Raw genomic sequence first — 130381 nt, forward strand, 5'->3', positions numbered from 1 at the left:
AATAAGATACAATCCTGGCAATGTAGCGATGTTTGGATTCTGAAAATAATTTAATTTGATTTATTTTTGAGAAATGCGCACAATACTTGAGAGCAAATTATTTTTGTGCCATGTATTACCTGTGTTTCCAAACTTCCACACACAGTATCATATTGTCTGCGGTATATGAAAAGCTTCATCGATGAAATAAATGGTTGAATATGATTGAGATATAACAAAAGTACTTGTAATGTAGTAATATAGTACTTGCAATGAATAACGTTAATGTGGAATACATAAATATTTTATATTTTAATTTCATATAATCGAGATGAGATAAGACACTCATGATTACTTTAAAAATGTGTCCACAAATATCATGTAACTTCAATAACTGCACATTCGTCAAATTAATCCTATTACGTTAAATAAATCACAGCAGCTTGTTTAAATTTAATCTAACCTAACCAATTATATTATATGCTCCTCATTAAAATGTGTAAAATTGTACGTCGCACATTTAATGCGATTAATATACTACGTAATAAAATGTAATACACTAATGAAATAATTAAATATTATTTTTGAAAGCATAATACAATCCAGGCAGCATACGCTTGTATTTACATTCGATATCCAAAGACACTGAGAGGTTAGGTTAGGTTAGATTAAACAAATTTATCGTTTAACTGTTGGCAGCTCTACGAGATAGGCTGCCCTACGAGATGTGCAGCACTGCGCGCGCGTACAAAATAAATTTGAAATCGCTTCTAGCCGAACCATCTTCACGCAATCGACTTTATTTGAATTGCACGGCATCGCATCGAATTATGATGCGGCGCCGATTTGTCCGAACGTAATTCGAGACATCGCGATGCTGTATAAGCGTCGAATGAGCATGAATTGTCACGCAAATATGATAAATCAAATCTACTCACCGTTCACCGGCTGTTCCACAGGCCGCTCCACTCGCTCGCCTCGGGACGTCCCATTCCGATCTTGATGCACACGATATCATCAACGCGAACGCGCGACACTTTATTCGGCACTCCCAATACTCGCTCGCATCCGATAATCATCATCAAGGGCGCGAATAACGCGACGCAATTTCGCTCCATCTTCGCGATGACGCCATCACTGAATATCGTCAAAAATCGCTGTCGCGCGTTTCCATCGACACACTATAAAAGTCGCGCGATCATCCTTGGACACTTCCGACGCTCTTTCACTCGCGATATTCGTTTAAAAACGGTTAAAAGACGCGAAAAATGCGGACGTATGACGATCCGTGTAACTGCGTATGACTCCGAGTCACGTATGACGCCTATGACGTAGCAATGACGCGTATGACGTAGCAGTCACGCGCCAACATGGCGGCCGAACCACTGCGCATTCGTTTCTGCTCATGGCCATTCCTGCGCGCAACGTTCGCACAACTTTGATTTCTGAAATATTGTTTACGGCTTTAATTAATAGCATATAATGATAAATATATAAAGATGGAATCAATTAATCATATTGGTCATATATGTAGACTTGCCTGAAGGAAGAGTAAAAATTGAGAGATATTTTTAATTTTTTTTTTTAATAAAAAATGGAATGTCTATTCATAGGCTTGTTCTTCTTTTTCTCTTTTGTGCAATTTCGATTCAATATATAACGTAGAAAATTCATAGTATATTGCATTTATTTTTATATATTCACAACTATAATATTCGCGCGATCATTTTTTGACATTTACAATACTCGTGTACCTTGTTCTCGATGTTCATTTTTAAAGGAATAAAGAGAATTATATATAAATGTAAATAAATTGTCCGAAGAGAGAAAAAATTGAGGGATATTTTTAGTTTTTTTAGTAAAGGTTGGAAATGTCTATTCATGATAGAAATGCAAAGAAAGAAAATTATTATGTTTAAAATAATAATTTCATATGAAATACAAAATTAAAAGTTACATTATAGAACTTTACTTTCTAAAAGCGTAATAAAACAATCAAATAGTAGACAGAGAAAAGACTAATTGTAAAAGAAAAAAAGTTGTTAACTTAACTAAACCATTTAACTAAATTATTATCTTTTTAACTGGAATATTTAACTATTATAAATCTAACATGACATTTATTTAACTTAAATATTTCAATATTTTAATTTAAAAAATAATAATTTAGTTAAACGGTTTAGTTGAGTTAACAAAAACTTTTTTTTCTCAATGTACGTGTGTGTGTGAGACTTTAAAAATATACTTGGATATAAATACACTTATATTATTAAACGATTACATCTCGTGAGGTTTAATAAATAATTAAACTGTGTACACTGAGAAAAAAAGTTGTTAACTTAACTAAGCCATTTAACTAAATTATTATCTTTTTAATTGGAATATTTAACTATTATAAATCTAACATAACATTTATTTAACTTAAATATTTCGATATTTCAATTAAAAAAAAAATAATTTAGTTAAACGGTTTAATCGAGTTAACAACTTTTTTTCTCAGTGTACGTGAGTGTGTGTGTGTGTGTGTGTGTGTGTGTGTGTGTGTGTGTGTGTGTGTGACTTTAAAAATATACTTGTATATAAATACAATTCTCACATATGTCACAGTACGCGTTAAATATTTCGCAGCGAGCTAACACGTCATTCGACTTTGTGACGTCATTTGGCCTTGTGACGTACGCGCTATTGTTTACATACGCGACGACCTCCCCTCATTCGCACGGCGACATTCCAACGGAGAAAGTAGCGATACGGACCGCTCCGTATTATCGAATTCTTTTCCTAAAGATACGATCGCGATTAGATCGAAATATAATAATTCGACTATTACAAATGACAAATAATTAACTCTTATAATAAATGCAATTATGGCGACGATAAATTCATCGAAACGCGATCTTTCATTATTGCAAATAAAAATTGAAGCGAAAGAGACAAAAATTACAAATTTTCTCGCAATATTCTCCGATTATCGAACTTTACGAATAATAATTATTTCTTTAACATTGCGTAGAATGAAATTTAATTTCGCCCGATGTTTTAAACTTTCCTAAACTGCATGCATATATATCATATTAATTAAACGATTGCTGTATCATCAATTTACATTACTTTAATATTTTAATCTTATGATTCGCGTTATTATGCATATATTATACATCAACAAATAGAAATAATTAATTAGTGTAAGAATCGAATGGTGCATGATTTTGGCTTCGTTTAAAAATCGAGCGAATTATTGTAATTTTTGTGTTCCTCTCTTGCAATAATAATAAAATAATAATAATATTATAAAAATACGTATCTCGTATGATTATTTTGCGATCGGGAGTGCCGTGCAAAGTGTCTCGCGATCGTTTCTGTATATGACTGAAATATAATTAACTGAAATATAATTGTTTGTTCGCGAGTGAATACGTGACTGCCATGAGGAAACAACAAAGGATGAAACAACAAAAGAAAAGGACATCTGGAAAAGTATCGGACAGTCAGAAAGCAGGGAGAGAGCCTGAAGCAGCCGGAGACATGCGGTGAGTAATTTATAAAAATTATTTATTATTTATTATTTATATACACTATTTTTAAAATAGATATATATTGCTTATTATTTTATTATCGTTTTATTTTTCGATCATTTAAATATATAATTCGGATTGAAATGCAGTAAAACAATCGAATCGTAGATCTAAATAATTAATTTAACAAAAAGATCCATAAAAGATATATTAGTTCTTTTAATAAATAATATCGTATACTTAATCTATATAAAAATGAAATATTATCTATTTATTTCTAAATATTAAATACTATAAATTTAATAGTTATATATTTTGTAAAATTTAATTAAAAGAATCTTTAAGATATTTCAAAAGAAACGAAGAACTTTTCTCAACGTAGAAAAAGTTAATTATAAACAAATTTATATTTAATTATTATAATTAATTTGTATTTAATTTTATTGGAATTTTATTATTAATTTTATTGCATTGTCAAACTCTACGCGATCTCTATAATGATAGCTATTCACGAAATAGGTACAGTGAAATAATCAATTATTATCGAAAAGAGGCAATAATATACTTTTAAATCTAACTTAAACTTTTGATAAACGATGTAAAATTTTTTTATTATGATGAGAAAATAAAAATGAAAATAACTTCACGAAGTATATTAATCGTTTAATAAATAATTAATCCGTGTGTACGTGTACGTGTGTGTAAGTGTGACTTTAAAGATGTGTGTTTAATAAATTATTAATCCATGTGTACGTGTACGCCGCCGCGGCGGCGGTGTGTGTGTGTGTGTGTGTGACTTTAAAGATATACTTGTATATAAATACATTTGTATATAACTTTAAAAATATATATTTCCGTTATGTTAATTATCCGATTTTTATTCGATCGTTTTATTGCGCGTTCTGAATCAAATTATATTTAGATCAAATGATATCAGAGAGAATATTTATTTATTATATTAGAATTCTAAATGTGTGTGTGTGTGTGTGTGTGTACACATATATATTAGGATAGAAACGAAATAGAAATAGAAGAATAATCATTGCTCGTAAAGATTGCAACAAAGTAATAATTTATAATTTTGATTCTTATCGTATAATCGAGTATCGTATTTCGAGAGCAATCAACTATTTATTAATAATAAAATTGTATATAACTTACGAATATATTCCACTTATTCCGGACGTTAATATCGCGGCAACGACGAATAAACTTTTCAAAAAAGTTCAATTCAACTATTTCATATATGAGACAGTTCTACCAATCACTGATACAAAAAACTCGTCAATTGACCAGTTGGTGAAACTGTTTCAGTCCTGAGTATTTTCTTAAAAGAGCTGTTGGCGCACATACATGCGTGCATTATGTTTACGCGCGTCCCGCGTTTGAACGAACCTTGACATTCTCGCGGGTAAAGTCACTAGATTAACAAAATACCGCAATTTTGATCTCAATAAGATAAGATGGAGCAAAAATGGCGTCCGATAGTGCAGATAGTGCACACTTTGTGTAGCTATCTATACTAAGTGCAATTTTTCTAATCTTGATCCTGATTTGTCCTGTGTTCTGTTGTGTGTGAGGTGAGAAAACTCCTTCTGTTGCGCAGAAAAAGAAGAAAATCCCATATCAAAAATGCCAGGTTGTTGCGTGGAGATCAAAATTGCGGTACTTTGTTAATCTAGTGACTTTATTGGCAGAAAAGCAGAAGGCCAATCACACTGTTTATATTACCAGTTCTGATTAGAGAAAAACCTGAGGGCGGTATTTTTGAATAAAATATGGATGAAATGCCTCTCAAACTTCTCTTAGATTTTTAGTATTTTTATATTTTATATCCACGTAGATAGTTAGGATAAAAATTTATAATTTATAGTGATGTATATGTTTGTGTATTTTATGTATATTATAGAAGTGTAAGAGGCTGGAAATCAATCCAAACCCGCACGGATTGTCAAATAAATAAAATAAATAAATAATATATTTTATATCATGAAAGAAAATGTAATATCATTTATACAAGTTAAAGGGACACAAAATAATTCAAAACTGTAGAGATATAAGGTACAATTATAATTTATAAATTTACATTTACAAGGCTTATATCATATAATATAATTTTAATATTAAAATAAACTTATACATAATGCTATATTGAATTTCAGCGGATCACAACGTGTCCTAGTGCTGTCAATCACTTAACAGGTTTTAAAACACAATAGATATAATTTTAATAGATTGTGTACAATGTTTTTTAAGATATACAGAAATAAACTATATGCTGGAGCAAGGAGCTTACAGCAAGAAGCTTATCGCGTTATTCTTTTCGATCAACTTAAAAAAATGGCTTTTTATTACTTTGAATTATATTAGATGTCTTAAAAATATCATAGATGGTAAATCTATGTATATAAGTCATAACAATTGCGATAAGTGCCTTGCAATTATAATTACAATATGTGTGTCCCTACATATAATTCACAAAATTGTATTATTTTGTATTTAAAGCTAGCAGATATAACTAAGTTTTGTAAGTAAAGAAATAAATCGAATTATAATAATAATGAACCTATAACAATAAATTACGTAAGTGAATAAATATGTATCAAAATATATGTGTAAATATGAAACAAGTCCATTCGTTTCGTAATAAAAAGAATTTCCTTTCTGTTGAACAAATACAACTTTGGCTCTTTGTGTACGCCAGGTGAAAAAAATGCTGTCAAGTGTATGTATAACATATTGATCAAGATGAAGTTAAGTCAAGCATTGTATTGGTGTCTTCTAATGCTGGCAATGGTAACTCATTTTTCTCTTCCTCTATTCTGGCATCTGACATTTTTAGGAACTTGATTACCTTTTCGGTAGCAGCAATTCCACAACTGCTCACTTCATTCTGCTAAAATAAATGTGCAAAAGTAAATTCAAATTACATTGTATTTTTTCAGATAAATATGGTGTAAAATATTTTCTAGAAGACAATATTACCGATACCGTTATATTCATAAAGTTGAAGAACTTTTGAAGTACAGATACCATAGTTCCAAAATTCTTGTCTGGCAGTCTACTTCGTACCAATGACTCATATTCCTAGAGAGAATAGAAAGAAGTTTTGTTAACAAAAATAAGTATTGAAAATCAATAGTTTATTCTTATATGTATATAAGGCAAATTTCATTAAAATAATTAATTATATTCTATTGTAATTGTAATTACATTTAACTTTTACCTTGTTGTCCATTATTAAGTATCCAAGTAAAAGTACTACATATGCACCAATCAGTGTGTGCTCCATATGTCGTCCAGCTTTTTGTAATACTGCGAAAAATAATAAGTTTATGCTTTTACAATCAAAATTTATAAATGCATATTGTTCTAATAATCGTCGATTTTATATTTATATAAAAATATAAAATATATGTATGTATCTTTTGCATATTTTTCTTTAAGAACAATTTTGAGGGCCTTTGTTAAATATTTATTTTATAGAATTAAGATAAAAATTTATATAATAATTTATATCATTATAGTCATCTATAAGTAAATTTAATTTTACAATATTAAATTACATATTTAAAAAAAATATAAAAATTAAAATAAAGAAATAAATATAGTATTCTTAACATTTTTCTTAATAAATAAATTAATTTTATTTCAAAAAATATATATTATATATTAAATATTCTATATAAAAAATCTGCTAATTTTGATTCGTTCACTTCCCAAAAATGTATAATTAGATATATGATTAATATATAATAGGATGAGTCGAATAGTATGGGTTAATCACTCTGAGATTACTAAACATCATCAGAAAATATTTATGAATGTGACCATTACATTCTTCAGGGTAATGGCTGTGATTAATCAATGACGTTTAATTTAATCTATCTCAGAGCGATTAACTATGATTCCAAAACGTTATAAGATACTTTGAGGAAAATCAACAATACAGTGTATATGCGCATGGAAATAAACATAATACAAACATTTAGTGACGGTTTCTTCGATGAATTCCTCTTGAGATTTAGTAGTAGTTGATACAGTCTCTGTTTGTTCAGAATCTTTCTTCCCATCTAAAATGGCATCAGTTTTCTGTTCTTCGGCACGTGCAAGTTCCTCTTGCTTGTAAAACAAATCGATTAAGGATCCCACGCCGCTTTCTTGCGCTGAAATTACACGGATAAAAAAAGAAATATATAATTATATTTGCGCGATCATTATTACATTGAGAAACTGTATAAATTGAGAATACATACAATCAAAAATATCATCTGATGATAGAGGTGTTTTCGATTCAATAAGTAGTTGCTTATTATCGTCGCATTGTTCTACTAAATTTATTAATAATATTAACGCCAACATCATCATGTCAAATCGTTTTTCTTCCGGAAGTGATTCAGGCACACGTAATAAAAGAAACAAAGTACAATCCAAAACGCCAACTTGTGCGCCAACCGATTTGCTACCGAAAGCTGTATAAACATAATAAATATTATATTAATGCATTTCATATAGATTGTTTTAAATATTAATGAAGGACGAACAGATAAATATATAATTGCTGCATTAAGCTGATTTAAATTTAATTTGCTTGCATTAATAATATGAAAAAAGTATAAAAATATCATACATCCTCTGTTAAATCGATGGGTAAGATTGATGAGAACTTTAATAATTGCAAAGAGGCATTCTCTAACAACAGCACCAATAGAACTTTTATCGCTTGGATCTGTTGTTGGATAAATGGGAATCTCTTGCCCACATAAGTGATATAAACTAGCTAATGTGCTTACTAATACTCCTTCTTCATACTTTAATAAATACACTTGATTCTCTTCATTCATATGTGTTACCTAAAGAAAATATTGCAACATTTAGTTATTCATTGTAAAATATGAAATAAAGAAGGAAAACAAAATAAAAAATATTACTTACATTTTCTAATACACGTAAACATCTGTCAACTTTACGTAATTTATCTAATAAAGGATCTGTCCAGCCAGATCTTAAGAGATTCTGGCTGTTAATATGGCGGTGGCATTCTCGAATTGTCTTTACAATATGTTCCAATCCGCCTAACTCTCGCAATTCTTCTTTAAACCATTCTCCAGCACGCTTTGATGTAAGACTTAGAAGTGTCTCCATAGCAAGCTGACCAACCTGTTAAGAATAGTACAATAGTACATATGACTGTGAAAAGTAAGTAAAGTATGAAAATAAAAATTTATAAAAATAAATATAGAGAAGAAATTGTTCCCTTACAGTAATATTATCTAAATTTAGATGCTTAGCATGTCCTTGAGCTTGTATATCAGCGCATAACTGACGCACTTTTTCTTTATTTTTTAATAATTCGGTATGACTGAGACCACAGTCGTCAAGAGCATCCTTATGGCTGGCATCAGATTCTAATAGACTTAACATTAATTCCAAACAATCGCGATCTAGATCCATAGCTAGACGATCTTGGCTTAAAACGAACATTACTGTTGCTGTGCATAAACCAAGACTCTGTAATAAAATAATAACGTCAATTTATAATTGATATTAAAAATCAAAAGCTTTGTTTATAATGCAATATTATGTACAAATTAGCGATGAGCTATTGATGTTTATTTATTGATATATCATTAGCATATATAAAGCTTTTTAGAAAAAGATTTCGAAAAAAAAAAATGATTACACTTGTTTTCTCATTCTTTTGTCACATATAACATGTGACAAATTTATTAAATTATAAATATTAAAGACATTGTCCTCTTTTTCTTAAACCATATAGAAATACAAAATTATTTATATTATTTTTGTCTTTTTGCTGTATACATTTCACGTTTAGTGTTTTCAAGGCTATTTCCCTCTTTAAAATAATTGATACTTATCCCCAAGATACATAGAAATAGATGAGATTTATTATATAGTGAGCATCGATACCTGATCCTTAGTTGCATCATGAAGAGCTTTAAAAAACTTGGCAACAGTTCCATGAGCACGCACGTGCATGCGAAATGCAGGAGCCATACATTTACTTGCTAATCTTATGGCTGAAAGGCAACGAGTAGCATTTGGATTATTTTCTCTCAAAGTGTCCAAGATATATTCCACATCATCATTAAATTCCTGGAATTCTCCGCTTTCTTGTATCTGATGAGCTTTCTTTACATTCTTTACTACAGTGTAGAACTGTAAGATAGAATTTAAAAATTTATATATCTATTAATTTAAATTAACTGTACAAATAAATTTTTTCTCTTTAAATTTAATTTTATATGTTACGTATAATTTGTCATTTATTTTATATTATGTATAATTAGAGAAAGAGAAAGACAGCAGAATATATAATTAATTTTATATTTGTGATATATACAAGATAAACTGATAGAAAGCTATTAATTATCAATGTAATATCACTATAATTGATATTTTTTTTAGGAAAGAAGTAATATTCCAAAATGTAATGATCATATATTGCATATGCATATAATATACTCACTCCTTTAACTTTTTTACCACAGCGAATACTCGTGATTGCGTCGGCCTCATCCTCGAAATCTGCGTCGGCCGTAGGATAAGTTACAACTCTCGTTAATTGCGAGGAATCGAATTCTTCCTCGTACGCTACAGGTCCCGCGCTGCTCGAGCCGGATGCGGTAGTCGGCGTATTGTTACCGGTGGTAGGCGTATCAGCAGCAGTCGATTCCTTGTCGCTGTCGCACCACTTGTGCTTGTACAACGCTCGTCTCTTATTCCCATCTGTCGCGCCCGTCGAACGACTCTTGAAGATACTACCTTTCTTAGCGGCAGGCTTGATCGATGCAGGAACCGTCGTCGATGGTGGATCGGAGACTTGCGATTCAGAGACCGTACTCGTAACGTGTAATGCTATCTCACTCTCGGCGTTTCCACTAGCACCTTCGCTATCGTCACTGCCCGAGAACCAATCCTGATCTACTAAAGTCTTGGCGGCGGTAGTGGCAGCAACGGTAGTCTCGATAGCTACGATGTCGGTCATTCCAATTCGAGCTGGTGGTTCTGGTTCCGATTCGGGATCAAGATCTACCTCCGGTTCAGGTTGTTGCGCTATCGCAACGGTTTCAGGCCGCACAACAGGTACTACAATTTCATTGGTCAGGATATCTATGGAGCAATGTTGAACTTCGCTCTCAACATTTTCTGACGTTTGTGCTGTTGTATTTTCTGCATTATCATTATCATTGGGAATCACCGATGGTGATGATGGCGGTGATGGTGATGGTGATGGTAGTGGTGGTGGTAATGATGGTGACGGTGGTGACGATGATGGAGGCGGCGGCGGCAATGCCGGTGCTGGTCTCGTATCGGAATCGCTCGAGAGTATATCGATCAACTCCTGGGTCGTGGTTGGTAGCGGCTGATCGCGCCCAATTAACGGTTCAATCACCGGTTTGGAGGAATATGTTGAGCTGCAGTCAGTCTTAATGATATCATAATGAGATATGAGGGTGTTATTGGAATCCGTCACGGATTTTCTCAACGTCAAAGACAGACCGGAACCGTGGGAATTGGGAGTTATCGGTGTCGTTGACGGCGTCACGGCAGAACTCGTCGCCGTTAGATCCAAGTGCAGATTCTTCGCGCGACTACGAGTGGTCCTCCTCATGTCCGAGTTCTCCAAGGGAATCGATACAGTTGAGACGGTAGGTTGATGCGTACGCAGGGATCTATGATCGGATTTGAGCGGTACTTCCGTATTGAGGGTCTTACGTTCGACGTCCACTTTAGACGGACTAGTGAGGGGGGTGGAAATCCTGTAAGTATCGGGCTCAAGCTCCTGAGTATCTTGATGCACATCTCCGCAAACCAATCGCGCTGTACCTTTACATATTCTTAATACAATAGGAGGTTTGCTCTCCTCTCGATTAGGGGTATCATGAGTACTGGTGCTATCTAAACTTTCTACTACTTTCTTAATTGGAGCATGTGATACTTTCGTTACAGCTTGCTGCTGTTGCTGTTGCTGCTTTTGCGTTGGCTGCTGCTTTTGCGTTGGCTGCTGTTTTTGCATTGGCTGCTGTTTTTGCATTGGCTGCTGCTTTTGCATTGGTTGCTGCGCGGGTTGTTTCGGAGTACGAGCCCTTCCGTATTGCGAATCAGGTACTTGTCTGTAGATTGCCACATCCTGGCGAGATTCCTCCACCACAGGCGGGACATTTCTGCTCTTGAAGAACTTTTTCGGCTTTACAACCGTCGGAGAAGCGTCCGGTTTGTTATCCGGATCGGTTTCAAAAGAAAATGGATCCTTCCCGGAACTTACGCGATTCTGATTTCCATAATCGAGTTTCATTCTCTTCGCGCCGAATGTATTATGTATATCATCTCGTCTTCCTGAAAATAAAATATTTTGCAATACATGTGAATTTTTGCACAAGAACCACTTATCATTTTTACCGTTAAATTTGATAACTGTTAAGTATGTTACAATATTTAAAATATATTTTTAAAGCAAATTTAAAAATTTTTTTCCAAAATAATTAATATTACATTTAGATAAAAATATTTAAAATTATGATAATAACGCTAACAGGATATATAAAATTATATATATATATATATATATATATTTTACTAGCAATAAAATAGAATACATCTATATATAAATATATGTTGCTAGATATAACAATTTTATCACATTTATTATTGTATTTTTCATATTTATCATAGAGTTTTTACAATTTATTAAATTTCTCAAACTCTGCAAAATATAATCATATAGTGTCACATTGAATATCAATATTGAAATATAAAGTAATATTATTAGTGTAAGAAGAATTAATTATTTATTAAAGAGAAAGTTTCTAAAAATATAAATTTATTATTATAATTATTATTTTATGATAAAGATTGATTATGGACAGACGTTATACCTATGTAAGAAAAGTAATTTTATATGCACTAAGTTCTGCCAAATTTATCACATTTATATTATTATTAGAATTACATTCATGTTAGCAGTTTAATACTCTTGTCATGAAAAATTTTTTTCTCCCGCAATAGTATAAACAACTTTAATAATTTTAGATTATAATATATTTATATAATAACTTTAATAATTTAATATAATAACTTTAAATATTTATATAATAACTTTAATAATTTTAGATTCTAATATAAATTTACGATTCTAAATTTTTCTTACATGGAAGATAAAAATCTTGCTATACTTAGAAAAAGCTGAAGTATATTTTGTATGTACGCTAGCAATACATGATATTAGCACAGCGAGAGTTACATCAGCTCCAACGTAAACATACTGTAATAATTGCGTACCATTGATATTCGTGCTCCTGATCGACGTAAAGGATGTTATGCCCCATTTGCCAACAGTGCCCGCCGACTTCGCAGCCGAGGGCCGATTGCTGTTCTCGCGAAAGAGCTTATCGAACTGAATACTGCCGGCCGTTACACCGACCTTACGGCTGTAGGACTTGGTGTAACTGCGGGACGTCATTGTGCGCTTGTCTCGGGAATCCTTTTCGGCATCTCAGGGGTTACGGATGGTGCAAGCTATTCTCATGCTCGGCTCCGGGGTGACGCGGGCATCGGGCGCACCCTGGACGAGGGTGTCGCGGCGAGATCCACCCACGACGGGGTTGTCCCCCCCTCTCCCTGTCGATCAGCGGACCTTCGGAGCGTGGCGGTGATCCTCTCGGCAGGAGCCTCTAGCACGCGGCGACACTCGGTCGTGGTGAAACAACAAACGCCATGTTTCTCTCGCTACTATTCTACTCCGACGCACGGATGGGCCCTCTCCTTCTCGAAGCAACAAATTCGATTAATGATCGGAGTCGATCTCGGTAGGTCGGTCGGTCGGTCGCTCGGTCGGTTGGTCGGTCGGTCGGTCGTCGAGCTGCCCGCTCGCAGTTTTTCGTCCGCACTTACTGCTACTGCTGCTTCGCCGATGTTTTTCCGCGCTTTCTCGCCGTTCCTACTACCATCAATTTCTGAGACTGCAGATTATTAATCATCAACATAGATCTCGAGCCATCTGCCGATGTTTTTCGTTTCGGGATTTAGACACTAATATATACATATATATGTATATATATATATGAATATAAAAAAAAAGAATAGTGTTACACATACATACATGCAATAAGAAGAATTATAATACTTGTCGCCTTCGCCAATAGATAGAGCTAAGCGTGTAAGCCTCGTCACTCTGTAAAAATTATGATGATGACATGTATAAACAACACCGACATAAATAAGGTCGTTGGGAACATCGGGGCAAATATCGATAAAATGTCACGTCAATGAGACAGTTTTCATCGTCCAGTCCTGATTAATTTTTTTTCTGAAAAAAAAAAAGGAGATTTTTACCCCTAACTTATCAGAATCGTATATAATAAACACGTAATCTTTTCCGACGCGAAACGATGAGATTCGATTGGACAAAATTCGTAGAATTTATGGCACGATGACAAGTTGTCGTATGATTAGTTTGTTCGACGCATCGATTGGCTATTGAATAGAGAATTTCTGGGATTCTTTTGCAGCCAATCAGCTTGTCAGGGGAAGCTAAAATTTTATCTAGAGGTATGGCTCACTTATAATTGCATGATTAATGGCCACGAAATAGTCATTTTGTTTTGCGTGAAAGAAATCTATTATTTTCTATATCCACGATTGGGGGGCGACCTGTATTTGTTTCGCGTTGATATCATGTAGTTGTCAAAACGAACTGTCAAAATATGGTCAAATATATAAATATTTAATGTCTATTTCCACGTGAGAATGATTGAATTCGATGACGTTAATGCCAGTTGAAAGAAACAGGCTATGTATATATGTATAAAATAAAATAATTTGCCTTTTACGTCGAATCACGAATGTTCAACGTTTAATTTGGATATTCGACTTGTGCAATTATATTTTTTAACGATATAGTGTATAGTGCAGTAATCTATGAATTTAGGCGTATTCAACAGAGTTAATCTCAAGGTACTTATAATTAAAAATTTATAATATAATTATTATGTATAGTTTTAATTATGGAATTATAGAAAAGAAAGGGAGAGCAATTTCTGTCATGTATTGTTCTTACTCTTAAAAATGTGGAAGCAGAAATTAATATGGATATATATTTTCAGGACTCCCAAGGAGGAATGTATTCAGAATGGGCTTCATTGAGCACTCTGATCCAGCAAGGTTCGGAGGAGAGCCAAAGCGTACTCGAAAAATTTCCGCCTGGCGCAGGGAAAGAAGTCGCATTGTCCATAGTACGCCAACTCGCTGCAAATCTCGGTATCACTCAAGCGGGAGAGCCTAGTCCACTCTCGACCGACAAGGAAGTCCAGTGGTGCATGGAAGTGATATGCTTTGGATTGTCGTTACCGTTGGCTGAGCACGACACTGTTAGAGATTGCGTGAATATATATTGTGAATGGCTGTCTGCGTTATACTCCACACCAAAAATTTCTGTACCCAGACCAATCATAGATGATTCAAACTTTTATGCCAGGAAAATCATAAGCCATTTTCACAATTTATTTGTACCAAGAAAAGGAGAAGGTAGGGCTAGACTTATTTTTATTTGTCATTACTTGTCAATCTATTGTTTGTAATCTTTTTGATAATATTTATTTTCTTTCTCAAAGTCTGGCCTTTTTTGTATCAGGATCTAGGTAATTTATGATATCAAATATCATACTTTTTCCTCAATACTTGTATTAATTCACATATTTGCTATTAGATGGCTTATTAGTATCTATAATATTAAATCTTTCAATAAATGTTTTTAGGTACAGATACAATAAATCGACAGGCTGTACTGTGTCATCGAGTACTTAGAACTCTGCAACAAATTGCAAGAGGTCCAGCAACTTTAGAAAGAGAAACATGGGAAAGTCTATTATTATTTCTCATTGGTATTAATGATGCATTGTTAGCACCACCGGCGACTAGGGAAGATGCGGGAGAACAACTGTGTGAAAGAGTGCTTGGTGTATTATTAGAGGTGCATAAATATACAACAAAATAGTTATTAGACTAAAGTAATTTATGCTAAAGTAATTTTTTTTCAGGTGTGGCTAGTTTCTTGCGAACGTAATTTTCCTTCACCGCCTTTATGGCGCACATTACGAGAATCCTGTTTGCGGTGGCGTCACAGATTAGCTCTAGTAGAGCAATGGAACCGCGTATGTCTCGCTCTTACAGCTAGGTTGCTACAAATCATGTATGGACCAATGTTTCCCGAATTAAAAATAAGTATGTATCTTACATAGACTAGTTTTTTGTATCAAACTTTGATAATATCTTGGACATTATTGCATTTATATAATGTTACTACAAACAAGATTCTATTTTTTTTAAGGTGAGGAGGACACACAATTAGTACCGCCTACTATGTCAGATGAAGCAGTAGCACAAGCATGGTACAGACTACTACGTACTATTGGCGATCCCGTAGATTTATGTAGACCCGCTGTTGTCTCGCAAACACAAGCATTTCTGCAATACGCCATCGCCAGTCCTAACGTCATAGATCCGTGTCAGCATCCATGCTTGCAAAGTTTGCCACAAATATTTTTGAAGGCTATAAAAGGCATAGCAAGTCAAGTCGATGCTTTTCTCGGTAAGTCATGTAACTTGATTGAATACTAGTAAATATGAAAATTCATAATCTATTTCAAAGACACAAACTTGTAAATTATACACAATAGCAAGACGGTATCGAGTACGCATTTGTAAAATTTGTTTCCACAAAATGTGCACACACGTACATGCGTACTGTCGGCTTATTCACGTATCATAATGGTGGTGGTTGCACATTGTCGCGACTATTTTTCTAGGAGTTTCACAAGCATGCTGTTGGGAGGAATGTTGCGTGTCCAACATTACGTCGGGGAATAGCGGTATCGGCGGCGGGGGTGTTGGGTGGGATAGGTCGAGTGGCAAGGAACAACCTCAACCTTCCCCTACACCCCCGACTCAACGCAGACTTGCCAAAAGTTTCAGTGTCACTCCTTCTGCAGTCACTAAGGGTATCTCAATGCAATACTTTCTTTCGCTGATATACTTCTGATGCTATATTATTCAATATTTTTACTCGTTTATCTTCTCTGCAAAGATTTAAACAACTATTGTATAATATTAGTTTTGTATCATAGTCTTAATCTTTGTATTATAAGTTCTCTGTATTTTATATTAAGTTTTATTCTAAAACTTGATGCAATAATTAAAGTTAATATTAAAGTCTTTATATACACAAACATTCTGTGTATACAAGCACATTATGCAATATTACAGGAATTCCGAAAGCATCCTTAATTGGATTAACAACAAGCCGGGTATCTAGTACACCGCCGATGTTAATATCTAATTCCGGACCATCATCTGCTTCAAGTACTGCATGTAATATTAATTTCATAATTTCACAATATTATTGCAAAAATATTTCTCTTTATGCATATAATTGATTTGCAGCTATGACCTCACTTGGTCAGGATATCAGACCTCCTTTAGCACCAGGACGTCCCAAGTGTAACAGTATACTGCATCTTTTTGGGGAATGGTTATTCGAGGCTGCGTTTATCGGTACCGAGGGTTGGTCGCAGAACTTACCGCGTAAGTATTCAATTGTATGAAAAATTAAATTATTTTATGTAAAAAATTTTGTGGTCATATATTATATATTACATATTATAGAACCATCTGGCGCATCAAAACGTCCATCTTCGGTTCTTGTGGACGGACCGAGTTCGTTGCAGGAAACTGGGAGCGACGTACCATCGACACTCTGCATAGATCGCTATGAATCCGGTAGAGCAGAAGCATTGGGCGCTTTGTGTAGAATTTTCTGCGCCAAAAAAACGGGCGAAGAAATTTTACCTGTCTATTTGGCTAGATTTTATCAGGCCATGTATCATGGTCTCAAAGTTGACGAGGTATATGAGCTCTTTCTCATTTCTTAAATGGATTTAGAAAGAGATATATAATGTAGATATTTTTTTCAGACCCGCGAATGTGGTGAAACATTAGCGAGTATTCTATTGAATTCAGCTGACTTGTTCCGTCTCGATTTAAACGGTATACAAGTCTTGGTGCCGGCTGTATTATCCGCCCTAGAAGTGGTTCTGCCTGAGAAAGATTTGAAATTGAGATCTAACGTAGTATCGAAGCCGGATTTAAGAAGAGCTTCGATTCATTTATTGATATCGATGTTAACATTGCCCTTGCACTTTCAGGTAGATGAAAATATATAATTTATTGAATACAAATTGAAATTTATTAAGTTCAACATGACTATACATTGACATATGGAAATTCAACATGTTCGAATCTTTTATCATTACAGAATCTTGCTATTAAGGAGCTTCCGACATTTCCGAGTACAAATTCTTTCGAGAAAATTCCTGTAACATTCGTACAGTTGAAATCGAGACTTATGAATCTACTTATAAATGCTTTGCAAGTGGAGACTGACCCTCAAAATACACACATGTTGTTGGGTAAGTTAATAAAATCAAAGATCAAATTGAGATTGTTTGTGATTTATTTCTCATGTTCTCTCAATATATAATTTACAATCTTTTAATTAAAGAAGAATAAATGTTATACAAATTTTTAGGAGCTTTGTTATTGAGTGTACAAGATTCTGCAGCAGCGGAAGAAGTGGAGCAGGTCACACAACCTGACACAGTAACTAATGATTCGACATCTAATTTATTATCTTCAGGTTTGTTTTTAATTCTTGATAATTAGCTTGCATTCGGTTAAATGCACTGTTCTGAGTTATCTAGTGTTAATTCTCTTGTTTATGTCCAGATTTTATAAGTAATCATATGATCATAGGCGTTACTTTCTAGGTCATGCTCAAAAAGAGAAAAATTATTATAAATATTGTTTCATTCCTATTATTTTAGAAAATAAATATGAAATATCTTCTTTGAAGGGTATTTATGAGGAATATCAAAAATAGTGACATGATAAAAATAATTTGCAATTTAAAAAAATTTATTTTATTTTTGAAAAATGAAATGACAAAAATATAGTGCTGTGAAATAAAATTATTTCAACAACGCTTATGATCATGATGAGCTTCTTTCGAATGCTGATAAAGTAACAGTGTCTCGATATGCTGCTACTTTATTTAATACAGCGATTTATCAATAGCTTATTAAATGGGGATAAATAAGTATGTGAGGGCGCAAATATTCAAATTACATTGCTTAGAATATCACCTCTCATTGTTGTCAGCTTTACACATGCTTATATATGAAATGTTAATTTTTTATCATTATTACGAGTTGTGTTCTGTTGTGCATTTCGTCATTGTACCGTCTTATCATCGCTTAATAAAGTCACCAGCGATTCAGCCAGTCAAATAAGTATATCCAGCGATCAGCGATCAATTGGCGATGCCTCTGACATTGCAACTCTTCAAGAGGAATGCATTGCATTCGGTAAATACAAACATTATTTATCTTGCTACACACGCTCATAAAACTCGCATTGGAAGACATTTATAGAATATGAGTATTTCGTTTCTATTTGTTGTCTACGTTTTACATTATTATTCATCAAAAATCCAAAGTTCTTCTTAAGAAAAGAGATATGCAGGATTTTTTACAGTTATAAGTATATAGTTTTGTAAGATATATTTGTACAAAACACACATGTATTATAATGCATAATTATTTTCTATAGACTTAATGATTAGATAAAAGTGATTTTTGCAGATTCTGCCCATGCTCTTTTTGTACGAGCAACGTACTTGGTGTGTCATCGTTTAATTTCATCGTGGAAGACTGATTTAAATATCTCTCTAGCAGCATTAGAAATGCTGTCCGGATTAGCACGCACACGCATTCGCGAAACAGGTAATAATAATAAAGTACACAAATAATCATACATATTTTAACAATAGATTTATATGCATTATTTTATATGAATACGATATATTTATCCCTATTCTAATAATTCTGCATGCAGCAAGGAAACTTACAGGTTCGATATCAATTAAAAATTGGCAAATTTAAAACACATCAAAATAAAAGCACATCAAAATGTTATGTTTGTCGCAGATGCTCTGGAATGCAAGAGAGCGGTAAAATGGTTGTGCGATTATATTTCGTATCAATGTTGGCGTCCGCCACCAGCGCATTCTAAAGATCTTCATTCCTCTATCGTCGCAGCATTCAATTGTCTAACAACTTGGCTAACTGCTCATCCACAATTGCTACAGGTTGGTCATTTTTAAAAGAAATTATATTAGAAATTTTCTTCATTTGTTCTGTTCCTTTTTTTTATAAAAGGACAAGGACTGTTTGACTACAGTATTAGAAGTTGTTGAGCTCGGAGTGTCCGGCACTAAGAGCGTCGGAAAACCGGGAGAACCCATCAAAATGAAGGACGAAAAGGAACTGAAACCTGCTTCTATGCGTGTAAGAGATGCTGCAGATGCGCTTCTCACTATTTTATTGGAACAGGTTTGTTTAAAGTACAAGACATATGTAAATCCGCGACAATGTAAATTAATTTTAGAAACAAGAAATTTGTAAACATATTCTTATATATTATTTTTTTAATATTATTCTAGAAATATTCTTTTTATATTAGGTTGGCTATTTTCCGAGCGCTTGCGGAGCGCAATCGCTCTCATCGCTGTTGGATGAAGTGTCCCTACTTCGGCATTGCAACAGTTGGACTGGCGGATGTGTGGCGCGACAAGCAGCCGTTGAGAGATTTCGTTATTTTGTGTCCGAAAACGCGATCGTGTTGGCTCTTCTAGAGGAACCTTTGGGAAACGATCAAGATCCCCAGCCGACAGTGACAGTCTTAATTCGCGGACCATTTGGTAGACACGCATGGACGATGCAACTCCGTCATTTGCCGCGTCATCGATCCAGCATCAGAAGTATAAACAGCAATCCTGGACGACCTTTGCCGTTAGCGGAAGCCGCGCCGCGAACAGATTATAAGCCGAGATTTTTCCCGGATAATGTGGATCGTATTCCTCATTGTAAGGTGTAAGTGACTTGTTTGCAATAGATAGTAAATCAGAATTCGGACTTTATATTCTTCAATTGCATTTAAATTAAATACAAATATATTTGTACCATCTTCAATTCAGTTCGGATAAATTCAGATACATAAAATTTTCAAAATTGAATATTTCCTGAAACTTATGCCGAATTTATGAATCGGAATGATATTTAATCGTATAATCTTTTTATGATAGAGACGAATCGATACCGAGTCTTGAGGCAGTTATGAGTGACAATAATGCGGTACGAGACGAGCATCAAATTCTCGCACAGCTCTTGGAACGCCAAATAACACTCGAATCGAAAAACAACAATAGTAATGTCAAGAGCGTGGAAGATAAAAGTGACGAATGTATACCGCCCCAAGTCTGTCACGAATTTCAAACGGCCCGCCTATTCTTGAGTCATTTCGGTTTCATAAATATGGAACCTAAGGAAACTGAAGATTCTAGAAACAGTGGGCTCATCGCTCTGGATCCAACCATCCCTGGATTCTGCACAGATTTAGAAACACTGGATAATATTAGTCCACGTACATGCGACACTGTTCATATCTTTTATGTAAAGACGGGTCAAAAATCTGCCTCTGAAATATTATTAAATGTGGTAAGATATCTCTGATTTTTTCTTATATATCATACTCTATTATAATTTATTTGTCTTGTATAATGTTACTTTGACGAATTTTCAAAATTGAATTGTTTTCGTTATCTATTAAATATTGTATTAAATGTTCTCTTTGAAACGATATAATTCATCTTAAAAAAACTATTAAATTTTTGTGTATATCTGTTTTTGCATTTATAGCTACACGAAGAAAATGTATCATCAAACTTCTTAGAATTTTTGAGTTCTCTCGGTTGGCCTGTTTCTGTATCTGCTCACGCGGGCTGGACGGGTCATGTGTCCACTTCATGGAGGGTAACTGCACAAGTGAATGTATCACAACCAGCTCATAGCAATCATGGCGGGGCACTTTATAACGGTGACACTCATGTGCTGTACTGGGCAGACGTGAGTTCAGAAATTGCATTTGTTGTGCCTACACAATCATATCTTATGGCCAGCTCGGATTCATTAGAAGAAGCCAGTTATAACAGCGATACTAGTAGTAGTGGGCAAGGTAAATTTTGAATGCAAAATTATTAAAATAGTCCTTTGAACATGAATAGAAAATGCGTTTTTTGCATTATATATCGTTTTTTCACAAGGAATTTATTCTTCCGCTGTGCTGCGATTTATAACAGTTTGTGTATATTGCAGCATGGTTTGAGCGAAGTATCAGTGAAACTACGGATACTCGAAGTTGCGGCACGTCGCAGAATACAACGTCAACTTCTAGAGCGATGTCTCTTGACTTAGAGAAACAGCCGACTAGTTTGTCAGGAATAGGTCCGACGAATTCTTCGAGTGCGGATCCCATCAGACCCAGGAGAACAACGAAACAAGCTCTACCTTCGCAAACTAATACAAAAATTATGGTTGTGTGGTTAGAGAGTCTAGAGGATCATACACAGTTTCCAATAGGTTTGTTTGCTTTTCTTTCATTGTTATCAGCACACAAATAAGATTTCATGAAACTTACAGAAACTTTAAATATTTTATTGCAATATATCTTTGTATTAAATTAAATCATTTTTGTTGGATTTACATAGGCGATTTGCTTCCTTCCACTTATACTGGATTGGAGCAATCAAGAATGCTACAGGCTACCGACGTGCATGTCATCTTTCTTCAAGCTCTTGCTAATGGATTGATGAGGGTCAGATTACAAGGACCGATTTCTAGAATCAATTTGGCAACACCTTTAATCGATGGTATGGTAGTGTCAAGAAGAGTCTTGGGAATTCTAGTTAGACAAACAGCTCTTAATATGGGACGTAGAAAAAGACTCGATAATGACAGGTATAATAATTTTGAAAAAGACATTTATTTTTGCAATACATTCTTTAATTATATTTTATGCTAAAATATATTCTTTAATTATATTTTATGCTAATATTATTATTGAAATTTCCTGCACTTGTCTTTTTGTATAAGTTTTTATTTTGAATAAAATGTATAAACATATTCATATTTTAGTTATCATCCGCCGCATGTACGAAGACGTCTAAAAATTCAAGAGATGGTGCAAAAATATAAAAGAAACTTGACAGAACCAGAGTTATTAACTCTGCTATTCAGCAGCACTCAGACTTATCAAACATAATAGAAATTTTTGACAATTTTGTGTGAACCTTCAATTCAAGATGACAAAAGCTTAATATCTTTGCTAAGGTAAGAAAGAATAATTAAGATTTTCAAATTTAAGAATGGATCATGCTGTTACATGTTTATTTGCATTATATTATTTTTTGGAGTTATTTTTAAAAATTTTTATCTTATCGAGATAAGAATTTAATTTAGATATGCAAATAAACTTGTTCAGGCCATTTTACTTCTTAATAACAAGAAATGATTATTTTATATTTTTCCTTAAAAAATTTGCATACAATCTAAAAGATTCCACCATTAAATTTCCCTTGTTTTTATATTTTGAAAATAACTTAATTATTCTCAAAATGATAAAAACTTGAGAATACAACGCAAATTGCATTTACTTGACAAACAACATAATTCCTTGTTAAAAATTTATTTATTCATTTATTTATTAAAAAAATGAAAAAAAGTGATATCACATAAAAAAGAATATTTCAGAAAAATATATTTATTATATGATTTATAATATGCATACAATTTTCATACAATTTTGTATCTTAAATTTTATTTTATTACTTGTAAAATTAATATTGTAGATAGTACTGTAAAATAAATTATTCACTATTCATATAATTATAATAGCTATATATTTTAAAATATAAGACATATGGTATAAAATATATTATTTAATTTATTATATATGATAAAATGTATACTAGCACCTCTTATATAAGCATGTACTACATAATTTTTAAAATAAGTATCATTGAATAAGTGTTTGTGTCAAATCATAAACATTTCTATAGAGATCTTCAATTCCCAAATAACGATCGTCTGAAATGAAAACTTTATTCAATACACATGCACGATTAGAAATATCTACAATTACATATATATAGATCTTGTTTTGTAATATGTGAGATGTCTATATTATATAATAAGAAATATGTCGAAATTGATGAATCATTTGCTTTATTTATTTATATCAGGACTGTATGCTAGACAATACTGGACAAAACATATTTTAGTGTGAAAATAATGACAGTTCGCAAAGTTCTGCAGTTCTAAGTACAAAGTTTTTATTGACATTATATGACTTTGATTAACACAAACCATATTCATTCTATTCATAATATTTAAATTTTATAATTATATCGATAAAAAAAAATCAAAATTTTTAAAGAACCCATTAAAACTGATCATCAAATCATATATCTTTATATTCAAAGTTATACGATATGTTCCAATGCTCAACACAATGTTAGCATTAGTAAACACAAAATATTTTTTTCTGAAGCATTAGTAAGCGTAAAATATTTATGCCGAGCAATTTCGCATGTACAGCATTTTTCAAATGTAGGTCACGAAATTTCAGATTAAAGATTTATAATTTTGGCGAAAAGATGTGAATAATTTTATACGAAAATAGAATTATCGCCAATATTAATTTAATCATGTGTTTTATATTTATATATATATAAATCTAATCTATAATTATATAGAAATTTTTCAATAATGTGTTGTTTTAATTATAATGTGAAAATTAAGTATAAAACGATAAGACTGAAGCACAAAATGTTATATCACTCCTTCTATCACATTATTATAAATTATAATATATAAATTATTAATTAATCATTTTAATATCGTACTGATGCATGCGAGAGTCCTTAATAAGATGTAAATTTTCCCATAGACATATTTTACTTCTACATTTGTGTGTTTTCTTATTATATCTTATTTGTTTAAATCTTTGATTTTATCTTTCATACATTTTAGATTACACGTATCTATTTAATATTTCTATGATTGCATTATAGTGTAGTATTAAATTTGAATAATTTGTATTTTTTCATACATTTTTCATTATTGTTATATATAATTATGAAACAAGCGATAAGAGCCTAAAAACGCGGATGGTATTGCATACATTTTTTTTTTTTTTTTTTTTTTAACATTAATTGTTCGCGGAAAAATTTTTTTAAGACGTGCACAAGATTTATACATATATTTTACTTGGTGTATATGCCAAGTTATATATAAAAAAAAATAAAATAAAATAAAAAATTTACGCAATACCATCCGCGTTTTTAGGCTCTTATCGCTCGTTTCATAATTATGTTGCTAAATACATAGAGCCGTATTCTTTATCAATTTATTTATTGCTATATATTATAAAATATGTTTTGTGGTCATATATTTCGCGTAAATATATATATACATATATGCCCAATACATATTTATTTTTATTAGAAAAATAAAATACATCTTATTCATTATCTTTATATCGATATTTTTTTCATTTTTTTGATCATATGGGTTATTATTATATTTGTTAACATCATCATTTGAGCGTAGTTATATAATATGGAATAAATTTTGTTTTGCTAATTTAAGAAACTTAAAAATATAATGTAAATAATTATAATAAGGGCTAAAATATTTATCCCTTTTAATTGAAGAGATAAAAAGAGACTTCTCTCCATTTAATTTTTACGCATACTCTTGTACTAGAATATATTACAATATAATATAGTAGCGGGAAGAGAAAATTTAACACACAGTGACTCAGCGTTTATCTAGAATCTAAAGTCAGTGTATTGTCATTATAATCATTGTCCACACTTAGGGTACGCTTCGTCAGACGCACGAATCCATTGTCTAAAATCAGTGTTTCGTATCATTATAATCGTGTTCTAAAGACTATGTGAATGTATGATATATGTATGTATATATTAACGCAGACACCGGCGAATTGCTGACGCAAGTTTTTGCTCTTATTAACAGTGCAATTTTTGCACAAAAACAGATGACAAAGTCACGTCATAAATATGATTGCGAGTAATAGCACAAATAATACTTTATAATCAGATTTTAAAGTCGTGCATATTCACGATTTTAAAAATAGAAAAAAAAAATAAAAATGTACATCTAAAGGAAGAACAAGGAAAGAATTATATAAAATGAGATTTTCTTTTTAATTTAAGGAGAAAATAATTTAATCATTATTTTTAAAAATTATAATGTTCTATTGATTATGAGAGATGTTTGTATAGTATCTTCGACATTTAAATCTCTCTTCAATCTTTCATAGTAAAATCATGAAATCATTTTCTTTCATAATATAATTGTCACAGTCATTGTATGTGTCATCTACAGTATCTATATGACGTAGCACATTTTTATATGATAACATCTTGAGTAAATCAATAATGTAATTTATATGTATATATATTATATTATCAATATCTACCAAAAAAGAATTAACAAGATGATAATACATATTTGTAATATATTTATCACAGCCTTATATTGTCAGCCGACATGAGTTGGCAACTGATTTCTCAAAAATTATGTGTCATGTCATTGAATTATATTTGAGTTTTTAATTTTAATCAATACTGATATTAACATAATTTCGGTGATATCAATATAATAATTGGGTTTTTTTTAAATCTCGAGAATGATAATAATCAATATTCTCTTTCTCCTCCTCGTATTCTATATATGGCATGATAAATTAAAATGATACCATTTTTAATAATGAACTTGCACTTTGTTGCAATAATACCTATGTATTATGTACTTTGTGTCAACGTAACTTTACGTAATTAAATTGCGCTTGATTTCGCAATCGATAAGCTTCTCAGGCGAGACGAGTGTACGATATACATATACGTAAATATAGTTATTTCAGATACTATATGGGCGGATGCGAGATCGTTTTGCATATGTATGTGTATGCGTATTCACGCTTAAAACAGATACTTATATTCTCTCACATATGCAATCAATAAGATATGATTGCCGGATTCTCCAAGGTCTCCGTTCACGCATTCAATGTTGCATAAAAGCGCTCTTTGGCGATAGTTGAGTACCGTATTATATAAATATACAATGATGCATAATGCATGATAGATAACGTTTATCGTGTAATAGACATTTTTTACACATATGTCTTTATGAAAACTACGTACAAATAAATCATACAGTAAAAAGTAATAAATAAAAAAAAAATTTCTGTGAGATGACCGAGAATAAAGCGAGTTTCTTAATCATATGTCAATATCTATTGTAAACAAGTTGAAATAGGTAATTTTCAGGTGAACGTACAGCGGACGAATAAGATTTTTTTAACAACACTAAGCGAATAAATAGCAAATTTCATTACGAATAAAATACAATGCATAGATATATATTTGCAAAAAATTAAAATCTTGAATTTATATATATTTTTGCTCTCGTTCAATATATAATATATATTCATGTTTATTACAAAAGTAATATTAATAAGACAATTGTCGTTACAACATAACGATACAATCTATCGTTAATTTTATTTACACATGTAATACATGCACGTATATATATATGCAACGCGATGCGATCTCGCAGCTATACATCTCGTATAGTGTACCGTTAACATAACTATACATATATGTATATTGTTGCACTCGTCTCATTTGAGATGTTTATCGATTGCGAGATCGCGCGAACGCAATTTAATTACCCAAAGTTATGTTAATACGATTAAAAGTGACATAATTTATAATTTTAGCTCGTGCATTGTCATCGAGAGATACACTTTATTCAGAGATTATTTTAATGGAATCATTTCTATAATTATCAAACTCCTGTATTTATATCTTCGTTTATAAAGTAAAAATTTAAATTTCTTGCGAAGGCAGGATCCACTCGAATTGAAAATTGCTCGTCATTTGTTTAAAGTTCTAGAGAAGAGGAAAATGTGATTTCTGGCAAAAACCTCAATCAGTCGCTTATCGATAAAAAGAGTGTCGATATTTTTATCGAAAGATATTTTTCGAGAGATAATTTATCCGAAACTGTCAAAAACAACATGTAACGTGCGCGTGAATACGATTCGTAGGATACTCGTGATATTCGCGCCCGGGTCCGAATTCGCGTCGTGATTCGTCCAACTCAAGCCCCGCCATCGGCTACGTCAATCACGTCGCTCGATGTTCATTGGGCAACAATATCGGACAGTACCTTCACTCGATATGCACGGATTATCGCGCGATAGGCAAGGACGAGTTCTCTATTTCACGCTTTCACGCAATTTCGCAGATGCCTTGGGTGTTTCTTTGGAGCGACATCCGAATGGCTCGTGCGCACCGCTCGTAGATTCGCTCGTGAATTCGCTCGTCGATTCGCTGGACGCCTCCCCCATGCATATTATTACGCGTGCCTCATTCGCATTGTGTGCCGTAGTGTAGTGTGAATCCTTAGTGGGGAGTGAACGAACGACTGAGGGGGACGAGGGCGACTTCTCACGCGACGAAGAGGTCGATCTACGATCCTCTAGTTCTCTAGTGCGCCTGGCGTGGTGCTCGCGAACGGCTCGTTGCGTTGACAAGGCTTGCCGGCTGATTAAATGTGTCAGTATGGAACAGCAGGCGATGGACGAGTTTTGCGGCAGCAAGTTTTGGGTGAGCGAATTATAAGGCCATTTTTCCTCCTTTTGCCCATTTTCCTCTTTCGCGTTTTTTCCCCGTCCTCTGTCCCCGATTCGCCTCGCCTATGGGGAGTGTACGAATCCCTTTCTCGTTCTCTCGCGGTTTTTGGCAGTCGCTGTACGACTCGAGCAGCTGCTTCCCCGAACGCCTTCTTTCGCCGAGTTTACAATTGACATCAATATCGGTCAATCAAGTTTGATCTTTCTGTTGACGCTCTCGATGATTCCGAAAGGCCACGATGTCTCAATCCTTCGGCTTTTAAAGTCGTCGAGCTCGTTACTGTCTTTAGACTACGAGAATGGGTCTTTCGTAATGATTAATAATAGAGCTCCAATGTATAAGGGAATGTCATTTTTATGATATTGTGCGATGTCATTTCTTAAAATTGCGAGAAGAGAAGACGCGCGTAATGGAACGTGATTTAGGCGCCGAGTAGGCAAATATTGCGCTAATCGTTCTATCAATTGGTACCTAAATGTCTGCATTTTATTATCTTGTCATGTACTTAAGATTGAAGACAAATATGATATCGAGCGTAAACGAGGATGCTTGTACGCAAACAACTTTGCAACTTTGTATCGCGTTAGCGCAGAATTTGCAACGAATGACTCGATAAATACGGAAATAATATTAATAAATTCTATTAATAAGAATAATCGATAAAAAAAATTCTCGAATTTCTAAAATATTTGATTAAGGACGTAATCATAAAATTTTTTTCATAATCACAAGAATAAGATGATATTATATGTATACTTAATGGAAATTAATGGAAATTAATACTACTTGCGAGCATAAATATTCAGAAAAAGAGTTACCGAATAGATACGGGGAAAAAAGCAAAACATTTATCAAAGTAATTGATTTGTTGATTCACGTTTGCCACGCACATTGTTGTGCAATAGTTTAATTTCCTCGAACGCGTCAAGTAAAGCGACTATTTATATCATCGAGTTCTCTTCCTTTTTTTTATTCTACAGCATTTTTAAATTCGGTTTAGCATTTAGTATCGGCACGAGTCAGGTATTGCAACGCTTAGTCGTTATGCGGTAGAGATTATATCTATAAATTTCCTGGAATTTTCTATGAATTAAAAGGCATTGTTTTATCATGTTTTTTTATCTCCATATTTTGATTGATTATCGAAATATTAGCCATTATAAAGATTCATAACATTATTTATTGAATAACATTATTTCTTTGCAATACTATATTGAAAATTTTGATAAATAACAGAGTAGATGTATAGAATAGAATAGATATATATATATATATATATATATATATATATATATATATATATATATATAACAGAGATTAATATTTTGAGGGAAAATTTCTGACTGTTTTAGGATGCTAATTTAACATGGAACACAAACGATCCAGATCTAACAGAATGCTTCCAAAAAACGATACTAATATGGGTACCATGTATATTTTTATGGGTATTCTCAGTGATGGAAGCATATTACCTTATAAATAGTAAAAGAAGAAATGTCCCATACACATGGTTATTTATTTCTAAACAAGTACTTACAATAGCATTAATTCTACTTTCTGTAATTGAAATAATACTAGTAACGCAAGAAAGTAACGTCTACAGAGTAGATTATTACACACCATCTATAAAAATTGTTACCTTTGTAAGTACAATAACATATTTTATATTAATAATATATTCTAGATATATTTTAATACTCTTTATTCAAAATAAAAGTGTTAATTAAATATTATACAATGCGAGAAAAATAATTTTCTCTACTTATTTATTACACAAATTGTCCATATAATGTATAATTTAATTTGTCAATTATATTTCAGATATTAGCATCTATTTTATTGACATATAATAAAAAACATGGAATGCGGACGTCGGGTCTTTTATTCCTATTTTGGTTTTCTCTTGTCTTATGTGGATGTGTGCAATATAGAGTTTCTATAAATGTATTGATGGGTAATAAAGAAGTATGTTAAATCTTTGTGATATTAAAATAACATGAATATGTATGCATATTTATTAAGAATTTCCTACATAGTTTTTTTTATAATTTTCTTAAATCTTTTTTTATTTCATTTTTACTATTTCATTTCCTTATCAGTTTCTTATAATATTTTACAAGAAAGTTAGTTACAGTCTTAGAAATAATATGATTAATTTGTTTTTAGGGATCAATGTATCTATCGGTATGCTATATGATCTATTATCCAATAATTGTGATATTGTTTATACTTAATTTCCTGGTTGACGCAGAGCCTAGATTCTCCGAATATCCTACGGTAATAAATAGATTATATCTTATATTGATTTTATTGAGATATAATATCAAGTTCATAGTTGATCAAGTTTGTGTGATATACATGCACATAAAATTTTAGAATTAATTATAAAATATATAATGTATAAAATTTTTCGATATTTGTAAACAGTCTTGAAAATATATATATTCATATTAAAAATATGTTCACTCACACAGGTCGAAACACCATGTCCAGAACAAAGTTCTTCTTTCCCATCAAGAATTCTTTTTGCATGGTTCGATGCCTTAGCATGGAAAGGTTTCCGAAAACCACTCGAAACATCCGATTTGTGGTCCATGAATCCAGAGGATATGGCCACCGAAATAGTGCCGAAATTTGATAAATATTGGAATAAAAGTTTGATAAAAAGAGACGAGTAAGTTTACTTAGTAAATTCCTCTATACAAATAACTGCAATCAGTATGGTTAACTGTGGTTTTTTTTTATTTTATTTTTTTTATAAAAAGATCTGGTTGTAAAGAAATTTTACATCACACAATATTATAGTAATATTAAAAACAAAATATATATACAAATTGAAAAGAAAGTACATTTAGAAATGTTAAATTTTTGATACATCAAGATTTATTACTTTAAATATATATATATGTATGTATGTATGTATGTATGTGTGTACAACAAATATTATTTGGATATATCTTTTATTGAAAATATTTATATATACTATTATAATTATTTATTATAAATATAGAGAAGATATAGTATCTCTTGATAAAAACTTTTTTAACATATTCATACATTTCTTGTGCTAACAAGGCTGGTTTGGACTTACTTTAGGTAGGATAGTATTATTATTAGGTGTTATGTATGCATCTTTCAATTGTTTTTATTATTAATATCCAATTTAAATTATAAACATATATAATTTCTTTATACACATATAGAGTAGAAAATGCAAAAGCATCATATCGAAAAGCATCTGGACAAGTGGACTTTAATGGCAGTCAAAAAAAGAAAATTGCTTCCATTTTACCGCCTATCTGCAAAGCTTTCGGTGCGACATTCACGTTTGGTGCTTTCCTGAAGATGATTCAAGACATTATGACTTTTATTAGTCCTCAAATATTAAAGTAAGTTATATTCGAATAGTATGTCACAAATTTTGATGTATATCTAATTTAGGCTTTTATTTCATTTTGATTTATTAAGCAAAATACACTACAGAAACAATATTTAAAAAAAAATGTTTTAATTGTTCTTAATTTATTCATAATGCGTCTTCTTTTTTTTAGGCTTTTAATTGCCTTTATCGAGGGAGAAGACGATATATGGAAAGGATATTTTTATTCTGTATTACTTTTACTTACAGCAGTACTTCAGACATTAATACTATCCCAATATTTTCATCGTATGTTTTTAGTTGGATTGCGTATACGTACCGCATTAATCGCGGCAATTTATCGTAAAGCATTGAGACTGTCGAACGCATCCAGGAAGGAATCCACACTCGGTGAAATAGTAAATCTAATGTCTGTAGATGCTCAAAGATTTATGGATTTAACCGCATACATAAACATGATATGGTCGGCTCCTCTACAAATAGCCTTAGCTTTATATTTTCTATGGGATATGTTGGGTCCGGCGGTACTTGCTGGTTTAGCAGTTATGATCATTCTTATTCCCATAAATGGCTTAATCGCGAACAAAGTGAAAACATTACAAATCAAACAGATGAAAAACAAAGACGAGAGGGTAAAGTTAATGAACGAAGTACTTAATGGTATTAAAGTGTTGAAACTGTACGCGTGGGAACCTTCATTTGAGCAGCAGATACTTAAAATCAGAGTCAAAGAAATCCAAGTGTTAAAAGAAGCGGCATATTTGAATGCCGGCACGAGCTTTATATGGTCGTGCGCACCCTTTTTGGTACGTATAATAAATTTATATGTGCCTCATAAATAGAATACTTTTCCCTTTTTTTCTTAGAAATTTATAATTCGATAATATTTTTGATATAATTTTTATAATAAAAATTTGATACCCGAAGTTTTTGATTACTTATATAAGAGATATTTTGTTATTTTTTTTTCTTCTCTTTTTATATTGTCTTACTCTTTCATAAATTGCAGGTAGCATTGGTATCTTTCACAACCTATGTACTTATAGACGAAACTAATGTCCTAAACAGTACAATTGCCTTTGTTTCACTCAGTTTGTTCAATATCTTAAGATTTCCACTTTCTATGCTGCCTATGATGATTGGTAATATAGTTCAAGTAAGTTTAAGTAACTGAAGCTATTTTTTTATGTGTGTGTGTGTATGTATATGCAATCATATATATTCAGTGTTTTATTCTCAATTAATTATTCTCAATTAATGTTTATGTTACATTACAGACTTATGTCTCTGTAAAACGCATTAATAAATTTATGAACATGGAGGAATTGGATCCTAATAATGTGCAGCATGATCCATTGGAAGGTAAAAATTAAATATCCTTTTGTAAAAATAATTCTTTATGTATATCATTTATATAATATGTTTGTAGTAATATACATTGTATCATATTGATTTAGCACATCCGTTAGTAATTGAGAATGGTAACTTCTCTTGGGACAATGATCCAGTTGAGAGACCAATACTGCAAAATATCAATTTCCATGCAGAACAAGGTCAATTAGTAGCAATAGTTGGTACAGTAGGATCAGGCAAGAGTTCTCTTCTATCTGCTCTGCTTGGCGAGATGGAGAAATTAAATGGAAAAGTAAACACAAAAGTGAGTATATTGTTTTGTTAAATTATAAATATAAAATATGATAGAAGCAAAAAATATGCGCACATACATTTCTTTGATTTTGTAAAAATTATAGTAAAATAAAAAGTTCACATTTGCATAAATAATTTAATAAAAGTCTTCAAATATGAAGTATTAGAAATATAATTTCATAAATGAATATTTTATTTCATACTTTTGTTTTTTAGAAATAAAATATAGATGAAAATGTATTAATTTTAATGCAGATAAAATAAAATCGCGGAAATTGATTGTGTTTTTGTACATCTCTAATTAAATAAATGAGAATAGACATAGGAATTTAAAGATTCACTTCAAATACTTTTCGCTTGTAGGGCTCGATTGCATACGTTTCTCAGCAACCGTGGATACAAAATGCCACGTTACAGGATAATGTTTTATTCGGAAAAGCCTTGAATAAATCTGTATATAATCGCATAATTGAAGGATGTGCATTAAGTCCGGATCTCAAGATGTTACCTGCGGGTGATCAAACAGAGATCGGAGAGAAAGGCATAAATCTGTCTGGCGGTCAAAAGCAGAGAGTAGCCTTAGCCAGAGCTGTATATAACGATTCGGAAAATTATTTCTTAGATGATCCTTTAAGCGCGGTAGATTCTCATGTAGGGAAACACATTTTTGAGAATGTGATAGGTCCGAACGGTCTGTTGAAGAAAAAAACAAGAATACTTGTTACACATAGCATCACGTATCTGCCGGAAGTCGACAACATTATTGTTCTTAATGATGGCGTGATAACGGAGACTGGAACTTATAAGCAATTACTGGAGAGAAAGGGCGCTTTCGCCGAATTTTTAGTACATCACTTACAAGACGGTATCTATTAATAATAATTCAATTTATTACGCGTATTTTTCTCATATCTATTATAAAATTTATTGTATACTTTTCTTTCATGGATCTAAGTTGGAAATCGTAAGTCCGCGAAAAAGTAATTACAATTCCTGTTTTCTATTTTATATATGCTTGCATAAGAAATAATCGCTGTCATATTCGCTTCTAGTATTAGATTGTTGTTAATGAAATACTTTATTAAATCAAAAAGTCTTTTGTGTCTTAAACATTTGTGGCCAAAACAGTAACAATTATTATTCATTTATAATTAATTAATTAATTAATTAATAAGTAGTTGTCAATGTAAAATTATAATTTGATACAAATGGAAAAAAAGCTTTGACAAAATGACATTTTTTAATGCATGTTGCGTGCATTTTATTAAAAGTTAAAAGATTCTTTAATATATAAATACTTTCCACTCCCAGTGTTTATAATAAAATTTTCTCAAGTTATTAAATTGAAAGGTTTGAAATTTTATTTTTGAACATAAATAAATAAACTGAAATGTTTGAAACTTTAATTTTAAATATACATAGATGACATTCATGAGATAATTTAATCCAAATATTTATTCAAATCTTCGTAAATCCTAAATTCTTAGATTCTAATTTTGTATTTAAAAAAATATGCATGGCTATTTCGTTAATTTTTTCCCATTAACAATATTAAAACATCCTATATGTGAGTGAAATTTGTCAATATTCTAAGATCAATATGACGAATTTGAAACAGTGCACGTTCATGATGGTTCCGAAGAAGATTTACATGAAATTAAACAACAGCTTGAATCAACAATCGGAGCGGACGAATTGCAACACAAGTTAACTCGAGTACGATCAAGAATGTCCGAAAGTTTAAGTGAATCTGGTTCTATGACCGATAAGACTGATAGAAAATCACTCAATGGTTCTCTAAAAAGGTATAATTTCAAACGTATTTCGTTAATAATGCATAATAATGGGAATTACGTTTAATTAAATAATGCTTATTATGGATGCGTGAATAGGCAATATTCAACAGAAAGTCAACAATCGACAAATTACATGCATAGCAACAGCACAAAGGAAAAAGAAACATCGAAACCTAATAATACTGGAGAGAAACTGATAGAAGTCGAAAAAGCGGAAACTGGAAGTGTATGTATTCTGTTAATTTTTAGAAGAATATATATATGTATGAGATATATTTTGTTTCACACACACACACACACACACACACACACACACACATCATATATATATATATATATATATATATATATATATATATATATGAAACAATTTATATTTTCCATGGAAAAAAAATTATTTTTATACTTATATATCATATTTCTCCATAAGGTGAAATGGAAAGTGTATTCTCACTATTTACAATCTATTGGATGGTTTTTATCAATATCAACGATCGTGATGAATGCAATTTTTCAAGCATTCAGCATCGGTTCGAATATTTGGCTCAGCCGTTGGTCGAACGATAATTTGACCCTCCCGAACGGCACAATTGATACACCAACACGGGACATGTACCTCGGAATATATGGTGTGCTTGGTTTCGGACAAGGTATGTTTTTCTTTTTCTCTCTCTTTCTCTTTCCTCCTTCTCTCTTTTTCTCTCTCTTTCTCTCTCTCTCTCTCTCTCTCTCTCTCTCTCTCTCTCTCTCTCTCTCTCTCTCTCTCTCTCTCTCCCTCCCTCCCTTTTGCTCTCTGTATAATATATTAATCTTTGTAACATCTTGTCTATTTGGCAGATCCGATTAATTATTGTTTAAAATTCGCGTTTATGTGAGTGCATTCCGTTTCACGCAATAAAAGTTTCGAATCGTATGATAAATCAAGCAAAGGAAAAAAATTTTTGATCTTTTCGTTTTGATTGAAACACTTTGAAACTTTTGTAGCGTAAAATAGAAAGCATTCTATAAAGAACGTTTTCGGTATTCAGGTAAGCTTATCCCTGCCGTTGCTACGTGTATTTGTATAAATATTCCTTCTTTATCGCAGACGGCAATTACTTCGTTCAATATAGGCAATTTCAATAATGGCACTTAATTTTGCTCGTCATAGTATATAGTGATTTGAAAGGCATGTTCCCTCACAGATTACACATCATTGGGGTTATTACTTTTAACATAGTTTTCTTTATAGATCTCTAAAACTCTGTTAAGCTTAATTTTTAATAAATTTAAATATATATAAACTATATTTATTATAAATAATAAAAACTTCGATTATGATTTAGTTACTAACGCTAGTTACAATACGAGATTTTTTGTCCCGAGTTATTTTTGCGAATGTATTTTACACACATGTTAAATTTTAAAAATTATTCAGATTTTTTAAGAAACCAAAATAAGTGCGGTTTGCTGTGTCTACTCTGCTGTAATATATTAATAAAATATTCGAGAGCTAATTTGAGATAAAAACTTTTCAATAGCCATATGTTTTTGATTGCAAGTGTTGTAGTGATAATTTTTCGAATGATCGCTTCCTTATTATTGCATGAAAAACTTTTTCATTTGAAATGTAGATGCAATTTGCATCTTTTGTTACTTTATTTTTTGAAAGAAGTTTTTCTCTAATTTATTCTTTTTACGCGAAAAAAATTTATGTTTAATAATTATATGAACGAAGAATAGCACAGAAAAATTATTGATTAATGCATACTTAGAATAGTACATTCAATGAATGTGATGTATTTGTATATGCCTTTCTTTTGTGATTTTTTACGGTCCTAAAAGAGATAAGAAAAAATTTTCTTTGTTTTTTATCGATTTCATTCATAAACATCGATAATAAACTATAAATCATGATGAAATCATGATCTATTGCTTTAAATTTAGAGTTTATTTTGGAAATAAAAGAAATGCAGATAATTAAATAATAATATGTTTTATATAATGCAAGCATGAAGTTGAAAAAGAGAAGAAAGCTTCCTAACATTAATGTGTCGTAAAGTAATAAACACGGGAAATCAGTCTGTATGGATTAAATCGACTATTTGAATATATATACGTTTAAAAATTTTTAATCATACGGGATATTTTAATTCTTAAAATTATAGGGAACAAATTGTGTAATATAAATAACACAAAAAAATTCTTATTCAATTCTTACACAAAATTTGCACTGATTTCCTGATCAAGTAATTGCGTGTAAATTAGAACAAATGACATTAAGCATAGTTAACGTATAATTTAGAAGACCACAAGTGGAGATTTGAGACATATGTCATTTGTTGGTTGTTTTCTTATCGTTTTTCTCTTTAATTCGAGTGATACTCTTTATTAATTCGATGCATTTCGATTTTTATTCTATTCAGGAACATACATTCGCACATCTTAAATTACGCACTCGGATTATTTAATATACATATTGTATTAATGAAAATCAATATACTCAATTTGAAAGAATTGAGTATATATATTTTTTATTAATTCGTGTAACACATATTCGTTCATATATATTTTTTGATATATTTATATCTAATATTGACGTAAAACGATTGTATATCATTGCAAACCGAGCAAAATATGAAATTAAATTTAAAACTAAATATATAAGACATATCTGGAATATGCTGCAAATTTTTTCTAAGTTTCAATCTAGCTGAATTTGCTTTTGGTTTTGTTATTAATACATTAACAGCGTTAATGATTAATGCTATATTAATGTAATAACATTTCTGCCATATTAATATATATTGCATTAATGCCATATTAATATAACTATTAATATAACTAATATGTATATATATATATATATATATATATATATATATATATTTCTAATGTATATTTCTATTTACGAAAAACAAATTTAACAATGTGTGTAACAATTATATGCATTAATAAGTTAATTGCTAACAGAATAAAAAATGCATAAAAGTAATTTTTTTTCTTATAGGGTTATCAGCAAATCAATACAGAAAAGATTTTTAAAAAAGATAAAATATGAATATGATTAAATGTCACATTTTTAAATCAACTTTACATTAAATTTCAGCCATTTTTGTAGTACTGTCGCAGACAGCGTTGGTTTTCGGATGTCTGCAGAGCAGTAAACTTTTGCATTCAGAGTTATTGTTCAGCATACTACGATCACCTCTAGGATTCTTTGACACTACACCATCAGGCAGAATATTAAACCGTTTGGGAAAGGACATTGATATAATAGACAACATTTTACCTCCAAGTATTAGAGCTTGGTTGTTTTGTCTAGCATCGGTATGCGAGAATTTAGTTTTTAATCTTTCTTTGTGTATATCTCACACGTAATTCAATGTATAGCATAGGCAGAATCACTGGTCCACCAATCGATACAAATATGATTAACTAGCATCGACGAATTAAAGATAGCTTTTATAAGTGATCTTCTTCCAATTTCTATTCTTCATTAGAGTATTCATTAGCGATCGATAGATGACCATTAGGAGCGCATTATAGAGTTAATAAATTAATATATATAATTGCATGCTTAGTAATATTAAATGTTTTTTCACAGTACAATTTTATATAATCTTTTCTACGATTTCTTTCTTTTATTTTCTTATTATTATACATTTTTCTGCATATATATATATATATATTTATTTATATATTGTTTCTTTCTTTAATTATATTACACCTCAATTAATGTGTGACTGCAGTGAGGAACTTGCATATGGAATTAGGCGAGTGATGAGCAACTATGAAAATGAACATTGCCGATTATATAAAGGATTAATATCTCTCATTTATTCGAAAACGACATCAATGATGTATTAATCGAAAACAAAAATATCAGTATATAATCTATTTTATCCGATAAATCAAAGTTGATCACCGTGATCGTTGTAGGCGTGTCGATATTCACAATGGGGATATTCCTGGCTAAAGGGACGACAATCGCTTCTAGTCATATCTTCCAGAATACAATGCAACACGTTCTTCGCAATCCAATGTCATTTTTTGACACAACTCCGACTGGTCGAATTCTTAGTCGGCTTGGTAAAGATATTGATATTGTTGACAATGCTCTACCGAATTACCTACGTAATTGGATGAATTTTCTTTTTGGGGTATGATATTTTCATATAACTACGCACAGTATTACATGCATAAATAAGATTTTTGATCATTGTTGATGGATTAATGTTAATTGTCTTTCTTACTGTCGAACGAATATTTGTTACATTTGCTTCATATCTCTTTATTTAATCATGTATTGTTTTAATAATTTTACATATATAGGAGAAGTGTTTCTATACGTTATTTTTTATTACATTGACAAATGATTCGCGTTTTATTCTGATAATATATTTCATATGCTTTCATTTCATATTATTTGATAATTTAAAATAAAGTCATAATGATAAAGTTAATTTAAAATAAAAATTCTGTTTTTTTTTTCTCGGATAAAATTATATAAATGTTCTAAACATTTAAGAGATGCGGAAATGTAATTGAAAAAATATGGATCCGTAAATACGTATACTTTTTTTAACTTGCATCTGATTTTTTTTTCTTAAAAAAAATCAAATGATTGAGAGGAATTATCTCGATTAAATAACAAAGCTTCAAATTTTAGGAAAAACAGCAAGACCATAATAATATTCGTTAGCTTGTCAACTAAATGTATGTAGGCACGAGTATGTTACTTTATATATAAAACTTGTCACCACAATCAATATAGTGGATCAACGAGTACATGAACACAAAAGGCATAAGAAGTATCCTCAAAATGGTGCTTATTTGGCTGCAAGTCATATCAAATAACATTTGAGCGGTTTACCTATGCGTTTGTACGTTTAACCAATTAGATAACGACGTACTCTATAATAATTGTTTACTTCTTCAATTTGATTTTATTTTGTAAATTCGTCATAAAATCTAATATTCATTTTTTCAAATATATATTTGGAGTGAAGAATTTTAATGAAAAAAACATACCTCTATTTGTTTATCAAATCGATTAACAATTGATTTTTTTACAATTTTAACATATTTCATTTTTGATCATTTGATTAATTTTTAGTTTGTAAAAAAATTTATAAAGAAATATCTATAGAGAAATATACACAAAATATTTAAGGAACAAATATTTTTTTTATGAAAAGACTGACTATTTTATTCTTGAATATTTTATAAAGACGTAATGAAATTTATTATTCAATGGAACATGAATGTGTTGCTACTGGATTTTATTACATTGCCTATTTCATAATATCGCAAAATTCATTGATCAAACGTTAATTTATGATGTGTATAAATAATGTTTCACCATTTCAAAAATATGATAATAGGCTTCAGGATGTCCTAATGTTCGTCTTCTTCTTGGAATATTAACATCAATGTTAACATTGATAATGTTCATTTTCGTTTATTATTAACGCACATTAGTGTTTTGAATCTGATAATTCAGAGATATTATTATTACATAATAATATTTTTTAATGTCGCTTAAGATAGAATTTTGCTTCAAAAATCATCAATTCTATATCGCTTTGCAAAGTCCAACAAAATTGTTTTATATTCATGTATTATGTTTTATATTCATATGTTGAATTTATTTTATTTTATTTTTTCAGTATTGAGTTTTTTCAGTTATGGTGTTGGAAGATTACATTGTTATTTTTTTAAATCTTTCTTCATCTTCTTCATAATTAATTTGTATAATTATTATGTGTTATTATGGTATAATCACGTAGTGATCGACGAATGGACACAATTATACCAATAATATTTGTGTACAGAAATGGTCTTGCCTGTGCTTGATAATGCTTATTCTATATTTGCTTGTGTAACATCCTTATAATTGCGGTTTTGCCTTCTGGGTACATGAGATTTTTTATTTATATTTCCTATTATTATATGTCTGGTGTCACAGCAAACTTCACACCTTCGCATAACATGAGACAAAAGCAGTAGTTTAAGCTCATATGCAAATATTGCTCGATTGCAAATACATTTGAATATCGAGCAATAAAATAATTATATAAATTTTTTATTTCTTATTAGATTATTCTTGATTATTCTGTAATGTATAATTTATTAAATGTAACGATTCGTCTAAAAATACCATTTAAATGGATACAAAAAATTTAATATATAAAAAAACCGCACGCGTGAAAGAGGAAATTATTTTTAGTATGCGTATAATATATCTCGTTTAGCACATACATCTGCTTATGAAATTTTGATTGATTAATGTTCATTAATCGATTTGTATGTTTCACAAGTCGTATCAAAAAACATGCGGTTACAGTGAAAGTCATCCATGTCTGATGTTGTAGCGATGGCGAGCTTTTTCTGCGATTTGGCACCGCAGCTGGGCTGTTGGTTGGCTGCTCGTCAGATGCACATAATGATGCTGCGTGCTGTGATGCGTGCTCCATTGACCTTCTTTGATACGACTCCTATTGGTCGTATTATCTCCAGGTTTGCTAAAGACGTGGACATACTGGATACATCTCTTCCTGCACAAATTTCTGATACCATCTATTGCTTGTTTGAGGTAATCTCTTCGTAATGTGCAGAGAATAGCCTGGTTGTGGGATTCTTATCATTGCTTTCTCATTTATCTTCTCAACTTCATCGATTCCGTATTATTCACTTTTATATTCATTTTCCACCATGTAGAGGACATCTTAGGTTGCGATCAAATATATAATTTGTTAAAAAATGCTTCTGAACAATGATGGTGTTAGTATATTGTACACTAGATATCTGAAACACTTTCACTAGCTTTAAAAACTAGTGAAAAATTTAAATACAGACATACAAAATATACATGAAGTAATCTGTGCTACAGAGCTTAAGTATAATTGTGTCCATTTTTATAGATTGCAACTGATGAATTACTATGCTAATAGAAGATATTTTAACAAAGTATCATGACTAGAGAAAAGAAATACATTTTTTATGCTAATATTTATATATGTACTTATATTTGTATTTGTCTAATGCATAGCAATATAATCATATTCGTTATACATGTTGGTGGGCCTATGAGACGTTTTGTCAATTTATCTTTTTTTTTCTACAACTGGTATTTATAAAAAAAAACACGAGTGCTTCTGCCACAAGTTTTTGCATGTGATTATCATTTCTTTATTTACATTTTTCTTACAGAAATGATTTATTCAATCATATTCTATCATTTAATTACATGCATTTTAAATATTTTTTTTTTATTCTGATTAATTTGTATTATATATAGGTATGTTGTATCTTACATTGTGTATTTTACGAAAATTAAGAATGTATTTTTTCAGTGTTATTAATAGTACATATATTACAGGTCATAGCCACTCTCTTTGTTATAAGCTATAGTACACCTATATTTATCGTGGTGATATTGCCAGTAGGCGCAGTTTATTATTTCATTCAACGTTTTTATGTTGCGACATCGCGACAATTAAAACGATTAGAGTCTGTATCAAGATCTCCTATATATTCGCATTTTAGTGAATCAGTGACTGGTATGTTCTTAAAATTTTATATATATACACACACTTTACAATATATTGCTTATCTTTGTTTCCAACATTCAAAAGTAATCTATTTATTTTATTGTTAGGAGCACAATTAATTAGAGCATATGGCGTGCAAGAACAATTTATTCGCGAGTCTGAAAATAGAGTAGACTTCAATCAAGTGTGTTATTATCCTAGTATTATTGCAAATAGGTATGTACATTGATATAAAATGATATTGTATTTTTTTCTATAATTATTAATTAAAATAATATTGATATAGATGGTTGGCTGTAAGACTGGAAATGGTGGGAAATTTAATTATATTCTTCGCAGCATTGTTTGCTGTTTTGGGTAGGAATACTATGAGTTCAGGACTTGTCGGTCTATCAGTCAGCTATGCCTTACAAGTAAGTAACATATCACTAATCGATATCTTAAATATTGACATTATTCAACTTCATTTTTTATAAATTTCTTAATTGTAATACCATAGTATTAATCATATGCTCTGATGTCAAAATTATCAAAAGTTGATAAAAGTTGATTTAAGGAGATTTGGCTTTTGGGAGACTTGTATACAATGATTTTTAATTATATATATATATATATATATATATATATATATATATATATATTTACATGTAATGCAACGTTAAATACGACTAAATTAATAAATTAAAATCTTAAAGAATCAAAAGCTTAAAGTTTCTATAAATGGAAATAGCTGTTACGTGTATTAAATATTTTATGAACAAAGATTCATGTCTTATGCTTGTTACGTTAGATTACTCAGACTTTGAACTGGCTGGTACGCATGACATCCGATGTTGAAACCAATATTGTCGCAGTAGAGAGAATAAAAGAATATGGAGAAACGGAACAGGAAGCACCATGGAAAAATGCGGACTATACACCTCCACAAGATTGGCCTAAGCAAGGTCGTGTCGACTTCAAGGATTTTAAAGTTCGTTACAGGGAGGGATTGGAGCTCGTGCTGCACGGTTTGACTTTCGGCGTACACGGCGGTGAGAAGATCGGTATTGTGGGCAGAACTGGCGCCGGAAAATCATCTTTGACTCTCTCGCTCTTCAGAATAATCGAGGCAGCTCATGGGAAAATCTTAATCGATGATATTGATATCTCTAAAATGGGTCTTCATGATCTACGCTCAAGATTGACCATTATCCCACAGGATCCCGTATTGTTTTCTGGAACACTGAGAATGAACCTAGATCCTTTTGTTTGCTATTCCGATGACGAGATTTGGACAGCGTTGGAACACGCTCATCTAAAATCATTTGTAAAAAGTATGTTGTAGTTTTTAGCGAATCTTTAGAATATTTTCGACAAAATTTCGTTAAAAGCTAATCTATTTAACATTTTATTTCAGACTTGCCAAATACTCTTTTACACGAGGTTTCTGAAGGCGGGGAGAATTTAAGTGTAGGGCAGCGACAATTGATTTGTTTGGCGAGAGCGTTACTTAGAAAAACGAAGGTTCTCGTATTAGATGAGGCAACAGCCGCGGTTGATTTAGAAACAGATGATTTGATTCAGACTACCATCCGCCAAGAATTTAAGGATTGTACAGTTCTTACAATAGCTCATAGACTTAACACTATTCTAGATTCAGACAGGTATGTGTTAAGTTATCTCAACATTACTTTCTATTACTTCTTATTTAATGGTCTCTACTTTGGCTATTTCTTTTATATTATATTAAAGATAATTAAAATCACAAAAATATTTTATCGATAGCCTATGTTACAAATAATAAAAATTTCAGGGTGATTGTGCTAGATAAAGGTCTGATTGTCGAATATGATTCTCCAGAAAAGTTACTTCGCAATCCATCTAGTTCTTTCTACAGTATGGCTAAAGATGCAGGTCTAGCTGCTTGAAATGTATATCATAATGATTTTTTGTAGCAGCTATATATCTTTCGTGAGCCAACGTCAAAGAAAACAAAAGCCGTATAGAACAAACAACGCATAGCCTTAATATACAGATTAATTTGTAAAATAGTAAAATATTTCTATGCAAAGAAGAGAAAAAAAGTGGAAAACGTTTGGCGTAATCGACGATGCAATACCATTAATTCTTCATCAAAATTGTCGCTAGATCTTATTTTATGATGAGGAATTATTCTTCCTGATTGTATTGTGGATTATCAAACTCTTTACATTCTAGAATAAGTTTTGTAGTGTCTTTCATCACAAAATAAGCAATGCGACACACTTCATTTGTAAACTGATTATCTCAAAATTTAAACCGGACAGTAGTCGGGTGGACTTCAACATGATAAATATGTTAGCATTTTGATCAATAGAGTATGACTAAATTATTTTTTATCAAGAGTAGACTAGAGTAGACTAAATTATTTTTTATCAGCTTTTCTTCCTATACTATATTTCTCTCCTTCAAGGAATATTTACAATTTAAAATAAAAATAACAATTTCACGAAAATATTAGATTTTCAGATTTCTCAAAATAATTATTTGAATAATGATTAATATTATATGAAAGAAATATATTTATAAAGTACAGTAGTTTTAAATAATTTTTAACGCAAACAACACTAATTTATTAAAACAATATTTATATACAAGAGATTAATCGAAATTTGTTAGAATTTTTTAGTTTTTAAAACATTTGAAAATTATAAAGATTTCACACCTGACAACTTCCGGATTTTAAATTGTGTATTCCTTACTAATAATTTTCATTATTAGTAACACTCGATACAAATATATATGAGTGATCAATAAAAGTCCATGTTCACTTAAAAACAAAAAAAGATAACGAGTTAATCAAGTGTGCTCCAAGTAATGCATCACTTTAAATCGCGAGCCTGAAAATATAATTGCTGTTCTAATAATATTTAGAATGTATTTTCTAGATGGAATGCACATGAATTTTTTTCATAGATTATATTTTTCATTAAAAACAATGCATTTTTATTTTCATCTTTTTTAACATATGACAATCAGTCGCAATAATTTATTTTCACTTTGTTACATCACACAATGTGATATAGATCAAGACGAAATGTATATTAATCCAATATTTGCTATATATGCCTATCTACTTATCTATCCTAATAGAAGAAAACTTGTACAAGTTAATTTTAAGCCAGAGTTCAGTACCATTTATGTATAATGATGTAATATCTTATTTTTATAAATCGCTTATTAAAGCGAACAATGCCGTTAAAAATAGCAATTTTAATTCAGCATACATTTTGTATGCAGCACAGTATCTAGAGCAAGTATCTAGAACAGTAAGGCAACATTATATTTTACTGTATATATTCTTATCTCTTTATAAAGTTTCGTGTTTATTATTATCCAAAATATAGTTAAATGACATCTCTCTCTGTGCCTATTTTACAAAGAGTAGAGAGAAAAATCACATTTATCGAAGATTTCTACACAAATGAAGCTAATTTCCTGCATATTTTGTTTACTTTCAACAGTTTGTTGACATTCATAAGTAAATTATATTTTAACCAGTGATTTTAAACTCCTTATAATTTTATATAATAATCGATCATGTATATGTATGTATTAGGTGTTTAGATAGTATTTTTAAAACTCCTTAGTCTTTATTATTATATTAGATTATTAAATATTTTTGAAAGTATTAATATTACATTATAAAAACATATTTGCTTTGTATTTGTTATTTTATTTGTAAAAGAGGCTGCTGAAAATGAGATGATTATTAAAAAAATATTCTCTCTATAATCGCTATAATTAAAATCTTATTTAGCAGGAAAACCATGAATATAATAGGATATAATTTAATATTTGTGAAAGAATATAAAAAATTTGCATCGTCCTTAAAAAAGCGATAACTTGATTAAGATTATAACAGGAAGAAAGTAGTATTTGTCTAATGATAAGCGTGTTAGATATGATATAAAAGCCATTATATATGCAATACAAATTTCACCAGTATATTAATTACATATTATATAGTGCTATAAGCCTTTTTCACAAATTATAGCATAAAGATTCGGCAGAACTGTACCAGACTACTATAAAATATTGTGGTAAATTTAAATAGCAATATTCGCAAATTTATTAAGTTCATTATATAGTTTATTGCGCACACGTCATTGATAAAAGTGACATGCATTGTCGGTTTATATATTTTTGTCTGATATTACAAGTTTTGTAGTTTTATGAAATTTTGGCTATTTGGTTTTGCGATGATATCTTTATATGAAATATTTTTTATCACTGTTGAAAACTTTCCTCCAATATCTAATGAAAATTAAAAATCTGTAAAAATTTTTTGCGATCTATAAAATTTTAGATAATACAATGAAGTATCGCAATTATCTTTTTTGAGTCTAATATTGCTATATATTATCTCATTTCAGATACAAATTTTATTTCATTATTTCGACATTTAAAGATTAAAATTAAAGTTACTTAAGTTAAAGATCTAACTTGAAAGAATTATAGATTAATTATTTTCTATTGCGATTAATTATTTTCTATTGCGATTTCATATTGCGAAGAGAAAACGCTAAATTTTTGCGTTATTATTTCCTTTATTAAATGTATGCATTAAACTACATTAAAATATTTGTAATTTTTTATTTAAAGAAGTTATTAAGAAGTATTTACATCTTTAAATTTTCTTTTAAGTATTTCCAGCTTTAATTAAATTTTTTTCCAGCACATTGTTATATTTTGAACACATATAGCAATAATTATACATCTTTATTTTCGCATTCAGTATATTTAAATCAATATATTCCGATATATATCTGCTAAAATTCACATTTCGGTATATATAAATTTTTAATTTTTTATTGTCATTTATTAATATATTTTCAGTATTTTATTGCTATTTGGTAATATAAATATTAAAATAAAAAAAAATACATAAACGGTATTTCTATATAATAGTTTCAATTTTTAAACTATAATTTTTCTTCATTATATGATACACACACACACACACATACCCAGGTAGCAAGATGACGTCTCCAGACGTCTTAATAATGTACAATGACGTCATTGAAACGTTATTAAGATGTCATTTAACGTTACTCTGCTACCTGGGATATATATATATATATATATATATATATATATATATATATATAATATTAAATATAAATAGCCGGGAAACGTGAAAAGATTCTATGCTTGTACACAAGAAAACTTTCTTATAGCAGCATATTACATGAATGTAAAAAGTGCCTTTTTATAAAAAAAAAGAAAAAGAATAGAAAGGAAATTCTGACGTATTCATAATATAAACATAAATCCGGAAAATATCAATTCTTACTTTAAAAGTTCTTCTATTTTTTTTATATATATCTACTCTGATAAAAAAAATTTACATAAAATTCTTTAACTCATGCAAATTAACAAAAGATAACTTTTTTTTATTTGTTGTGTTTGGCGTTCGCGCAGAAAAATGATACAAAGAAAAATAATACAAAGAAAGATAGGCTTGATTTAAAATTTGAAACTTATAAATATAGGTTCGAATAAATATTATATTCGTTGTTGGTATGTTGTGTGAGTTTTCCTATCGATAACGTAAAAGTAAATTTTACTCCAAATTAAAAACAATATTCTTCAATTTTAAGCATATGTATATACTTCTTGAACACATGTTCTACATAAATTTACAATTTGTCGCGAGGTTAATAGTAAAATAACAATTAAGAGGATATATTTATTATATAAACGATAATTTTTATCCAATCTCTAAACATCCCCATATCACGTTACAATATGGAAAATAGCGAATCGCTATTTCTTTCTTTATTTTCTGCAGAATGTCAATATTCTCATACGGTCAGGTATAAATAATTTAACTCGAGGAACCGTATTATTAAAACTTTACATCGCACATTTGCTTGCGATGATGCTCACGAATAACTACGTTATAAATCAACTTTAGAAACAAGTATCTACATATGTAATAAATGCATATATAACAAATGTATATTGTCCAAAATAGAGACGTAAGTCAATAATTTAATTATACAATTATTCTTACGAAATATAATGTTAAACACATTTAATGTATTTGTAATATTAATATCAATATATATATATATATAATAGTAATAAATACAATCTTATGATCTTACAATCTCAAGATCTCCAAAATTCGATGCTTTTAAAAATAGCTGAATTTTTGTGTATTTTTATAAAACATCGCGACGCGTTATAATAAAAAGGATACGAATATAGAATTTTTACCTGTTATATCTAAAAACGTTCATCCAAAGAAGTTCAAATACACAAAATGTATGATAATATTAAACTTTTTTATTTCATAGAGCAACATCTCGCTCGATAATACGAATACTAACATTATCTGAAATCATTCATATTCATATTGGGTTTTCATGTGTGTTTTGTTAAATATCTGATGGGACGACATTTTTCGCTGTAGTATATTCAGTTGTAAATATTCACTTTACAATTAGACATTTACACGAATGTCATAAATGTTACTGAGCATACAATCTACATTTACAATTTCTTACATAAGATTATATGATATACATGATAAATTTGACCTCTTCATAATATCTTTGTACATAAATTTGGGTCGAAAAAAAATTGAGACGTTTTCAACAGAAATTGTTTACTATTTTCCTTCACAATGCACATCGCGGTATGCATGTGGTCGATTTGGGAATACTTTAGTAAAATATACATATACACACACAATATATGCGGAAATTGTATAAATAAATGTAAATGTGTGTAATTATATTCCTTTGGTATCGGATAATTTTATTAATTCTCGGAAACAATGTAAGATATAACGTATGCGTATATCGATGCTAAACTTAAATACCACAAATATTATTCATTCTTTTTCGCTACCTCATCTTTCGAGCGATTGGTGATTGCTACTTGTTTCTTACTTTCCGCCAGTTGCGTTTCCATCTCTCCGGAAAAACCGAATTCATTTACTCTAGAATGATCGGTCTTGTATATCCATCTTTGGTACAAAAATATACAGAAAACAATATCGTCGCGGAAGCAACCGAGCGTAAACCAATACAAAAAAAAAACCGATAAATGTTCATTTTAGACATCATACGAATGACATCTTAGTATGAAGAATAAATCGGCGTATCCACCTAACAGAGGATACAAAGCCCATGAAAGATAATAAAGAAATCCGTATAACATACTGAGGATCCAAGAATACCATCCCTTATGTTCCAAGTACATTAAAGAATAAATCGCGTATCCACCTAACAGAGGATACAAAGCCCATGAAAGATATTTAAAGGCAAGTCTATCATATTCTTTTGTAGAAGACTCCACATATGATCCCTTATCTTGGAATGATATCTTTGGAAAGATTCCAAGTACTCTCATTTCTCTATTGACGTTAATGTCTATAACTTTGTTTATCTTCCATACTTCGATGCATAAACCTATTGCACAGCTGATGCGCACAACTGTGTTTGTCTCGTTGTCCAGAACATAAAGAAGAACTACGAGAGATTGGAATACATTGAAAAATACGGAGCGAACGGATAAACCTTCTAAGGATTTTCGATTGTTCCAAAATTGAATATCTAAAAAAAACAAAGTTTTACATTACAGTTATTGCAAATATATTTTTATTATTTGTTATAAATGTAGAAAGCAAGATAATTTTTTTAAACTACTTACCATTCTTAAATGCTAAAAATTCAAATACACTATGTAAAACTGATACAATTATAGTCATTCCTAATAGATATGGATTTGTTTCTAGTAAGGTTTCCTTCAAAGTATCTTGATCATTATCATCCTCATCAGATGTTTCTCCTAAATAAGCAATAATAATAGATAAAATTTTCATGTGGTAAAATTCTATGTCTTATTATCATTATATTATTAAAAATTTAACAAACCCATAATTGATGATGTCCATTTATTTCGAACAGACTGTGCTGCATAAATTTGCCACTTAAATAATGAAAGTGGTTGATAAGTCAATCTGAGTTCCAATTGTTCTATAGTATTATTCAGTGGTTGGTAATCCCGTTGCATGTTCCAGAAATCATTCATATAAATTATTGGCTTATATGCATTTCCACCAGGTAAGAAATGTACATCTAAAATAAAAGAATAATAATATGCAAAGATTTTTAACATATTTTTGTATAAACATAAACATAAATTCTCTCACATTCATCCAATGGTTGCGGTACTTGACCATACACCCAATTTGTTTGATCAATCACTAAATTAACAGTTAAATTTGGATGCCAGTGCGACACATATTCTTGATTCATTAATTCAGCTTTCTACAAAATTTTATATACAGTTGACATACATAATACAATTTACATAAAATAAGAATAGATATTTTAAAAATTAAAATATACATACTGCTATTTCCTCTTTACTAGCAGTAGTTTCACCAGTTAATAAATTGTGCCTTTTTTGATATCTAATTTTTTTAAACTTATTTAACATTTTTCTCGAGTAAGATATATAATCACCACCATAAATTCCCTTGCCAGCTTTGGGATTTGGCGATTTTCCACTTTTTGTTATATATATATGAAGATAAATAGAGCCATTTTGTTTTAAACGTTCTGAAGGAATAAAGGAGTACTCGAAAATTCTAGACCCATCTTGATTTGGTCCACTATACCAATCTCCATAAATCAGACCTTCTTCAAACCAAATCAATGACCGTGGATCGTTGAATTGTTTAAAATTCTCAGATTCTGATAGATAAACACTAAGGTCAAACAATGTTCCATTAGGAAATATATTTACAGCTTGTAAACGTGTATCGCTAACACCATTGGGAGACTTGGGATTATTATCAGGACGTCTGAAGAAGCTACTAATAAAATAAATTATAAGGGCTCGTATGATTAGCGATTTTGTTATGGCGAAGAACGATTCTAAACGTGACGGCTGAGCTTTCCTTCTTTGTTCATCATTTTCTGCATTTGCCTGCAAAAAATATTTTTGAATTATAATTAAAACCTTGAAAATAGTTCGACATGTATATTTTTATGTGTGTGTGTGTGTGTGAGATAAAAAAATATGATAATTTTTCAATGAATTTCAATATCCATACTTATATATATTATATATATATATATATATATATATATATATATATTATTTCACATACGTATATAACATATCACGTTTCATGAAAAAAATTATGTATATTACGTGTATGTGTGATGTGTCTTCATTTTCGAGATTTAAGGAAAAGGCTGTCAAGAAATAAATGATAAGTGTTAAGTGAAAATAAAAAAACGCACATTTCTCTCGTCGTTATCTTGTTCGGTTCTTGGAACTAATTCAACGTTAGGCTGATGATTATCCATATTTTCTGTGACATTTACTTCCGCACTGTCACGAGAATCGTCCTCGGTAACCACCATCTTTCTGTTGAGTCCCGTGCCTAGTTGTTCGGGCATAAACAAAAGAGACACAAAAGAAACACAGACGGAGCACAAGAAGTTTATTTCAAGATCAGATGTTGGTGCCTTCAACGCCAAATTATCAATTCAAGGTGAGTTTTCAAGTAAAAGCATGATTGGTAATACCAGAGAGAAAGACTTCTCTCTGGTAATACAAAATGGAGAATTTTAATTGGTTATACCACTCATAGGGAATTTTTGGAGTCTTGAACACTAGTTTGAGAGCCAATCACATGATATTCTCTTAAGCCGGATCTATATTGATCGTATCGTTACGTCGCAAGTCGTAAATCGTTGGCAAATTGACCAACTATATCGATTATTTCAAAAATAATCAATCATGATTGGTCAATTTGTTTACAACTTGCGACGTTACTATACGATCAATATAGATCCGGCTTTTAAGGCCAGCAGGGCTATTCTGTAACTTTTAACGCATGCGTTATGATATACTTGTCTTTTTTTTACTTATTAAGAAAGAAAAAGATAGCCATATCGTAACGCATACGTTAAAAGTTGCAGAATAGCCCTGCAGGGGCCCTATTCTTGAAATCGTACGAAAAATTATCGTATACGAAAATGACGCTGCGCGATCTTTGATTGGTGTATATTTTTAGATCTAAGAGTATACACCAATCAAAGATCGCGCAGCGTCACTTTCGCATACGATAATTTTTCGCACGATTTCAAGAATAGGGCCCCAGGTCTACAATAGATAATTTAAGCCCTAAGCCTTAAGAAATTGACCAATCACAGTCGAGTATTAAGAGAATGCTCGACTGTGATTGATTAATTTTTTGAGTCTTACGCCTTACAACCTTATGCTACGGTCATTGTAGAATGGCTTTTACATTTGTCGTACGACAAATTTTTTAAGCACATTGATTGGCTGCGGGATAATAATTTTTTTGAATCTTTAGAAACTTTCTATCCCGCAGCCAATCAATGTGCTTAAAAAATTTGTCGTACGACAAATGTAATATCGACGTTATATTTAGGGATTACTTGAAAATAAACCCAAGCAAAGTTAATATTTGACAGGTTTCCCGCGTATATATAATATCATGTGTATAAACAATCTTGATGTCAATGCAAAATGAATATAACAGATGCTATTCAGAGACGAGAAAGTGGATTTGGTAAATGCGAACAAGCATGCATGCGTTTTTTACGAAAGATTCAAAATAAATATACATTTTGCAAAGAGACAAAGGTTATCTGTATTGCGATTAGCCGATTGAATTGGTCGTAGGATTGAAGATTAGATTTTATTTAAAAAGTTTGCTATTAATTGTAAGAATATACGCTATATAATAAAATTCTCTATTTAATAAATCTGACTTTTGTTGTCGCAGGCTCAATGCATGATTATGACATCGCACTGTATCGTTTGAAATGCTATCACAATGATGTTTATCGTGGAATAACACCGAATGTAAATGCACCTGATTATAATCCTGAACCACCAGTATTTGCATGTCGTTTTTGTACCACGCCGGGTTACGAGCAAGTCCTCGCTTTAGCAAATGAAGATGGAAAAATCGCTCTTCAAGATATAAAAATTAATAATAAAGAATATGTTAATCAGCCATTAGAAGGAACACAGGTTGTTGTTTATTTTGATTAATAGATATAATGAATACGTTTTTTTCAGTATGAGTACAGAAATGTTAATCAAAAATATATATTCTTTAAGGCACATTGTAATGCGATCTTCGATATTGCATGGATGCCTGGGGAATTAAAACTAGTTACAGCATCAGGAGATCACACGGCACGTTTATGGGATGTCTCCAGGCCTGAAATAAAACAGATTAATTACTTTCATGCACATACGCGAAGTGTTAAAACAGCAGTGTTCCGTTATCAAGACAAAGGTATTTTATTCCTTTTAAAAGAAGTTATAAACATTCTTAATAAATTTATATATATGGAATGTATGTTTTTACAAATAAGGATGGAGATATATCTTAATAGTCTCTTATCTTATTTTCATATAAAAATTTCTTAATAAGATAAAAATTAAAATTTATTATTTTTAACATAAAAAACATAGAATATTTATTTGCATAAAAGATATTTGATTGCTACCTATTATAACATGTCATGGAATTCAGAATTCTTCAAAATCCTTCAAAATTTCAGCGGTTTTCGCAACAGGTGCTAGAGATGGTTTTATTATGATATGGGATATTAGAGCTAACCATAGTGATCAACCCAAGCCAGATAATTGTATTGCCAATGCGCACAGTGTTGGTAACACAGGCAAAAGACGAAAAGTACATAGTCAAGCATCACGAGCGCAAAGCATTACCGGTTTAGTATTTCAAGATGATTTTACATTACTGTCATGTGCTGCAGGTGATGGGTAAGATTGTCTTTATACCTATAGATATCTGTGCAAGAATATATAACATATCTTCTCTTTTGATTCTTCAGTTTAATAAAAGTATGGGATTTGCGCAAGAATTATACTGTCCATAAGAAAGAACCAATAGCCAAGCATCTGATGAATTATGGAGGAAATAGTACTAGGAATGGTTTTTCTTCATTGTTGATATGCCCAGCTAGAATTACATTGTATGCAAGTTGTATGGATAACATTATATATGCTTACAATATATCATCATATAATCACAAACCAGGTTAATATTTTTTTTTTCAAATATATATCAATATATCAATATATCAATATCAATATATATATATATATATATATATATATATATATATATATATATTCCAATTTCAATAAAATAAAACGACAATTTTCTATGCTAGTGGCAGAATATTATGGACATCAAAATCGCACATATTATGTAAAGACATGTTTGAGTTCTGACGGCCGCTATCTTGCCAGTGGATCCAGTGATGAACTGGCATATATTTGGCATACCAACAGACCGGGTGTACCATTAGTTAAACTTTTCGGCCATACAGAAGAAGTAACTTGTATTGCATGGTGCAGTATAGGCGAACCTAAGGTTTCAAATCTCTTAATTGTTTATAAATCTTATTTATTTCATATATGCATATATTTCACTTATACTACATATATTATACTTATAAAAGATCATAATGAAATGATAATAATATAACAATAATATATAATTAATAATATATAAATAATATATTATATATAATTATATATATACATTAAAATTATTAATAATGTATAAATATATATATATATATACAATAAAATGATACAAATAATAATAATATATAATTATGTATTAAATATATATTAATAACACGATACTAAATATATATTATTTATATATTATTTATATATTATTTAATATATATAATATATGTCAGAATAAATTAAAATCATGCTTCCTTATATTTGGCAATTATGAAGAATGTAGATTATAATCTATATTTTTAAAGTCATATGATACAATCGTTTTCTAATTCTGAGAATAATTATAGATAGTGACTTGCTCCGACGACTCTTGCCACAGAATATGGAGAGTTGGCTTAGAACACAGAATAGAAAACGAAGAAACGGAAATACGTGGTCAAGCTGAAGTTGTAGTAGAAAAATATTTAGAAAATATGAAGCTAGAAACTACCCCAACTACTTCTCGATGCTTCATCAATTATGAAACTACACCAGGTTCAGATAATACTTCAGGTAATGTTAAAAATATTGCTGTTATATAATTTATAAATGATCCTGCTATATAATTTATAAATAATGAATATTTTGTGCATAAGAAACTTCGGAATAAGACACATTTTATAAAATTTTTATCAAATTATTTTTAATGAGAAGAATTTTTTTAATGTTATCCAAAAAATGTCAAAAGATTTAAAAATTACGAAATAATCCTTTGTCTAGCCCTTTCTCAAGTGTAAATTTTATATTTTTAAACAATGTTTAAATTCCACAGTTACAACTCCTGAATCTAGCAATGAAGATCATCAGAGAGACAGACACATTCCTCTTAAACGTAGTTATTTACAAATGACAATGGGTTCGAGGTCTGAGGGAAAACACAAATGTATTTTATCCCCTATTCATGAAAATCACGAAATTATTGCAAAACGAGCTCACATGGATAATCGTGGTATGCGAAGGTTATTTAGCTCTAGTAACGAGACTACTGCTACTTCGAGTAGAGATTATGATTCAGATGAGCCTAGTACAAGTCAGTACATAAACAAGAATGAGGAAACTCCTTTCTCACCCACGCTAAACTTGCCGAATTTTGTGATAGACGGTACAGCACCACATTTGCTCGAGATATCACCGCAAAAATACAAGGAGAATGTTGATTGGTTGACGAAAATTAGAAAAGAAAGATATGAACAAAGCAAAACTCCAGAATCAACTTCGTGCAATTCCAAAACTCAAATGACACCCAGTGCCAGAAGATCCAAGAGATCACAATCAACCGAGCCCCAAAAAGTGACAAAACCGACAAAAAGTGTCTCTTTATTAGACTTTTTTAAAATTATGAGTAAGGATTGCGAAGAGAATCCTTGTTCAAAAAATAGTAATATTATACCATCAACGAGTATATCTTGAAAAGATAAATGACAATAGATATTGATTAAATAAATTCATGAATTAAATTTAAGGAACTCTCTTTATCTTTTATCTTACAATACAGAGATGATTAAAAAAATCCCAGTTTTAATATACAAATTATTGTCTTATTTGTCCATATCTCTTGTCATAAAAGGATTTTTAAATTTAGTTGACATCAAAGATCCTCTGAGGCATCATCTGTGCTTATTATTACTAAACTATATCAAAACTTTCTGATAAGGAATCGCATTTAATAAACAAGAAGCTTTTTTTTATAAAATAAAAATACTTTTATCATTTTATAAATTAATGTCTTTTCGTTTATTAAATTCTCTCATCAAAAAGTTGTAAAAATTTTGAAAGCGATTACGTATTACTCACAATAATGTACCTTTCATAGCTTTTAAAGAATTAGTTTAAGAAAAGACAATATACTTAAATTATTAGAGATGTAATCAAATCTTTAATATAAGCATTACCTTGAGCGGTCATTATATCAAATTAAAAATATATTAATGACCATTGTAATCAAAATATTTTTTGTACGTTATAATAAATTATTTTTTGTACAAAAAAAAATATTTTTTTTACATGATACTCTCTTTTTAATCAACAATATGTTCTATTTTTATTTTTTATTATTTTTAAATAATTAAGTTATAGCATATATTATGGAATATTAAATACCACGACATGGTTGGAATCATATATACATATATATATTAAGTATATATGTTATCTATTAAATTCAGGACAAAATATTGTTATTGATTGTGGAAGTAATTTAATTTGAATGGGCTTCAATTCGTATTCCTCGTAATCAATGTAAAGCATTTGATTTTCATTCTGAAATAAAATCATTATTATTAAAATCTTAAAAGTGAACTGATAAAATAATTGAAATCTTTAATATGCATTTTTCTAAGATGGATCGGCATTTATATAAAAACAATTTTATTATTATTTATTGAGAAAAAAAGACTGCTTACTATTTCAGGATATAATTCAATATTTTTTGCATCTAATATCGTGTTTACTGGTAATTCGTTGTCCATTTCTTGTTTCCATCCTTTTTCAACAAATGTAGTATAGCTAATATTTTTTGGGCCTAAATTAATCAAAAAACTTTTAATTTTGATACTGATTAAATTTCGAATTTGAATGATATAGATAAAAATATTTATATTCACCTAAAGCTATCTTTAATGAAGGTATTGATCGAACTGGTACATTCATTAGATTTTCTGTTGTTATGCATAGTTCAATTGTTGAAATAGGTATCTCAGAAAATGTGCCACAATCTTCATTTACTACTTTACTATAATCAACGTGATTATCTGAAATAAATCGAGATTGTATAATACATTTCTGTTAAAATTATATATAGAAGATAGAGGATGCTATTAAAATATTTTATCTTTCTCTACATGTAATGCAAAAAATTTATTCTTCAAATTTATCTGAATATTTCGGTTTGTATTTTTAATTTGGTCTATTTATTATCTTATTTTAAAAACAGACTATATGTATACACAAAAATAATTCATTATTCTAAAATTCTACAAAAAACTCTTTACCAGGAACAAATGTTTGCTTCTTTGGCAGAAATGCATGCCACCATCTTCTATTAAAATTTGTAGACTGATTATAAGACAATTCTTTGGAATAACAATGGGAACATCCTTTACAAGGATTGGTATATTTCATGATTGCATTGCAGTTCCAATTTAAGTCTGATTTATAACCATTGAACACATAAGCTGCATATCTGTTTGCATCCAAAAGAATATAAGACAAGATTCATGTACATATAAAAAAACATTTTTGTTTAAAAGAAATTAAGAGATGTACTTGCGCAAAAAGCCCCAATACCAATATTTATCAATACGCGCGTGCGTATCGCTCCAAGCTCCCCATTTTATACTTCCTACAGCATAAACTGGTTTTATGGAATTTTCTGGATCGTTCTTAAAATAAAATATAGCTAAAATTTATACTGGAATGCAATTTCATTTATGCTAAAGAGAAATGAGAAACATACTTCCAGCAATTTGATCTCAATAGCATCTATTAATTTGAGATTATTTTTAATAATTGCCATTGTTGCATCAATCATGTGATGTATGTCAGCTAAGTCTTTGTAATCTCGATAAAACATGCTTGCAATTGTATTTGTGCTTCCTAATGGTAAAACACCAATGGGACATTGTTTGACAGAATGAAGATTATGTTCGTATTTCCTCATTAAACCAGTTGTAACATCTGACAAGGTACCATCTCCTCCAGCTACAATAATAGCATCCGTAGGAGTTTCCAAATTTGTTATTACATTACGCACATGGCTTCCTGATTGTGCATCAATAATAGTTGTTGAAATACCAGCTAGATGCAATAGAGGCTCACAATATTTCTCAAATAATTTTTTAGCCTTTCTAAAAAGAAAAAAGAAATAATTAGCAAAAAAGTTCTATATAAAAAAAAGTTTCTATATCAATATTAAAATTTTATGAGAACCTTCTTTTGGCTGCTGGGTTTAAAATAACAGTTACATGACGAGGTCTAACATTTGTAGAACAAGAAGTATCTCCATATTTGGCTACATCTTCACAACACTGACGCATTAATTGTTCCGCACTAAAAAATAGCAAAGAAAATTCATTGATATTGAGTAATATTTTAACAAAAAAGATCAATAAAAGTGGAAATATAATGTCATTAAATACGTAAAATATTTATATTAATTAATAAATAAATGTACAGAATACTGTGGATATGAATATAAATCTATACGTGAATTAAACAAAATGCGGAAAATTAGAGGTTATACTCCCTATGATTCTCACTCGTATGTTTGTTTGCCGTACGAAATTCCATACGAAAAAGCTGCGACTCCTAATACGGATTTTTTCCAATTATTTCGTATCGTCTTTAATAAATTTAATACTTTAGCCATTGTCACATTTAAATTATGAAACCATCTAAAGTCTTATTACTTTCGTTTCTGATTTGTATAAGAACATGTGAGTCTTTATCTTTTTATAAATGTTTCTTCATAATATTGATTTTACTATATATTTTTTTTTTTTTTTAATTAATAAACATAAAATTAGGTTCCATTTCCTTTCAAATATTTTTGAATTCTTTATGTTTTCTTCTTCTGGATTTCTTTACGTATTTAAGCCGTAATCACACTACGGGTTGCGGTTGGAATTGACCAATCGGAGTAGCCGGTCGAAAATTGCTTTGTTCTGATTCAACCATAACCGAGCCTGCAACCCGTAATGTGATACGGCTTGAGTACGATTTATTGCAATGTAAAGAGATGTAACTAAAAAGAACAGGCCCAAAATACATAGGAAATTTATCTTGTGAAGATTGCCTCAACTGGAAAATATCTCTATGCCGCATCACACTGCGCACTCTGGCACTACAAATACACGTTTGATTTCTTTTTCGTAATTCAAGATGTCGAAGAGAGGTAAGTCTTCTATCGAGCCCGAGCAAAATCTATGAGAATCGTTGTCAGGACGACGCATCGGTTTCGAGTGAAAATGCGAGAAGATGAAAATATGTCCGGTCTATTCGAAAAAACGAAACATTACCTTACTAGTGGCTAATAAAGCAAAAATAAGCGTTGCTCTAATGTCACTGTTTAATATGGCTTAATATGTTTAATATGATAATACATTGTTATTTAAGGACGTGGTGGGTCGGCTGGAGCCAAATTCAGGATATCCCTGGGTCTACCAGTTGGTGCAGTTATCAATTGTGCCGATAATACTGGTGAGTCTATGCAGAAAATTCATTTGCATAATACTTAACCTCATAGAGCAATCGCGATTTACGAATAAGACGCACGTGTTTTTCTTTTACTATCATTTATAATCGTAAAGCATATCTCAATTATTTTACATTTCTTGATCTATTGGTCAATTTGGTAAAAGTTGCGGTAAAAAATACATGTACAAAAGCAAATTATTAAAAATAAAGAATCTAATGATAATAATGGTGAAATACTATAACAATATGAGTTTTATCTTGATTGGAACTTTTATTAATTATAATGAAAATGAAATATTAGAACATTTGCATAAATACACACATAGATATATAATTGTATAGCATATATTTTTATAACTCTAAAGGATTGATTCATAGATATACAGATATAAAAATGTAGATGTGTAGTTTTCTGTTTGAATAAGAATTAATTTTTATCTTTTAATATAATATTCATATAACAAATTTTATATAATTACTGCAACTGTCTTTTTAGGTGCCAAAAATTTGTATGTCATCGCAGTACAAGGAATCAAGGGCCGCTTGAATCGTCTGCCAGCGGCAGGATCTGGCGATATGATCGTAGCCACTGTGAAGAAGGGAAAACCTGAACTTAGAAAAAAGGGTAAATTAATTATTTTTACATTACTCTTTTTTTTAAAATGAAAAATATCATTTTTATCTTTTTAAAGAATCTTAGATAATATTGATATATGTATACACATATATATTATAGTGATGCCTGCGGTGGTCATACGGCAACGGAAACCATTTCGTAGGAAGGATGGGACATTTATATATTTCGAGGACAACGCCGGCGTGATTGTCAATAATAAGGGGGAAATGAAAGGATCAGCTATTACGGGACCTGTTGCGAAAGAGTGTGCAGATTTGTGGCCAAGGATCGCATCCAATGCCAGCAGTATCGCATAGATCTATATAGAATCCTGTGTATCCATTACAAAAAAATAAATCTAATACCCGTACTTTGATCCTTGATTTTCTTTTGTCGAATATTAAAAAAAATTTATTAAGATAAGCTTAGGTTAAAAAAAAAAATTAAGTATTATTTAAGGTGATGATTTTGATAGCATTTTATAAATTAATAATCTTGGTATTTTTTTTTAAACTTATTCTACGTTTGTAACGGATTGAAAGTAACACGTGATTTGCATGGTGACCAATCGGCATTCCGTTTTTTCAAAATTTGTATATGCAACGAAAAGCGATTGGTTCCTGCATTGTCTCTAAATTCGCGCATGACTATCAAGATTTAACTTTAAAATCAGAAGAGAGAGAGAAAGAGTGTACCAATGTATGTTGAAGCAGTTGCAAATGCGGACAAACGTTCGTGTTATATACTGTGTTGTATATACTGTACTATTACATATACCGTAGTAGATATAGATACTGTGTAAGAACGTATGTACAGCCATATCGTATTTCGTTAAAGTGAAAGAGGTGAGTATCCCGTCGAATCGTCTCATTTTTTTCATCTTGATTCCGATATTTAAACTCTCGTAATCGTACACATGCTGAGATTTATCCTAGACACCCATAAAATCGAATTTATAACGATAATTTAGTTAATATACGCACGTGTTACGTATATATGCGTTGGCCATTTTCGCAGTAATTTCATTAAAAAAAATCGGACGAACGAATTAAATATAAGTAAATATACGAGAAGGGAAAGATAATTGCGTCATATTTGAGACGTTAGAAATTATGGTGGTTGTTGATTTAATTCTTGTACTATCACCTGCAATGCGATCTCTGTAACTCGTTTCCTTCTTCTTAATGACAGATTTATATTACGAGTGATGATTGCATATTAAATCGGTAACGATTTATTATATCATACATGCTCTTTAAAGAATGTTACCTCGTGATATGTTGCAATTTCTGCTACAAATTTAACTGGGATATATTTTTTGTAATCTCGGTTATAGTCTCATAATTCACTCTAGAAAAATATAAATATCTATGTATTAACTCGTTGATATTTTAATTCGTGTTTATGCAATTTTTTGTATCATATATAAGAATCGAATATTTATAGATTTCTTTTATTAATTGATATATTTTTTTCCAAATATAAATTTTCAGTGCATGAAACAACTATCTCTGTAAAGAAATGATTATTGATATTCTGGACAAGTAACAGGAATATATGAACTTTAAAATATGGATTGTGAAGGAGAAGCACATGGTGATAACTTTGAAGTAAATCTTCCTGACATGGATGATTCTGCGAGCGACAAATCTAGAAAGACACCAACAAGTTCTTTAGAAATTGCAAGCATCTCAACAGATATAAATAGTTCTATTGAAACACTCGAGAGCAATGTCATAAAAGATGCTAATAAAGAAACGAAATTTGATAACAATTTTGTTTGCAAAGCTATGGAAAGCGAGCAAATGCTCGAACCTGTGGAACGTTTTATGGCAGGTGATATCGAGATGACAACTGATAAATGTGACCAAACTAATATGTTACAAGATATCTTTTGTAAAACTATTAATTCAGTTGATGCATTAGAAGCAACTACTTCACAAGAAAATAGTTCATCTTCCTCTCATGCGGATGAATCAAATATATTACAAACAGATCATGCTAAAGCTAAAAGAAGTATCAATATTTCAAAGGGTCAAGTACATATCAATAGTAATGCATCTATGGAAAAATCGGATGACAGTTCAGACGAAGATTCGAGTAAACGTCAAAAGTTAAATAAAAGTGTAGACGATATCGATGCTGAAAATATGAGCGATGACACAGTAACATTTCAAAAAACCAAATCAAAAGTGAAACAACGAAATTATCGTAAAAGACGAAATATAACGAGTGATAATGAGGACAGTTCTGGGAATACCTTGTCAAATGAAGCAACAAGGGAACCTTCTATACTTGATACAGATGAAGGTGATTATTTGGTTTCTTATGTATAAATTTTTTCAATCATATTAGAATATAATTGTTGAATATGTATATATCTTTTTTATTTATAATTTTTTTGCAAATACTTTTTAAAGACTTGTTTTATAATAAATGAGAAATATAACACACACACACATACACTAAATATAAATTATTATTAAAAAATTATATTTGTAATTGTGTGTAAATTATATGTATGTGTTTGTATATATGATTTAAAAATATATTTTATATATAATTTCAGGGAATGTTGCATCTGCCAGTACTAGAAATGAATCCACTCATAATGAAGAATTAAATAAAAGTACAAGGACTCATAGGGCAAGATCAGAAACGCACAATGATGAATCTGATCAATACAAAAATGAAAGAGGTATTTCATAGTTTTGTATGTTTATTAACTTCATATTTAGATATAGAATTTTAAATTCTGGTAAATTTAGATGATTCAAATGAATGGAGAACAGATAATGAGGATGAATTGAATGAAGAAAAACAATATGAAGAAGAGATACCAAATTGCCTAAAAATAGAGAAACCACCACCCAATTGGCACATAGTACCAGAAGTTTTAAATCGTCAAATAGGTAGCAATCCGTTGTTTCAAAGAAGGTTTTATGGTTCTTTACATGCTGTAGAACGACTCGAACTTATGTATAATCTTGATGAACATCAGGTATGTTTACACTATTATTATCAACTATATTGTTTATACAACTTTTACATTGTGTAACTTGCAAAAGAATCAAATCATTATTGTTTATATATTGACATTCCATTATTACTTACAGGGTTGTGTAAATGCCTTAAACTTTAATGAAAAAGGAAATTTATTAGCGAGTGCCTCTGACGATTTAGCAGTTGTTATATGGGATTGGGCTCTGGGAAAAAAGCGTCATTGGTTTATGAGTGGACACACAAGAAATATGTTTCAAGTATGTATTAATATGGCTTTATTAGTAACGTATGAGAAAATAATGTTTTTAACTTTTATATTGTATATTTATTTATTTTTAAATAATTTTTTATTTATTACATTAAGGCTAAATGGTTACCATTGGACATGGAGTACCTCATGGTCACCTGTGCTCGAGACGGTCAAGTACGTTTATTAGATCTTGAACACAATACGTCAAAGAGGTTGGCGGCACATCGTGGACCATCTCATAAATTAGCTGTGCATCCTGAAACACCTAATTTAGTCTTTTCTGCTGGGGAAGATGCAAGGGTGTTTTCTATAGATATCCGAGAGAGTAAACCAAGCAGGTAAGAGTAAAAGTCTGTTTTTTATGATTAAATAATATATTACAATTAAAAACGTTTATATATTTATTTCTTCTATTATTTATGTGTTTATGAAGGATACGATATATATATATATATATATATATTTATTTATTTATTTATTATATAACAGATTTTTTTATTCACAGATTACTAGTAGTAAAAGAAGGTTCATTAGAAGTTCAACTATATAGTATACATTCTAATCCTTTTAATAGTAATGAATTTTGCGTCAGTGGCCGTTCTCGTTATGTGAGAGTGTATGATCGACGAAAAGTTTCGACACCACTTTATAAAATGTGTCCTGATCGTCTGGTATGTTGCATTATTCTATTGTGCTGTACTAATAATTTTTTTAAAAATAAAGAATATATTTTATGTGTGTGTGTGTGTGTGTGTGCATGTACTTATATACATATATATAATTTATTTTAGGGAGGGAATAACCACGTGCATGTAACATGTGCGGTATATAATTACAATGGAACTGAAATTCTTGCATCATATAATGATGAAGACATATACCTATTTGACAGATTATCATCATCATATGTAGATGCTAATAGATATCAAGGCCATAGAAATAGTGCAACTGGTATGTTATATACATACATATGATATATAATTATATTAAGGAAATTTATATTTTCATTTTTAAATTTTAAATTTTCATGTAATTATTTTAATGTTTCAACACAAATTTATAATGCTTTTTAATGATATATTTATAGAATGATAATATTATAAATAATTTTTATATATGATGATTCTTTTCTATAAATTACACATATCTTTGTAAGTTTTTTTTTTTTTAATTCACATATTTGGGAATTAATGCTTCATTATTGCAATTTCTTAACATAACATTATTATCTTTCTTTTAATTACAGTGAAAGGTGTCAATTTCTTTGGACCCAAAAGTGAATATATTATATCTGGGTCTGATTGTGGTAATATATTCATTTGGGATAAAAATACAGGAGCAATTGTACAATGGATGACAGGAGATAAACAAGGAGTTGTAAGTTTTTTACTTCATAAAAATAAAATAAATATATAAATCTTTTTTTTTACAAGAAGAAAACGACATTCCTTTCTTTAATATTTCTTTTTCTATTATAAAGGTAAATTGTTTAGAAGGACATCCGCATATTCCTGTTCTTGCAACAAGTGGATTGGATTATGATGTCAAAATATGGGTGCCTTCTTGCAAAGAACCTCCAATGATGAAATCGTTAACAAATGTATGTACAACAAAATCGTATCTTATGTTTTCTTATATATATTCTTTTTTCTTTCTTTTCTTATGCACACTTTTTCTATGTTTTATTGTTATTTATCATGATATTATATATTCATTGCATTTGTTATACTATATTTTCAAAAAAAAGATAAATTGCTGCTGCTATTACAATTATTAATTTAAATATTATTAATCTATTGTCATTATAAAAAGTCATAAATGATTAATTTGATTTCTTGCATTTTTCCTTTTTTTCTTAAGTGTATCAAGTCCAATATGAAAAATAGAAAACAAGAAAATGCGCCTGATGCTACACTTAATGGACAATTGTGTTGGATTTTGCTGAGACATATACGTCAAAGAGATAGAATACATGTAAGTGATATATATATATATATAAGTATTTTTGTCATATATTCTTACTAATATTCTAGTCTTTGTCAATGTTATAAATTGAAATTTGAAGTTACATGTTTATTTTTTTTCATTTCACGGTTATTTCTTTTTTAGCAACTTTTTATGCGTCATGGATTTGATCCGAATCTTGAAATTCCGAATCGAGATAACGATGACGAAGATGATAATGACGACGATGACGACGATGATTACCGCTTCGATGATTCTTCTAATGACGACTCATCTGACAATACCGATAGTCAATCTGAAAGTGGCGATGTTGGAAGAATACAATGTCCTCAATCTTAGAAATGCTGCTTAATTAACACAGTTAAAATGGAAGTTATATAGTGTTCAAAATATTCATTAATCAATTTCCCCAATTACAATAAATTTTATTAAATGATTGTGTCAATAGCATTATGCAGCAGAGTGTATAAGAGTATATAAGAGGGATGATATTGCAGTGTATCAAAAAAAAATTCCATATTCTATAAATCATTAATCTTTTCTATTGGCTTTCGAAATAATTTGGTAGTTTAAATAGCATATTTCAGTAGTTTACGATTGTATTGTAATTTTTGAATATATGTCGAATGAATATAAAGACTATATGATTTGAATATACGATATTCAGATAACAGAATATAAAAAAAGAAATGTAGGAAATATAATAGCCACGCAAAACAAATTATATAAAATGTAGAAAGAGAGAGAAAGAGAGAGAGAGAGAGAGAGAGAGAGAGAGAAAATGTGTATAAATTTACTGATATTTTGTTATAATTAACATTACGTTCTTTTTTATTTAGAAAGAGAGTTTATATGGATATTTAATATTCCATGTGTTATGTATATGTTTCCAAAAGATTGTTAAGATAATTTTGTCAGTGTAATTTATCATTCTAAGAAGTATATACAATTTTATAATGGAAAAAATTTTTCTTTCCTAAAATTATTTAACAATCAAATGGTCAATTAAATATGATAGAGTTGATTTATTTTTTCTTTTTTAATCTGCAAAAATAAAAAATTTTATGCTACAAAGGAAAATAATTTTTTTATTTTTAAGGAAATGATCACAATCATTTGTAAGTATTTTTTAATACTTTATATCAAAATTGTGTATCAGGATATTTTGTACAGTAAAAAATATTTTTATGAAAATTGGAATTTACAAGAATTTATATATTTTATATTGTATCATGTATACTTTATATGTATGATAAATATCTAAGTATTGAAGAGAGAAAAAAATTGTGAAAGAAGTATAAAGAAATAACAAGAAAATAAATTTTGATTTCTATCTTGATAATTTCTATAAGAAACAAATATCAAAGTATATTTAAGAAAAAATAGTGAAAAAATCGACAAGATACAAATATAGATACAAGATAATAAGGAAGAAGAGCTATATTGAACAATGAAATTTTTGTCCAAAAGTCTCTCGATATTTTCTCTAATGAAAATCGAGATAAAAACCGCGATTAAAAAAAACAGTAAAAAGAAAACTTGACGCCTTGTATATAGCACGTTCGAACTGCGTTCGATGCGATGTCGCCATCTGGTCAGGCCGCAGCACCAATCAGCAATCGAACACGTCCGTTCTCGTCCTATCCTCGTCTGTCTCGTCGGTTGGTTTTACGCGCAGAAATATCACTGACGTGTCCCCCGTGCGAAGATCGGCTACGTACGTGCATACGATTCATCGACTTTGCCACGGCAATTTCGTCTTGCGCATAGAATCGACACGTCCGAGATACCGCCAGTCATCGGGGTCGTGAGTGAGCGTCTTGTGTAGCGCGTGTGCCGATCGTCAGCGTCAGAAAGAATCGTCCAAAGACAGAAGCAGCCGAACGACAGCAAAATTATGGCAGCGGTCTTCAACAATTTTGTAAATTCCTTCAGCAACAAATTGTAAGTGTACAAGATTTTCCGACGTGCAGTTTCCCCTGTTCGTCCACCTCCGTCGACCCGGGATGTTTACACGAATTTTTTCGTCCTCTCCTGGCCATTACGTTGCCTTACATCGCAGTTTCCGCGATCCGCCTGTTCTCATCTCGCGAACCTCCACATCCTCCGCCAAGAGTGATTAGCATAAAATTTATGATATGCATATATATGCATATATATATATATATATATATATATATATATATATGTATATGTATGCATGCATGCATGCATGCATGCATATCGCTTCGCGATACTTATGACCTTCAACTTTGGTGTGATACGTGTCCCAGAACGAGTACCTTCGTCCATCCGTGAATACAGGACGACGTAATTTAAGCTGCGTATAGTGAACATGTATAATGGAAAGCGTGAACACACTTTGCATAATGTCGAAAGAGCTTTCGCGACTATTATAATAACGACCTTCCTCGATATTTTCATTATGGAAAAATCGATTTCAAACTTCTCAATGTCATCTATCATTAATATATAATGTCAAGTAGAAGTGTACCGATATTCTATATAAAACTTTTCGATATCCACTGATGTTTGTTATTTTGCTGAGTCTTTTTTTGGATCGCGTCTCTTCCGCAAAGTAAATATTATTCGGTTACTTTTTTTAAGATGGAGAGAACTGTCAACTAGAAAACTGAACTAATTTAAACATTATATATATATAACATTATCTAAGTTCAAAGTTCGCGAACGTTCGTAAATGTACGAAGAGAGGTGGAGAGAGGATGACATAGTAAAAAGAACTCCCCGGTTTCTAGAATGTTATCTAATTAGATAAGTCTCTCTTCGTACATCGGACCGATTATTTTGATTACTTTGATATTGTTTTTGTTTTATGAGCGTATCGTGATGATAATAAAGACATAAATTTGATAACTCTATCATATTCTTTTCATGTTGAGATATTAAACATTCATGATATCTTCTTCAATACAGTTACAAAATTTTCTTTAAAGTTAAAAATATTTTCTTTAAAGTTAAAAATATTGCAACAATGAGTGAGTCATTCAGTTATCACAATAATTTAACTGAAATTATGTGTAATTAAAGATACATTTAAGCTCTCAATTATGCAACACCTAGAATATAAAGCAATAAAAGATAATATCAAGGTAAAAGTTACATCATACTTAGCAATAAAACTAATAGACAAAATAATGGAAAATATTTATCTTGAAATTTTGATTAAACAACCATAAAAAATGAATTTTTTTTTCGCGCAATGCTTAGTTTTTATAGATTATAAATTTATGCACGTGGAAAAAAATATGCATTTCCCACTTAGAATTCTAACGAAATAGCTATCCTTGCATAAATATATTTTCATAAAACATAAGAGTAAATTTAATACTTTCTAATATGCAAATCGATTTAATGTTAACAAGTTATGCATTATATCCACAGAAATGCACCAGTCAGACAACACTTGAAGAATGTCTATGGTTGCTTGTCGCTGTCCACCGTGTCAGCGGCTGCAGGAGCTTATGTACATATGTATACGCAGCTCCTGCAGGCTAATCTGTTGACAACTTTTGGTACCCTGGGTCTTCTTATTGCACTAATGACAACACCTGATAATGGTAAAAATCAAAAGCTGCGCCTCAGTTACCTCCTGGGATTCGCATTCTTATCTGGCCTTGGATTAGGTCCCTTGCTAGAAATGGTAATCAGCATAGATCCGAGTATAGTGGTAACAGCGTTAGTTGGTGAGTAAGCAATTTCTTCTAATTTTTTAAGATGAAGTATTAGATCTACAATAAATCATTTTGTTTCATCTAGGAATTCTTAATTACTTATCTTGTATAATATTATTAAGAAAATGATGAAAAGATAGTCATTATCGACAAATGTTTAATACTATTAAATCAATTATTTTTTTAATGTGTATATTGTATACATATGTGACATGATCATAAAATGATTACAGGTACGACGGTAGTTTTCGTCTCCTTCAGCATTTCTGCACTTTTGGCTGAACGTGGTCGTTGGTTGTATCTCGGGGGCACCTTAATGAGCATGCTTAACATCATGATTCTGTTCTCCTTTGCCAATCTGTTCTTGCGCTCGACTTTCATCTATCAAGCGCATTTGTATCTGGGACTATTTGTGATCTGCGGCTTTGTTATCTATGACACGCAATTGATTATCGAGAAACATCATATGGGCAGTAGAGACTTCATCATGCATTCCTTGGACTTATTCATCGATTTTATTGGCGTTTTTCGACATCTCCTTGTGATACTTACGCAAAAGGTAAATTATTTTGACAAATTAATGATTTTAATGTTAAATCATTTCTTTATTTTTTTTTAACTATCACATTAATTTTTCTTTTTTTTTGTAAAAATTTTGATTCTTAAAGAGTTTTATTTCAATAATCACAAGATGTTTGTGCATATTATTTTAGGAACTGTCCAAGGAGTCACGCAAGCGTAAAGATTGAGCAAAGAGAAACGAATGGTTGCGGTGCGCATTCAAGTAAATCCATAAACTAGAGGTCTTCATGTAATCTATCCATACTTAGGTATCTGTGTGTACATATACATACCGAAAAATTATATAAATACCAATACTACACGTCATACACATATATATATATATCTCTTTAGCTAACGTGATATATTACGGAACTCTATAAATATATTTATCATAATAAAAAGAGAAAAAGGAAAATGTTAAATACAGTTTGTTTAAGAAATTCGGCTTCTCTTGAGTCCGATTACAGGCGAAGACGTATTTATTTTGGTCACGTCTTTGAGTTATATAATTCTCCATCAAATTTGTATACATATATATAATATAAATTAACTGTATTATATTTTCAACTTTCAATAAATAAACTTTCCCAAAATTTTGTCTTTTATTTAAAGTGAAATAGTGTGTGTGGACGATAAATAAACAAGTCAGTTATATGCCTATGCAATGAAGTCTTCTCTATTATTTTCTATTAAATTTGATCTTATATGGGAACAATTTCATATACATATATATGATATACACTTGATAGTACGTATTTTCAATAAATAAGAAAATTATATGAATGTAAAAAGTACATTTTAAGAAATGTTAAAGTAATTATCACTTGGAATTTAGAAAGATGTATAAACATTGAAACTATATATAAAATGTGTTCGTTTAGTGATATATCATAATGAAAAGACAAAAAGGAAAGTATTAAATACAGTTTGTTTAAGAAATTAGACTTCTCTCGATTATATGACAACATATTTTAGTTGTGTTTCTGACAAAAGAACTTTGCGAATTTGGGAATTCTTGATGAAGTTTTTCAAAATCAGAATTTCCGGGTTCGCGAAGTTTTCTTGTAAGTTATAATTCTCCATCAGATATATATAATAAGTTAACTATATTATATTTTCAATTTGTAATAAATAAACTTCCCCAAAGTTTTTTCTTTTTTATTTTATTTAAATGAGATAGTGTAGATGATAAATAAAAAAATCAATTAATTACATGTTTATGTAACGAAGTTTTTGCTATTATTTTCTACTGAATTTGATTTTATATAGGAATAGTTTTTTGTATACACGAACATGCATACATACGTGTATGTATATATATATATATATATATATATATATATATATATATATGTATATATAATATACAAAGTTCGTATCTCCAATGAATATAAAAAAATTACATGAACAGAAAGTAAAAAGTACACGACATGTAAGGAGTGATTATCACTTTGCGAAATGTACAAGCATTAAAACTGTATACAAAATGTGTACAAGTCGTTTAGTGACAGCATAGTCATACGACTGTTGAAGCATAGAATTATACGAATATGAAATTAATATGGTCGCTGACGATCTCTATCTCTGTCGCCTCGACTGAAACAAAATAAAATGCATAAGTTAATACGCAATTAATATATAGATTTATTATATACATTCATTTCATTTTATGTCCATTATATTGAAGAGAATAATAAGAAGAAATGGGAATCTTACCCGCCGCCTCCTCTCATAGGACCACCTCGGCCTCCACGGCCTCCTCGGTCTCCACCCCGGAAGCCACCTCTACCGCCTCTGTCACCTCCACGTCCGCCTCGATCATTTCTATAACCTCCTCGATTTCCACGATCATTACCACCTCGACCACCACCGCCTCTACCGCCGCCGCCGCCGCCACCGCCACCACCACCGCCGTAACCAAGACCTTCCGGTTTTGAGCTTTTGCAGAGATTACATTGATCCCGCCATGCGAAATTTGTATTACCACACTCGGGATTCGGACACCTGTTTTTGACAAACAGGTTTTGTAATAATTACTTTTTCCTTCGATATCTTTTTTTGTCGTCAGATATACGAGGGTCATTTGGAAATCAACTTCCAATAGACTTGTAAAATAAAACAAGAAATATAGGAAAAACATTTTATCATAGAAAAGTTATTTATATATATACGCTATTTTTTGACAACTGCTACTCGAATTGAGACATTTATTGTAGTGTGGCAGCTTTTGCTTCTCAGACTTAATCTCTTTAAAGTATGATGTCGCCAAACTAAAATTTTAGTTAACTTTTAACAAAGTTCATCAATTTCTTATATTTTCGAGTGTTCCTAGTCATATTTTTATATAAATAGATAAAAATAATTCGGTGCAAGGTCCGAATTGTAAAGTGATCGAAAAATCTATCAGACCTTACACTGAATGATTTCAAACTTTACGCGCATGAAAGTGTGGCTAGAAATGTAGCAATTTGAAGGTAATGAGGAATCGATGAGGAATGCTAAGAATTGATTGAGATTCTAGCTCAATGACACCTCACTGAAGATATATAAAAGTTTGTGCCGCGTTATGATAAATATCTTAATTCGATTATGTCGATGTATGTAATTTTTATGTATAATAAATCTTCTTATTTCTTGTTTTATTTTACAAGCCTAGTGGAGGTTGATTTCTGAATAGCCGTGTGTGATTTAAGTAATAATGTCAATTTAATGGAAGGATTGCGCAAGTGCAAAATATAATGTACCTCCAGTCGCCTCCGCGACCTCCACCATCGCGACCTCCACGATCATCGCCTCCTCCACGATGATGATCATCGCGATCACCGCCGCCGCGACCACCGAAACCACCGCCACCACGACCACGACCACCGCCGCCGCGACTACCACCCATTCGGTTGCCCTGCCAACTACTCTTATGCTGCGCTATTTGTACTTTTATTGTGCAACCCTTAAAATCCTTGCCATCGAACCAGTTAATGGCTGAGCGTGCAGCGTTCTGATCATCATAGGTGACGGTCGCTTCTCCTTTTGATTTCCCCGTATTCTTATCCTTGTACATCCAAATTTTTGGCTTGCCCGTGCGTTTATCTTGCTAAAAATAGGAAATTTTCAACGTTTAACAAACAATTGTATAATTAAAATAGTTATCTTTATATTATATAACTATACTATTACTTGACATCTTATATTTAATTTTAAATACATTTGATTCTTTTAGTTTAATAACATTATTACAAATCATACACGCATCAAATATTATATGTAATAAATATTTATCCGCATAGAAATGGTCAAAATGCGTACTTTAATCACGCCGATCGCACCGAAATGTGAAACAATTTCTTCTTCAGAGATCGATGGATCCATACCGGATACAAAAATAGTATCTTCTTGAGTAACCATTCCGTCACCACCGCTGCTGTTACGGTCACTGTAGCCTCCTGCAATGGACCGAAAGTCATGATTCGTCGCACAGAGAAACATTTAAAGTAAAAATATATTCGCGTATCTCTACTGATGTCGGAACTACTACTTTATCCTAATCTAAAAGTATAGGGAAAGTGTTTCTGCGTTATGTATTTTCTATACAAATAACATTAATGTTTATCATAAAAATTTTGAAACACTGTCCATATACCTCTCTCCAAGTTTTCACACAATTCTTGATAAAAATTATCAAGTATATCTTTTAAACTTTCTCATATTTCTCTTAATGACACATAATGACAATTCTTAGTAAGGATATAATGCTTGTGTTTTCAAGATGTTAGTTTTCACACTTTTCTAAGTCTTACGATATCGTGCCGAAACTGTATATACGCGGCTTCGATATTGTACGACTTTTCTGTCGTTTTTCAATTATATAAGCAGAAGAAAGATAGATCAGTTTCGTTTGGGTTACATTCTAGTTTTACGATTCAATTTGAATTTATAAGTAAATCGTACAACAGATTAAGTTTTTCTCTTTCGTAACATATATTGCAGACTTATATTAGTTAATTATAATAATAATTAGATATGTATATACGCTCTTATGTATATTCTTATAGAAAGTTATTTTACCTCTCATTACGCATAATTTATATTATTCATTAAGTATAATTATTGTTGTGCATTTCTTTCTAATAGGTATTTAAAAAAAAGAAAAAAAGAAAAGAGATATTTTACACAACTCTACTAAATAATAATTGGTAACTTCTTGTACACATTTCCATAATTTGAAGTTTTTCGTATATTTTGAATAACGTTATATTTGTGTGTATGCAGCATACATCCTAATCTCTTTGTGTAAATTATTTGAGTTTTAAAAACCTATATATATATATAACGTATATTAGTAGCAGTCTCTAATATTCCAATTAATACCTAACAATACATATACAGAACACAAGGTTGCAGCTGAGCATACAAAAGGGCTGCAACATTATCTCTTACACTTAATGATTTAATCATAATAGATCGGCAAGTAGCTCACCAGCTGCCTTTTATTTACTCCTTTTTTCGCGCTTGTATTATACATATTTTCACGCTTATGCTTATACAGTTTGAAAATATCGCGTTCAAATATATGACCACACCAAAAATCTATATGATGATCATATTGTAGGATTATTTTGTTCTATTTTGCTTTCTTTTTCGCAAGATGAACGTAATAAATCCATTCATATCTTTTTATACCTTTTTAAGACGAACCTCTTTCATCGATCTTTTTTAAGGGATTTTCCAAAACACTGCTTCCGTACTGAACGACGTCACCGCACAGTACGTTACTTGTTGGGTATATATACGGAGTAATAATAATCTTACAGAATATAAAACATCTAATTTTTTGATTAAACGGAACGTCCTGCTTTTGCAAAATCTTATTTTTTAACGATATAACATAGCAAAGGACACGCAAGCGTCGCCGTTTATAGGAAAAAAAAAGCAATTGGTGATTATAATATACATAGTCTCTTTTTCAATTATATACTACAAGTAGAATTAGAACGGTTCATCATTGATTCTCCTCGTTCCCCGGCCTCAATGAATGCCGTGCGAATGTATCGTATCACATAGTGAAATTACCATTGAGAAATATTTTACAACACTTCCCCTAACAATGTTGCATAGCAGCCCTTTCATATAGTAACCGAGTAACCGAGTATTTAAGATCGTATAAATAGTAGAGTGAAAGCTAGAATATTTAGCACCAGACTAGTACAAACAGTCTGGTGCATTTACCTTTGTTATAACCACCACGGCCACCGCCACTGCTAAAACACAGAAGCAGATATACCAATGAGTTGACTCATGGACAGACTGATCGAACGATCGATGCATGGCGAATCGTATGTATGCCGCTCGCCACCGTTCTTCTTGATTGATGTACCTATTTGTCTAAATGTCTGTTACAGTCATTACATTATGATTTGCATTAAATTTTCCTGTTTTCGTCCCGACGTCAAGTCACGTTTGTTCTAGTCTTTTCGTTGAAACATGCAGAGAGAGATTACTTTTATATATGTAAAAACAACACTTAAATCGAAACAAAGATAAATCAAAGTGTTCGGTCTGTTCGATCCGGATAATATGAATTTCGAGAAAGACAAGTCTTAATAAAACAAGTATTCTTCAATTTTACCTGGACACATATATTCCCGTCATTTTTTCAAACCAAAAAAAAAGTAAGAGATTACTTGTGTGTTGCGAGTAAAAAATTTTTGCCGCGGAAAGAAAGTATCCGCTGCAATTTGCCGTTGATTCTGTTGCAGTTGGGAAATTTCTAAATGCAAAACACAGTCGACACACAATGTACTTTGCTGTTTTCATGTGTTTGTAGACTTCATACGTAGAGGTTTAATTAATAGAAAAAAAATTTTTATCTTCCAAAAAATGCCTGTTACGACGTGAATACCAATATACACCACAGCTACAAGTAACAATACGCATAGTAAAAACCGTGTACGCTGAAGGCAAATGCGAATCTAACATATATCACATATCCAGCTTATTCTCAAAACATGTGCTTTTTCGAAAAATACCTGCACGATAATAGTAGTTCGATAATGTAATCTCTTACGATAGACTCTAAATACCTTATAATTGCCTAATTATATATTTAATATGCCTAATATAGAAATAATATGACAACAGTAGTCCCAGTAGCGACATCGATCGCTTTACGGTCTTGATTGATTTAAGACCTTTGCACAGAACTACAACACATATACATATATACGTACGTCGTTTACATGTATGTATGTACGTGTGTGTTATGTGTTTGTTACAGTTCCAGAATCAGCAAATAGGATGTCTACATTACAACCTTTTACGTCATTTGTCATATACTGTTTTTTTACCTCTTTACCTCAGTTATATCTGTCTGTTAAACCTGTAGGCATACTTCAAACATATTAACGCCCAACCGGGCATAAAACCGTTCGTAATGATGATACAACAAGAATTTCCATTATTGGCGTTAAGAACTTCATTGCATACCTTTGATTTTGCTTCAACAAAGCCGTTTATTGCGAGATAGATCATTGTGAATGCAGTGGCTGTTGGCTTTAATTTAATACGTCGGAGTCTGTTGCTCCGGTTGTCGCTTTATTAAAGTATATTAAAAATTTTTTAAATAAACTTACTTGTAACCACCACCGGAGCGATCTCCATAACCGCCGCGATCACCATATCTACCGCCTCCGCCGCCACCTCCTTGGCCTAAGAAACATACAAATAACAAGATAAATAATTTCATAAGAAGAATTATTATTAATTATTCATCATAGGAGAGAAATTATTCATTATCATTTTTAAGAAAGTATAAAGTAAATTTCGAGATACTGTGGCAAAAAATGTAAGATTTAACAAAGAGAGAAAAAAAGAAAAATGCAAAAAATATAAGAAAAATATTTACCTCCACTATAGCCACCACTAGAGTTACGATATCCTCCACTGCCGCCTCCGCTACTTCCATGTCCATAGCTTCCACCATAGTTATTACCACTATCACTGCCTGTATTACTACCTCCACCGTAGCTATTTTGTCCATAGCTGCCTTGGTTTTGAGATGGATAGTCTTGACCGGTGTTAGAACTATAGTTGCCGTAATTGCCATAATTGGTACCGGTACTCGGAGGTGGTTGACTATATTGATTGTAGCCACCTGTGCCTGTAGAAGGAGGTGGATACGATGTATCCTGACCAGCCGAGGGTGGTGGTTGGCTATACTGATTATATCCTTGTTGCTGATAGTTTGAGTACTCTATAAAATTTCATGCAAATTTAAAGCAAACATTTCAATAATTGATGCCATATTGCAATATATATTTACTCTAACTTTTTATATTATTGTTTTATTATATTACGTTATTATATTAAAATTGTTCATTATATACAAAATCAATATTTTTTTAATCTCCTTAACACATTTAAGAAAATATAGCAATTCTGATAAATTTTCAGCATTATAAGATATCTTCCACAAGTTTGCTAATCGCCATTTTCGACACCGCGAGAAGCAACGATTTTAGCGACATTACTCCAATTCGTCTAGCGTGGAAAGACAAGCTGTTTCAAACTCGTGCGTTTGGGAGAGAGCAACATAATCGTAAGTACGTGATTTTTTAAATATTATCGTATACGGTACTTACGATTGTCCGTCATTGTGGCTTTTTTTTTCGACGATAAAGTATTCGAACAGAGTGAACAAGAAACTGTCGACGCGCGATGCAAGAGGTGCCGAGGAAAGTCTGATGACGCTTGAATTAACGAGTTTTCACGAGGAGTGGCTTCTCTTTCTTCCTCTCTAAACGCGTCTCTCTTGGGACGCGCTAACACGCGGAATCTCTTCCGCGAAGTTCCACAAGGCGACAAGAACAACGAGATAATGCCTGGTCTGCTAGTAGCACTTGGCACGTCCACTTCCCTGACGGAAGTGAAAACGGGCGGCCGGAAGTCCGAAGCTTTATTCATTACATTTCCGTTCGTTTTACCGACGACGGAAACGTCGTGTCACTGGCTAAAATCCCCGGAGTTTGATCGACCAATCGGAACAAGACAACAAAAATTCCTTTGTTCTGATTGGTCAGTTGAATATTACTGTATCGGACAGCATTTTATCGAAGCGTCGTCGATGAACCTAACTTATCGATAGCCAATCTATGTTTTCTTGTATGTTTATGCTCGATTTAGGTAATTCGAGGTTAGAAGATCCGTGTGTGCCTGTCACAGGTGCCTGCATAAAACAACAATATATTGTAAAAAAAGGAAATAAGAGAAAGTGATAAATTTTTATAATAATAACAACTATTTGTTTTTGTCGATGAATTTATAATAGAAATTACTTTATATATGTTTTATATCTACTGAAAAGACAAATTGTCTAAAGGTTAGTTTAAATTAATCATTATGTTTATTATGGTAATAATACTGAATATATTTTAGTATTTATTTCAGACAATTTTTATATAGTACTTGTAACATTAATAAATCATCAACAATTAATATTAATCATTTAATTATCTATATCTAAAAATTTACTCAAAAATAAATTTTCTTTACGTTTTTTTAAATATAAAATCATATATTCAATCTTATTTTTTATTTTAGGTTAAAATGTTTTTTTTATCACAAATTACCAGACATTCTTAATGTGGCAAAAATTGTATAATAGTTTAATTTTATCAATGGAGACTAGTAAAGTAACTAGTAAAACTAGCAGCTTAAAAGCTCTCTTGTTACGAGCATGGAGAGAGCGCTGGACTGATTTGCAGTGGGGTATTAATATTAAAACAGTAAGCATCAATAATAAGCAGTACTTGAATATGATAATTTTTACTTTCTATAATGTTTTGAAATAAAACATATCTCTAGATTCTTCCAAGGGGAGTAAGCGGTGATGTATATAACTTAGCTGATTGTATATTACAACAAGCATTAGTGGGACCAGGACCTAATCAATTAGTCCTATCATATCTAAAACATTCCTTAAGCTCTCAGGTTTGTTTATTGCATTTTAATTTAATTTTATTTTGGGTCTCAAAGACTCATATAAATCATCTTACAGTTGGTGTCGTATGCAGCAGTGTTGCAACGAATAAGTAAATATGATGCATTTCACAAGCCTCATTGCATATTGAGCTTACTAGAATTTCTGGAATCGATACAAGTTGGTATCACATGTCGTGGTAAACCAGAAGAGGATCTTTTAGCAGCGGCAGTTTTATCTATTGTCCATTGGCTCTTACAATGTTATTTACACGCATTAACCAAGACACCCCAGAATAATTCTCTTATTCCCAATTCAAATGAGCTAGATAAGCCTGCCAGTATTTTGCAACAGATGTTAAATTCAGATTTTATGTGCGCAATGATGTATCTAGCTAAATATGATGACAAAGGTAATTAGAGATTTATGAAGTAATTAATGTTTTATCATTCATTATACAGGATACACCAAAATTCGCGGATGCGGAATGAATTAAATATTTATTAAATATCTATTAAATAGTTATTCAAAATAATTATATTCAAAACTTCAAAATTTATTTAAGGAAAGAATATTTTCCACTTGATATCACTGAAGCAATGACTAAAAATAAAATTAATAGATTAGATAACGTGTGAATGAAAAATGTTCTTTCATTAAGTCAATTGTTTTGAAAATAGTTATTAGTAGATATTTAATAAATATTTAGTTATCATGCATAGTTCTGATAAAACCTTTAGCAAATAATAAAATAACGTATATGCTCAAATGCACCCCTGATTCATGCGTAATCTAAAGCGCTTATTCGTTAGCTTAAAGTTGCTGTCATTAAAAAAGTAAAATTCAGACGCAATTTTGTTAAAGGGAAAAATTGTTTATTTTGGCACAAACTATCACGCTGTGCATTCCACATCCGCAAATTTTGATACATCCTGTATATAACTTTCTTCTTTTCAGATCTGTATATAGATGTTGCAAAGAAATGTCAGGAAATTGAGAGGTTTTTGAAGACAAGCAATCAAAAGTCTGCAGTGCCAATAGAAGATTCTCTGAAAAAATTGTGCAATTTGGAGATTGAAAGTCTTTCTTTTGAGAAAATTAGAATGGAATCCATTACTCATTGTTTGCAACCACTTTTTGCCGTTCAAGTGTTATTGAATCCTAGCACTGAAACAGCTGTGTTCGTCAATCAACTGTTAATGGTGCAAAGATTAAAGAGTTATACGAACGAGCGATTATATTGCGAGATAATTCGCGCTTGTTTAATGTGTTTGCATAATGTGACAGGAACATTCAAGGAGTCGCAGTGGGGAGCTTTCACGTTTTTAAAAGTACCTCTTATATTGAAAGAGTTGCATGCAGCTACTCTAAATAGTATGTCAAACATTTGGAAATTCTTTAAGTATCGAGAAGCGATGCTTTCTTTTATAGCTTTACTTTTTTCGTAGGTGACGAGAAATTCGAGTATTCTCAGGATATTTTAGATGCGTTTGAATTGTTGCTTCAGTTTACGCCTTTGCTTGATATAATGGACTCCACATGCTCGTGCAATTATGTAGAATGTTTGCTAAATGAATTGCAGAAGGTAAATCTTGTGACGGAAAAGCAGGCGAAGCAAATAAGCGCAAGAAGGTGAGACACACGCAAAATATTATTTCTGTTAAAATTTCTTTCATAATGACTCTTTGTAATTTATTTCCTATTATGTCACAATCATTATAGGGAAGGAGTGACAGCGGCGCTACAAAAATTAGAACCGTCGAACACTCCTACATCGTCTATTCCGAAAGTTATTATACGAGCAAAACCAACATTAGCCGGAATTTTAAAGACGTTAAATGCCGATTACACGAAAATTCAAGAGGCTTTACTGAGCATGCTGTATCACGTCTTGACGGGGAATAGCTTTGAATTGATGCTAGCTGTTGCGACTGTAGAAGGGAAACTGAAGACTTTTGTCGCTAAACTCATCAAGTTCAATGAAAGCAGTAAACAGATCAATGAGCCTGTGCCTGATAAAACAGCAGCTACAAGAGCAATGTTATTCGATGTATCATTCCTTATGTTGTGCTCCATAGTGCAAACATATGGCTCAGATGTAAGTTTGCTTCCTATTTAAATTTCACTTAGAAAGGCTTCATAACTTTATACATTCGATTACATTCCGTATACATTGTGTAAGATAGGTGTAAATTGGTTCATAGGTTGTCTTAGAAGAAGGCGGAGATTCATTCTTCGAGCAATGGGTATATGAATGTATGCCAGAACGAAACAAGCCAAAATCGCCACAGAAAATGCTGCAGAGTGTCGATCCAGCAAGGGTAGATGCTTTGCTAGCGCAAATAAATTCGCCAGATCCTGATTTTAAATCTAGTAATCTGAAATGGCACGTTGCATGTCAGTCAGCGATGGGCGCGGTGAAGGAGTTACTCTGCGCGTGGGAAAGTGGCGTATTGGGCGCAGGTGATGTCAAAAGGGCTCTGGACGGTTTGCGTACAGCAGCATGCTGTCTACCGGTCTGCGCGGCAGCATGGCTTTGCGCCTACATGAGCATTACCCATCAAGATGCTCTATTGAAACCCATGAATATGGTTCAGCATTTTCTGACGCCGTTACCGGGTGATGAGATGCAGGATAATCTCAAAGAGAGGTGCGTGTATTATCATAAGAAAAAAAATAGGATTATTGTCTAATTAGAAAAGAAAAAATATTATTTAATTATCTCTATTTTTCGTTAAATGAAAACATTAATTTATATATTTATCTTTGTAATATTATTTTTGATATTATAAGATTTAAGCTTCTCTATTCTTTTCCACAGATCTAGTTTAATGTTTCAAATTATTCGGAAAATGCAATACGACGTACATCCGCCTACACAATCGAAAACAAAAGTGCTTTCTATGTCCCATAGGTACTATGACGCTCTTTAAAAATAAATTCTTATTATTGTTCTAGAAATAATTATTTTCATAACGTTTTTTTATATATTTGCAGTATTATTTCGCGGCAGCCAATACTAGAACAATTGGAATCCGTTTGGCAAAATATAAATCAACGTGGTTGGATAAACATACAAGCTACACAGTCATTGGAATCCTTATTAAATACTGGTGGTTCTTTATGGTTTGTTACAAATATAGTAAAGGAAGTATTAAAATATCGTTATCAAGAAGAATTGGATCAAGCTGTAGATCTGGCATTTGCCATTTTCCATCTTGATATAGAAAATTGCACCCTGGATCTTATAAATCACATAATACCACAATATTTACACAATTCATTACAGTAAGTTTATTTCATACAATCATATTTCTTCCATCAAAATTTTATATTTGCATAAACTCATCTCAAAATATTGATCAAATGTAAATTTTGTTATATAGAAATGACGAGCTTGTAGAACCACAATCATCCATCTTGGCGAAATTGTGTGTGTATTGTATATTTTCCACTTTGGAATACATCAATTCGAATCCATATCGAGGTAACAATCGTAAACGCGTGCGGCGTGAATTGGATGCGGACGAATTGGACCCATTAAGCATGTCTAATAAGCTTTTGCGACTGAATGAAACGGGAGAGAGCATTCCCATGTACGGTTCGCAAAGTCCACAAGTGCAGAGTACTAGTAATGGACAAAAATCAGAGATTATTTTGAAGGATCCGCTTATGACTGCTTTGAACAACCTGTTCACTATATTTAGTTTTTTGGCTGGTAGAGATGGTGAGATATCCCAACAGACTCACTTTATCTTTCAGTTCCTGCGACTTACAGTACAATGTGGGAAAGACAGGACTCGTATTGTGTTGCAGGGAATGCCTCAAACACTGGTATGTTATATGATGTGTTTGTGTGTAGTAACTAATAATATATTTATTTTTTGTTTTTAATATAAATAAATGTTGCAAGAAACAACATAAATTGCACGTCGAAATTAATCTCCCTGAGAAAGTTGTTTTTCTATTAATCATATGTATAGTATTAATAAGATCTATATATATTAATTTAGAATATAAACTATAATTTTATATTTATAATTGTTTGTTTTTAGGTACCCTGTCTTCTTAAAGCATTACCTGAGTTGTTCACGACTGATATTTTACTAAGATTATATGATATACAAACTATAATTGGACGCAAAGCGACAGCACGTGACTTATGCATGTTACGGAATATTAATTTGAAACCTGCAAAATAAATACATAGCTGTCTATTGTAAAATTGGGATGCGTATCTTTACAATCACGATTCTTCACAGTTGTTCTGTGGTGAACAAGAATATTATAGATGTTCAGAAATATTTGTATATTTGTATATTTATTCCAAGATTACTAATTCAATATACTGCTATATTAGCAGAGCAACATGATATATTTATATACTCAGCATTGTAATGCCTTAACAGCAATGTATCAATTTATACATAGATTATTTTGCACACTAATGCAAAGTATCCATAAAACAAAAAGTATTTAATACATGTTGAAGCACTTCAGAGGAATATGATAAATTTATATAATTAATTTATACGATTTATCTTGTATATGAAATTATACATCTAAAGTGGATCTTATTATGGACTTGTCGTGTTTTTCCTATATTTAGATTTATGATGTCTAGTTGCCAAAGGTAATTCGAATTAGGAAACGAGAATGATGAAATTTCGATTTTTCTTTTTTCTTTTGATTCCTATTAATATTTGACTTTTTTAGGAGCTATCATTTTTGCGCCAATTTATTTCTATATATTCGTATAATCACATTGGATTATATTGTGGTCAAGTTTTATGTTATTATATTATGCATACATAATTTCTTTCTATTTTTATACTTAATTGTGTTTTGTTCATAATAAATATATTTATAAAAAAAATTTGATGTATAATTGATCATATATACACGCGCATGTGTGTGTGTGTGTATACGTACACACACACACACATATATATATATATATATATATATATATATATATATATATATATATATAATGGTAAGAGAGATTTGTTATATTTATGCGATTAAGTAATTCGCTACAATAAAAAGTTTTACGAAAATATGAAGCACAAGACAACTTTTTTTTCTCTTGAATAATAATATATAATATTTTGAAAAGTAATGAGTTTGATTTACTTTTTAAGTCATCCGGGTCACATTCAGTAACAAAATACGAAGCAAATAATATCGATCGGAAATTTGAATTTAGTCGAATTTAGCGCGCTTTCGACCCATAGTGTTCGTTGAGTCGAAACCCTCTCTGCTCTTGTGTTTCTTTACTCTTTGATCTATGATTGGTCTTGCTAATTTGAGGTTAGAAGACCTGTCTATATATACATAAAGATAATAATAAAATGTAAAAAGAAGATAAATAAAAGAATGATATGTTTTTAAAACTTAATAAATACGATTTGTTTTCGACGAAGTATTTATAATAAAAATTACTTAAATTATATGCATACATTCTACAAATACAAAAGATAAATTTTGTCCAAAGGTTAGTTTAGAATTGTTATGTTATTGCAAATAATAATATATATCTTTTTTATTCTTATAATATTAAACTATTGGTAATTGATATTTATTTGCATTCAAAAATTAATTAAAAATAAATGTTTTTTTATATCTATATATAAAATCAATATTTTATATTGTTATCATTTTTTATTTCAGAAAGATGCTTTTTTTATTGCAAACAATCAAACGTCTTCAATGTGGCAAAAACTGCATAATGTTTTAACCATACCAATGGAAACTAAAGTGACTAGTAAAACCAGCAGTTTAAAAGCGCTATTGCTACGAGCATGGCGAGAACGTTGGACCGACTTGCAATGGGGTATTAATATTAAAACAGTAAGCATCAATAATAAGCAGTACTTGAATATGATTAATATTTTTACTCTCTATGATGGTCTGAAATAAAACATATCTCTTTAGATTCTTCCAAGGGGAGTAAGCGGTGATGTACATAACTTAGCTGATTGTATATTACAACAAGCATTAGTAGGACCAGGGCCTAATCAATTAGTTTTGTCATATTTGAAACATTCTTTAAGCTCTCAGGTTTGTTTATTGTACTCTAATACTCGTATTTATATATTGTATTTTGAATATATATCAATGATTCATGTTACAAATTATCTTATAGCTAGTGTCATATGCAGCAGTGTTGCAGCGAATAAGTAAATACGATGCATTTCACAAGCCTCATTGCATATTAAGCTTACTCGAATTTTTGGAATCAATACAAGTTGGTATTACATGTCGTGGTAAACCAGAAGAAGATCTTTTAGCAGCAGCAGTTTTATCTATTGTCCATTGGCTCTTGCAATGTTATCTACATGCATTGACAAAAGTACCCCAGAATAATCCTCTTACTCTGCATTCAAATGAGTTATTAGACAAACCTGCCAGTATCTTGCAGCAGGTACTGAATTCGGATTTTCTTTGTGCTATGATGTATCTAGCTAAATATGATGACAAAGGTAATGTATAATTATGGTAATGTGATATATTGTATAATGTTGTATAAGATTTATATTCAAAAAATTAATATTTTATTCTTCTATTATACATAATCTTTTTCAGATCTGTACATAGATGTTGTGAAAAAATGTCAAGAAATCGAGACATTACTCAAAACGAGCAGTCAAAAGTCTGTAGTAGCAATAGAGGATTCTCTGAAAAAATTATGCAATTTAGAGATCGATAGTCTCTGCCCTGAAAAGACTAAAATGGAGTCCATCACTCATTGTTTACAACCACTTTTTGCCGTTCAAGTGTTATTGAATCCCAGCACTGAAACAACTGTGTTTGTAAATCAATTATTGATGTTGCAAAGATTAAAGAGTTATACAAATGCACGGCTTTATTGCGAAATAATTCGCGCTTGTTTGATGTGCCTGCACAATGTGACAGGAACATTTAAAGAGTCACAATGGGGAGCTTTCATGTTTCTAAAAGTGCCTCTCATATTGAAAGAATTGCACGCAACTACTGTAAATGGTGAGTCAAACTCAATTCAAAATTTTTCAAATATCAAAGAAATGAAATTTGTATTCATAACTTTACATATATTTTTATAGGCGATGAGAAGTTGGAGTATTCACAAGATATTTTAGATGCATTCGAATTGTTGCTTCAGTTTACGCCTTTGCTTGATATAATGGACTCCACATGCTCGTGCAATTATGTAGAATGTTTGCTAAATGAATTGCAGAAGGTAAATCTTGTGACGGAAAAGCAGGCGAAGCAAATAAGCGCGAAAAGGTAATGTATATTTGTATGAAACATTTTTCCCATAATTTCGTTCATCATAATTTACTTTCAATTATGTAATCGTTCCAGGGAGGGAGTAACAGCAGCTCTTCAAAAATTGGAGCCGTCTAGCACTCCAACATCATCCATCCCAAAAGTTATTATATGTGCAGAACCGACATTAGCCGGCATCTTGAAGACTTTGAATGCTGATTACACAAAGAGCTCTTTATTGAGTATGTTATATCATGTTTTGAACAGTTTTGAATTAATGCTGGCTGTGGCAACTGTAGAAGGAAAACTGAAGACTTTCGTTAACAAACTTATCAAACTCAATGAATGCAGTAAACAGATCAACGAGTCTGTGACTGGCAAAACAGCAGCAAAGCAAAGAGCAATGTCATTCGATGTATCGTTTCTTATGTTGTGCTCCATAGTGCAAACGTATGGTTCTGATGTAAGTTTCCTTCCCAATCGAATTTTATCTAGAAAGGTTTTATAATTTTATATATTCGAATATATTCCATAGATATTGTGTAAGATACATGTAAACTGATTCCTAGGTTGTCTTAGAAGAAGGAGGGGATTCATTTTTCGAACAATGGGTGCGCGAGTGTATGCCTGAACGAAAGAAGCCAAAGTCACCACAGAGGATGCTGCAAAACGTCGATCCGGCACGGGTGGATGCTTTGCTAACGCAATTAAATTCGCCAGATCCTGATTTCAAATCAAGTAATCTGAAATGGCATGTCGCATGTCAATCAGCGATGGGCGCAGTAAAAGAATTGCTTTGCGCATGGGAGAGCGGTGTGCTAGGCGCAGGCGATGTCAAAATGGCTCTGGACGGTTTGCGCACAGCAGCATGCTGTCTGCCCGTCTGTGCCGCAGCATGGCTTTGCGCCTACATGAGTATTACGCACCAGGACGCTCTGTTGAAACCCATGAATATGGTTCAGCATTTTCTGACACCGTTACCGGGTGACGAGATGCAGGATAATCTCAAAGAAAGGCACGTGCATTAGCATAAGAGAAAAATAGGATATTATATAATTAGCAAAGAAAAAATATTATTTTACTGTATTTTTCGTTAAATAAAAATATTAATTTATATATTTATCTTTTTGATGTTATATGGGGATTTAAGCTTTTCTATTCTTTTCTACAGATCAAGTTTAATGTTTCAAATTATTCGGAAAATGCAATACGACGTACATCCGCCTACACAATCAAAAACAAAGGTGCTTTCTATGTCCCATAGGTACTATGATGCTCTTCAAAAATAAATTCTTATTATTGTTTCAGAAATAACCATTTTCATGGAGTTTTTATATATTTGCAGTATTATTTCGCGGCAGCCAATACTGGAACAATTGGAATCCGTTTGGCAGAATATAAATCAACGTGGTTGGATAAACATACAAGCTACACAGTCATTGGAATCCTTATTAAATACTGGTGGTTCTTTATGGTTCGTTACGAATATAATAAAGGAAGTATTAAAATATCGATATCAAGAAGAATTGGATCAAGCTGTGGATCTGGCATTTGCTATCTTCCATCTTGATATAGAAAATTGCACTTTAGATCTCATAAATCATATAATACCGCAATACTTGGATAATTCGTTGCAGTAGGTTGATCATACTATTGTTCTATTTACATTTTTTATATATTGTATAAACAAAATATTTATTTGTAAATTTTGTTGTGTAGGAGCGATGAACTTGTAGAGCCACAGTCGTCTATCCTAGCTAAATTATGCGTATATTGTATATTTTCTACTTTGGAATACAACAACTCGAATCCATATCGGAGCAACAATCGTAAACGCGTGCGGCGTGAATTGGATGCGGACGAACTGGATCCATTAAGCATGTCTAATAAGCTTTTGCGACTGAATGAAACGGGTGAAAGCGTTCCCATGTTCGGTTCACAGAGCCCACAGTCGCAAGGTTCTAATAATGGACAAAAATCTATGGTTGTTCTGAGGGATCCGCTTATGACTGCATTGAACAATCTATTCACCATGTTCGCTTTTCTAGCTGGTAGAGACGGAGAAGTGTGTCAACAGACTCATTTTATATTTCAGTTCCTGCGATTTACAGTACAATGCGGCAAAGATAGAACTCGTATCGTGTTGCAGGGAATGCCGCAAACTCTGGTATGTCATATAACATATTTGTATACAATAACAATAGTAATTGCAATTTTATATATCTTTAGCTCTCAATATATATCTAAATAATTAATTTAATAAATTGATTAATTAAATATAAACTATTATTAGTAAGTTTGTATATTCATTTTTAGGTGGTATACATTTTTAGGTTTATAGTTGTTTTCCTATTAGTCATATAGAAAGATCCATACACATTAATTTAAAATATAAACTATAATTTTATGTTTGTTTTTAGGTACCCTGTCTTCTTAAAGCATTACCCGAATTGTTCACGACTGATATTTTACTACGATTATACGATATACAAACCGTAATCGGGCGCATGGCAACCGCACGAGACTTATGTATGTTGCGGAATATTAACTTAAAGCCCACAAAATAAATATACAGCTCTGTGTCCTAAGATAGGGTGCTTGTTTTTTTCTTAAATGTGATTTTATTATGATTAAGTTGTAGAAAATCAGAAAAATATCATAGATATGTTTAAATATTTATGTATGTATATATATATATATATATATATATATATATATATACATACATAAATATTTAAACATATATATATATATATATATATATATATATATGTGTGTGTGTATACATGTGTATATATATATATATATATATATATATATATATATCATTTTTTCTGGACTTATTAATTCTATTTATTGCTAACATAGCAGAACAACTATGTGATATGTTTGCATTAAGCATCTGAGAAATTCCTTTGTCTATGTATGTGATAATATGTGTGTATTATATAATTTATATAAACTATTTTGCATATCAATGGAGAGTATTTCTAGAAAATGTTTGTAATACACGTTAGAGCACTTCAAAAATGTGATAAGTCTATATAATTTGTAAGATCTATCAAAATGTGAAATCAAATGTAAAATAGTCATTTACAGACTTATCATATATTTTTATTGTAGATCTTTTATTCATAATGTTTAGTTGCATGTAAATTATGCGAAACAATTATATATCTAGTTAGGAAAGAAAATAAATCCTTATTAAAATTTCTAATTGTGATAATTCAAAAATGTAATGCAATAATATGTAATATATATACACTTAAAATTGTTATGAAATTCATATTATGTTATATTCAGTTCATTTAATTCATCAAGTTATACTTAAAATATAATAAGTTATATTTTTATAAATAAATATGTAAGCATTAATATGATTATTGCTCTATTATTATTAAAATTTTAACGCTATTTAATATGTAATATAATGCTTACTAAGTTTAAAAATCGTCAAAAATCTATATTTAGGTATACATTTTTTGGCAAGCTTCTCTTGTAGAACTTTCAAATTTATATACTTTTATCTTCCCCATTTTGATATGTGATATGTGTAGAAAATCTTTACAGAAACTGTAAATATGTTTAAAAACAACGCATTTATTCTTTTTGAAAAATCTTTACAATATCATATATTTCAAATGTCCAAGTTAGTTATAATCATTGATATTTGATTCAGATGTCAATGGTTATAATAAATAAAAATTATATGCATTAGATTTATTTTTCGTCTCTCTCCCTCAAAATAATTATTTTTACTATCTCTATACAAATTATTATTTAAAATATAAAGCTTATACAATATGCTAAAAAGAAATTGGAAAAAAGATTTTATATTACACTGAAATATTATACCTCTAAAAAAACGGATCCATGGATAATGTAATAAATATACACGCTAAGAAGAGATTATTGAAGTATATAAAATTTGCAATTTACAGTTTTGTCTTATCATGCTGTACATGTCATCCAATAATACATATATATATGTATATATTAACTATAAATAATATTTTTTATCTTCAATTGTATCTTTATTTTTCCCCCATTTTGTAATAACTTTTCAATTCAGAAGCGAAGGATAGTATTGTGAAATAATTAAAAAATAAAACAAAAGTGACAACAATCGTTTCTTTTTACTCATTGGCAGTACGAATTCTTTTAAGGTCGGACGTACTCGATTTTATAACCAAGGATGCCATGAGGGATCCATTCTGCAAAGATTATCGTGACTATTGGCGGCAGCAACTAACGTACTGACTTTACTGTCGATACCATCGAAATTTGCGAGGGAATTCAGTCTTGTGACGATCGCAGTAACTGCACGGGTCACCATTGTTATCAAAAGCTCGCCCTTCAAATCGGTCGGTGCTTGTGACGTACCCTCGGCATCCTCCTGCTGTTTATGATCCGCGATCACCTCGTCTCGCAAAATCGCTCGAAGTATCGCTTGCAGTTGGAACGTGGGCTGAACCAAACAACGCGCTGTAGCAATTGCGCTGGCAGTCAATGGTCCGCAAATTCCTGTACAAATTAATTGTGAATTAAAGCGTACTCGAGCCCTAATTTGATAATTACTTTCATACTACTGAATTTACAAAAACAGTGAAAGTATTCGCTTTATAAATACAAGTACATAAAAATGCATCTGAATATATAAAAGACGGTATTTATATATTCAGATATTTCTCATCGCACCACAATGAGAAGATTATATATAACTGTACCTGTAGTCGTAAGAAATTCGAGGATATTGGGTGTCAGGCGAAAGGGTACCGGTCTGTTCGCATCTAACTCTCCGGAAGTGTCGTCAATGTCAAACTTGAAATATGCAATATTTATCAGACCGGAATCCTGATGCACGTACATCATATCGGGATTAAGCCGCGTTAAGTGAAGCACGTACTCGGCAAAGCAAGTCAGAGATAATTGTAACGTGAACTGAAAATAAAGAGATAAACATGTATATAATGCACAATATTTATCATCTTATATCGATAGCTAAATTCTTTTGATACGATTATTTCTTTTATTTCTTTTTGTAACTCAAATATATATTTTTTTTCTCTCTTTTTTTTGCATTATTCATAATTATGAAAAATTCTTGTAAAAAGAAAAGAAAGCATTCTTTAAGTTTTTATTTTTACAGAAAATAAACATCACATCAAATGAATAAAACAAAAAATTAAATCTTTTAAATTATTGTATTAAAAAATACGATAGAATTATAACATAAAAGACATAATGACTCAAATAATTTATACAGTTTATTTCTAGATTTATTTAAAAAAATATGCGTATATCTTTATACAATACAAAATTAATTCAAATTTAATCAAAGAAGAACTTGTGATATATTTAAGTTTTAAATCATTAGTGTTTTAATATTTACCATTTTTCTAAATGTCCAATAATCGGTGGCGCCAGGGAATGTCTTTATGGCCCAATCTTTGAGCATAGTTTTCGCAACCATTGAAGATTGCACTTCTTTCAGAATATCTCGCAGGACTTGATGACTGGCTTGCGTGCCTCGTGCTTGTACGGCGGCTAATTTCTCATAATATCTAGCGATGGGCGCATCGTGCTCCATTCCCAGCTTAGCACAGCTTTGTTTGTAAATGTCCAAAAGAGAAATGGCTGCCGGATTGTCTTCAACGAGTCTCATTTGAGGTGAAACGGCAACAAGCCGTGGTACTGTGAAGTGTAAGAATCTTCGCGATGTTTCTTTCTGTTTGGTCAAATAATGATTCAACATTCGCAGTAGTTGTAACAGGCGTTCTTCGCGCCTGGCGTCTCCTAAACCGGCATCGTTCACTACTAAATAAGGGTAAAGTCGACCGTTATGACCTCGAATCCGTAATCTCCTAGCGGCTGTGTTGTGTCGTTGAACGACTTCGACACGTGGCATAAATCTAGCTATCTTTACCGAATAATGTGAATGCTGAAAAAATTAAGATTTAGAAAGATTAAGAAAGATTAACAAAGTAAGAATTTTTCAGTTTGATCTCTAAAGTTTATCAATAATATATTTATTATAAACATTATTATAAACAAAAACATGAATATAAAAAATGACAAATATATTATATTTATTATATTTATTATATTTATATATTCAATCTCTAATTTTAAGTCAATCCTGATTAAGCAAATTCTCCATATTTTATTCTCCATATTTCCTTCGATTTCAATTTATATTTTTATGGCACATATATAGAATAAGAATGTTTGTTCGCGCGAACTTATATCATTGTTAATTAAGAATAAAAGAATTAGTAGAATTTGACTTTTATATATTTTTCTTACCCTAGGTATTAAAAATTCACCAGGCAACTCAACTTCCGCAGTTTTCAAGCTAAAATTACTCAAGAAACGACATTTTTCTTCAATTAAGAAAGACCTGTGAAAAAACATATCAATTTGAATCGTTATTTCAATAAATCGTGCATATATGCATATATATTATGCAAGATTATTAAAATCTAAATATTACTTTGGCAATTGCTTCGTTTTTTCTTCGAGAATCTTTATCCACTTCTTTAATTTGCTGATGAGATTATGTAGTAACCTGGCACCAGGTACGCTAAAGTCAAAGTCACTAGTAAATTGACCTTTCATCTCGTGAAAAACGGGATCTTGTACAGTCGCTTCGGCTCTACGTGCCAAAGATTCTGATCCTGCCGAACTAAACGAATTGCTCATATTTTGCGAGGACGAGATATTTTCTACAAATCATAAAGTATACATTTTAGAAAAGTTGTTTCTTTTCCTAATCTTCGTTTTATAATGATAGAGAAAGCAAATGTAAATTTACCAATTCCAATACCAAAAGTCGATACAAGTTTCTTTACAAAGTTGAGAGTATGCGGAGTTATTGTCGCTTCACTAACAGCTCCACGGTTCTCGAATGCTATAGCGTAACATTTTGCGAGACCTTGCCTCAATTGTCTTAAAACTTCTTCATACCATGTTTCACGGAACCATACCATCTAAAATATAAATTGTTTCTTTTGTATGAGAAAGAAATTTTTAAATCTGAAATATTTTAATAAGAATAAATTTACACCAGTGTTAATTATATTTAATTACGAAAAAATTTAATTTGCTGCCATACATATACACACAAATTTTTCCAAAATGCTTGAATAAATTTTGAATGTATTCTTTAATAAAGAAAAAATTTATATAAAGATATAAATCAAAATATTAATCAATAAAATAAAAATAAAAACCTCTATTTTCATTATAAACTATTTCTTATTTTTACTATATGATCTTTTTTATGTATATTTTACACTATAATTCATTTAAAAAAAAAACCAACCTGATCAACTATACCCTCCAAACTAGATAGAACAGTTGGATGTATATCTCTTTGCAAATGCATAATCTTTGAACATCTCCACATGGGTGGAGTAGCCCGGGCCATAGGTGCTGTGATATGACTTGTTTCCACAGAAACTCCTTGTTGCGGTGGTACATTACCTGCAGAAAGACCTCGATCTTCCACGCCATCTTGGCTCTTTCCTGCTGCCAGTTCACCACTCTTATATCTCTCTCTCTGTTCTATCTTCAGTGTCAAATAGAGCGTCCTTATAGAAAAATAGACCGCTTGCGGAAACATGCGACCTACTTGACTTAGCAAATTTAATATTATATTATCCTCGTGACGCACCAAATACATCATTAGTTGCGGTACCCAAGGTAACCATTGTATTGCTGGCACACCAACAGCATACTTATCTACGGTCTCCATTAAAGACGATTTGTCGTCATCATATGTGAGTAGCCAAAGAATTTTAGCAATATACTTCCTGGATTTAGATTCATTTTGATGACGGCAAGCATGCAGATAGCAAACAAGTGCACTTATACCAATGCTTATTTGACGTGCGTCACGTATGAAAATATGTTCGAGATAATCGCCCCATAAGGACCATGCTTTGACTAGAGTGTCATGCAATTGAACTGCCGCGGAAAAGTTTTTGTTAGCCTCATCTGAGCGGCCGAGTTGTGACTGCAGTAAACCTTTCCATGCACACAATTCTGCAATCATTTCTTTAGTAAAGAAGCTCATATTCGTCGATTCGAGCATATCTAAACCCTCTTGCAACTCGGTCTGTCCACCCATGGTGGCCATCTGCAGATAACATTTCACCTGTTGTCGAATTTTTTGGAAACAATCTATCATAGGTACACTTGTAGGCGTTGAATAGATCTTTGCCAATGAATCCAAACATACGCCATAAAGATTTTGTTTTCTTGCAATTTTACCAAAGTGAATAATAGCTTGCATAGAGGCGTGCACGCCAAGTAATGAATGATTGGTAGTTTGATCCTGTTGAGTATCATAGTGATTGGAAATAAAGGTGTAATGATGTTGTCGCCATGTAAAAATATCTGACCAGTGACTGAGATCATCAGCTATCACAGGTAATCGATTTCGCCAAGTCTTAACAATGGCTTTCATATCGTGTAGCGAAGTATTCCTGCCATGTAAAAGTCCTTGATGGATTTGCATCGCTTCCTGGAGTTCCATTATTTGTTGAGCCGCTTGCAGCAGCGGTTGATGGACATGGCTAACAATGTGAGGAAGTCGACGCCATTCGCGCATACAGGAATTTGATGCTGATTCAACATAACGCTCCACAATACTAAGATGCTGTTCCTCGCTGTTGCATAAAGTTAAGAATCCACGATACAAATTAATCTACAAAAATTAAAATATATAATTTGTCGAAGTATTTTCTTTTAGTATTAAAAAATACATTCATAAGTGTAAAAAGTGTATTACAGAGCTAAGAGTATAGAAATCAATAAAAAGAAATGAAACATTTATATATTTTTTATAAATAAAAAGATTGTTAGATCGGTTTATACCTTCCAGGACATTTCTTTTGGGCAATTATGCTCCACTTGCGTAAGAATCTCCTTCATTACGGGCCAATTGGGAATACGCCATGCACTCTCTAGAACGAGGAAGGGATTCTTATAACCGTTACTACCCAATTCTAACAAAATCTCCCACTGATTCAATTCTTTCGCGGTGCGTTCCCAATGACTTTCCCAGAGAAGTACCTCCTGATTGAGAAGATAGGGTGCAGAGCCTGTCGCAAAGTCCTGCCGGTATTTGCTCATGCACACTTCGTATGCTCCTTGAGCCTGTTCGAAGAATCCTTGTTGTTCCAGCGCAATTGCATGCAGGGTTTCCTTATAGTGCGCTGGTCTCTTTTGCCAAAGACCCGACCACATATCTTCTTCGCAGAGCAACGAATACATTAACGAAAGCATATCTACTACTTCATAATAAGGGCCAAGATATTCGGTCTGTTCGATTTCGTCGGGTACGCGACACGAATCGGGTTCGCATTTGATCTTCATTTGATTACCGACTAAATTAATATCTGTTGCCATTTCGGAGGCCATCTGCTCTAAACTCAATGTTATTCGGTGCCAAACATTGTGCGATTTGCCTAGATATTTCATTACCGGTGGTGCTATAGCCACTGGTGGATCGCAGTGCGCTAGTGCCTCTAAGAAGGTGCCGAGCGCACTCGGATGGCAGTCCTTTTGAATGACATGCGCTCCGCTAGCGACAAACGGCGGTACCTCCGCCATCACGGCTTTAAGATAAACCTCATCCAGGATATTCCATATTCGTGGAAACATGTCTAACCAAACGCGTTCCGCTAGACTCGTGTCCATGTGACATAGCTGCGCGGTCGCCAGCAGCAACTGTTCCGTTCTAATCTTCTTTGCATTCTCCATAAAACGTATTTGCTTGGTAATCATTTCTAAAAGATCGAGTTTTTCGGTGATTTCCTCGGCGGCAGCAGTGGCACTATTCGCAGATTCCGAGACGGACAAATTAGACATCCAAGCATCCATTTCAAGGAATATTTCTTTGATGTCTTTGTCGGTCATTTCAATGTCTTGCGATTCTTCACCAGCCTGATCGAGCTGACAGACAAAGAGCGTTTGTTCCTCGCTATCTTTTTCCATACCTCCGTGCATGATGGACGTAATGCTGGGCAGCAAAAGGTCCTCATTGGTCATTTGTACTTGAGTCGCCGGATTGACAGTGGCCAGTAGCAGCTCGATGCATTGTTTGATCCAATAATGGGGTCCTATATTTTCCCAGTTCTGGCTGACGATGATGTATAAGATACGATCAGGTAAAAGTTTCTTCATCGATCCATCAAACACCTCGAAGAATTTCGCCCTTACTTGTGGTTGCCCGCAGCGTAGACCGGCCAGAAAGGCCGATTCCAATTTTGACGTTAATTCTGTTAATTTCAAGCTCTCATCGCGATAAACATAATTAATTAGTTCCAAGAACTGTTTATTCAATTCTGAATCTTCGGGAAAGCATTTCTCGACATACTGCATCATTTTTATCAATAATATAGATTTTTCGCGTAAACTGGGCGCCTGATTGATCGCAATGGTGGTCTTATTTTTCATCCATTCCTCCAATATCTTCGTAATAGCTTTCATTACCTTGGCGTCTTGCGTCTTTTCAATCAAACCGACTAGAATTGTGCCTATAAACGACTTACGCATATCGACGCCCATTACTCCCACTCGATTTTTCACTAAATCAAGACTGAGAATCAGTAATTCGCTTGTTACGGGATTGGCTTCATTTTGCTGTGTATGTAAGTGCTCCTTGGTCATTCTGTGTAATACTTTCATAAACGGCGTTATCATTCGATCAATGTAATTAGGATTATTTGTGCAGGCAGCTTTAAGCATCATGAGCGTGCCAAATAGCGAACTAGGTACGGCTGTCGGAGTCTTTTCATAAGTGGCCAGTCCTTCCGTTATAAATCTACCTACGGTTGAATATAGTGTGTCCAACTCCTCGTATTTAGAAGATACGTTCGAGGAAGTCGATTCAGCCGGAAAAATTGTCATCAGTCGTGAAAGCAAGCCATGCACCAAACGTATGATTTTAGTATTGTTGTTGGCAATGCAAGCACCTATCCCGCGTTGCAATGGTTTAAAGCTTGCAAGTATTTGGTCACGCTTCATCACACCTAACAAAAATGTCAGTACTTCCAATGCTGTGCTGATATTACCATAGTTGGGTTGATTGCTGTCTACACTAGCGAGAACCTTATCGAGCCAAGCTAGTTTGAGATCGCATTGTTCGGCGACCCATACATCAGGTTTCAGAGCCATTTTTAATAGAGAAACGCAGCGTCTAGAAAGTTGCTCGCCTGGATTACCATGAATCGTCGTTACATCGTTTACTTGACACGCCAAGCGAAGCAGAAAATTTAGAACCGCGTCAGCATGAGCCCTCTCGATAGGTTTTACGGATCCTGGTTCCATTCTGGGTAAAATGAGAGGTACAGGACTGTTACCGGATGGTGTTGTCTGAGAGCTCATGCGCTTTCCTGACGGGTCTTCGGTGATCGGCCGTTTATTTAAACCCGATGATTGCACGATCACTTTATTACTATTTGATTCCGCAGCCTCAGCTTCTTCCTTGATTCTATACAATTCCCATTTTATAATAACCTCTGCAAGCTCAACGGCTAATCTCCTATGTTCGATCGTGGCAGTGGGACTGAATCCCATACGTTGAATCGAATTCACTATATGTTGAACCAAATGATGCCTGACTGGATAATAAACTTTATAATGTCTCACGACTAACTGTAAAATATGGAATAATTGTTGCATGGAGTGCCCTTCTTCCACGATAATCTTCTTCGTCCAGTGTGTCAACATAGTATTACCGTCCTCCATCCGCACAGGCATTGCTGGTGTTAATATTTCTAGCGCCTGTCGCACAACGTTACGCGCGTCAACGGCATGCGCTTTCAATAAACTATGAAACACTTGCAAGACTATGCGCTTATGGATAGCAAATTTAGCTATTATGTGACTAAGAAGAAGATGACCATGATATCTAGTTGTCGGATCTACGCAATTCTTGCCTAACAAGCAAGGCCAGGCAAATGTCATCAAACGACGTAACTTATTACCTTGCCTCTTATTGGTCACATCGTGAATGTGTTGCGATGCTTGCTCTACTAAAAGACAAGAGAATTGCAATAAAGAAATGCGGACACAATCAGCAGAACCGAACGGATTGTCTGGATCGATGATCTTGCTGATAAATACCGATACTACATTTTCCGGATTGTCTTGATAAGGCATAGGTGCACCTCCGACTAGTTTAGTGCCCTCGCCTCTTTCAAAGCTTATCGCAAAACACGGAATAATGATCAGCTGCAAAACATTGGCTTTCAATTCTTGCGACATATTATTCGTAGGGAAGTGTTCAACGAAACGGAAGAAAGCACTTCGCTTCCATTCGACTGTATATTCTTGTGCTACCGTATTTTCTAGAAAATCTCTGAGAAATTGAAAATCAGGTACGAAACGGGTGCAAGTGGCTCGTAGCAATTGGAATAGCAAATCAATATCATTTGGTTGATGTCGGAAATAATGCAATAAAATTTTAACGATATGCTTCGGCTCCTTCCAGTGACAGTATTCGACGCTCTCGACTTTCTTGTGTAATGCCTGATAATCGTCATTGCACCAAATCTGTTTTAATGCTCCCACCAATTGATTCTGTGTAGATAGCCACTGTTCGTCGAATTTGATAAGTATGCCGATGATTTTAATCGCTCGATATTGCAATTCGCTTTTTTCCATGTGAGTCAAGTTAGAATTCGTTTGCGAATGTGCGAGTAACATTGTGACGAGTCGCGATGTACTGTTGTGTAAAATATCACGAAACGGTTTAGCATCCTTGTGTCTAATAAGATATTCCAGATACCTGCTCCACTGTTGGTCCTTGATATTGTTATCATGTAAGAACAGATTTAACGTTTCTGTCGGATAACGTAAAAGGAATTTCATCAAAGGTACCCTGAAAGGACTGGATACCTCGACTAGTAATGATTTCTCAGTTTGCAGCACAAGTTTACAAAGCACGTCGATGAATTTGGGAGATGCCGTTGGGACTTCATGAAATATTCCTATAATTGTGGTGATCTTTTGCTCGTTTTCTCCGGATTTTGATATACCCGTGGGTTTTGACGTATTCTTCTGGGATTGAATCAGATTTTCCAGCAATTTCTTCAAATGTGCCAATAGTTGTTCACATAAGGTAACGCTAAAGGTACTCGGAAACAGTTGCGTTAAATATAATAATCTTCTAACACAATTTAAGCTGAGATTCCTGTGATCACCTAGTGTTAACAGCATTGGTCGCATTATTGCGTGAACTGATTCCATATCGATCTGAAAACCGGCAATGAACATTTTCATACATTCATAAGCCGCCTCCTGCAGTTCGGCGTTGGATTTTTCTAGAGTTTTATAAAGAACAGAGAATATTCTCTCCCGACAACCAACGATGTAATGACAGGCCGCGAGCGCTCGCAATGCAGATTTCCGCAGGGGCATCAGATTTGAAATTGATTTGTAACAAGCTAATTTACTGAAATTAGCTTCATCTGATTCGCAAAGATTTAACAGTTCATTAAAAAACACCTTGTGCTCAAATATACTCAAATCGATGGTGAAAAGACGTGGATTCAAAGTAGTACAAAATGTATTACCATCCATTAAGCCAATTTGTGCATTAGCAGGTTGATGTTTTAAAAGATGCTTCTTGGGCGGCATCATATCTGCTAAAACTTCCTTGTGTGGTTCCATTACTTCTGTTACCGATTTATTTTGTATTTCGGCCAACTGACGCAACGAGGCCATGGCTTGTTCTCGGACAATCGTGTGCGGTGACGTTACCTGTTTGACTAACTCGCGGGTGACTTCATATAAGCTCTTATTTTGTGCTTCTATTAATTCTGCGTTGCCTTCTTGAATACCAGGATTAACACAAACTCGCAGCATCTTTTCCAAATTGTCCTTTGCCATGTCAATAGCACCATTAGAAACCTCATCGGTTAGATCCATCATCACGAATACGAGAGCCTTGAGAAAAACAAATAAATGATTAAGAACCCATTTAGTGGCCATTCGCTCAAACAGAAATTTGATCGCTATGCAACCGCCAAATTTGGCATACCAGGCGCGCTCGTAACACAACGAGCACATTTTCTCTGCCAGATATTCCATGAGAGGCAATTGGCAGGCCCGTTCTTTGGAACCTAGAATATTCGTCGCCGTTTCTAATATTAACACAAGTGTCAGATATCCCGCTTTATATAATTCTTTCTCATCGTGAGCCATTATAACAGCAAGAGCGTCGATTAGCACAAGTGGGTCCTGTCCTTGCGTATCTTTACGAACTTCTCGTTCCGTCCAATTGAAGAGACCTGCTTGTTGCGCTATGGCAATCATGGTGTAGTGTCTTACAACAGAAACGACAGTACCGAGTACTGACGGTCGTAAATCCTTGATCTCCGCAGCGATAAACATACCGGTCAGCGCAGTTTGTTGAACGTTTCGCGCTACGATATCGGGGCACTTATAATAAGGCTCCTGTTGATGCGGTATTTCGCCCTCTTTAAAACTTGGATGCGCAAACAATTTGTGCCATAGATGAGCAGTGTCGTCCAATCTTAAAGATGCTGCTAAATAGCAGTATATGACTTCCCAGGATTGTTTTCGGTAAAACAGATCTGTACTGGATTTCAATGCATTATATGCAGCTTCGATCACTTTTTCCATCGGGAAATCGATGGGTTGAGAAGCTCCCTCGAAGTAAACTATCACGTTAGGCGAACTAGTTTCGCGATCATTATATTCTAACTTCTGAGGCTCGATCATCATTCTCCGATTTCCACCGCCAAATTTTCCAAGAACTCGAAAGGCTACGTGAGCTTGATCGGTAGAATTTTGCAACGTTCTCCATAAAGCTTGCATCAATTCCGCACGGATTGGTTGTATGTGCTCATATAAAAAATCAGGCTGTAAATTATCGACACAGAGCTCCAGAGTACGAAGACCTTGGCTTACCAAACAATAACTTCCATTGAGAGCCGAAACAAGAGGGTCCATTAACATCGGAAGATATGGGAGAAGCGAACTGAGACGCACTGGTACAGTTAAACATAATTCTACAAAGAGATCTTTCATATGCTGTCGGTGTAGACCAGATTGCAATCTGTTTAGTCCTTCTAACATATTAGGAAGTAATGGTAAAAATTCTTGATATAATAAATCGTGAGATCCGCCGCCAATAGATCTAAATAATGCGCGCAACAATAAAAAATAATTGTATGGTTCTTTTGCCGACATGGCGAGTTCCATAGCGCGATTAACGATTAAATTTAAGTGTGGTCGTAGCATTTGCTCGTTTTCGGATGGAAAAAGCGAAACACTCCCAAAAACGAGTTTAAACAATCTTAAGTACAAGTTACTACGTTCCACATTGGAACCCATATCGCTCATTCGCTCTAATAAATATTCCACCAATATAGTAGCAAAGGTCGATGAGATTGTATGACTGGATAAAAAGGCACTTCCGATTATTTGCAAAGCACAATTCTTGAAGATTCTCTCGACTATGTAGTCTATAGTCATAGAAAATATCTCTTGAAATGTTTGAGGACTCATTTGCGTGAACACGTTACCGAAGAGCTCCAACACCTCTTTTTCCTCTCTTGTTCGTATTTGAGATTGTCCCGGTCTACCTGGTTGTACAGCTGGACCGATTACGGGTGGACCTATCGTGTAGATATCTAAAGCTGGTAATGCCCATTTAACGAGCTGTATGTAAATCAAAGTCTCTTTCGGTTGAAGTTGATTGGGCTGATGAGTTACGTCACTCGTTCTACTGATGCAATTAGATGTTATAGCTTTGGCACCATGCACGAGACTTTTCACGAGATTTCTATAGTCCGCTACATTATAACTCATCGCCTGTGAAGTCGGAAAACCAAACTTTGATTTTGGTGGCTCTTTTTCTTCGTTCACATCGATACATGGTTTTGCTGCATCCTCAGCTGTATTATCTACTGGAGCAGGCCGTAACTGTTTCGCTTTATTTCGTAGAATCGGAATGTAGATCTTAGCAATGGTCTTAAATTTCAAAACAAATACCAACAGTATACGCATTAATAATTCTCGTCCTTGAGTACTGTTTTCTGCATCTGATCTCTGTCTAACTGTGTCTACTAGATTCATCAATAGTTTGCAAGATACCATTTGAACTGCCGTAGGCAAAGTCTGATCAAGAAGATTCTTGCCGTACAGATGTACTGCTCTAGACACATCACTGAGAGGTAATTGTAATCTAACATGATGAACTAAATCAGCAAGCGTAGAATAAGCTAATGGTCTTAGAGCCTCATGTGCCGTCCAACCATGACCGATGAAAATATCTTCGTTGAAGAAGATTTCCATGTGCGGGATAAATTGATTTCGTAACTCTGTTGCTAGGATATGACGAGATGCGATCACTAATTCTTTGCGCAAGTGCGCTACTTCCATGGGACAGAGAGTAAACAAACCTAGAATGCCTTTGACCAACATCGAGCTATTTTGAGATATTACGTCCTGATACACTCTTATGACATATGCAAGAAACGATAATGTCTTAACTTGAGCACCCATGAAATCTACAAAAACCTCCTTATTAAATCCAGGAGATGCTCGATGTTGAGGACTCGGCTGAAGCGATATAGTTGTTATCACGATTGGGACAAAATCCGATACGTCCTGATGCACATTCTGTTTATATAATTGATTCATTAACACCACAATTATCGGCAATTCTTGAAGCACTTTGAGGGATAACACTGCTTTCGGGATCAAATTGTACTGAAAACAGTATAATATATTTTAATTTTTACTTTTTTTCATTTCTATAAATGTTACGTAATTATTCTTTATATAAAATCTTATTAAAATAAATAGAATATACTTACTGTCACGATAGTACCATCGGCTGCTTTCTTTTCACTTTGGATCGCTGTAATTGTGAAAGTTTCTTTCAAAAGAGCTTCTATGTTGATCTCTGACAAATCTTTCACTCGTAGAGCAGGACGTGGTTCAAATATTTTTGATAAATTCTTTGGTAATTCACTATACACAGACTTAACAAATTGCAAAAAATATTGTATCTAACAAAAGAAAAAAAAAACGTTGAAATTATTATTTTAGAGATTTGAATTACGAATAAAAGAAAAAAGACATTACTCACTTCTGGATTAAATGTCGGCTTATATTGTTTATGAAGTTCAATAATGATACGTAAACATACTAAAACATTTTCTTCATTATCTGTTTCTAACAATTTGGACATGAGAGTCAAGATTTGCCTGACATATGGACGTAAGTATTCATTACTCGGTAATCTGTGTATCATTTCTAGAATCAACTTTCTGACTTGTTGAATATTGTATTCCGATATGAAATGTGGCTCTCCTTCTTGCAATATCTTTAGAAAGATTTTCATCATATGATCGAGAAATGCCGGATATTGCGTCGAACACATAATGATCTGCATAAATTAATTTTTAAATATGTATTATACTTTCCTCAACAAAGATTAATTAAAAAATATTATGACTAGATAATTTTTAATAAGATGGCTTGTTTCAGTACCTCAAAATTTTCTGATAATTCTTGGGCTGCCTTCAGTTTTAGCTCGTCCTTTGAAACTGGATCACCCAGCATAGTCACGTATGAACGATATTTGTTCATTTGTGTCACTGGATCAGATGCCATTTTGAATATTATGATAGATCCTTGGTAAGCACTATAAACAGTTCATTATATATAGAAAATCTGTATACGAAGAAATCATACATATATATAATACATACAGAAATGTACAGTAACACTTAAAGTTAAGACATGAATTGCTATAACGTTTATCTTCATATTCTTTTAATTCTTAGATATCTAAGACTTAGAAATCATAAATAATATGTACATTTTACTATCAAATGTATTAATTTTTAAGTGTTTAATAATTTATCTAATGTAGCACATATTGTATATTTTTTATACAAATGCTAAATTATCTAAAGAAATATATATGTGTTTTAAAATCAATGAATTCGTTATACTGTATAAACAAGCCTTAGCAACCATCTTGCTAAAAACCTTTCATATTCACACATACAGTATTACATATAATTGTAAAAAGAAAATATTTTTTGTATAATTTTCAAGGGATGTAATTATGTATAATAATATCGTATAAATTATGGCAGATAAATAATATAAGAGAGAATTCTACAAAATAAAACATTTTCAAACAAAATGTGTTACTGCCTCTGTATAGCTCAAGATACTATATTCTTATTATAGATATATAAGACATTGACAACGCTCTGGTCTCAGTTTATTGATATTGTTGCAAGTGATAAGATGCGAGCTCTCGACTGCTTTAAATTTTCAACTGAGAATTAAAGAGAAAAAAGGTGTATTAAAAAACAAAAAATGGACGAAACGACAATCGATTCAATTTTCTCAGGATCTTTAAAGTCCTTACCACCCGTTAGTTCGAAAATTGTGCGGATATTTACAAGTTCGACCTTTACTGGTAAATTATTAATAATCACGATAAGAAACAGTAAAATAAAAATATTAAAAAATTTAATTTAATATCAACGATATAAAAAAAACATAATAAAATAGGCGTCAAATTATAAAATAATAATACATATATTTTAGACACAACAATGGAAAGAAATACTTTAATGGCTCAATGTTATCCTAAAATCAAGGACTATTGTAGGGAAAAACACGGTTTAGAATTTCAGGTAAGATTTTAAAGATAATGTAACACATAGATAAATGCTTAACCGACTAATGTGTATATAGTAAAACATGAGTCATGTATCCCCACAAGAAAATTGATTTTCACAGTACCAGGTACCGGTTACATATATAATTAAGTCTTTTGATGTTGATCCTTGATAGAAACATAGCTACAACTTAACAACTGAGTATTGAGACCATATGTTATACAATTTGTTACATATGACTAATTAATGATAGCTGCGTTTGCATAAATTATTGTTTTGTTTAAATAATTATAAATAATTCTTCTCATATACTTCACTGTTAATATAAATTAAAATGTTATATTATTAAAATAGAGAAATCAAAATTTATATTACATGATGGTTAAATTTTCTTCCACAGGTAGTTGATATGAGATGGGGTGTACGTGATGAAGCCACTGACGATCACATGACTACAGAGCTGTGCATGAGAGAAATAGAAAACTGTCAGAGATTGTCTATGGGACCTAATTTTGTTGTAAGTAAATAAAGTATTGCCCTTAAGTGATAATTTGTTTGATTTGTCAAAAATTTTAAAAGTGTTCGATAAATTTATATCTCGACAATCATGGAATAGACTTTAATATGCTATATAATTTCAGAATCATAATAAAATTAAAGAATGAAGAATTAAATATCTAAATATCTAAATATTTTAAACTTAGGATTCTTGCAAGAAACAAATATAATTAAATATATATTTTCTTGCACAGGTATTCCTTGGACAAAAATATGGATACCGTCCTATACCGACTTATGTTCTTAGTTCGGAATTGGAAATGTTGAGAACAGAATTGGATAGTCAAGGGATGGACGTTAGTGTTCTGGATAGATGGTACAAGAAGGATAGCAATGCTGTGCCACCTACGAGCATATTACAACCGATTTCATCTATTCTTAAAAACTTTAACAATAAAGTAAACAACTTTCAATTATCATTACAATAATCATGTTCGCCTAACATGTATCAGATTAATTATTCTTATCTATCTAATTATCCTTTTTACGTTTATATATTTTTGTTAATTTGTATATCTTCAAGAGAATACCTAAGTTGCAACAAGAAGATCAAGCGATCTGGTGGGATACTATGTGCAAAATGCAAAAGTTATTCAGAAAAGGCGCGCAATCTTTGTATAATACTGGAAAGTTTGACAAGGATACGATGCACAATTATTTCATGTCTGGTATGTAAAATAGATCTAATACATACGAGGTCTGTAAATAAAGTAATGAGACTTTTCCGAGATGTGTGTGTGTGTGTATGTGTGTGTGTGAACTTTTATTTATAATTTAACTATAATTTAACTCTGTCTCCTTCAAAATAATTCCCTTGGGAAGTCACACAGCGCCTGAGCCAAAAATTCCATAATCTAAAGCACAGAAAAACATTTGTCCCCCTGCCCCTGTATTCGCCTGACCTGAGTCCCTGTGACTTCTTTCTCTTCCTGAGATTGAAAACTCATCTTAAAGGACATCACTTTGATAGGACCGAAAACGTAAAAGCGGCTGTAATCGACCAGTTGAAGACCATTCGGGTTTCTGAGTTCCAGCACTGCTATAAAGACTGGAAACAATGTCTCAGGCACTGCGTGGCTTCCCAAGGGAATTATTTTGAAGGAGACAGAGTTAAATTATAGTTAAATTATAGTTAAATTATAAATAAAAGTTCATCTCGAAAAAGTCTCATTACTTTATTTACAGACCTCGTACAAATTAACGTATGAGAAAAAAAATAACTCTCCTTAATATCAATTGTCAAAATGAAAAATATAACAATTTTCATGGAAACAATTTTCAACATAATTTTTGAAATACTAACATATTACATTTCAAATATAATATGAAAATCAATTTTCTATTTCACAATAAAATTATTATTGGGATATTAGAATGATATTAGGCCGAGATATTTTTTATTGTAATGGAATCATAAAAAAAATTAATTTTCAAACAGTGACCGAACGGGAAGTAATTAATGGTGTGCTAAATGTTAAAAATACGAAAAACCATTGCCTGGCGTATGTACGATATATAAATAACATTAATCTTCAAAATCTGAGGAAGGCAAATTTGTTCTTGGATATAGCTAATAGAAGTTTGGACAATGAAGCCTCTAAATTATTGGCTGACCTCAGAGATGAGCGATTACCGAATAAAATCGAGAGTACAAATTTACAGAGGTAATATACAAAATATAAACAATTCCATTAACAAATACTTCAATTATATGGAGAACGTTATATAGATATACGGTGGAATGGATTGGAAGAGAAGGTTTAGATCCTGAGACTCATAGTGAGTATCTTCAGCATTTTATAACTCACTTCTACAGAAACATAGTGAAGCTCGTAGATCGTGCCATGAGAAAAGAAGACAGTTCTGCACAAGGACAAATAATAACTGAAATTTTGCAACACCTACATGCTTGCAATAATTCTGTAAAGGTAAGAGTTTACAAAAGATTTAATGTAACTAATAAATGTCAAATATTAAATTAATGTAAGAAACGATCTTTTCTTAAAAGTTATCTGTTACATAAAATTAAAAAACAAAATTAAAGAGAAAAAAAAAAATGAAAAAAATTGCTCTTTTTTGGGGCGAAAAAATATGATTGTCTTCATTAAGATTATTTAAAAAAATTATTAATAAAAGAGATATTTTTCATGCATTTAAATTTTTAAGTTCTTATATATTGTTTTTGATTCTGATTTTTTGTGGATCATTCAGTATCTACTTGTTACAGGTATTTTATGGACGTGAAGATACTTTAGAAAGAATAAAAAATCACATGTTAGGCAACAGCGATAAGCCATTAGTATTGTATGGAGAAGGTGGATGCGGCAAGACTTCTTTGTTAGCGAAAAGTGCTGGTTTGACAAGTAGTATCTGGCTCAGCGACAGAAAGCCAATCAGTATAATTCGTTTCCTTGGCACTACCCCCGATAGCAGTGCACTTACTCCCACATTGATTTCAATCTGTCAACAAGTGAGTGTTTTGTATGTTGTTTAAATTCTTCGTTTCTACATGACAATTCTTCATTCTACAATTTTTTTTTAAATGACAACATTGAGAAACAATTCTATCACTCTTTTCAGATCTCCTACAATTATGGATTATCGTTTGAAGAGATTCCTGATGATCTGGTACCGCTTACAGCTTACTTTAAATATTTGTTGACTTTAGCTACCACCGAACAACCCATTCTGTTGTTTTTGGATAGTGTTGATCAATTAACAGGTGTACAGGGCAATAAATTGTCATGGTTGCCCACGAGATTACCATCAAATTGCAAGGTAAACGTGAATATAATTATTGTGTGACAAGCTGATAGAAACTTCTAATAAATCATACTGTTTGGAAGTAGAAGATCCAATGCAATGTGACACTGGATGTTTTTATATACGAAAGAAGCTCTTCTAGCATAACATATATGTATATTTCATTATCAAATATATAAATATTTCAGATGATTTTATCATGCGCAGCAGAAGAATCAAATCCAGTGATTTCCAGAGATTATCAGTTACTACGCAGAATGATAGATACTGAAGAAAGTTTCATTGAAGTAACTGCCTTGGGTGAAGATCTGGCTATGGATGTAATAAGGTGAAGAAATTCATTATCACAATTATATTGTTAATAAAGAAGACATCAAATTAATTAAAAAAATATATCCTTAACTTCTTCAAACTCCTTTATATTTTTTAAACATCTTGTTTATTATTATAACTTTTTCAGAATGTGGATGAAAACAGCCAGGAGAGATCTAAATAATTATCAATGGCGTTTAGTAGCGAACGCTATATCAAAGTGTTCCTTGCCGATTTTCGTAAAACTCGTGTTTGCAGAGATTTGCAGGTGGCGTAGTTACACAAAACCAGCAGACACACACTTAGCCAGTACAGTGATGGACAGTATAATGATGCTGTTCGAAAGAATTGAGAAGCAACACGGCAAGATTCTGGTCTTCCATGCCTTGGCCTATATTACGGCCGCTAAGTCGGGTTTATCAGAATCTGAACTCGAGGATCTAATTTCCTTGGATGACAAAGTCTTGGATGATGTCTATCAATATCATTTGCCACCGGTGAGACGTATTCCACCTCTACTGTGGACCAGAATAAGAAACGATTTGCCCAATTATCTAAGCGAAAGAGAGGCGGACGGTGTAAGTGTCCTGAATTGGTATCACAGGCAATTCAGGGACACGGCCAAGGAACGTTACTTCAAAAATATGAATATGGCGATGTATTTTCATTCGATGATTGCGGATTACTATCTGGGAATTTGGGGAGGCGGTAAACCAAAACCTTTCAAATATACCGAGATACAGAGACATCGGTAAATACAATGAAAATTTCATGATTAACAAGACATTAAATAATAATAACTTTACATTATGATTTCTAGATTTAATTTAACAGACAAAGAAGGTGTAGCCGACAGGAAAGTACCGGAACAACCACTAGCGTTTTACTCAAAGGAAGGGACTATTTCGAGATACAACTTACGGAAGGTACTTCAAAGAATATGCTAAATACAAATGCTACAAAGACATGTAATTTTTTTTCATGATTATAGTTTGGCGAATTACCGTTTCATTTAGTAAGGGCACGGCGCTTCAAAGATCTTTTCCAGAATGTTTTGTTCAATTATGAATGGTTGCACGCTAAGCTCAGCTCTTGCCCCTTGCAAGCTGTACTTTCTGATTTCGAAGATGCCTGTAATTTTATTGACGATCAAAGTTTAGTGAGGTAAGATAGCAAAAAAAGTTTGTGAGAGAAAATATTTCTAATTTTCTCAAATATTCTTGTTTCAGACATATCAATCTTTTAGAAATTTGTATTCTTTTAAATATCATATAAATTACTTGTTTTTTGTATGCTATCTTTGTTTCTGATGTTTTTCTAATATAATCCAGAGTATCTTTTCAGAGAACTAATGTTGGTCGCTGATGCTCTGAGATTAGGTGGTGCGATTTTGGGAAATCATCCAGATATGCTTGCGCCTCAATTAATTGGTCGATTGTTGCCGGAAATTGGCGCAAATGTTAATGTGAGAATGTTACTTCGAGCATGTGATCAAGACGGCGTTAAGAACTGTGCTCTACTTCCTCTCTATCACTGTCTGCATACACCTGGTGGACCGTTAAAAGTAAATTATATTATATTTATTTAATAATGTTTCTTCTCAATCAGAGAATTTCTTTTTAAAGCGATTTATTGTTCGGATTCTATGTATGTACGTGTGCATAAAATTATAGATGTTTTACTTCATCATGAAATATTTTTCGATTATGATGCTGCTTTCTAGTATTCGTTGGAAGGCCATCAGTTTGCAGTATTCGGATTTTGCTTAACATCAGATTATCGATACATAGTATCGATATCCAATAAATTTATCACCTGGGATTTGAGTACTAGCGATATGACAAGGGATGTTAATCCTGGCGTGGAAGGTATAATGCAACGATTGGTCTTAAGCCCCGATAACAGATATGCTGCAGCTTTTACAACTAATTATCAGGTAAAATAAGCTAATATATATTAACTCTAAGAAACCAATTGTTGAGGAAAGAAATAAAACACTTCTGATTTCAAATTAAATAAAAAATAAGACTCATATTTCTTGAAGCTTATAAAGTTTAAAAAATCTTGCATTTACTTAAAAATCATGAATATTTCGAATATTTCACTAAAAAAATATTAAATTAGTTGAAGAATACCTCACGATGCATAATTTCCCATAGACTGTCGTTCTGAATACTTTGACAAGTGAATTTGTCGTCATTGATAATCCTTTACCAAACGAGGATGAGGTATATGGCGTGCACTTGATGAATCAATATGCTTTTATTTACGGGAAATTAGGATGGTGCAGATTCGATTTGCGAGGAAATTTGCTCAATACTTATAGCAATCCCGAAGATTCCAATAAATGGCCAATTTTAGGTAAAAAAAAAAAAATATTTCGCGTTCTACGTGAATACTTTTACTTGTGTATTCCTCATTTCTATTCTCCTATATTCTATTCTCCTATAGACGTGGAGTATACGAATTTGGATCTCTACAGAATCATATTCTGGTCGGGGAGTCTTGACGACACGCGTATGCTCTTGCATACTTATATGAAGAAAACATCATTGGATCCATTCGAATTTCACAGGTAGAAAGATAGAATTGAAGCATATTCAAGGAAAGAAAGAGATAATAGCAATAAACTATTTCAGTGCCATGGTTATGACGAAGGACAAAAATATTTTGTACGCGTGTACAAGCAAGGACGATTACAGAGTCGTGAAATACAATAGTGACGAGACCTCATCTTACTGGGAAAAGGTTTTCGATATGCCACGAGCGTACAATGACGATGTAGAGTACTTACTGCAACTGAAGTTGGACAGAGAGGAGGAAATGTTATTAGCTACAACTGGAAATGGGTTTATCGTATGGTTCTTGGAAAGCAAAAGCGATGCGCATGTATTAATGCTGCCGAACGGAGTGAGGAACATTAATACGCGAATGATGTGCTCGAATTCTGTCATGGTCAGCGGCACTAAGAATTACGCTGTTGCGGGTGTAAGGTGTGTGCTGTAATATTGCTCTTGTCAGCTCTCTCTCATCAGGATTAAAAAATAGAAAAAATTGAGAAAACACAAAGTAACATGATTCAAATTATCTTTGATAGGAAAAATCTATATGTTTGGTCGCTCGAGACATCTGATTTAGTAAAGATACTAGATGCGCATTTTGCAAGAATCATCCAACTAGAGGCATTGACCATCGGAAATTGGAACAGCGTTGTAACGTCGAGTATTGATAGAAGTGTCAAAGTATGGAACATCAACAATATTTTCGAGCAAGTTCATGTCATCGACAGACATGAATTGCAGATAGATATGATAAGGTAATTCTACGTTTAATTGAGCATCAAAGTAAACCACTATGATCCATTAGAATGTATGTGATTCCTTTTTACTGCAAAATAGTTTAGCCGAAGAAGGTAACTTGGCTGTCACGGTTACTAGAGATTGCGTGGGTATTTGGGATCTGCAAACAGGCAAATTAATATCAAAGCTAGCCGATAGTCCGTTGGGGGCAATTGTTACACATGCTTGTATTACACAGGACAGTAGGTAAGTTAATTTCACCTAATTAATAAGTGTAAAAAAAATGTAAAAAAAATCAGCACGACAACTTTATTTTCAGATATATCCTATCGACGGAATCAGGTAATGTTCTCGTGTGGAACAGAATTACAGAGCAAGTGCTGTTCAAGGAAGAACAAGCAAATGTTAAACAATTAACATTGATAGAAAATTCGTCAAAGTTCTTAGCCATCTCGAGGCCTAACAATCCTCCGGGAGTGGAAAACGTACGAACTACGGCCACCCTTATTATGAGAAGTATTCCTGGTAGGGAGAAAATTGATGCTTTCATATCATAAATATTCTAAAAGAAAAGTGGAGAAATATATTTTACATGTATATTAGATGGCAGAACAATATTCTCTTTGGAATATCCTGTAAGAAGTAATACTGGTACACCTTTCCGACAAGTTGTGATAACATCAGACGATGCTTTTTTGGCGGTACCAGCAGCTGATAAGGGGAATAGAGATTGCATTATAATTTATAGTGCTAAAACAGGAGCATTAATCAGTAAAATACCCATAAAATTACCTGGATTTAAGGTAACAGATTAATAAATAATTCGTTCATTATTTTTATAATTTGGAACAAGTCAAATTTTCAAATGCAATGAAAATTTAAACACAATATAAGTTTTGTCAAAAGAATGTTATAAATATAATCATGTCGTTAGAAAACTTTCTCAACAGGATATTTTATGTATCACCCCTATGCCCAACAAATCACAATGGATAGGGATTATTGGCTCTGATAAGGGTACAATTCTTGATATTAATAAAAAAAAGATTATACGCACAATTCCAAAATGGACTGGAAATATTAGTAAGGATGGCAAATATACTTTGTATGCTCCTAGCAGGTGTGTGAATATATGTAAATATGTGTGAATATGTGATAGATAAAACACATATTGTTATGCTAAGTGATTAAATATATTATATGTCAGAGGTGGTCTCGAACTCATAGAGTTAAAGAAGGGCACAAGCGTGAAAACATACATATCCAAAGTAGCTGAAGGAGTATTCACTGTTATTTCAATGTTTAATCGTACAGATGAATATGTGCTTTACTATCACAGTGGTCGAAAAACTATTAGAGTTTTCAGGCAAGTATTGCAAATTAACAGAAAAATCTAATAAGATTATGAATTTATAAAATTATAAAAGATTCCTTGAAAGATTACTCATCTTGTTTGCAATTATACATAATTTCAGTCTGTTAAAAAAATAAAATTGATTAAAAAATATAAAATATAATATATATAAATAATATATAAATAAAATTTATTTTATAGATCTTCAGACTGCGAAATAATAGCAAATTATAGAGTGCAAGCCGAGCTAAGTGCTATTGATAGTACACATGATGGCAAGAGCATTGTTTTGGGAACAGTCGATGGTTGTGTATCAGTATTGGCCATAGCTGACCCTAAGAAACCTGAGATGAAAGAGTATCTTGCTAACGTGCCATCTCGAGACGAAGAGGTAAGCAAGAAAATAGATTCAAAAAATATTGATGTGCTAGATTATGCTTTTTGCATTACTACTTGGACAATTAAATTTTATGTACAATCGCTATTCATGCGCAATGCATTCTCTACGTTGTTGTACATTAACTTCATTTTCTAAGCTGTTTTCTAAGTCCACTTTTTACAATTAATAATACATGTTATATTTATGAGATATATAAATACAGTTTTACATCAGAAAAATAAATTATTTCAGCATGGCATTTAAAACGTTGAAATAATTCAAACAGAACATTTCAACAGAATCTTTCATTTTCTGTTTTCTTATAAATGCAAATTCTTGTGCCTTATAAATCATTTCAAGCTTTTGCTACATACTATTAAATTACATTCGACATAAATTATTTTTTTCTCTCATGTGACAAGTTATAACAGGTTAAGAACATGATTTCTACACTTTTATAAAAAAAATGGATTATTTCTTTATCAAAATTTCGAGAAGGAATACCTGTGTCTTTGATAGTTTTTTTCATGTATGTATATCTTTTAAAATTTTCGTAAAATATAAAAAAACAAGGTTTATGTTTACACGCGCTTTTTCTTAAGTTAGGTTAATATTACGATAAAAGTATGCGCGATTTTTCATCAAAGATTTAAGCTGAGGAGAAGTAAATCTTGTTGGAAACTTACGTGAAATGTCACCGAGCGAAGTCAAGTGTCCTCGTTTTGTGACTCAATCGCTTATATTTCCGTATTTTGAGAATAACCGTCTATTTTTCTTCATCGAATGGTGTCCTTGAAAAGTCAATTATAATCAATCTCGTAGTTACCGGGACAGCTCCAGCCTATTCATTCTCCTATAAAAATTAATATAGTTTATAACATTTCGTATTATTTTAACAATTTTTCGTTTTTCAAGCATGTATATTAAATTATACACATGTTGCATATCAACCATCCATACCTATCCCATTTGTTACCGGCGTAAATTGGCTGATGTCATTGAACAAATCCCCTTTACTCTTTAACGACAATATCTGTCCTCCGATGTATCTACGACGACTGGTATCAACTTTAGTAAAAAGCAAGTAGCTTTTGCGTTCACATTCCCACTGTCGATGAACAATAGAGGCAAAACTCAAGAACACTGCTTTCGCGCGATACCTCGTGTGGAAAAGCAAGGTTGCGTTCGAAAATCCGCTCATTTTGCGCAAGCGCCAGATGCGTTCGAAAATCTAGTCAGCGGGTAGAATAGTTCTTAACCAATCGGGATAAAAAGAGCAAGGGCTTCTGATTGGTTAATCGAACATTGTTACGTCTGACAGGTAGATTTTCGAACGCGTCTGACGTTTGCGCGCCAAGAGCGGAGTGCGCATGCGCGTTGCGACCTAAAATGTTAGGGCAGGTGAAAAATATGAATTTTTACACGTGCACGAGATTCCCAGGTAGAACATGAAACTCATAATGACATCATTACTCATCATGACTTTATTTATCACTTAAAAATTATCTAAAAAAATGATTAAAAAATGAGTTAAACATGAAAAAAAGAATCATAAATTTTTAAGTTCAATAATCGCATTATATAATTTTAAAAAGATTATGTTGCTTAAATATAATTAAAATTTACATGAATAATTAAATAAACAAGTAATTGCGTAATATATATAAAAAATGATGATTATTATGATTGATTCTTAAGATTTCATACGCGAAGTATATATATTCTCCAACAGAATTCGCTAGAAATTGTTTAATATCAAAAATAAGTCACTAAAACATTGCCAAAAGTATATCAAAAAATGAGATCATTATGATTTTTCTAAAATGATTTTTAAGTGACGTAATGATGTCATTATGAGTTTCATGTTCTACCTGGGTTATTAATTCTCTTACATTTCAGTGGAAGAAGAAAACAGAGAAGCATCGGGCTGCAATAAAATTCAAAGCTGCAGCTCGAATCGCCCGTGTAACTTACGATTTATCGGCGAGCGTGAAATCGACAAATGACGTTTCGGAAACAATCCAGGAGATGGACGAGAACATGGGGTAATAATTGATTTTAGCGATCGTAGTCTAATTGCTGTGCGATACACGCTCGTAGTTGTACATTTGTTGTCTATTTAACGCTGAATCGCGAAAGCGGCAAGCTTGGTCCTTCAACGATTTCTTTCGACACAACTTATGACACAAATCTGTAATTGATGGACGGCTTAATAAAGAAAAGGCGATATATACATATAATACCACGAGTACAGAATTTATATTACATTTATTTTTATGTCTTTTCATGTAACTCTCTTCTTACAATCTCCCACAATTGTTCTTCTCATTCTCATCGTTTCATTCAAAATGGAATTAAAAAGGGAACGAGATGAATTCGAATTTTTTTTAGCGAGATCTGGATCGATATTAGATCTCATGCATAAATCTTGCAGGAATCGTAGCTCTGACTTTTTTAAATTACATTTTCGTGACTCGGTTTGCGCGGGAAGAAATAAAAAGTGTTTAGCACACGTACTCGAAGACATCGCTGATAAATGTTATTTCGATACTTTTCCTATCGATTGAAAGATTTTTGAAAATTTTGTTGCGCAATCGAGCATAAGGTGGAATTGTTGAAATAAGATAAAGCTAGCTTTGAAACGGGATTATTTAAATCAATTAAACGCGTCTTAATTTACAAAAGTAGGATAAAAAGCACGTTTGCCGACCTTTTGAAATTTGAATTATAATTAGTTTAAATTATTATTAGCATTCCATTAGAAAATCTATTTCTTACATATAAAATAGAAAAATGTCGTGAAAAGATTCGAAGATAATAAATGGAAATTCGCTTTCGTACGTCAGCATTTAATAAAATTGCATAACACATCTCTTTCATTTGGCGACAAAAAGGATAAAAAAATTGCAAAACAGTTATCGTAATGATCTTAATGATAAATCACAATTTATTACTGAGAAAATTACGTAATTGAACGGAACGTTGGAGATGTTGACAACTGTGTATTTTATTTTACTTCGCGACGCGCGTTATCTTTGATGCTGTTGCAAATATTGGAGCCGTTTCATACGGGCTTAAATAATATACATTATCTTAAGAATGCGTGGATTTGCGTTTAAAAAGGGGAATCCATCTCAATTTATGCTAAAATACGTTTCATGCTGAATGTCGATAATTGATAAACCGACTGTTAAAAACGTATTTGAATTAAATTATTTAAACTACAGCATATTCCGGTGCATTGATATACATTACATACGAATGTAGTATCAGTGGTGTTTAACAAATACGCGGTAGTTACTTGAATCAGTCGATCTGTTCTTGCTTTTGTAGAGTTTTTTTAGGCTGATGACTAATAATTACGAATGATACGTCTGATTGTATTTATAAAATGCTGCACATGCGATACTGTTAACAATACTCGGGTTAAGAATGTGTGAAATTTTTTCTTTGAATTTACACTTCATTTGTTCTTTTTCCATTCAACAAACGATTGGAGTTCACTCGAAGATGCCAATTTTCCGCGATCTAGGCTTATCTATGTTGTTCTGTCGTCAGGCTGTTTGTGTGTTTACATCCCGTTAATTCTTCCTATTTTTTGTCAAACATTGGAACTTCTTGAAAGGTATCTTTAGCGATCTTGATGGTGTAGTGCCTTTTTGGACTCTTATTGCAGTTCGCCGCCTTTCTGTGTCTGCTGTTGCTGTTGTTCCCGTTGTTGCTGCGCTTGAGCGGTATCTTTAATGTGTTTCTCAACCTGCCGTAGCAATAAGATAAGATATACGAATGTAAAATAGATAAAAAAGTGCTTAGTTTTATATTCGATATGTTTCTCTTTGTATCAATTTAGCAAGAAAATGGATAAAATGATTTTTAAGATTTTATTCTTTTTAGAGGGATTTTTATTAATGTTCACATTTTTATAAAAATTAAATTATTAATCATTTTTTAAAATTTTGTTTATTATAAAATTATGTTTTATTATTAGAAATATTACTTGTTGATAAAAAAATTTACAGCAATTTTAATAAATTAAGAAGTATATATACATACATTAGCATATATTACTTATTAGATTTTAATCTTTTTATGTTTACATACCACTTTTTTTACATGTCTATATGCTCCAGATTCTGTGTTTCCATGAACATTGTCCACTTTGTATGGTGGTCTAATAGTGACATTATTAAATACAACAATATTAGCTCCATTCCACGTAATATCTTGAATAGTCTTTGAAATAGCAATAAAGAGTTTCTGTCCCTCTGGAGATACTCCGGCCTGCAGAGCCATTACCAGTCTCTTCTTCTCTTCAACCTGATTACGAACTCTTGTATTTAGCCTTTGTAAATTAAGGCTCTGTGGTGGTTCGCTGGTAGTAGGACTAACTTCTCGTATCACTTGAACATTAGATACGAGAGATAAATTTACTATGTGTACATCATTTAGCGAGGGTCTACCACTCGATGATGGACATTCTAAAGAAAGTTGTTAAGGAATAGTACTCTTCCATAAAATATAATAGATGAATATTAATTTGTATAATTATATCTTAGAAATTTGGATTAATTTAAAATAAAAATACAGTGGATTGTAAAAAAACTTAGAAGTTTTGAAAAAGAAATTCCATAAGTAAAATAATACCCACTGTTAATTCTTTCTTTCCTAGTTTTCAGATAACATTATCAATAACATAATCGCAATTGTGATAAACTTGTGTATTATCATAATCATGAAATATAATTCCATTGTAACGAGTCTCGTAGAATTATGCTCGCAAATTGCTCGTCATAGAATTACTCCAGTATTTACTAAGATATTCAATGACACTTTCTCAATCTTGATTAATATTATAAGTAACAAGGAATCAATGCAAGCTGCTTATCTCGCTCAAACTGTACTGTCAATAAAAAATCATCACTGACAAGGTGTAAATTCGAAAAAAAAATTGTTATGAGAACTGTTATAAGTGGTTGCGATCATGTGTTTTCGACATGGTACGAAATTCGCGCGGTGTCACAGACACGATAACAACGACGGGATATATGATCGACAACAAAACGAATGCACCGATGGAGGAGGGCAGAGGCATGGTTGATGATGGATGACGAAACTAACCTGACTCGCCACCGAGTTATCCCGGAGCGTCGAGGATTCGGAAAAGCCGAATGACAGAAGGGAAGGGAATACGAGCGGCGAGTCGGATCGCGAGGATCGTCGCGATGATGCGATAAATCACGGTCAACGGTCGTCGCAGACTCGACGCCGTCGTTATTTACACTATGCGTCTCACGCACGCACGCCATGAGTCTGGGCGTGCGACCTCGACAACGATTGGTCGCCCGTTTCGTCAAAAGGATACTTAGTATCAGCATTTTGGTCTGTGGATCGAATGCCAGCACTTCACCCTCTATCTCCTGCTCATGGCAGGTTTTACAAAGCACCGTGCTCCCGATGCTAAACCAGTCGCTGGCTCCGGCCATTTTTGACTGTCGGCAGACCAGCAGCGGTCGCGCCGCGCATCTCGGTGATGGCCGCGCCATCTAGCGAGCGATTTGCGCAACATGCAACGTTGCGAACGCTCTCGGCGCCTTTTCAAATGCAGCGCTGCCAATCCACGAAATTTAAAATAATTAAAATAGCGCACTAATCGCAATAATTCGCATTGAATTAATTGTGCATTAAATATGAAATTTCAATATATTGATTGAATAATGCACGATGAATATAAAGAGAGAAGTGTTCCTTAATATATCCGATACTTTGCAACTAGTGATAAGAAACTATTATAAAAATCAGAAATAAGACTCACACATCAAAAATTAACTTTTTATATATTTTTCTTGATCTTTTCTTACATTTCATACATTTCTTACATACATTATATATTGCATATATGCATATTAAGCACTTTATTTAAAATTAAATAAAATTTAAATTTAAATTTTAACCTACATGTTTGGATATTTTATTATTATGTCTAACACATTGAGAATTTTCGTATTTAATGCACAATTAGTTTACTAATGATTGCAACTAGTCGCAGAGAGAAGACTGAGAGACTGTCATTTCCTGCTTTTAGCTGATCTCCGAAAGCGATACTCCCTCTATGAACATTGAAAACGTGGACATGAACTACAAAGCCAAAGTCCATGAATGTTCTCAGAGGGTAATATATAATGTGCACAATTTCTGGTTTTGTTCCGTGCTATGTGCACGAAATGCCGGTAGCATCAGTGCTGTATAACAAGATACTTATGTGTGTAAATTGATTGTAAATAAATTATTCAATCGCGAAAGATACTGTAATATTCAAACATGAAATAAATTTTTCTATATTTATTGTCATATTTATATCTTTAACTTATATAACTACTTATATAACTACTTATATAACTTATATCCGCGGCACGTTGACGGCACCGACGATGCGAAAGGGTACTTAGCTTCCCTTTCAAGCACCTTAAAATTTATCATAAATAGAAAAATTTAAGATAAATCTCAAGACACCATCCAAGTACTAAGCCCTCCCACCGCGACAAGGTATACCCCATGGGAGGGTTATATTATATATAATTTTATATATAATATAATATATACAATTGCAGCATTTATTTTGCAATATAGTATATAAATTTAAATTTGCATAACAAGACCGTAAAACAAAATCATTAGCACGGTATTGTTTATGTCGGATATTATGTTATTCATTGTTGAAATTCATTATTAAAATATAATATAATTTAAAATGTAATACAACATAATTTAACAATTTTTTTTTTTTTTTTTTTACGTGGGGAAAATGCTCCTTATGCACACCCCGACGGGACCGCTATTTAGCTATTTAGCGGTCCCGTCGGGGTAGTGTTGGGCTCTCCCTGCCGCCATTTTAACGGCAGGGACTACCAACTAAAAACCCCACGCGCCTTTCCTTAGTCTTCCAACACGCAAGTCCCCGGAACCATGTGCATGAGGAGCATTATATGGAGTAGCCCTAACAAACTACTATCCTATTATATGTTCATAATATTCACTATATTCAATATTATATACATTCAATATATATTCACAAATATCTGAAAAAAATAATTTTCTTAATCTTCGATATTAAACTTTAATAATATAAGCTGTTTAGATAAATTTATATAAATAAAATTAATGAAATACAATTAATGAAATTATATATATCTCAAAATATATATAAATATATAAATTTTATAAAAATTATTATTTAAATTAAAATTTTAAATACATAAATGCACAAACATCTATATATAAGAAAATAAACATATAAATTTTATATAAAAACTATTATTTAAACTAAAACCTTAAATGTATATATAAGTATATAAATATATAAATTTTGTAAAAATTATTATTTAAATTAAAACCATTTTAAATTTTTCATATAAAATTTCTTATTACATAAAAGTACATAAATTTTGTATTACATAAGTACATAAAATTTCGCAAAAGAATTCGTATTACTATACAAATTATTGAGTGTTAACAATTTAATTTTCATCCTTATATAAATAAAATACCTATAAAAAAACACTCAAAAAATATTGATCCCTTAAAAATTCTTAATATTAATAATATAATTATTGAAATATTTATTAATTTGTTTTCCCTAATATTATTTAAACCTACATTTCCTGATTCCTTAAAAGATACATAATATAAAATCAGCTAAATTAATCACATAATAGCACTAACAATCCTCTACTTTTTGAAAGGAAAATTGAAAGGAAAAAAGATGATGACCTAATAGCATGACATAATAGAAAGGAATTTGAAAGGAAAAAAACCTAATGATCACCTAATAGCCCTAACAATCCTATTTCTCGATTCAGTGAAATTATTCGAGGAAAGCCTATCTCTAATCACGTCTATTTTAATTACGTGCCCTAATCATATTCTCTAACCGCATGCCCTAACCGCGTGAATAAATGTCCGACATTACGTACTATTGTACGTAAAGCTTTTCTTCAGGCCAGTGTTGAACTTACTTTTCGTTGATCCTGGCCACTTTCTCGCTCGATCTCTAATCAGAGATCGAAAAAGGAGATAAATACTCCTTCTTTTGCCGATTAATTATGCCGGCAAATGAGCGTAAATATTTCACGCTCATCGTAACGATCGCTCGATTTTACGATCGTTTGTTAAATAATTGAATATAACTTTATTTTAACTCAAATAAAGCCAAATTACTACAAATTTCTATATACTATATTTTCTAATAAAATATAAAATTCATGTGTGTGTATAACTTTTATGATATTACCAATTATTTAATTAATTAATTGTTTAGCTTTATTTTAAGTTAAAGTAAAATTTAAAAACAATATCTACAAACAAATTCTACAATGGATGAGCTATGATATAAGAAATTAGAATAAAATAAGTGCGCGTTATAAGAATAAAGTAGTATCAAAAATTGATAAAATTGTTAAAATTATTAATGCGTGCTCTTGATTTAATAAACTAATCAAGTCTTTACAAAAAAATTTTCTTTTCTTGATTCTCTTTTTTAAATTAATACTTCAATATATTTTCGCAATAGATGCAAAGCATTTCGAAAGAATTTATTAAAAATTATTTAATTTAATCTATCCTAGCTCATCCATTTTAAGGCAACGGACTTACTACAATTCACACTCTACAATCTACAATCTACAATCTACAATCTACAATCTACAATCTATAATCTACAATCTACATCTACAATCTCTACGAATCCGTTACCTTAAAGTTAAATAAAAGTTTTTCTCACTCACCGGCACTGATGCGCAACAGCGGAGTTGTTGTTATCGAAGCTAGTTGTCTGTAACATACAAATATAAAATTCATTTATATTAATGCTCACAAAATGCAATCAATATTTCAAAAAATTTTTATCGCGCGGAATTTTATATCCGATGTGTAAAATAATAAGCAGAGATAAACACGTGTGGAAAAATTTTATAAAATTTTAAAACTGTTTTTTAAGAAAGTTTTTTAAAAAGTTTTATATAACTTTTATAAAAATCTTTTTCTCTAATTTTCTCTTTAATTCATTTAAATAATAAGATCGAATTATTATGCGTACGATTTATAACAATTGATATACAAATAATAAATATTCACCATCAGGTTGCTCCGCCGATGCAAGATGCCTCTCCCAGGCCTCCTCCTCCTCTCATGTTGTTGACGCGCGATACTTTCAACGGCACTCCCGCACTCACGAGCGATATTTTTATATCGCTATTTTCGTTATTTTACGCGCGATACTAAACGGCACTCCCGCACTACTTCGGTATTCGGATTAAAAATTTGGTCGCGCGATGTATATATTTAATACATATATACTGTGTACGGCACTCCCGGTTTCGGTACGAGCGAAAATCCCATTTCATTTCGCGAGAATCAAATTCGAGCCACCAGGTCGGGAATGCAACGTTACAACGAGCAAAGATTAGGCCCGAACCGGAAAGAAGACGAAACGATTGACGGAATAGAGGAAAATAAAGTTCACCAGCTCTTTTTCGCGCATAATTATCCTATCTCATATCGAACCTGGACCCGCTAAGCACGATTTCAAGTGACCCGCACGGATGCTATATCACTAGCGCAGTACACAAGGCTGATAGACGGTAAAAGAAGAGGATACCCACATTTTTTAAAAGCTAACATTCAGCAATTTAGAAAATGGGGAGGCAACCCCTTTTACCGAGCGAAAATCGTGCCTAAGGGAATCCACTCGACTCCTCGACAGGGTTAACACACGCTAGGCGTGTGGCTGTAAGGTAGACGAGCAAAGAGAAGGGACCCATTGACGACCATTTCGAACAATCGATCGAGTTCTAACCGATTCGGGCCAAATCAATTGACGAAGCAGAGCGTGTTCATCACTAAGCCGATCGAGCGCGAAGCATCGAACCCGCGCGCCCATGTACATTTTGTACTGGACATACGTTCTGCGCGGCCGGCATCACCAAGTGCCACGTTGCACAAGGCGCGAGTACGTCGCAAAGCAACGACTCGATGAAACATCCCAGTTAGTTGGCGTCGGAAGGAGAGACTCGTTGACAAAAACGAAATTGGGATTTTGAAAACGCGAAAACGCGATAACGCGATAATACTATAACGCGAAAACGCGGTTACGAAGCGCAGCCGTCCGCGGCACGTTGACGGCACCGACGACGCGAAAGGGTACTTAGCTTCCCTTTCAAGCACCATAAGATTTATCGTAAATAGAAAAATTTAAAATAAATCTCAAGGCACCATCCAAGTACTAAGCCCTCCCACCACGACAAGGTGTACCCCATGGGAGGGTTATATTATATATAATTTTTTTTTATATATAATATAATATAATATAATAATTGTAATTAATAAGCTCTCTATAAAAAATAATTAAATGGAGTGAGACTAAAAGCTCTCAAATCCTTTACTCTCACTCCATTTAATAATATAATATATAATATATAATATAATATATATATATATAATTTGGAATTTATTTTGAAATATAGTATATAAATTTAAATTTACATAATAAGATTTCGATTAAATTGTGTATTTAATTAACAAAAATTGAGAAAATTTAAAGCATTGGTTGAAATATATTTAATTCTAATATTATATTCTAATATTATAAAGAAATATTATAATAAGCATCGATGATCGAAATATCAAAACATAATCTCTTATACTCTTTTATGCATAATGTGTTTCAATTTTTAATCGCAGTAATGAATGATTGCGATTCGATAAAAATTTATCGTTGCATTACAGTTTCATGTCGTTAATTAATTTTTAATTAATTAACATTTATTAATATTCACAAATTATGTTTCATGTCGTAATATTCACAAATTATGTTTCATGTCGTTAATTAATTTTTAATTAATTAACATTTATTAATATAACAAATTATGTTTCAAGAATAATCATAATCGTGTTTAGTAAAAAAATTATAATATACGAAGCGTTTCTCACCACTACTTTATTACTCGAGAGTCACTGTGCAAATGATGATAAAGCGGTAACGTATAGAGCCCTATTGTTTATATTTTATATTGTTAAAGTCGAACGTCGTGTTATCGATAATTAGCTGAAATATTTTATTCTAAAATATACATTGTAAAATATACATTAACGCAGAATATTAAGTTAATGAAGTATTTTAATTTACTGATTAAAATTGATTATTTATTCAAAAATTTATCACAGAAACTTTTGTTATGCTAATTATGTGCATCCATAATTCGATTGTTTTACTTCGCGTTTTCTCATATCCCAAATTATATTTAAATTATCAAGTAGAACGATAAAGTAACACGGATGAAATATATTTGTGTTCTAATTATTAAAATAATAATTATTGTACGTAAAAATCGCAATTATCAAAGTGTTTATTTAATATTTTAAATCCCTATAATTTCATCGATTTTCGATTAAATTGTGTATTTAGAAAAATTAAGAAAACTTAAAGCATTGAATCGAAATATATTTGATTCTAATATTATATTCCAATATTGTAATAAGTATCGATGATCGAAATATCACAACATAATCTCTTATCCTCTTTTATGTATAATCTGTTTCAATTTTCAATCGCGGTAATCAATGATTGCGATTTGATAAAGATTTATCGTTGCTATACTGTTTCATGTCGCTAATTAATTTTTAATTAATTAATTTTTATTAAAATTTATAGTAAATTATGTTTCCATACTAATTGTAATCATGTTTAGTAAAAAAATTACAATATACAAAGCGTTTCTTACCACTACTTTATTACTCGAGAGTTACCGTACGAATGATGACAAAGCGGCACCGTATAGCGCGCTACTGTTTATATTTTATATTGTCAAAATCAAACATCGTATTATCGATAATTCGTCACCGAAATATTTTATATATTATAAAATATACATTAACGTAAAATATTAAATTATGAAAGTATTTAATTTATTAATTAAAATTAATTATTTATCAATCAATTCACGGAGTCTTTTGTTATGCTAATTATTTGCGTCTATAATTCGATTGTTTTACTTCGCGTTCTCTCATATCCCAAATTATATTTAAATTATCAAGTAGAACGATAAAGTAACGTATGAAATATATTTGTCATTCTAAATATTAAAATAATAATTATTGTCTGTAAAAATCGCAATTATCGAAATGATTATTTAATATTTTGTATCCCTATAATTTAATCAATTTTCGATTAAATTGTGTATTTAATTAACAAAGATTGAGAAAATTTAAAGCATTAGTCAAAATATATTTAATTCTAATATTATATTTTAATATTATATTCTATTATCATAAAGAAATATTATAATAAGGATCGATGATCGAAATATCACAACATAATCTTTTATACTCTTTTATGTATAATTGTTTCAATTTTTAATCGCGGTAATCAATGATTGCAATGATAAAGATTTATCGTTGCTATACTGTTTCATGTCGCTAATTAATTTTTAGTTAATTAATTTTTATTAAAATTTATACTAAATTATGTTTCCATACTAATTGTCATCAAGTTTAGTAAAAAAATTATAATATACAAAACGTTTCTTACCACTACTTTATTACTCGAGAGTCACCGTACGAATGATGACAAAGCGGCACCGTATAGCGTGCTACTGTTTATATTTTATATTGCCAAAATCAAACATTGTGTTATCGATAATTCGTTACCGAAATATTTTATATATTAGAAAATATACATTAACGAAAAATATTAAACTATGAAAGTATTTAATTTATTGAATAAAAATAATTATTTATCATACAATTCACGCAGTTTTTTGTTATGCCAATTATTTGCTTCTATTAATCGATTGTTTTACTTCGTGTTTTCCCACATCCCAAATTAAATTTAAATTATCAAGTGAAACGATAAAATAACACAGATGAAATATATTTGTGATTCAAAATATTAAAATAATAATTATTGTTCGTAGAAATCGCAATTATCAAAGTGATTATTTAATATATTAAATCCCTATAATTTCATCGATTTTCGATTAAATTGTGTATTTAGAAAGATTGAGAAAACTTAAAGCATCGAATCGAAATGTATTTAATTCTAATATTATATTCTAATATTATAGAGAAATATTGTAATAAGTATCGATGATCGAAATATCACAACATAATCTTTTATCTTCTTTTATGTATAATTTGTTTCAATTTTTAATCGCGGTAATCAATGATTGCAATGATAAAGATTTATCGTTGCTATATTGTTTCATGTCGCTAATTAATTTTTAGTTAATTAATTTTTATTAAAATTTATAGTAAATTATGTTTCCATACTAATTGTAATCATGTTTAGTAAAAAATTATAATATACAAAACGATTCTTACCACTACTTTATTACTCGAGAGTCACCGTACGAATGATGATAAAGCGGCACCGTATAGCGCGCTACTGTTTATATTTTATATTGCCAAAATCAAACATCGTGTTATCGATAATTCTTTACAGAAATATTTTATATATTATAAAATATACATTAACGTAAAATATTATACTATGAAAGTATTTAATTTATTCATTAAAATTGATTATATATTAAACAATTTATCACGGAACCTTTCGTTATGCTAATTAGGTGCATCTATAATTCGATTGCTTTACTTCGCGTTCTTTCACATCTCAAATTATATTTAAATTATCAAGTAGAATGATAAAGTAAATGGATGATATATATTTATGATTCTAAATATTAAAATATTAATTATCGTCCGTAAAAATCGCAATTATCAAAGTGATTATTTAATATATTAAATCCCTATAATTTCATCGATTTTCGATTAAATTGTGTATTTAGAAAGATTGAGAAAACTTAAAGCATCGAATCGAAATATATTTCATTGTAATATTATATTCTAATATTATAGAGAAATATTGTAATAAGTATCGATGATCGAAATATCACAACATAATCTTTTATTTTCTTTTATGTATAATTTGTTTCAATTTTTAACCGCGGTAATCAATGATTGCAATGATAAAGATTTATCGTTGCTATACTGTTTCATGTCGCTAATTAATTTTTAATTAATTAATTTTTATTAAAATTTATAGTAAATTATGTTTCCATACTAATTGTAATCATGTTTAGTAAAAAAATTACAATATACAAAGCGTTTCTTATCACTACTTTATTACTCGAGAGTCACCGTACGATTGATGATAAAGCGGCACCGTATAGCGCGCTACTGTTTATATTTTATATTGCCAAAATCAAACATCGTGTTATCGATAATTCGTTACAGAAATATTTTATATATTATAAAATATACATTAACGTAAAATATTGAACTATGAAAGTATTTAATTTATTGAATAAAAATAATTATTTATCATACAATTCACGCAGTCTTTTGTTATGCCAATTATTTGCTTCTATTAATCGATTGTTTTACTTCGCGTTCTCTCACATCTTAAATTATATTTAAATTATCAAGTGAAACGATAAAGTAACACGGATGAAATATATTTGTGATTCAAAATATTAAAATAATAATTATTGTCCGTAGAAATCGCAATTATCAAAGTGATTATTTAATATATTAAATCCCTATAATTTCATCGATTTTCGATTAAATTGTGTATTTAGAAAGATTGAGAAAACTTAAAGCATCGAATCGAAATATATTTAATTCTAATATTATATTCTAATATTATAGAGAAATATTGTAATAAGTATCGATGATCGAAATATCACGACATAATCTTTTATCTTCTTTTATGTATAACTTGTTTAAATTTTTAATCGCGGTAATAAATGATTGCGATTTGCTAAAGATTTATCGTTGCGATAATGTCGCTAATTAATTTTTAATTAATTAATTTTTATTAAAATTTATAGTAAATTATGTTTCCATACTAATTGTAATCATATTTAGTAAAAAATTATAATATACAAAGCGTTTCTTACCACTACTTTATTACTCGAGAGTCACCGTACGAATGATGACAAAGCGGCACCGTATAGCGCGCTACTGTTTATATTTTATATTGCCAAATCAAACATCGTGTTATCGATAATTCGTTACCGAAATATTTTATATATTATAAAATATACATTAACGTAAAATATTAAATTATGAAAGTATTTAATTTTTTGATTAAAATTGATTATATATTAAACATTTATCACGGAATCTTTCGTTATGCTAATTAGGTGCATCTATAATTCGATTGCTTTACTTCGCGTTCTTTCACATCTGAAATTATATTTAAATTATCAAGTGAAACGATAAAATAACACGGATGAAATATATTTGTGATTCAAGATATTAAAATAATAATTATTGTCCGTAGAAATCGCAATTTTCAAAGTGATTATTTAATATATTAAATCCCTATAATTTCATCGATTTTCGATTAAATTGTGTATTTAGAAAGATTGAGAAAACTTAAAGCATCGAATCGAAATGTATTTAATTCTAATATTATATTCTAATATTATAGAGAAATATTGTAATAAGTATCGATGATCGAAATATCACAACATAATCTTTTATCTTCTTTTATGTATAATTTGTTTCAATTTTTAATCGCGGTAATCAATGATTGCAATGATAAAGATTTATCGTTGCTATACTGTTTCATGTCGCTAATTAATTTTTAGTTAATTATATTTTATTAAAATTTATAGTAAATTATGTTTCCATATTAATTGTAATCATGTTTAGTAAAAAAATTATAATACAAAACGATTTTTACCACTACTTTATTACTCGAGAGTCACCGTACGATTGATGATAAAGCGGCACCGTATAGCGCGCTACTGTTTATATTTTATATTGCCAAAATCAAACATCGTGTTATCGATAATTCGTTACCGAAATATTTTATATATTATAAAATATACATTAACGTAAAATATTAAACTATGAAAGTATTTAATTTATTGAATAAAAAATAATATTTTATCATATAATTCACGCAGTCTTTTGTTATGCCAATTATTTGCTTCTATTAATCGATTGTTTTTACTTCGCGTTCTCTCACATCCCAAATTATAATTAAATCGCTATAATTTCATCGATTTTCGATTAAATTGTGTATTTAGAAAGATTGAGAAACTTAAAGCATCGAATCGAAATGTATTTAATTCTAATATTATTATTCTAATATTATAGAGAAATATTGTAATAAGTATCGATGATCGAAATATCACGACATAATCTTTTATCTTCTTTATGTATAACTTGTTTAAATTTTTAATCGCGGTAATAAATGATTGCGATTTGCTAAAGATTTATCGTTGCGATAATGTCGCTAATTAATTTTTAATTAATTAATTTTTATTAAAATTTATAGTAAATTATGTTTCCATACTAATTGTAATCATGTTTAGTAAAAAAATTACAATA

The 130381-nt window shown here is 31.5% G+C and overlaps 15 protein-coding genes across 36 annotated transcripts; 9 read left to right on the forward strand and 6 right to left on the reverse strand.

The window, feature by feature from the left end:
* Positions 1 to 5594: 5594 nt before the first annotated feature.
* On the reverse strand, positions 5595 to 13803 carry LOC105256286 (protein wings apart-like). Of its 5 annotated transcripts, none has more exons than XM_011266068.3 (12): positions 13618 to 13803; positions 12798 to 13477; positions 9985 to 11855; positions 9426 to 9674; positions 8757 to 9005; positions 8430 to 8654; positions 8125 to 8347; positions 7751 to 7966; positions 7481 to 7660; positions 6721 to 6809; positions 6480 to 6581; positions 5595 to 6390 (listed from the first exon to the last, which is right to left on the reverse strand). In XM_011266068.3, exons 2-12 carry the CDS (start codon positions 12976 to 12978, stop codon positions 6238 to 6240), a joined length of 3738 nt encoding a protein of 1245 aa, XP_011264370.1. In that variant the 5' UTR covers positions 12979 to 13477; positions 13618 to 13803; the 3' UTR covers positions 5595 to 6237. The 5 variants fall into 5 exon arrangements, with proteins under 5 accessions (XP_011264370.1, XP_011264371.1, XP_011264374.1 ...); XM_011266069.3 differs by lacking the exon at positions 13618 to 13803 and having other exon boundaries at positions 12798 to 13280; positions 13410 to 13546; XM_011266072.3 differs by lacking the exon at positions 13618 to 13803 and having other exon boundaries at positions 5595 to 6387; positions 6486 to 6581; positions 12798 to 13546.
* Positions 13804 to 14152: 349 nt separating this feature from the next.
* On the forward strand, positions 14153 to 23028 carry LOC105256287 (ral GTPase-activating protein subunit beta). 6 transcript variants are annotated; one of them, XM_011266074.3, is made up of 24 exons: positions 14153 to 14471; positions 14621 to 15041; positions 15128 to 15154; positions 15272 to 15486; positions 15554 to 15737; positions 15844 to 16104; positions 16322 to 16513; positions 16779 to 16874; positions 16956 to 17096; positions 17178 to 17416; positions 17486 to 17716; positions 17827 to 17980; positions 18100 to 18207; positions 18833 to 18934; positions 19211 to 19351; positions 19464 to 19478; positions 19556 to 19716; positions 19787 to 19960; positions 20091 to 20500; positions 20713 to 21124; positions 21326 to 21641; positions 21782 to 22045; positions 22174 to 22423; positions 22601 to 23028. In XM_011266074.3, exons 1-24 carry the CDS (start codon positions 14436 to 14438, stop codon positions 22725 to 22727), a joined length of 4677 nt encoding a protein of 1558 aa, XP_011264376.1. In that variant the 5' UTR covers positions 14153 to 14435; the 3' UTR covers positions 22728 to 23028. The 6 variants fall into 6 exon arrangements, with proteins under 6 accessions (XP_011264376.1, XP_011264375.1, XP_011264381.1 ...); XM_011266073.3 differs by having other exon boundaries at positions 16779 to 16883; positions 22601 to 23027; XM_011266079.3 differs by lacking the exon at positions 18833 to 18934 and having other exon boundaries at positions 16779 to 16883; positions 22601 to 23027.
* A 4976-nt stretch (positions 23029 to 28004) lies between these two features.
* LOC105256288 (multidrug resistance-associated protein 1) lies at positions 28005 to 45016 on the forward strand. Of its 8 annotated transcripts, none has more exons than XM_011266083.3 (23): positions 28005 to 28167; positions 29547 to 29837; positions 30016 to 30159; positions 30361 to 30471; positions 30669 to 30868; positions 31270 to 31290; positions 31398 to 31583; positions 31746 to 32379; positions 32583 to 32729; positions 32851 to 32935; positions 33031 to 33230; positions 33584 to 34085; positions 34176 to 34184; positions 34839 to 35025; positions 35113 to 35242; positions 35447 to 35666; positions 38938 to 39158; positions 42380 to 42560; positions 42659 to 42767; positions 42838 to 42964; positions 43342 to 43864; positions 43948 to 44194; positions 44344 to 45016. In XM_011266083.3, the coding sequence occupies exons 1-23, from the start codon at positions 28123 to 28125 to the stop codon at positions 44456 to 44458; spliced, it is 4635 nt and encodes a 1544-aa protein (XP_011264385.1). In that variant the 5' UTR covers positions 28005 to 28122; the 3' UTR covers positions 44459 to 45016. The 8 variants fall into 8 exon arrangements, with proteins under 8 accessions (XP_011264385.1, XP_011264384.1, XP_011264383.1 ...); XM_011266082.3 differs by lacking the exon at positions 38938 to 39158 and adding an exon at positions 41373 to 41593; XM_011266081.3 differs by lacking the exon at positions 38938 to 39158 and adding an exon at positions 38105 to 38325 and having other exon boundaries at positions 44344 to 45015.
* Positions 45017 to 48843: 3827 nt separating this feature from the next.
* LOC105256290 (cleft lip and palate transmembrane protein 1 homolog) lies at positions 48844 to 52021 on the reverse strand. The gene is given in 6 exon segments (XM_011266088.3): positions 48844 to 50137; positions 50235 to 50372; positions 50459 to 50662; positions 50737 to 50854; positions 50940 to 51518; positions 51839 to 52021. Coding segments are annotated over 6 exon segments (1926 nt in total). The 5' UTR covers positions 51998 to 52021; the 3' UTR covers positions 48844 to 49409.
* Positions 52022 to 53004: 983 nt separating this feature from the next.
* Positions 53005 to 56597, forward strand: LOC105256301 (protein lethal(2)denticleless). 3 transcript variants are annotated; one of them, XM_025410131.1, is made up of 8 exons: positions 53005 to 53139; positions 53356 to 53606; positions 53697 to 53877; positions 54146 to 54368; positions 54440 to 54645; positions 54782 to 54984; positions 55436 to 55640; positions 55900 to 56597. In XM_025410131.1, exons 1-8 carry the CDS (start codon positions 53097 to 53099, stop codon positions 56535 to 56537), a joined length of 1950 nt encoding a protein of 649 aa, XP_025265916.1. In that variant the 5' UTR covers positions 53005 to 53096; the 3' UTR covers positions 56538 to 56597. The 3 variants fall into 3 exon arrangements, with proteins under 3 accessions (XP_025265916.1, XP_025265917.1, XP_025265918.1); XM_025410132.1 differs by lacking the exon at positions 53005 to 53139 and adding an exon at positions 53182 to 53279; XM_025410133.1 differs by lacking the exon at positions 53005 to 53139 and adding an exon at positions 53184 to 53293.
* Positions 56598 to 57219: 622 nt separating this feature from the next.
* LOC105256291 (acylglycerol kinase, mitochondrial) lies at positions 57220 to 59608 on the reverse strand. Its single transcript, XM_011266089.3, has 8 exons — positions 59384 to 59608; positions 59055 to 59174; positions 58582 to 58972; positions 58392 to 58507; positions 58118 to 58308; positions 57731 to 57877; positions 57530 to 57648; positions 57220 to 57386 (listed from the first exon to the last, which is right to left on the reverse strand). Exons 1-8 carry the CDS (start codon positions 59491 to 59493, stop codon positions 57276 to 57278), a joined length of 1305 nt encoding a protein of 434 aa, XP_011264391.1. The 5' UTR covers positions 59494 to 59608; the 3' UTR covers positions 57220 to 57275.
* A 241-nt stretch (positions 59609 to 59849) lies between these two features.
* Positions 59850 to 61319, forward strand: LOC105256292 (60S ribosomal protein L23). The gene is made up of 4 exons (XM_011266091.3): positions 59850 to 60018; positions 60240 to 60323; positions 60817 to 60945; positions 61057 to 61319. The coding sequence occupies exons 1-4, from the start codon at positions 60006 to 60008 to the stop codon at positions 61251 to 61253; spliced, it is 423 nt and encodes a 140-aa protein (XP_011264393.1). The 5' UTR covers positions 59850 to 60005; the 3' UTR covers positions 61254 to 61319.
* A 358-nt stretch (positions 61320 to 61677) lies between these two features.
* Positions 61678 to 66880, forward strand: LOC105256302 (DDB1- and CUL4-associated factor 8). The gene is made up of 12 exons (XM_025410090.1): positions 61678 to 61781; positions 62430 to 63246; positions 63506 to 63634; positions 63705 to 63937; positions 64053 to 64196; positions 64304 to 64527; positions 64695 to 64860; positions 64981 to 65140; positions 65436 to 65566; positions 65670 to 65789; positions 66050 to 66163; positions 66299 to 66880. Exons 2-12 carry the CDS (start codon positions 62508 to 62510, stop codon positions 66491 to 66493), a joined length of 2355 nt encoding a protein of 784 aa, XP_025265875.1. The 5' UTR covers positions 61678 to 61781; positions 62430 to 62507; the 3' UTR covers positions 66494 to 66880.
* A 927-nt stretch (positions 66881 to 67807) lies between these two features.
* On the forward strand, positions 67808 to 70894 carry LOC105256293 (probable Bax inhibitor 1). Its single transcript, XM_011266092.3, has 4 exons — positions 67808 to 68098; positions 69557 to 69858; positions 70080 to 70405; positions 70560 to 70894. Exons 1-4 carry the CDS (start codon positions 68052 to 68054, stop codon positions 70593 to 70595), a joined length of 711 nt encoding a protein of 236 aa, XP_011264394.1. The 5' UTR covers positions 67808 to 68051; the 3' UTR covers positions 70596 to 70894.
* An 881-nt stretch (positions 70895 to 71775) lies between these two features.
* LOC105256294 (RNA-binding protein cabeza) lies at positions 71776 to 78381 on the reverse strand. 2 transcript variants are annotated; one of them, XM_025410135.1, is made up of 8 exons: positions 78045 to 78381; positions 77309 to 77656; positions 77037 to 77112; positions 75634 to 75662; positions 73714 to 73850; positions 73155 to 73501; positions 72127 to 72414; positions 71776 to 72006 (listed from the first exon to the last, which is right to left on the reverse strand). In XM_025410135.1, exons 1-8 carry the CDS (start codon positions 78364 to 78366, stop codon positions 71967 to 71969), a joined length of 1587 nt encoding a protein of 528 aa, XP_025265920.1. In that variant the 5' UTR covers positions 78367 to 78381; the 3' UTR covers positions 71776 to 71966. The 2 variants fall into 2 exon arrangements, with proteins under 2 accessions (XP_025265920.1, XP_011264395.2); XM_011266093.3 differs by having other exon boundaries at positions 75634 to 75665.
* Positions 78382 to 78693: 312 nt separating this feature from the next.
* LOC105256296 (mediator of RNA polymerase II transcription subunit 24) lies at positions 78694 to 83685 on the forward strand. Its single transcript, XM_011266097.3, has 12 exons — positions 78694 to 78781; positions 79003 to 79187; positions 79267 to 79392; positions 79460 to 79793; positions 80339 to 80755; positions 80830 to 81013; positions 81104 to 81479; positions 81586 to 82031; positions 82203 to 82295; positions 82379 to 82669; positions 82768 to 83215; positions 83437 to 83685. The coding sequence occupies exons 2-12, from the start codon at positions 79044 to 79046 to the stop codon at positions 83581 to 83583; spliced, it is 3006 nt and encodes a 1001-aa protein (XP_011264399.2). The 5' UTR covers positions 78694 to 78781; positions 79003 to 79043; the 3' UTR covers positions 83584 to 83685.
* Positions 83686 to 84836: 1151 nt separating this feature from the next.
* Positions 84837 to 89266, forward strand: LOC105256295 (mediator of RNA polymerase II transcription subunit 24). The gene is made up of 12 exons (XM_011266096.3): positions 84837 to 84878; positions 85055 to 85234; positions 85319 to 85444; positions 85530 to 85866; positions 85970 to 86386; positions 86467 to 86650; positions 86729 to 87095; positions 87202 to 87647; positions 87804 to 87896; positions 87978 to 88268; positions 88352 to 88799; positions 89053 to 89266. The coding sequence occupies exons 2-12, from the start codon at positions 85094 to 85096 to the stop codon at positions 89197 to 89199; spliced, it is 2997 nt and encodes a 998-aa protein (XP_011264398.1). The 5' UTR covers positions 84837 to 84878; positions 85055 to 85093; the 3' UTR covers positions 89200 to 89266.
* A 1133-nt stretch (positions 89267 to 90399) lies between these two features.
* Positions 90400 to 115169, reverse strand: LOC105256300 (transformation/transcription domain-associated protein). 3 transcript variants are annotated; one of them, XM_011266103.3, is made up of 13 exons: positions 114947 to 115169; positions 114673 to 114839; positions 104171 to 104324; positions 103767 to 104066; positions 103492 to 103686; positions 95513 to 103384; positions 93957 to 95342; positions 93447 to 93621; positions 93126 to 93357; positions 92939 to 93032; positions 92025 to 92573; positions 91360 to 91573; positions 90400 to 91156 (listed from the first exon to the last, which is right to left on the reverse strand). In XM_011266103.3, the coding sequence occupies exons 3-13, from the start codon at positions 104291 to 104293 to the stop codon at positions 90816 to 90818; spliced, it is 11481 nt and encodes a 3826-aa protein (XP_011264405.1). In that variant the 5' UTR covers positions 104294 to 104324; positions 114673 to 114839; positions 114947 to 115169; the 3' UTR covers positions 90400 to 90815. The 3 variants fall into 3 exon arrangements, with proteins under 3 accessions (XP_011264405.1, XP_011264402.1, XP_011264403.1); XM_011266100.3 differs by lacking the exons at positions 114673 to 114839; positions 114947 to 115169 and adding an exon at positions 109959 to 110032; XM_011266101.3 differs by lacking the exons at positions 114673 to 114839; positions 114947 to 115169 and adding an exon at positions 105697 to 105763.
* On the forward strand, positions 105014 to 116362 carry LOC105256299 (NACHT and WD repeat domain-containing protein 2). The gene is made up of 26 exons (XM_020029073.2): positions 105014 to 105116; positions 105248 to 105336; positions 105722 to 105838; positions 106074 to 106277; positions 106403 to 106547; positions 107318 to 107543; positions 107609 to 107807; positions 108107 to 108349; positions 108460 to 108657; positions 108831 to 108970; positions 109103 to 109705; positions 109775 to 109880; positions 109946 to 110118; positions 110299 to 110518; positions 110678 to 110890; positions 111114 to 111315; positions 111406 to 111529; positions 111594 to 111947; positions 112052 to 112270; positions 112353 to 112499; positions 112573 to 112778; positions 112857 to 113056; positions 113204 to 113373; positions 113461 to 113619; positions 113809 to 113998; positions 115886 to 116362. Exons 1-26 carry the CDS (start codon positions 105014 to 105016, stop codon positions 116033 to 116035), a joined length of 5100 nt encoding a protein of 1699 aa, XP_019884632.1. The 3' UTR covers positions 116036 to 116362.
* Positions 116363 to 116901: 539 nt separating this feature from the next.
* LOC105256297 (protein LSM12 homolog) lies at positions 116902 to 119508 on the reverse strand. Its single transcript, XM_011266098.2, has 3 exons — positions 119349 to 119508; positions 118088 to 118464; positions 116902 to 117743 (listed from the first exon to the last, which is right to left on the reverse strand). Exons 1-3 carry the CDS (start codon positions 119467 to 119469, stop codon positions 117654 to 117656), a joined length of 588 nt encoding a protein of 195 aa, XP_011264400.1. The 5' UTR covers positions 119470 to 119508; the 3' UTR covers positions 116902 to 117653.
* Between the last annotated feature and the right edge of the window lie 10873 nt (positions 119509 to 130381).

This window comes from Camponotus floridanus, unplaced genomic scaffold (assembly GCF_003227725.1).
Source record: "Camponotus floridanus strain SB8 unplaced genomic scaffold, Cflo_v7.5 scaffold3, whole genome shotgun sequence".
Taxonomy (NCBI): Eukaryota; Metazoa; Arthropoda; class Insecta; order Hymenoptera; family Formicidae; genus Camponotus; species Camponotus floridanus.

Coding starts and splice junctions, on each gene's coding strand:
- LOC105256301 (XM_025410131.1), top strand. CDS start 53,097: ATGAATATAACAGATGCTATTCAGAGACGAGAAAGTGGATTTG. Junction 53,607..53,696: donor AGCCATTAGAAGGAACACAG/GTTGTTGTTTAT, acceptor ATATTCTTTAAG/GCACATTGTAATGCGATCTT. Junction 54,646..54,781: donor ATCATATAATCACAAACCAG/GTTAATATTTTT, acceptor TTTCTATGCTAG/TGGCAGAATATTATGGACAT.
- LOC105256287 (XM_011266073.3), top strand. CDS start 14,436: ATGAATTTAGGCGTATTCAACAGAGTTAATCTCAAG. Junction 15,487..15,553: donor TGCTTGGTGTATTATTAGAG/GTGCATAAATAT, acceptor ATTTTTTTTCAG/GTGTGGCTAGTTTCTTGCGA. Junction 19,961..20,090: donor TCACTATTTTATTGGAACAG/GTTTGTTTAAAG, acceptor TTTTTATATTAG/GTTGGCTATTTTCCGAGCGC.
- LOC105256296 (XM_011266097.3), top strand. CDS start 79,044: ATGTGGCAAAAATTGTATAATAGTTTAATTTTATCAATGGAGACTAGT. Junction 79,794..80,338: donor AGCTAAATATGATGACAAAG/GTAATTAGAGAT, acceptor TCTTCTTTTCAG/ATCTGTATATAGATGTTGCA. Junction 83,216..83,436: donor AGGGAATGCCTCAAACACTG/GTATGTTATATG, acceptor GTTTGTTTTTAG/GTACCCTGTCTTCTTAAAGC.
- LOC105256291 (XM_011266089.3), bottom strand. CDS start 59,493: ATGGCTAAAGTATTAAATTTATTAAAGACGATACGAAATAATTGGAAA. Junction 58,508..58,581: donor TTGAGATCAAATTGCTGGAA/GTATGTTTCTCA, acceptor TTTTATTTTAAG/AACGATCCAGAAAATTCCAT. Junction 57,878..58,117: donor GAAGCAAACATTTGTTCCTG/GTAAAGAGTTTT, acceptor GATTTATTTCAG/ATAATCACGTTGATTATAGT.
- LOC105256297 (XM_011266098.2), bottom strand. CDS start 119,469: ATGGCCGGAGCCAGCGACTGGTTTAGCATCGGGAGCACGGTGCTTTGT. Junction 118,465..119,348: donor GACCAAAATGCTGATACTAA/GTATCCTTTTGA, acceptor AACTTTCTTTAG/AATGTCCATCATCGAGTGGT. Junction 117,744..118,087: donor ATAGACATGTAAAAAAAGTG/GTATGTAAACAT, acceptor TTGCTACGGCAG/GTTGAGAAACACATTAAAGA.
- LOC105256288 (XM_011266083.3), top strand. CDS start 28,123: ATGGAACAGCAGGCGATGGACGAGTTTTGCGGCAGCAAGTTTTGG. Junction 30,869..31,269: donor AGTTTGATAAAAAGAGACGA/GTAAGTTTACTT, acceptor TGTGCTAACAAG/GCTGGTTTGGACTTACTTTA. Junction 31,291..31,397: donor CTGGTTTGGACTTACTTTAG/GTAGGATAGTAT, acceptor ATACACATATAG/AGTAGAAAATGCAAAAGCAT.
- LOC105256295 (XM_011266096.3), top strand. CDS start 85,094: ATGTGGCAAAAACTGCATAATGTTTTAACCATACCAATGGAAACTAAA. Junction 86,387..86,466: donor GCACGCAACTACTGTAAATG/GTGAGTCAAACT, acceptor ATATTTTTATAG/GCGATGAGAAGTTGGAGTAT. Junction 86,651..86,728: donor AAGCAAATAAGCGCGAAAAG/GTAATGTATATT, acceptor TAATCGTTCCAG/GGAGGGAGTAACAGCAGCTC.
- LOC105256294 (XM_011266093.3), bottom strand. CDS start 78,366: ATGAATAAAGCTTCGGACTTCCGGCCGCCCGTTTTCACTTCCGTCAGG. Junction 73,851..75,633: donor CCGTGGTGGTTATAACAAAG/GTAAATGCACCA, acceptor GGTCCATTGCAG/GAGGCTACAGTGACCGTAAC. Junction 72,415..73,154: donor GGTCGCGGAGGCGACTGGAG/GTACATTATATT, acceptor TGTCAAAAACAG/GTGTCCGAATCCCGAGTGTG.
- LOC105256293 (XM_011266092.3), top strand. CDS start 68,052: ATGGCAGCGGTCTTCAACAATTTTGTAAATTCCTTCAGCAACAAATT. Junction 68,099..69,556: donor AATTCCTTCAGCAACAAATT/GTAAGTGTACAA, acceptor TTATATCCACAG/AAATGCACCAGTCAGACAAC. Junction 69,859..70,079: donor AGTGGTAACAGCGTTAGTTG/GTGAGTAAGCAA, acceptor AAATGATTACAG/GTACGACGGTAGTTTTCGTC.
- LOC105256300 (XM_011266100.3), bottom strand. Junction 103,687..103,766: donor AGCCGACATTTAATCCAGAA/GTGAGTAATGTC, acceptor TTCTTTTGTTAG/ATACAATATTTTTTGCAATT. Junction 93,358..93,446: donor GACTTTTGGTATTGGAATTG/GTAAATTTACAT, acceptor TATGATTTGTAG/AAAATATCTCGTCCTCGCAA.
- LOC105256299 (XM_020029073.2), top strand. CDS start 105,014: ATGGACGAAACGACAATCGATTCAATTTTCTCAGGATCTTTAAAGTCC. Junction 105,337..105,721: donor AACACGGTTTAGAATTTCAG/GTAAGATTTTAA, acceptor TTTCTTCCACAG/GTAGTTGATATGAGATGGGG. Junction 112,271..112,352: donor TTGCAGATAGATATGATAAG/GTAATTCTACGT, acceptor ACTGCAAAATAG/TTTAGCCGAAGAAGGTAACT.
- LOC105256292 (XM_011266091.3), top strand. Junction 60,324..60,816: donor CAATTGTGCCGATAATACTG/GTGAGTCTATGC, acceptor CTGTCTTTTTAG/GTGCCAAAAATTTGTATGTC. Junction 60,946..61,056: donor ACCTGAACTTAGAAAAAAGG/GTAAATTAATTA, acceptor TATATATTATAG/TGATGCCTGCGGTGGTCATA.
- LOC105256286 (XM_011266068.3), bottom strand. CDS start 12,978: ATGACGTCCCGCAGTTACACCAAGTCCTACAGCCGTAAGGTCGGTGTA. Junction 7,967..8,124: donor CCATCGATTTAACAGAGGAT/GTATGATATTTT, acceptor ATGTTTATACAG/CTTTCGGTAGCAAATCGGTT. Junction 6,810..7,480: donor CGAAGAAACCGTCACTAAAT/GTTTGTATTATG, acceptor TATTTTTCGCAG/TATTACAAAAAGCTGGACGA.
- LOC105256302 (XM_025410090.1), top strand. CDS start 62,508: ATGGATTGTGAAGGAGAAGCACATGGTGATAACTTTGAAGTAAATCTT. Junction 63,247..63,505: donor TATACTTGATACAGATGAAG/GTGATTATTTGG, acceptor ATATAATTTCAG/GGAATGTTGCATCTGCCAGT. Junction 65,567..65,669: donor CAGGAGATAAACAAGGAGTT/GTAAGTTTTTTA, acceptor TCTATTATAAAG/GTAAATTGTTTAGAAGGACA.